This window comes from Phocoena phocoena, chromosome 15, assembly GCF_963924675.1.
Source record: "Phocoena phocoena chromosome 15, mPhoPho1.1, whole genome shotgun sequence".
Taxonomy (NCBI): Eukaryota; Metazoa; Chordata; class Mammalia; order Artiodactyla; family Phocoenidae; genus Phocoena; species Phocoena phocoena.
The window spans coordinates 35,394,572-35,526,665 of record NC_089233.1 but is presented as its reverse complement, the minus strand read 5'-3'; the positions used below and the strand labels follow the sequence as shown (position 1 = coordinate 35,526,665).

The 132,094-nt window shown below is 46.6% G+C and overlaps 5 protein-coding genes across 7 annotated transcripts; 2 read left to right on the top strand and 3 right to left on the bottom strand.

Moving 5' to 3' along the window:
* Positions 1-6,195: 6,195 nt before the first annotated feature.
* ZNF597 (zinc finger protein 597) lies at positions 6,196-13,857 on the bottom strand. The gene is made up of 3 exons (XM_065893218.1): positions 13,795-13,857; positions 9,277-9,403; positions 6,196-7,289 (listed from the first exon to the last, which is right to left on the bottom strand). Exons 1-3 carry the CDS (start codon positions 13,855-13,857, stop codon positions 6,196-6,198), a joined length of 1,284 nt encoding a protein of 427 aa, XP_065749290.1.
* A 29,176-nt stretch (positions 13,858-43,033) lies between these two features.
* NAA60 (N-alpha-acetyltransferase 60, NatF catalytic subunit) lies at positions 43,034-49,105 on the top strand. 2 transcript variants are annotated; one of them, XM_065892835.1, is made up of 5 exons: positions 43,034-43,143; positions 45,041-45,170; positions 46,191-46,287; positions 47,540-47,774; positions 48,949-49,105. In XM_065892835.1, the coding sequence occupies exons 1-5, from the start codon at positions 43,034-43,036 to the stop codon at positions 49,103-49,105; spliced, it is 729 nt and encodes a 242-aa protein (XP_065748907.1). The 2 variants fall into 2 exon arrangements, with proteins under 2 accessions (XP_065748907.1, XP_065748908.1); XM_065892836.1 differs by lacking the exons at positions 46,191-46,287; positions 47,540-47,774 and having other exon boundaries at positions 48,941-49,105.
* A 4,266-nt stretch (positions 49,106-53,371) lies between these two features.
* C15H16orf90 (chromosome 15 C16orf90 homolog) lies at positions 53,372-54,743 on the bottom strand. The gene is given in 4 exon segments (XM_065893563.1): positions 53,372-53,441; positions 53,443-53,553; positions 53,930-54,260; positions 54,698-54,743. Coding segments are annotated over 4 exon segments (558 nt in total).
* A 10,011-nt stretch (positions 54,744-64,754) lies between these two features.
* On the top strand, positions 64,755-106,427 carry CLUAP1 (clusterin associated protein 1). 2 transcript variants are annotated; one of them, XM_065892548.1, is made up of 13 exons: positions 64,755-64,776; positions 67,452-67,563; positions 68,461-68,545; positions 70,748-70,927; positions 73,544-73,639; positions 75,806-75,889; positions 79,622-79,755; positions 86,925-87,066; positions 89,130-89,202; positions 100,292-100,399; positions 102,861-102,916; positions 103,198-103,254; positions 106,284-106,427. In XM_065892548.1, the coding sequence occupies exons 1-13, from the start codon at positions 64,755-64,757 to the stop codon at positions 106,425-106,427; spliced, it is 1,293 nt and encodes a 430-aa protein (XP_065748620.1). The 2 variants fall into 2 exon arrangements, with proteins under 2 accessions (XP_065748620.1, XP_065748621.1); XM_065892549.1 differs by lacking the exon at positions 103,198-103,254.
* Positions 106,428-112,705: 6,278 nt separating this feature from the next.
* NLRC3 (NLR family CARD domain containing 3) lies at positions 112,706-130,665 on the bottom strand. The gene is made up of 17 exons (XM_065892641.1): positions 130,440-130,665; positions 128,597-130,346; positions 127,483-127,569; positions 124,125-124,208; positions 123,593-123,676; positions 122,130-122,213; positions 120,690-120,773; positions 120,019-120,102; positions 119,312-119,395; positions 118,701-118,784; positions 117,989-118,072; positions 117,415-117,498; positions 115,032-115,115; positions 114,527-114,610; positions 113,800-113,883; positions 113,327-113,410; positions 112,706-113,009 (listed from the first exon to the last, which is right to left on the bottom strand). The coding sequence occupies exons 1-17, from the start codon at positions 130,615-130,617 to the stop codon at positions 112,919-112,921; spliced, it is 3,198 nt and encodes a 1,065-aa protein (XP_065748713.1). The 5' UTR covers positions 130,618-130,665; the 3' UTR covers positions 112,706-112,918.
* Positions 130,666-132,094: the final 1,429 nt, after the last annotated feature.

Sequence of the window (132,094 nt, the reverse complement as noted above, 5' to 3'; positions counted from 1 at the left end):
TTATACATTTTTCATTCTTTTTTAGATTATTTTCTCATATAGGTTATCACAGAATACTGAATAGAGTTCCCTGTGCTATACACACAGGTCCTTGTTGGTTATCTATCTTATATATAGGAGTGTGTGTATGTTAATCCCAAGCTCCTGATTTATCCCTACCCTCTCCCCACGTTTCCCCTTTGGTAACCGTAAGTTTGTTTTTGATACCTGTGAGTCTGTTTCTGTTTTGTAAATAAGTTCAATTGTATCATTTTTTAAAATTAGAGTCCACATATGAGTGATATCATATATTTGTCTTTCTCTGTCTTACTTCACTTAATACGATAATCTCTAGATCCATCCATGTTGCTGCAAATGGCATTATTTCGTTCTTTTTTATGGCTGAGTAATACTCCATTGGGCATGTGTTTTCATGACTCAGAGACACCAAAGGAAGATCTCTTGGGGCTTCCCTGTTGGCGCAGTGGTTGAGAGTCCGCCTGCCGATGCAGGGGACACGGGTTCGTGCCCCGGTCCGGGAAGATCCCACATGCCGCGGAACAGCTGGGCCCGTGAGCCATGGCCGCTGAGCCTGCGCGTCCGGAGCCTGTGCTCCGCAACAGGAGAGACCACAACAGTGAGAGGCCCGCGTACCGCAAAAAAAAAAAAAAAGATCTCTCTTTTGCACCTGAATACAGGCATCTAGAGTGCAGGAGAGAAGAAAAATTGGGGCTAGACATAAAGTGAGGTACTTGTAGTCATGGTCATTGAAGTGGCTAAGCTCGCTTGGGAGTTGGGGCGGGAAAGGGGGAGTGGGGACTATGGATTCAGGTGATCCCAAGATACACTCTGACCAAAAGCATGTTAGAATTTGGCTGTGGAGTACACAGAAATCAGGTGAGGAGACTGGCGCTGGTTCCAGAGAGAAGTGTCGACTTTTAAAACAACACACAACTTAAAAGTTGTCAGTCAAGTTTATTCATTGTCTTACTGAGGACTACAGCTAGGGAGACAGCCTCTCAGATAGCTCTGAGAAACTGTTCTGAAGAAATTAGATGAGGGATATATGTGATTTTGACGAAGAGGTATGCAGCACGCCCCTAGGTAGAAGGTTACTGCTATTCACAAGGAAGATATCTCAGTAATGCTTTTAGTGCTTTTCCAAGTATGGGACGATGCAAGAATCTGGGTTCATAAAATTTTCTCCTTAAAATATCTCACTCTCTGAAGGCCTGCTCTGCCAGTTTTCCCTGAGCACAGAGTGCCTCATTCCTGACCTTCGCCCTGAATTCCTTTCGGGTCGTGTTGAAGGTCAGTGACTGCAATGGCTAACGACTCAAGCCTTGCAGAACTGGACAAGCAGCGCCACTCTTTAGTTGGCAGAAGACACTCTATCCAAGACAAGTGAGAAGCTCAAAGCGTCCCTTTCAAGTTAAGAGACAAACAGGGCGAGCCCACAGCTTCGCGTTGCCAAAGTAGGGTTAGGGCCCAGGAGGTAGCGCCGGGCTCCTTTTCCCGTCACCAGTGCGAGATTCGGGATGGCCCACCCACGTAACCTTCCCGCTGGTGCGGAGGGAGAGACCAGAGGAGCCGCTCCGCAGATGCTCTCACCCGCTCCGCTCGGGTTCTGCAGAGGCCGCCTCTCGTTGGGTGGCGGAGGTGGGCCGGGAGCCTGGCCGAGCAACACGGCCTCCACAGGAACGCGCAGCTCTACAGCCGGAATAGGGCGATGGAAGTAGGCGTAGGACTTTCGATTCCCAGCCTTGTGGGCCGCTCTAGCGCGTCTCGTCTCGTTGGTGTTTCCGCCGGCCTGCGCTGTTGGTGGCCGAGCGCCGCAAGGTCTCCCAGGCCTCGCAAAGCCTTCTGGGAGCCTTACTCCACGAGTCCTCAGCTCCAACCCCCGCTCCAGACGGCGGCCCACGCAGGGCTTTGGTGGCCTGCGTGGCCGGAGGTATAGCCGTCGTGGAGCAAAGACTGGAAGGGAAGATGACGTCTAATGCCGTCTCCCGGGAGCTGTGCTGGAGTTTTCTTCTGACTTCCGGCGAGCAAAAGATTTTACCTCCATTATTAAATGGCCGAAGTCACTCATTAACCCCTTCCAAGCCACAATCCGGCCACACAATGTCACATCTCATTGGTATCTCAAACTACTAAAGTGTAAAAAAAAAAAAAATTTAAAGTTCACTTCATTGTCATCATCATAAAAAAACATTTATTAGATGCCAAATTGCACATCAGACAGTAATCACTGCCCAGTGAGAGCTTGAACTCTAGAGCTAAGACTGATGAGAATACACCAAAAACTGTAAAATCCAAACATTAAACAAACAGCACAAGTGCCTCCAACAAACATATTACTTCTAAGGTATCCAAAGGAACTAGAGATTGCAGCATATTCTCAGGTTTATATAACTATATTTATATCATATCCCCACACTCCCTAGATTGTTAATACAAGGAAGGCTGTCAAAAAATAAGACAAAACACCTGTAGTCAGGCCGTGAAAAGATGGATAATGGTCATCCTGATATCAGATCAATAGCTCTAGCTACAAAACTAAAACAGATGAATATAAACACTTCTAATGAAGATTATTTAGTTACTTTTTAAACAGATGTCCAAGCAAAAACACTTTCCAACGGAAATCCTATAGGCTTAACAAGTTTAATGAACTTTCAAATAGACTCTTTATTCAGATAAACTATAACCTGCTTAGTACACATATGCAGTAAATTGGCAGATTACTTTGAGCAAAATCTGCAGTATCAGATTGTATGACATGCTTCAGTCATCAGAACAATGCCACTTAATTATATGGAATCACAGGAGTCAAAGACTCAGAACAGCATTTGCTGTGAAATGTCACTTATTTTTAGTTTTAACTCCCTGAATTACTGGGTTAGTCATTTTCTATGTTAAATGCAGAGATGTGAATAGACTATTACCTACTGCAACAACGCTGTAAACAAAACTATTTTGAGTTCAACTCCTTCAAGAATAACAATTAAATTCCACAGTTTCTTTAATTACAAAATGTAAACTGTTAACATCTGCATGCTATTGGAATAATGCTGTTTCATCAATGATGTATGTTAGAGAACCTGATAGTCCAGCAATCACATTAAGGACTTTAATACACATTTTCATCACTGCATCAACAACAAAACCAAAGAAATTTGTTCAACAATTGAATTCTTCAGTACAAACTTTTCACTCTGCCTGTGTCAACATCCATGCTGCAAAATGTTGTGAACCAACTGTTCCTAGCAATAAACTCCTCCATTTAGTTTTTCATCCCTATATTAACTTTCATCCAAGTAATCATTGAAAGTAACATGGTAGGCTAATGATGTCTCTGAATTAATGACCATCTGTGGAATCTGTCAGTTAACACTGTAAATAGAAGGTGAAAAATCCATCTGCATAAAACCAGCATGGGTCTCACTGATGAATACTGACCGCTTCCTTCAACTCCTTGGGCTCAGAGCAGCTCGAATTACAGGTGCAAGTGCACAATAAAGCAACAACTGAAAAGATGCCTCTTTCACAGTAGCTGACACTCAGGGATTTTTTTTCCTCCGCATAACAATCATTAACAATATTACACCAAAAAGGCATTTTAATTATACTCATGTATATATTAATGTCTTTGTAAAAGATATTTTTCTAATCTCTTATGGAGGTTTGGCATAATCTTCCAAAATCTAGAAAATAAAAATGTAAAAACTGAAGTTAATTGTGAAGAAAACCTCATCTGGAAAGGTAACTTCCCATGCTGAGTGCAGAACGTCATTTATGGTATGAATTTTCACCTTCCCCTGTACTTTCTTAGGAGCAAAGGAAAGGATGACAGCTTCCATGTTTCAGGTCAGCACCACTCTGTCCAAATGCCTTCTAAAATAGTCTTCTCTACTTCTTTCTGCAGCAACTCTGCTACTAGGGACCTCTTTCCCAATTTCATCCCCGACCCTACAACTCTTCAGTTAACTGAAATATGGGAGCCCCTACTATGTGCCAATGGTACACTGTGCCAGCTGCTCCCACGGAAGGCAGAAGCAGGAAAGCAGGGAGGCCGTACTTTATGATATTTAGCAAAGGTCTTTATATCCCAGAGCTGGCTGATAAGAAACCTAACTGGAGACCATCTTTCTACACAATTCTAAACACCTCAGACAGAGAGACTTGCTGAAGAAGAACCTATAGGAGACCTCGCTTTTTTATTTGAGACCCCAAAGGCCCGGCAGACTGGTGTCCTGTATCCTAAGAGTGGAGACATCGGAAACAATGAGCCAAGTGTGACCTTGACATACAGAGCACAGGGTCTCAACTGTGGATCTGCGAACAAGAAGCAAAAGAAGAAGGAGGAAAAGGGGGAAAGGAGTGGGTGAGCTGGGTTAGGGCTATTGGTTTCCCTTTTCCTCACCAACAGAATCTTCCTGCCTCTAATCACTGTTAAGAACTTACAGCAGTAGCCAGCACCTTTTTGTACATTCAGTTCTCAATCTGCTGTTCAGTAGAAAGACCCTACCTTCCAGGTACTACTTTCCTCCAATTAGTCCTAAAGAGGTCTATTATTACTCCTGAGGTTTCCCAATGATAATCCCATTTTAGTAAATGCCATACTTTTATACCATTTATATAGAATAAGACCATTCTCACATCCCAATCAAAAACCCCTTTAAATGCTGCTTTGCTGATAGGTATACAATTTTGTTTTAAAGAGAAATTCCACATGAATGTAACATTTACAAGATCCCCTGGTTCTTTAACATTAATAACCATTCCATTTAACAATATTTTGCTCCAGTATTTACATGTAACAGCAGTATCTAAAGACCTATATATTTTCAAGTATTTTGATTAAGCTCTAACAATTTTCTATATGTATCTTTCTTTGGATATGAGGAAGAAAAACTTTTTTCTTAAACCAAACTCAACTAAAACCTAAACTAAACTAAAACTATACTCTGTAGAGTTTGCAATCTGATTATAGGGATGGAGTTTGAACCTCAAGTCCTGAACAGTCTTTCAGTTGCTTTGTAACCATATACGTAAGTCAGGCTTGGGATGAAGCACTAAGGGAGTGAAGCACGTGCACAGGGTAGCCTCCATGATAACCATCCTCACCCACCGATCTCAGTCCCCCAGCTGCCTGCAGTTTTAACATGTGGTGCAAATGCCAACATATAATGCAGTGTCGCTGAACACATGGCCTCTGACAGCAGAGACCAGAGGTTAAATGCTGGCTTCAGCACGTTGCTACTTTTGTGTCTTGGGCAATGTACTGATTGTACCCTCCATGGGCTCTACTTACTCATCTACGAAACGACGATAGTCCTTTTCTGTCAGATTTATTCTGAAGATTAAATTAAATAATATATCTGAAGTATTGAGCATGCACACTAAACATGGGTTACTGTTATTCATAGCAAGGCAGGTAATGTGCTTAGGTAGAGACTTGGAGGTAAATCCTCTTAGAGAGAAGCAAGTACCTTTCCATTGCTCAAGTCCAGGCACCAGAAAGGGCTGTAGTCAGATTGCTAAAATTCCTTCCAAACACTTGAATCACAAAGGCCAGTGGCATCAGATCTGAGAATGGATACTAACTTCACGGATACTAACAGCCACCTCGACACTAACTAGTCCAACCCATTTGGGAACACTTCACATGGAGGGAAAAAAGCTTCCAAACCCCTCCAGAAATTCATATGTAAAACAATAATCTCATAGAAACATTACATTCTGATTGTTACAGCAAAAAAAAAAAGTATAAAATATAAAGGTACTTACTTTCCTAGATCCTAGATCTGCAGAACTAGCAAACAATAAATAAATTTGCCTTCTAAAACTTACTTAAAAATCATGTAAACAAAATTAAAAGAACTCTAGCAATAACCTTCATTTTAGTGAAAACTGAATTTTTTTTTAATAAGTTCTATATCTTTCTCCGGCTCATACAAATGGAATCTGCATAGTAACTGAGCTACTGAGTTAGAATTCTGGCTTTGTTCAGTAGCTGTGACACTGCCTATACTTCCTCGATTATAAAACAGAAATCACGGTGCCTAAATCAAGATTGTGGTGAAAATTAAATGGTATATTACATGGAATGTGTGTAAAATGCTTAGCACAGTACCTGGCACATAAAGGATAATTGTGCCCCAGTTTTCAGTATAAATACTGAGAAGCACAAGCATTAATGAAAACTTGCTATATTTACGTGGTGTTTTGCGCATGGGTTTGCTGATGGACAATGAGATGTGTTTTCAACCTGAAACTTTTCCCACACGTGGTACATTTAAAAGGTTCTCCTGTGTGGTTCTGGTGGCATGCAAGCTCTGAGTCCAAAATAAAACATTCTGCACAGGGTTTGCATTTATGGGGCTTTTCCCCTCTATGAATGCTTTGATGGGAGATAAGCTCAGAGATACGAAGAAAGGTCAGTGAACACTCAGGACGCTTTAAGGGTTCGAATTTTGAGAACGAAAGCAAATTTTCCCCACAGTCGCTGCAGTGTTCAGGGTTGTCCTCATGGCCCCACTCGGGGAGGGCCAAGTGCGAGGGCTGCCCAAAGCATTTCCTGCTCGGACTCCATGGCTGCTGGCTGGCTGACCCGTGCCTTTTCTCAGGCAAAGCCAGATTTGTTTTCTGACCAAAATATTTACCACAGGCTTTTTTGGCAGTGTGGGTTTTCTGATGCTGTGCCAATCCTGGGAGCCACATGAAACCTCTTTCACATATGCCACAGGTGTAGGGTTTCTCCTTTACATGGATATTCATGTGCCGAGACAGATGTGAGTGCTGGCGGAAGCTGCCGCCGCACTCGGCACACTTAAACGGTTTCTCGCCAGTGTGGATTCGCTGGTGTGTTCTCAAGTTGGCTCTGTGATTGAAAATCTTCCCCCAGTCACCACATTTATACTTTTTCTCTCCTGAATGCGTTTTCTGATGCAAAACAAGGTATGAGCTATCACTGAAGCTTTGGTCACATTCAGGACACTTGTATGAATGTTTGGCTTCTTCCCCAGGAAATTCAAGAATTTCAGAAAGTGCTCTGGTTCCTAAACACTGAGATAGTTCTATCAAAGGGGTGTGGTTTTCAATGGTAACTAAAAGGCTTATGAAACTTTTCTTGCAAGCAGGAGTTCTACCTGACATTTTCCTTTCAAGGTTTCCAACTCCATGCTCAGAGGATTTTTCTGGGTAATAGACAAGGGGCACAGCAATGGAGTATTTTTCTAGGGCAAGCTCTTCAAGTCCAATAGATTCTAGCCTTAGTTTCTGATTAATCTCAATCTTGCCTTCTCCTCCTGTTGATAAAAACAAAACAAAGCAAAACATAAACACCCTCAAGTAGTACTGGGGAAAGAACAAACTAGTTACACAGAGGACCAGGAAGCTGTGGGATGGCTGACAAAACTCAGGCCTGCCCAAAAGCATTAGTTTTTAATATTTTCCCAAATATTCTTTTTTTTTTTTTTTTGCAGTACGCAGGCCTCTCTGTTGTGGCCTCTCCCGTTGCGGAGCACAGGCTCTGGATGCGCAGGCTCAGTGGCCATGGCTCACGGGCGCAGCCGCTCCGTGGCATGTGGGATCTTCCCGAACCGGGGCACGAACCCATATCCCCTGCATCGGCAGGCGGACTCTCAACCACTGCGCCACCAGGGAAGCCCCCAAATAGTCTTAATTTATAAAGCCAATATATTAATCCAAAAGGGATCTTTCCTTCCAAAGCAACAGCCCTATGACTGCCCCAGCTCACTGCCTGGAAAGGGTTTCTGGGCTGCAGGGCAGTGTGTGGAAATCCAGTCTTCAGTGGTTTTGCTGATTCGAGGAGACCGAGTTCAGGAATGCCAAGGCTGCTAGAATTTGACAGCAAAATACCAGAGAAGAGGCAGATGCCCAGGCAGAGACCTCTGGGCATCTAGATGGGGTCCCCTTAAGACTCTGGCTGCATATTAATCTGTAAATACATCTAAGGAAACTACCCCAGGTCAGGGAAAGCACCACCAGAAAGGAATAGAAAGAGCAATCTCCAGAATTCACATAATAGTTCATGCTCCCACCAGCCAAAATGGAAAGACTCCCTACCACACAGAGCATCAGGCAGTATGCTTAGAAAGACACTGCCTTAGCAGCAGGCCACATCAGCCCTAGATTAAAGACTGCTCTGAACACACCCTAACAAAGCAAAAAGCAAGCCTTGAAAGGATAATATTGATCCCAAGTAACTTACTGATAAATTAGCACCTTACCCCAAAGTCAAAAATTGTTTTGAAAATACAGCAACAGCCAGCATACAACAACATAAAACTCACAATGTCCAACATCCAATCAAAAATTACAAGGCATGTAAAGAAGCAGAAAAATATGACCCATGACTAGGAGCAAAATCAATCAACAAAAGCAGACCCAGAAATGACACAGATGATAAAACTAGTAGAAAGAATGTTTAAAGAGCTATTATAAATATGCTTCACATGTTCAAGAAGGTAGAGGAAAACAACACGATGAAGACAGAAGTAGATAATATAAAATGTGAGTTCTGGGAAAGTTCAAACAGTTAACCCTAGTCAAGGATCCTTGACTAGGATAAAATGACTAATGTTTCTACATTATAGTTCCTCTTAGATGAGAAACGCATACCATCTGCTTAAGATTAAAGCGATTTCCAAATTTAAAAAATTTTTAATTTTTTTATTTATTTATATTTTGGGTCCTTGCTGCTGCGCACGGGCTTTCTCTAGTTGCAAGAGTGGGGGCTGCTTTTCATTGTGGTGCGCGGGCTTATTGTTGTGGCTTCTCTTCATTGCGGAGCACGGGCTCTAGGCATGCGGGCTTTAGTAGTTGTGGCTCGTGGGCTCTAGAGCACAAGCTCAGTAGTTGTGGCACACAGGCTTAGTTGCTTTGTGGCATGTGGAATATTCCCAGACCAGGGCTCGAAACCATGTCCCCTGCTTTGGCAGGTGGATTCTTAACCACTGCATCACCAGGGAAATCCCTAAATCTTTTTTGCCCTGCTGCATGGCTTGCATGGGATCTTAGTTCCCTGTCCGGGGCTCCTGGCAGTGAAAGCACCGAGCCCTAACCACTGGACCGTCAGGGACTTGCCAATTTTTGCCTTTTAAGAATCAACTCACCCTTTGAAAATTGCACTCTCATGCAAGTTCTTGTCATGTCCACATAAATCACTCAGGGATAGGTCCCACTCCCCCATACCAACATGTGGATAAGATATGCAATCCTAATCCTAGAAATGACCAAAGTTCAAAAATGCAGGAAAAACAACTATGTTACCCATCAAGGCCATATCCTCCAAACACCCCTGTGGCATGTCTCTGCCGCGGGACCTCTGGGCAGGGTGCTGACTCACACACTCCTCTTGAGAAAAATATACAGCCAGGTCCTCAAACAGCACTGGCCCCTGAAACAACACGAGAGCCCATCTCAGGACAAGAAGCTGGAAAGCTACCCCCTTACTCAGTCTGGGAAGGCTGAGAAGAGCTAGAAACATCAGAGGCAAGGGAGAAAAGGGCTTGGTGTAAAAGGTCCCTGAGTGCTGCCGAGGGGGTATGAATGGGTTCTGAGGTCTGGAGGTGGGGATTAGGAAGGAGAGAGTAAAAATGCACCACTGGAGATAGTGGTATAAGGACCAAAACGGTAAACTGGGAGAAGTTCTAGAAGAGCCTATTAGAAGAGAAAAGATGAGGGAACAACTCTCAGGGAACCATTAAGGAAACCATTACGTAGGGATGCTCTAAGGGAAAGGAGAAGACTGAGCAGCCCGGGAAGAATCATGACAGGACAGGAGGTCCAGTGTTCTCCCAACATCCTTCCCTTTGCTGGTCCCTCTCCTTCTTCTTGGTCACACTCATGGCTAAGCTCACTGCAGCATCATATTCAGGCCTATTCCTCCTTCCCTAAGTTTACCAAAGGTATAAATCAATAGAGCTCTGGTGTGATTAAGAATCACCTGGGGTTTCTGTTTGTTTCTGTTTATTCAACAGGTGTGGAATGAAGCTTAGAAATCTTTAAGTTTGAGCAGCATTCCAGAAAGACACTTTGAGGTACCCTGTAATAGCCTTCTCCAATGGGCCCTGCTCCCAATTGGTGGTTCTAAAAGGAAGGCTCTGATAAGCCATTTCTCCTATATGCCTGGTAGGAACAAAGACAGCTTGGTGAAAGGGCTCTCTGGGGATCAGGACCCCTCGCATCATGGGCATGCCTCACCCTCCTCCAAAAGAGGCCAGGCAGAGGCCAGAAAGGAGCGACCGGAACTTGGACCGAGAGAAGGGACCCGGTCTCACCTGGGCCCCGGTTGTAGAGTGTGGATGCCATCTTGAGGAGTGGTAGTGTTTTCAAGTCGCCACAGGGACTTCGGAACAGATCTTGGAAGGGAGAAAATAGTACTTGGAGGGGCCAATTCGGCTGCCAAGCTCCTCCACGCACCCCCTCGCATCCCCACACCCTTTAAGACCTGAGCCTATGACTCCTCTCCCCGGCCCAGCCTCGTAAAGGCCGACTCCCGGGCCGGCCGGGCCCCACTTACGGCTCCGAGACTAAAGATCTCAGGAAGCCTCCCGCTAACCAGGCTACAGCAACAGAAAGCGACGCCCAGCCGAGACTCGAGACCGAGAGACGCCGCCACCGTTAGCCTCCCACGCTCCCATGCTCCCCTACGCTGGACCTGCCGGGAAAGCCGCCGGATGCGGCCGGCCCCCATGCGCAGCTCTGCCTCTGATTGGCTAGCGTGACCTAGGAGGGGGCAGGTCCTTTTAAGTGTTGACCAATCGGGCGCCTTAACGGAGAACCTCCCTCCCCCGGCTCACCCGGCATTCTGGGAGATGTAGTTTTCCCTCAGTTTTTCCAAGCATTTCCGGTTCCGCTGTCTGGGTCTCCCCCGTGAGCTTCGTGCCCACAGACCTGGTGAAGTGGAGCGTTAGGGAAACCACGGAGGCACGTAATGTTTCAGGGAAGAAGGAAAGCAAGTAGACGGAGAGAATCCGGAACCTGAAGATTATCGGTACTGAAATGTGGGTTCGGCCAGCAGTACCCTGTGGGTCCAAAACTTTGGTCCGGCCGAGGTGAGATGCCTGAGTGGCCAGGAATGCGGGTCCTAGTCTTAGCCTGAGTAGTCCGCTGTGTCTTGGTTGGGCTGCGGGGCCATGGAATGTAAAGGGGTGTCTTCTGGGTGGACAAAGTTCAGGTCGGCGCAGGCCGGTTGCTCGTCTCCAACGCAGTGTATTCTAGGGGCATTGTGACCGGCGACTGCAGCCCAACCTATCCATATCAGGCTTGGAGCCACAGCGGACTTCAAGCGGTAGTAGAGCCATCGGATTGCTTCGCGGGACGTTGTAGGCCTCTTAATACCTCCCATTCGACCTGCCCCATTGCCACATATTTTCCACTTTACTGGTATTGGGTGCCGTGATGTAGGGATTTGGAATTAGAAAATTGAGCTGCTTCCGCAGCTTTGCCACTAATTGCTTGTGTCATTTTGGCCTATATACAACTTTAATTTCCTCAGCTGCAAAGAGCTCAGAAGCCTCTCCTCAGAGGGTAGTTTCAAAGAAATTGTCAGTTTACAAAGGTGTCTGAAAAAACAAGGGTGATATTTACCTTAATAGAAAATTCTGAATACGTCTCAATATATTTTCTTATTCTTGCGCCAGGCATGTTCCTGTACCTAAAAGGTCACTCAAGGAGTGGTTGCATATTAATTGAAACAATATTATCAGAGTTGACAAAATAAGTAACGGGATTTGGTGGAATATCAGATAAGATAGTTTCAGCTGCAAGTAACAGAAAACCCAACAAAATGTTCAAAGTTAGGGCAGTTATAGGTTGATTAATTCAATGGCGTAATGACACCATCATGGTCCCAATACTTCCATATTTCTCCTCTGCCATCCTTAGCATGTTGGGGAAGATGGCAATGGAATCCACGTAATACATGCAGGCAAGCATTGTGTCATGTACCAAACCTAAACCAATCATTATCAAGGGTAAAAAGACTAGCTACTGTATTGGTTTTCACCCATCATGGTTCACCTCCAGGGGACCCAGTCTCTCCTGACCATCTGCCTGCACAAAATCAGGGCTCTGTTGGAAAATAAAAAGAAGGACGAAGAATAGACAGGTTAACTAACAGTATCTGCCACAAGTGACATCTTGACAGGTAGAGCTAGGCCTTGTGGGGATGGGTCACAAAAGAGGTATCTGGGGGTCCCAGGAGGAAGGAAAAAGGTGCTGAAAGGACAGGTGGAAGAATGATAAAGACAAACTTTCCTACAGGCTAGACCAACCCAAAGTGTAAATGTTGAAGAAGAGCTAATGGCCTGGTACATGTTCACCATGTAATCACAGTGCTGTTCAAGTAGACCTCTTTCCCCTCTTCCTTTGTACTTAATTTTATGGTATTCTTACGTCAGAGATATCTCATTTGGGGCTCAGATCCTCCTGATTTTGATCTATGGCCCTTTCACCAAGAACAAGTGGCTCTAATGGCCCTTTACTTTGAATCCTGTTCTCATTATTACAAAGAGATAAACCCAGTTTCCAATGACTAGAAGTTAAGCCTGTGGTATTAACTCACTAGGTAACCGGAGAGTTATCTTTGAAACAGGAGAGGAAACAAAATCTTCCCTAGGCCTTCTGACTACCAAAACTAAACAAGTAGATCCAGAAAGAAGAAGCTTCGGGCTTCCCTGGTGGCACAGTGGTTGAGAATCTGCCTGCTAATGCAGGGGACACAGGTTCGAGCCCTGGTCTGGGAGGATCCCACATGCCGCGGAGCAACTAGGCCCGTGAGCCACAACTACTGAGCCTGCGTCTCTGGAGCCTGTGCTCTGCAACAAGAGAGGCCGCGATAGTGAGAGGCCTGCGCAACGCGATGAAGAGTGGCCCTCGCTTGCCACAACTAGAGAAAGCCCTCGCACAGAAACGAAGACCCAACACAGCAAAAATAAATAACTAAACTCCTACCCCCAACATCTAAAAAAAAAAAGAAGAAGAAGCTTGAAAGCTTGATCTTGCTTAAAGGAAAGAGATGAGATACAAAGTCTATGATAGATCAAGATTGAAAGAATAAGACTGAATTATATACCTAACTTGATTTTTTATTTATTTTTCTAACTTGATTTTTTAAAAATCAGAGGTGCTTGACCATATATCCATTAGAAGTTCAAGTGACAGATTTTAATCATCCAAACTTAAAAATTCTTCTGCCACAACCCTTTGACAAGATTCTTCATTTCAGCCCCTAACATACCAATAATAATAATAATCTGTATGTATTAAAATTCTTTCCATAGCCAAATATCTGCTTTCTCTCTGAAGATCACATCATCTTTTTTAAAATTAACTTTTTATTATTACAAAACAGTATATGTACATTTTAGAAAGTTAGAAAATACAGACAAAAAAATACAAGATAAATGCACCACATTCTTATCACCCAGACGTTATCACTATTTATTGTTAAGTATATATTTTTTCCTTGGTAATTTTAAACATGACTTCCAGAATGAATTACTCACTACGTTTGGTGTTATTTTGGCCATGCTGCGCAGCTTGCGGGATCTTGGTTCCCAGACCAGGGGTCAGACCTGGTCCCCAGCAGTGAAAGTGCTGAGTCCTAACCACTGGGCTGCCAGGGAATTCCCAGGTTTGGTGTTTTTAACATTCCCAGATGGTACTGCTTTTTAGGGTTTATTACTTAAAAATAAGTATGTCTGTTGTTCTTATAGCAGGAGTCCCCAACCCCCAGGCCGTGGACTGGTACCGGTCTGTGGCCTGTTAGGAACTGGGCCTCACAGCAGGAGGTGAGCAGGGCGTGAGCGAGCGAAGCTTCATCTGCCGCTCCACATTGCTCCCCATCGCTGGCATTATCGCCTGAACTATTCCCCAACACCGCCCCCCCAACCGCTGTTCATGGAAAAATTGTCTTCCATGAAACCGGTGTCTGAGCCCAGAAAGGTTGGGGACCACTGCTTAGAGCCTTTAGTGTATCCTTCATGAGATTTTACTACCAATGGGAAGTTGACAAGGTCTTCTTACAGTGCACCAAAGGAGTCTAGACAAGCAAGAATAATCTTTTTTCCCGACTTCAGCAAGAGGCTTTTCTCATAAGTATCCAAAATGCCTGACTGAGCAGTTAGAAAGCTGAGTTCACTAGTTTGTCTCTAATTGGGGAATGATGGCTGTAGGTCATGCCTGCAGGTTTTACTTTCACCAAGAATAAGAGGCTCTCATGATTTGAAGCTAGGATCACCTCTAGCTGGGCAGGAGTTCCTTCATCAGAAAGAAGTCAGGGCTCTAAAATGTACCCCCAGTATGTTAATCCCATTACCAGAAAGTGGCTTTGCTCCATATCAACTCTAGCAGGATTCTTTTTCAGTCACTGAGGCCAGAAACGCTTCCAAAGAAAAGTTCTAGATCTACTGATACTGATTAATTCTTGCAAATAGAAGCTGCAACCAGAGATTCCTGGAGGGTAATGAGATCTACAGAGAATGCAGGTTAAACACAGTGAGGACGGAGAAGAAACCATGGGTTGGATAGTAGGTTAGAGGACTATGTGCTCAGATAATTCATTTTCCCCGAAAAGGCCTATCAGATTGAGAATTCTGAGATCAGACTTGTCTGAGACATTTGGCCTGGGAGTTACAGAGATGGCGTGGCCAGGAGCAAAGTGATGGCCTACCTCTTTCTCCCCTGCAGCATAAGAATGGCTGTACCTGGAGGGACGGGGGACTGAGCCAGCCGGAGTGCAGAGAAGAGTTCCAGGGAGTGAGTCAAAGCCTGCTGTGTCCTACGCAAAAACTAAAAGAATACAGCAACACTAAACCTGCCCTAAAAGAAATTGAAAAGTCTTCCTTAAATAGAAAAGAGGCAAGGATCTATAGGAATGGGAAAATCACAATAGGAAAGGCAAATGTATAAAAGGACTGAAGATCACTTAAACAATCCAGTACATAGATTTAAAAAACAATCAAAAAAGTTTTGTAAAAGTGATTATAACTACGATTAACAGCAAAAGGATAAACAAGATGTAAAAGCCTACTCTGCCTTGCTGTGGATGATGCCCTCATAGTCAGAGGGAACCTACTGAAATGAAACCCATCTTGCTACTCAACATTTAAAAAATTATTAATACTGAGTGATAGAGGGGGTTTAGTGAGACAAAAGCTTTTACTTTGCTGGTTGGTGGGTAAGCAAGTATACTCTTGTAAAGTAATTTGCCCCTATTGTATGCATTGTGCGGTTGAAAACTATTCATACCATTTGACTCTGTAAATTTGATTCTAAAAACCTATGTTTTAACTGAGCATCTGATTTCATTAACTATACTAAGAAATTCAAAATAACGTTGGCTTAAACAAATAGAAATATATTTTTCTCCCACATACAAGCCAAGCTGGTCTGATAACTAGGCTCTGGAAAGTTGCTGGGGACCCAGGCTTCTTCTGCTTTGTGCTCCACTATCTTAGAGTGCTTCGTATCCTAAGCATGACTCTCACCCAGTATGGCCCAGTACCACACCTGCAGCCAACAGGAAGGAGAAAGGGAGGGCATGTCCCTTTCTTTTCAGGGTGGAACTTGGGAGGTTGCACCTCTCACTTCTGTTCACATTCCATTAGCTAGATCATAGTCATGTGGTCACATAACCACACCTAGCTCAAGGGAGGCTAGGAAGCGTAGTATCACTCTGGTAGCCCACACCCAGCTAAAAAGCACAAGTTCTGTTACAATGAGAAAGAAGGAGGAGGTAGACACTGGGGACAGCTGGCAATAATTGCCATGTTATCCTAAGGAAATATGTTGAATATGGAAAAAGATGAATGGAAATGGATGGGAAAACATGAAGTTCATTGCAGAATTATTTACAGTAGAGAAAAATTGGAGAAAAATGACCTAATTTCTAAGTATTTTTCCTCTCAGGAGGAAAGATTGCAGCCAATTAAGATTATATATATAAGGAGTTTTTGATAACATGGGGAAATGCTTCCAATATGTTCTTTTTTTCTTTATAAATTTATTTATTTATCTTTGGCTGCTTTGGTTATTTGTTGCTGAGCACGGCTTTCTCTAGTTGTGGCGAGTGGGGGCTACTCTTTGTTGCGGTGCGTGGGCTTCTCATTGTGGTGGCTTCTCTTGTTGCAGACCACGGGCTCTAGGTGCCCGGGCTTCAGTAGTTGTGGCTCGTGGGCTCTAGAGCACAGGCTCAGTAGTTGTGGCGCACAGGCTTAGTTGCTCCGTGGCATGTGGGATCTTCCCAGACCAGGGCTCGAACCCGTGTACCCTGCATTGGCAGACAGATTCTTTTTTTTTTTTGCAGTACGCGGGCCTCTCACTGCTGTGGCCTCTCCCGTTAAGGAGCACAGGCTCCGAACGCGCAGGCTCAGCAGCCATGGCTCACAGGCCCAGCTGCTCCGCAGCATGGGGGATCTCCCTGGACCGGGGCACGAACCCGTGTCTCTTGCATTGGCAGGCGGACTCTCAACCACTGCGCCACCAGGGAAGCCCGGCAGACGGATTCTTAATGACTGCACTACCAGGGAAGACCCCAATATAAGTTTTTAAATGGGATACCAAGTTGTACATAAAGTGCCATCATAATTATTGAAAATAGACTGAAAAGAGCAATAATGAAACAGTAATGTTGAGTGATTATCTTTGGATGATGAGCAAAGGGTAATTTTTTCTTTTTTATACTTTTTTATATATTTTTCTTATTTGTTACAGTGAGTATGTATTTCTTCCATAATTAGCAGATTATTTAAGTCAGGGCTCTGGAGTGAGATTGCCTGGGTTGAAATTGCTCCTAACAGTTTAACAGCTATAACATCTTGGGTTAATTATTTAACCTCTCTAAGCCTTAGTTTCCATATCTGCAAAATAGGAGTAATGATTGTAACTGCCTCAGGTGATAATTGGGAAGATTAAATGAAAATAGGTTGCATAACACTTGCCATAAAAGAACTGCTCAAAAAGTACAAGCTTTATAATTGAAAAGGTTTCTAAATAAAACTGTTGTGTATTGGCACTTTAGCAATCAGATACATCAATGTAATCCACAGATAGCTTCCTGTAATGAGGCGTTTCCCAAGAACTTGAAAGAGGGGAATAAGGCTGAATTTTGAGAATTAAACAGGGAAAATGAAGATAAAATCATGTTTCTGCAGAAATAAGAAGTAACCTTGGGACATCCCTGGTGGTCCAGTGGTTAAGACTCTGCGATCCCAATGCAGGGGGCCCCAGTTTTATCCCTGGTCGGAGAATTAAGATACCACATCCTGCAACTAAGCCTGCATGCCGCAACTACAGAAACCCGTGCGCTGCAACTAGAGAAGCCTGTATGCTGCAACGAAGAGCCTGTGCAGGCAAAATAAAATAAATAAATAAAAAATAACCTTAAGGAAAGCCTGGGAAGTTAAGGCGTGATTTATGGATCTGAAAAGTAATGTGTTTACAGAGCGGCCTAGTCTGAATGGAGCCAAGAGAAAGAAGAGTCAGCAAGAGTCTGGCAGCCCTCCTGGCACTGCTCAGACACAAGGAACATGGACTTGTGGGGCAAGCATTCCTGACCTTTGAGAAGGGCCTCAGTAAAAGATCTCCCTTAAGGCTCTCTTTTCTTTCCTCTTTGTACGCTGCTCACCAAGAACTTTCTGGTTAGCAGTCTAGTTTCCCAGGAACACTAAGAGAGGAGGAGGTGTCTGGAGCAGGGTTAAGAGCATTCCAGTGACTCTTGACTATAAACAAGTAAACCAGAATTTGGTTTAAGCCTCAGTCTTTTGTGAGTCTGACTGGTAAGCCCAGTCTCAGGGTACGCTGACAATAAAAATGGAGAATCAGACCTTCCCAATATACTGGCCTGACCCTCTGAGTCCAGGCTAAGTGGCCACCTCTGTCTTGGTTTTAATTGCAGCAATCAGTATCATTGTTGGTGATTCAGCTTATACACTTGCATCATTTTACACCCAAAGGGAATTTTTTTGGAAGCAAAATTTTTATTTTGCCTTGTAAAACTATTTTATTTTTTATTTTTATTTTTTGAAATTAGTTTGTATTGGGGTATAGTTGGTTTACAATGTTGTGTTAGATTCTGCTGTACAGCAAAATGAATCAGTTATACATATATCTGCTCTTTTTTAGATTCTGTTCCTAATATAGGTCATTACAGAGTACTGAGTAGACTTCCCTATGCTATACAGTAGGTTCTTATTAGTTATCTATTTTATATATAGTAGTGTATATATGTCAATCCCAATCTCCCAATTTATCCCTCCCCCCGGAAGCAAAATATTTGGTTCCTAGTTGTACTGGCTTTGATTCATGCAAATTTTTTCATTGTTTATTTTACAATACGAATGTGTTATAGCCTTTGCTTCTTTACACTTAAGTATATCTAGAGAGATTTTTTTTTATATTTGCCCATGTAAATCTACTTTGTGTATTTTTTTTCTTTCCCATTATGGTTTATTACAGACTATTGCATATATTTTCCTCTGGTATACAGTATAGGACCTTGTTGTTTATTTTATATATAGTAGTTTATATCTGCTAATCCCAAACTCCTAATTTATCCCTCCCCGACTCCTTTCCCCTTGGGTAATATATGCCCAGTAGTGGGATTGCTGGATCATATGGCAACTCTATTTTTAGTTTTTTAGTTTTTTGTTTTTTGTTTTTTGGTACGCGGGCCTCTCACTGCTGTGGCTTCCCCCGCTGCGGAACACAGGCTCCGGATGCGCAGGCTCAGCGGCCATGGCTCACGGGCCTAGCTGCTGCGCGGCACATGGGATCGATCCTCCCGGACCAGGGCACAAACCCGCGTCCCCTGCATCGGCAGGCGGACTCCCAACCACTGCGCCACCAGGGAAGACCTATTTTTAGTTTTTTAAGGAACCTCTGTACTGTTTTCCATAGTGGCTACACCAATTTACCTTCCCACCAGCAGTGTAGGAGCGTTCCCTTTTCTCCACACACTCTCCAGCATTTGTTATTTGTAGTTTTGAATGATGGCCATTCTGATTGGTGTGAGGTGGTACCTCATTGTAGTTTTGATCTGCATTTCTCTCTCTCTCTCTCTCTCTCCCTTTCTTTTTTTCGGCCGTGCTGCCCTTATGGGATCTTAGTTCCCTGACCAGGGATTGAACCTGGGCCTCGCCAAGTCTTAACTACTGGACTGCCAGGGAATTCCCTTGCATTTCTCTAGTAATTAGTGATGTTGAGCATCTTTTCATGTGCCTGTTGGCCATCTGTATGTCTTCATTGGAGAAATGTCTATTTAGGTTTTCTGCGCAGTTTTTGATTGGGTTTTTGTTGTTGTTGTTATTGAGTTTGTATATTTCTGTATTTTTTAAATTAAGCCCTTGTCAGTCACATCGTTTGCAGATATTTTCTCCCAGTTTGTAGATTGTCTTCTCATTTTGTTTGTGGATTCCATTTCTTCGCAAACGCTTGTAAATTTGATTAGATCCCATTTGTTTATTTTTGCTTTTATTACTACTGCCTTGGGAGACTGACCTAAGAAAACATTGCTATGATTTATGTCAGAGAATGTTTTGCCTATGTTCTTTTCTAGGAGTTTTATGGTGTCATGTCTTATATTTAAGTCTTTACACCATTTTGAGTTTATATTCGTGTATGGTGTGAGGGAGTGTTCTAACTTCATTGATTTACATGCGACTGTCCAGCTTTCCCAACACCACTTGCTTAAGAGACTGTCTTTTCTCCATTGTATATTCTTGCCTCCTTTGTTGAAGATTAATTGACTGTAGGTGTGTGGGTTTATTTCTGGGCTCTCTATTCGGTTCCATTGCTCCGTATGTCTGTTTTTGTGCCAATGCCACGCTGTTTTTGATTACTGTAGCTTTGTATTGTCTGAGGTCTGGGAAGGTTATGCCTCCAGCTTTGTTCTTTTCCCTCAGGATCCATTTGGCAATTCTGGGTCTTTTATGGTTCCATATAAATTTTAAGATTATTTTTTCTAGTTCTGTGAAAGATATCATGGGTAATTTGATAGAGATCGCATTAAATCTGTAGATTGCTTTGGGTAACGTGGCCATTTTAACAATATTAATTCTTCTAATCCAAGAGCATGGGATGTCTTTACACTTCTTTGAATAATCTTCAATTTCCTTTATCAGTGTTTTATACTTCTCAGCATATAAGTCTTTCACCTTCTTGGTCAGGTTTGTTCCTAAGTATTTTATTTTTTTATGCAGTTTCAAAAGGGGTTTTTTGTTTTTTTTTTACTTTCCCTTTTTGATATTTCATTTTTAGTGTAAAGAAATGCAACAGATTTCTTATGATCCATGTAAATATTAATGAACCCATCAGAACCATGAGTCAGAACAATCCACTGCACCTCCAGCCTGTCTCCTGGAACCTTTCTCCTCTCCTGGGAGTGCTCCCAGGGAGGTCCAGAGTCCTCTCAGGCAAAGCAGATGCTAGTCAACAAGCTGACTGTCTACAGGGCTTGCCATGAAGTGGCTTGTTGATGATCTGTTTCTAGGATCCTGGAAAAATGTTTTTGGTGTCTTCCTGGAAAGACTGATTTTGGTAAGTCACCTGTCCCCCTGGGTGTCAGGAAGGTTGTGATCCAAGAGAACACATCACATCTTTAAATGAAGAACCGATTTGTTTGTTTCTTGACTTTCATCCTTCATGGTGCCCCTGGGGAGAGAAGTTTCATTCTGCATGCTATAAAGGCCTTGGGTGGGTGTTTCATTGTAAAATGGGACAACAATACTGACTTTTCAGAGTGATTGGGAGAGTAAATGAGGACATTGAGGAAGGACTGTAGGACTGTAACACAATGTGTAGCACATAGCAGACACTTAGAAACTACATGTTCACTCAGATTACATTCAAAAAGTTCCATTATTCTGTGTAAGTGCTTCTGTTGAAACCCTCATCAAACCGTCTTGTAATCACACATCTTCTCAAAGGCAGAGAACACATCTTAGTCACTACTGGTACCCACAGCTCCCAGCATAGTGCATGGCTATCCTTAATTGAAGGAAGAAGGGAGGACAAGCATCCAGTACCCAAGCTCGGTCCTCATCTCACTCACACTTGCTTTTTATTTATGAAAATATCATATTGTCCGTGTAAATAAGATCTCTGAGAGCATGCAGAGACGCTGGTAACAGTGGAGAACTCTGTAACTCAGAGTCAGAGGGAAGGAAACTTACTTTTCATCGTATATCCTTTTGTTCTGCTTTTAAAATTTTACCATGGGCATGCATACTTCTTTTTTTTTTAAATATTTATTTATTTATTTATTTTTTGGCTGCATTGGTTCTTCATTGCTGTGTGCAGGCTTTCTCTAGTTGTGGTGAGCGGGCTTCGCATTGTGGTGGCTTCTCTTGTTGTGGAGCACAGGCTCTAGGTGCGCAGGCTTCAGTAGTTGTGGCACGCAGGCTCAGTAGTTGTGGTACACGGGTTCAGTTGCTCCGTGGCATGTGGGATCTTCCCGGCCCAGGGCTTGAACCCGTGTCCCCTGCGTTGGCAGGCGGATTCCCAACCACTGTGCCACCAGGGAAGTCCAGGGCATGCATACGTCTAAAAAAATGTTTATGTCATAAAATCCCCCCAAGTTAAACCAAAACCCAAATATGTTGGATACATCTGTAAAAATCATATAAAGATGAAATGTAAATGGTTAATAAAAATAGAAAAAAGTGATCAAACTTACTAAGAAGTACACATTAAAATAATGAGATATTTTTCCCCCTTGTAGAGTGCAGAGAGGTAAGGAGGGACGATATCCCATATTGGTGAGGATGTATGAGACAGGAGGCAATGTGGCATTTGTTTTCAAATGAAAATGAAATGTTTTCAAATTGAAATCAATTAAAAATAACCAACATTCGGGACTTCCCTCGTGGTGCAGTGGGTAAGACTCTGCCCTCCCAATGCAGGCCTGGGTTCGATCCCTGGTCAGGGAACTAGATCCCACATGCATGCCACAACTAAGAGTTCACATGCTGCAACTAAGGAGCTGGCAAGCCACAACTAAGGAGCCGTGGAGCCACAACTAAGGAGCCTTCCTATCTCAACTAAGGAGTCCATGTGCTACAACTAAGGAGCCCACGTGCTACAACTAAGGAGCTGGCAAGCCGCAACTAAGGAGCCCTGGAGCTGCAACTAAGGAGCCCCCTGCCTCAACTAAGACCCGGTGCAACCAAATAAATAAATATTTTTTAAAAAGAATATATATTATATATATATTTAAAAAATCAACTTTCTAGGAATTTTCGCTGAGGAAATAATCTGAAATATGTGCAGGTTTCTGTCCAAGGTTTTTAGTGGCAATACTGCTTACAACCTGAATGTCCGGGTGTTGGGAGGGAAACCTTATCCCCAGCCCCTGCTCTCCCCACCTCCCCAACCACAGTCCATCTATGATAGAGCAGTGAGTAGGGCCCTGGGTGGCTGGGATCACCTAGGGTTGGCAGAAGACAGCAGTACCCGACCTTATTCCTCTATGCACCAGAGAGAGAGGAAAATTAATATGCTGAATCTCGCCTTAATTTCTGGAGAGATCTTGGCCTTGGAAGTTTGTGGAACAGCAGAGAAAGTTAATTCCTATTTGTTACAGTGAGCATGTACTACTTCCATAATTAGAGTAGTTCAGCCGGGGCTCTGGAACGGCAGAGCCTGCCCATGGAGATGGTAGCTTGTGGCTCTCCCTGACCCAGCAGAGCCTGATTACCTCCCTATCACCGAAGCTGGGAAAGGGCTCTGCAGCTGAGGAGGCAGGAATTGAGGGTTTCCCTTCAAGAGCTCCACAGAGAACTACTCTTCTTGGCAGCTTGGAGCGTGGCTCGAATGCAGAAGTAGAGACTGATGACGCCTCCCACTGGTAGTGCCTGTAGATATCTCTGTGCTTGACCCATGGCCAGAGGGTAAAAACAGTCATGAATAGGCAAGAGAAAAATAACAGTACACTTGAAGAGACTTGGCAGCCAGAGGGAGAAGGAGCTGGCAGAACCCTCAAAATAGGCAGCTCTTGAGGAAATAGAACTTATGAAAGAGACAGATGGCAGCTCTACCCAAATATGATGACTGGAGGAGATTGGATTATAGCAAAACTTTCTGGAACTGAAAAGCATGTTTTGTTTTGTTTTGTTTTTAAATTTACATTCAGTAGGGACTTCCCTGGCAGTCCAGTGGTTAAGATTCCACGTTTCCACTGCAGGGGGCACAGGTTCGAACCCTGGTTGGGGAACTAAGATCCCGAATGCCACATGGTGTGGTGCGGTCTAATTAATTAATTAACATTCAGTAGGTAAATTGAAGGAGAGGATGGTCATCATAAAGCCAGTGGTCTTTTAGATCAAGTGGAAGAAATATCTCAAAACACACCAAAAATAGAGAAAAACCAGGAAGTAAAGAGTTGGAGGAGCAATCAGTATTGACCTCAGTGCTGATTAGACTTTTCCTGAACCAATTCCTGTGGTCAGGAGATGCCCCTTCCCACTTGCTGGGTTATCTGAGCCAGTTGCTGAGCCAAGGGAGAATGGGTTGAACTTAACGGGTTAGACCAAAGTAGGGACCATTTTGGGGGTGGAGTCAATACCACCCACACAATGGGATAGAGTGGAATTTTTTTAAAGAGGACAACTACCTGGGATATCCCTTGTAGTAAGGTACCTGACTGAAACCATTGTCCTGAGGATAAATGAGATCCTGTGTAAGTTGCTTACACAGTGCCCAGCACATAGTAAACCCTGGGGGAATAGTTATTTTCTCATTTTTTTAGAAAGTGCTTTTGAAGTTTGAATGGATGTAGATGCCCTTCTCAGTTTTGACAATTCATCTTATTAGTGCTCTATGTAGAACCCTGGAAACAACAGAATGGTAACTCTGCTACACTTACAGAGTGCTTCATGCAAATTCTGATTCAGTCTTGTGAGGCTTGAGGTTCTGCATTTTAAACAAGCTCCCTGGTGATGCTCATGCTGCTGGACCACAAGACCACACTTTGAGTGACAAGGACCTGGGAAGGGTTTTGCCTTTCCTGTATGATTGAAGGGGCTTACCACTGCCCCCATGTTCCATGGATGGGAACATGACGGAAGGCGAGAGAAAGGATGATGAAAACAAGCAATTTTCTTTTTGTAAAACCTCATCCTTTTAATTTAAAATTTTCAAACCTTCTGAGTATTTGAAAGAATAATGCAGTACACACCTATGTACCTTTCACCTAGCTTCACCAATTATTAATATTTAATCAATTTCCTCTTAAGGGCATGCTTAAGAACTTAAGTTGTCCACATCACTTCCACTCTTGTCCATAGGTAAAAACTTTGGCATATAGCCTCACATTGCTGCAAGGGAGGGTAAGAAGTATAAGCTCAGCTTGACAGCTATTACCTGCTATAGGGGGTGCTGTTCTATTACTACAAGAGGATATGAGAAAGCAGTTGCTTTTTAAAAAGAAGGAAGATGGGACTTCCTGGTGGTCCAGTGGTAAAGGATCTGTCTTCCAATGCAGGGAACGCAGGTTCAATCCCTGATCGGGGAACTAAGATCCCACATGCTGCAGGGCAACTAAGCCTGCGCCACAACTACTGAGCTTGCAGGCCTCAACGAGAGAGCTCATGTGCCGAAAACTACAGAGCCCACATGCTCTGAAGCCCACACGCCACAACTAGAGAGAGGGAGAGAAGAAAAAAAAACCCGCATGCCATAACTCGAGAGAAGCCTGCCTGCCACAGTGAAGAGCCTGTGTGCCCGCAATGAAAGATCCCACATGCCGCAACTGAGACGCGACACAACCAAAAATAAGAAGGGAGAGGAGGAGGAGGAAGACAGTGGATACTAGGGGACAGTTAGCCACCTCTGACACACTGACTCGCTGGATCTCCCAACCAGTTCTCTTCAAAGTGGATTCTGGAAAGACTGAAGCTAAATTTGCAGCCCATCTCTACAAAGTATGTAGGACTTCAAAGTATGCATTTTATACCCGCCTCACTGTTGATTGTTCTATCTTCGTTTATATTAAAGCTTTTTTTTCAAGTTTGATTATAATAGTGACACACTAAATATAATTGTATAGAGTGCTTGAAATGCTCTGAGTGGACCCAAACACGTTTACCACAGCATCTTTGCTTACAATAGCATGTTTGCAGGACTTAAAACTGTAACTACCGAGTTGTAAATGATATTATGTTTTCATTTGCCTGTGATTTTTCAGCCTTTAAAAAAATAGGAACTTACAGACTTAAAACTGTAACTACCGAGTTGTAAATGATATGTTTTCATTTGCCTGTGATTTTTCAGCCTTTAAAAAAATAGGAACTTACAGAAACTGTTACAGAAAGGAAATACAAGTTGCTTTACACAAATCAAGATTCCATCAGTCACTAACATCATATTATGTAGACAGCAGAATATCCTGGTTGTTTTACATCCCCTTTTTCCACTACTCTTGATCTATTTATACCAATTGCCTTTAAAACTTCTAATCTCTTTAGGTATATTTTCTTTGTCAAAATGTTAAAGAATATGCATTCAACATTTATGAGATAGTGTGATTTTATTATTTTAAATATATATATATATATTTATTATTTATTTGTTTTGACTGCGCCGGCTCTTCATTGGCGGACTTCTTAGTTGCCACATGCATGGGGGGAATCTAGTTTTCTGACCGGAGATCAAACCCAGGCCCCCTGCATTGGGAGCCCTGAGTCTTACTCACTGGACCACCAGGGAAGTCCTGATAGTGTGATTTTAGACTGTTTTAATCTGTGATAACGTTTATTCATTTGGATGTGAATTAAATCATTTTAGGGTTGATAATTTTAGCCTTCCGATTCCATCCTTTGCCCCTGTTACCACTGTAAGTTATTTGAAGGCAAAGAATAAATCTCTCCTTTAAAGTTAACATCAGAGTTTGCTCAACACGAGTCCCTTAGCAACAAAATTTGAGTTAGGTTTTGTGATGTAGTACCTCCTCTAACTTGAGGGCAACTGACCCCCGCCCATTTACACAGCGACAGCCTTAACTGCCTGTCTGCGGAAGCTGGACTCTGGCTGCCGGCCGACGTCCGGCGCTGGGCGCGGTGGCGCTGCTCTCCAGCCGCTGTCGGTCCTCCGATCACGCTTCCCTGGCTTGACAACCCTCCAGCCGCTGGAGATGGAAAAGCTCAAACCCTAAACCCAAACGAGGGGAGTTTTGGCCGGGAACTGGAGGGCTGTGAGCCTCCGGGTCTGCGCGGGGACGCTCAGCTGTGCCCGAAACACCCGAGCCGGCCGGCTACCAACCGGACCGCGCCCCCGGCGTCCGCACCCGCCAGGCTCGGGCAGTTCAAAGTTCGGCCGGGTCCGGAGGGATCTCGGACCCTCCGCTGGCTCTCAGAGCCTCGCCAGCCGCTAGCAGACGCGCCCCCTGGAGGCGCGCCCCCAGCCCCACCGCCAGCATCCCAGCCTCTACTGTGTTCGGCTTCGCGCCTGGCCTGCCAGCTCCTAAGATGGCGGCGGCGGCGTCGAGAGGTGGCGCCCCACGTGGGCTCCGGTGGCCAATGGGCTTTGGGCCTGCGCCGCCGGCCCGGAGCGGGAGGCGGAAGTGCTTCGGGCAGCAGCCTCCTTCCAGGCTGCGGCCCCTGCCGGTTACATAACTCGTTGCGGGCTGCGCGCGGCCCCACTTCCTGGCTCCCTGAGAACCGAGGATGCGCTGAGCCCCACAACGCCGTCCGCTGCCGCCGGCTCCCTCCCGAGGTGAGGTATCCCGGGCTCTGGCCTGCAGTGGGGCGCCGGACCCGGCCGGGGGCGGGGGGTCGTGAGAGGCAGGGAGCGCAGCTGGGGGGACGGCCGGGGTGCAGGGGGACTGAGGCGGCCCTGGCGGGGCGCGGAACTGCCCGTCCGTTCAAGGGAGGCCGGGGGCGCGGCCCACGCCAGTCGGAGCCCAGATCTTTCCGCGGTGTTTCGGGACGGCCTCAGAGCTCACGCTTCCCGGGGTGAGGAGGGAGCCGCGACCCCAGATTCCAGGGGTGCCGAGAGGCGTGATTCCGACCCTTTTGCCTGGGACGCCACCGTGCGAGGCCCCAGGACGAGTTGGTGGGGAAATTTGGAACCGCAGGGCAGCCTGCCCCTTACTACACCCTAGGTCTCACGGGAGGTGCAGGGCCTGTCCTCTTCACAGTTCAGCGATTCGCCGCTGCCTCGCCCGGCCCTACCTCTGCTTTAGTACTTGTTGCACGGATTGTAGTTATTTGCCGACTTGTTTGCCCTCCCGTGAACTCCTGAAAGCCTGGGACTCTTTCTTGGTCGTCTCCACATCTTACTCCTTCACCTGTACATTTTGGTTAAGATAACTGATTCCTTACGTTTTTGGTAGTTTACAGACTGGCCATGCAGACCCCTACACCACTTCTGACCTCTTCTGCCCTATCGGGCACTTCCCAAGGAATAGAGGGAATCTATAGCTTCTGTGGTTTGTGCCCCGGGAAGATTTTCAGGGAGGCTGAGCGCCTTCCCTAGACCTCTAACAGCAAAGATCTGTGTGTCCAGCGGGTGACGGAGCCCAGGGCCTGGAGATGAGGAAAGGAGTTACTCTGCAATAAACATGGACACTGCCTGCTTCATTGGTCTGTTTTCATTCTGCCAAATCCTTGAGCCATGCCATTTTCTTACTAATTTGTCCTGAAGGAAAAGGATAACAGCCCCACAGGGTAGTTCCCTGTGGTACCTGGAGTGGTTGTTAATCAGAGAGTCAGAACTGGAGAGAACATTGCTGGTTGCAGATATTTACCGGAGCATGGAAGGCAGAAAACTTTTAGTTAATGCTTAACTGACAACCGGGAAAGTCACTGTGACTCCAGGTCATCTATAGAAATACCACATTCCGTGTAGTACTTTGTGATGTGCAGATAAGTCATAGAAGTTCTTTGGCCAGTAGTACTGGATTGCGAGGTGGGGAGAAGGGGAGTCTTGAACAACATTGGATTAAAAGGGGCTGGAGCAAAACAAATACTCTCTTACAAGAATCCCTGAATTGAGTTAAGCTCAGTTAGAGAAGAAGGGATTCCAGACCAGAAGAAACTCAAGGGTGGCTGAAGTATAAACGTTAGTCATTTAACAAATGGACAAAGTCAGTCATGGCTGTGCACATAGGTCTTCATCTCCCTTGTTCCAGGATTTTGTACGTCATAATTAAAGTGCAAACTGGCCCTTTGAGAAAGCAGTGTGCGTGAGCTCCTTCTCCTTTGGGCCACAGTTTGCTGGAGTTCCATCTCACTGGGCTTGCAGACATGCTGGGTTTCTATAAAGATGGTTAAAACCTGTAAGTAACAAAATCAAGGCATGGTGTCATGTTCACAAGCCAGAATAAAAAATACAGACACTTTTTTAAAAGGTCTGTGTGTGTCTTATTTTTAGCCTCTCCCGTTGTAACTTACAGTGACTTTATCACCATGTTTATTTTAACCGCACCCACTCTCAGACTTCAGATGTGACTTGTTGAGGTTGCTTGGCAACTTGGCCTCTGCCTGGGATGGAAGAAAATTCCTGGATGTTAGGAGATTGGAGAGGTAAAAGACACCCAGTAGAACTAAGAAGGTTGGTGCTGTCACTGCTCACCAGGTGCTCCGCCCCACAGACTGTCCCAGCCTCAGTGGACCTGCTAGCAGCAGTTTGTCTTCTGGCAGCCCGAGGTGTGTTTAGACCAGGTGGACACAGCATCCTTACCTGGCAGCAGCCACAGGGAACACAGTGTAGAGAAGAATCCTCAGAGCTCTGAGTGCGGGGCAGTGCATATCTTTGCTCTGCTAAAATGGCCCAGAGGTCTGTCCTTGTTGGTGACAGCTCTCCTACCTGAGTAGAAGGCTGGCTGCTTGTCAGGCCATGTCTTCTCTTAAATGGTGGCTCCTGCATCTCTACATCTTACTGCCAACACCTCCTTCCCTGACAACTCTTTCTGGAAGGAATCCACAAAGTCCTCATGGCTTTTCCACCTCAGTTCTTCGTTTGCAGAAAGCTAGATTGGGATATAGACTCTGTGTCGAAGCTGGTCCTGCTTCTGTCCATGTGCAATGCTTTCAAGTAAAATGCTGATTTGTGAAATGATGCTGGAACTCCTGGGTCTCATTCTGGCTAAGTCCAAATGTTGAATTTCATTCAATGAATATTTCTAAGTGTCTTTGATAACTCCAGGATCAGGCCTCCTTCCCTAAATATCATTCTTTTTAGGGTGACCTCTGATAGAGGCTGGCTGACAGGCTAGGTCAGGGTTATCTGAAGCCCAGATATCTTACACTGCTGATTAAAGAGAGGCCTATGTGTTTGAAAACCCAGTGAGCACATACATAGTAGGGTTGACGTTCCACTCTGAACCTGAAGGTGTTTGCTCAGTGCTTGTGGAGTGATGGGAAGGGGATCTGAACAGGGAGCCAGGGCTTTCTGCAGGAAGTAGTTTGGGGTCTACATCAACAGTGGAACCAGTGCTCCATTGAGTGCCCCACTGCAGGGGCTGGCAGACACGTGACAGTCACCCCAAGGTGCCCACAACACTGAGCCTGGATGGTCAGGTGGAGGGGGAGTAACCACACATGAGGGCCAGTCCCTAGTCCCTTCCTGTGGGCATCTCAGACTCCCCATCTCCTCACCTGAGGCCCACTTCCTGCTCAGGCAGGGCCTACATGGCAGGGATGGGTCCAACACTGAATATTGATGGCGAGAACCACCTGTGAGTGTGACAATGTAGAGACTTTAAAATGTCTCTTGCAATTCATAGACTCTTAGTGCCAATGTTTAAGCCCCATACCCTTGGAATAGCACGGCATTTGTTCACTGGTACCAGAAGTAAACATTCTAAACGTTCTAATAAGATGCACAATTGTAAAGAAGCAAAGAGGAGCTGATTGTGGAAAGGGACACAGAACTAATGTTTGTTCCCTTTGCTTCCACAGGAAGACCAAGGAAAAGTATTTTGTCATCTTTAACAGACTACATTAAAAAAAGAAATTCTTCCCAGTTCTATTTCTTATTGTTATTAGAAAGCAAATTGTGTTCCTCTTTTTTGTTTCCTGCATTCCTGAAATAGGGCAGCAAAGTATTTGGGCAGCAAAGTAATGAAATTTGAGCCCATCTTAAAAATAACTGAGAAGAAAGCAATTTCATTTGATAAAATAGTCTTTGGGTAATTGTCCCTTAGCTACTGAAAATGATTTTTATCTGGAAAATGTTAATACAACAATATTTCCATGGTTTCTGTAGCATTCAGCAGCTGTTTGCTACTTTTTAAAAAAAATTTTTATTTTTAGAAGATGACTCCTGACTAGTTGTAAGCTATTCAGAAGGTCTTGCTGGTCAGATATTTGCTGCTCTTTCTACTCTTACTGTCAAATTACAGTATTGCTTCTCCTCTGGCCTCCCATTTTTTACTTTTTTGTTGAAATATACACACTGCTTGACCAGCAGTCATGGCATGAGCGTACCAGTGCAACCGCCACCTCAGAAGACCCCTTGGGCCTCTTACCAGGCAAGCCTTCTCCTATTTAAAAAGTTTATTTTCTTGTAGGAAACACAAGAAACTATTAACCGTCATTTTATTGGGACTGGGGTGAGGAGGGGATTTCAAGTTTTTGCTACACTTTGTGTATGGATTCCTATTTTACCATGAACATGTGTTCATAGTAAAACATAGTTTTAAACAGCATTTAACAAAAGGAGAATGTTCTGTTTAAACCTTTCTTTTTTAAATGGCTGTCCTGAAACCTATGAATAGTTTTAAAAATTGATTTTTGTATGGCCACTAAATTTCCTTTTTAATAGTTGCACAGGAACTCTTTAAAATATTTTCACAAGTCTATTCGGCATCCTTATCCACAACTACCTCCTCTTTGCTTCATTACAAATGTGGGTCTGTGTTTAGAATGTTTATTTCTGGCATCAGTGCATAAATGCCATGCTGTTCCAAGGGTATGTGGCTTAAATGTTGGCACTAAGAGGGTCTATTTGGGGGCAAAATGGGTAACCATTCTACTTATACTTTGAAGAGACATTGTAAAATTCCCAAGTTGTTACTAATTAAAACAGATTATTTTAATATAAAAGATGTGTTCATAATTTTCACATACCACCTGGAAGTCTTATTTTTTTCTGTTAATAAAAACAACCCAAGCTCATTGTTTTTTAAAAAAAAAGCTCAGATGATACAGAAGCGAGTGATGTGGACACCAACGTCTGCCTTAATTCCAGAGGCAAATGCTGACAGGAGGTTGAATTACTTTTAAAAATAATTTTTGTTATAAAAGTTAACCTCGTGATCAAGTGTTAATTTATACCGAATTTGACCCACTTTCACATTTAATATCTTTTGGCTTCTGAAGGATCTTAAATGCAAACCCAGAGAAGTAGAGATTAAAATCAAACATCAAACAAAAAAACCCAGCAGAGTGAGATGGGAAAGTGCAGAAAGGCCAGTGGTGGGGCTGGTTTGCTGAAGGGGCAGCGGTGAGGAGCAGGCAGGGTTTCTGAAGCCCGATGCCCCCTTTGCTGTGCTTTTCTCCTTCAAACTGAGCAGCCAGCGGTCCATTTCACCCACTGCCCCAGACAGTGCTGAGGGCACCTGCAGCCGCCTGAGTTTTCTGTGGAAGAACTCACTCTCAGTTGGGTTAGAGCCCTCAAGAGGGTCCAGTCTTGGGTGTCAGTCAAGGACGTGTATTTAATTTTTGGCTGCACCCTGTGGCATGTGGAACTTCTGCGACCAGGGATCGAACCCGTGCCCCCTGAAGTGGAAGTGCAGAGTTTTAACCTGTGGACCGCCAGGGAAGTCCAAGGATGTGTATTTAATACATACATTTTACTACTATTAAATGCATACACTTACCACCATCAGCCCCAACCTAATATTTACAGGTGGTTTTTTTGTTGTTTGTTTTGTTTTTAAATCCAACTGGTTGACCCACTCCCTCAATCTGAACTGGGAATCAGCATTCTTGGCAGCCCTGTCCCAGCTTGACCAAGATCCCCAGTTGAAAAGCCACAGGGCAGCGGCACCTCTTGCCCAGCCGTCCTGGTGGCCCGTCCAGCCCAGGCCCAGCTGTCTCCGCTTCGTGCTCTGACCGAGTCCATGGGTGTGAACATGCGGTGGGCAGCAGAGGTGCACCTGCACTTCGTTTCCGTTCCAGGAAGAGGAGACGTGCCCAAAGCTTTCAGGAGAGGGGATCTCAGGGTTTGCTCTTGGCTCCACATCTCTGGCCCCCAGTTCAGTGGCCCTTTTTCTCCCAGGTCACATTCTTGTCTCTGTTTTCCCTCTTTGTCCTTGTCTGTCCCCAAACCCGGGCTGTAGTTCCCCAATTCTGACCAAGTGGGGCCACAAAAGACGAACAGTCCTTTGGCCGCCCGTCGACTGCTGGGATGCTGGTCCTTAGAACAACCACAGGATTCTGCCTCTGGAAGGAGTTGGGGGGGGTGTTGCAGGTGGCATACGTGCACAGTGGTCCGAGGACATGCCCTCCGCATCTGGTCATTTTACCATGGACATGAGGTTAAAAAGCAAAATGATGAAATAAAATTTAAAACAAAATAAGATCTGTCTCATCTTGGGATATGGTGTAAAGTTAAAGGGCAGAGCTCTGAAATGCAGGATGCTCTGAGCTGCGTACTGCCCTTATCTCTGCCTTCTCATCCTCGAGAATCTGGTGATGGCCCAAGTTTCAACTGCGGGTCCCCAAGTTTGCCGGCCCCTGGCAGAGAACTTGGCACCTGGCAGTCGTGACCACCTTTTGCAGAGGGCTTACATCTCACTGCCTGGCAGGTGTTTTGCACGCTTCCTATGAGGACTTCCATCCCCGCTTTATAGCCCTCCCTGCGGCTCATAGCCCACACATGGCAGGTGGCAGGACAGTGAATTTGAACCCAGATCTGGTGGCCTCAAAGCTTTGCTTAGTCCTGGACTCTGCTGCCTTCTGCTTCACAGGCCCTCTGAGAAATGTTGTGAATCAATGATCCTCTTGTTTGTTTGTGTCCCACGCACATGGGACGTTTCGGGCCTCAATATTTTGCCTCCCAGAACTCTTTGATTCGAGGAGGCAGAACAAATAAGAAAAACATGATCTTTTTTTTTTTTTTTGGCTGTGTTAGGCCTTCATTGCTGCGTGGGCTTTCTCTAGTTGCAGCGAGCCAGGGCTACTCTTCATTGAGGTGTGCAGGCTTCTCATTGCAGTGGCTTCTCTTGTCACGGAGCATGGGCTCTAGGCATGTGGGCTTCAGTAGTTGTGGCACGTGGGCTCAGAAGTTGTGGCTCATGGTCTCTAGAGTGCAGGCTCAGTAGTTGTGGTGCACGGGCTTAGTTGCTCCACGGCATGTAGGGTCTTCCCGGACCAGGGCTCGAACCCGTGTCCCCTGCATTGGCAGGTGGATTCTTAACCACTGTGCCACCAGGGAAGCCCAAGAAAAACATCTTGACTGAGGCAAGGGGATGGATTCCCCACCTTTCCTGTGGCTGACGGAGGAGAGCATCCCTTCCCACAGTTTTGTTAACCCCTCCCAGCCCAGCCTGGTGGACAGCACTTTTCCTGTTCATTGATGTGCAGTTTGCCTCAGAATTCCTCAAGCAAAAGAAGGGGTTTCTGAGAGTATTTAGGTAATAGTGCAGAAAAACACACACCTTCCTTCTCCCTTCAGTAGCTCCCCCAATAATCAGAGATGTCCAGTGATGCTCTTTGCTGTGACCCCAGTGCCTAGAGCAGGCCCTGGGTTTTTAGTACAATTTTGGTAAACTAATGACTGAATGGATTCTCAGTGTGGAATGCGCGGGAGGTGATAGAAGGTTTGGCCCAAAAGAAAGCCAAAATGGGCTGTCCCCGGGACTGCTCCTGGACCACCTGTTGTCTTATTTTTAAATCGGGAAGTGTGCAGATGCACACAGTTGGTGACCCCAAAGGACACGTGGAACGTCACCGCCAGCCCGGTGGGTCACCTTTTGCCCCCTCTCAGTGTCGTCCGACCCCCCCAGCCACATTCTCATTTCTGTCGCCATGGATTCCTTTAGCCAGTTTTAGAATTTCACACAAATGGAATCCTCCACTGTTATCAGTTCATGTTTGAAGGGATGTGTCTTAAATTGTGTGTGAGGAATACGTGGGCTCCCCTCTGGGCACGATGAGGTGGGTTGTATGAGGGAGGCTCTTTGGAACTGGAGTGCTGGGTGTTTGTTTCTTTTCGCCTGTAAATTATTCATGTTCCTCCTACTCTGAGGCTTTGGAAGGAGCCCAGGCTGCTTTGGAGACGGCTTGCCCCACCACGGGCGGCTGCTCATTTGAACAGACAAGCTGTGCTGAGCGCTCAGTTTCCCTCACTTGACGTTCTGAGCCCTTCAGCCCATTTTACTGATGCGCAGGGCGGTGCCCTGTGTCCATCACTGGCTTATAGTTCCTTTTCTGCGTCATCCATCCTGAAGGCAAGAGCTTGGAGTCCATGGCTGTTGGATTTTTCAAGCTGATAGGCCTGGTGCCTGCAGAATTTCACACTCCCGAGGGCCCAGCGGTCTTTCATTCTTGTCATGGAGGAGTGTGTGCTAATCTTCCCTGTGCTTCGCTTGAGAAGACACCTGGAGTGCTGGGGACAGACCAGGGCGGTGCTTTGTCACAGGGTGCAGGGAGCTGAGGGCTCAGGAAGGGGATTGACGGAGATGTGAGCTGGAGTGAGTTTAGGGAGGTGACTCCTGAGGGAGGCTGCTGGGTTGCAGCGGGGGAGACTGTCAGTGCGTTGTCACCATGTGCTGGAGCAGAGGCCAGGCCTGAGGGGATCTGGGGCAGGAGTAAAGCAAGAAGTGGCAGCAAATGTGGCAGTGTGGGCAGTTCCATTGAAGGGAGAGAAGGTGGTGGGAGGCTTGTCCAGGAGAGGGTGCGCAGTGTGCACTGAAGGGTATTTGTGCAAAAGAGAAGATTGAAAATGTTGGAGAAGGTGGTGCTTGGGCCAGGGAGGAAGGAGATGTGGAGCTGGGCCAGGGACTGGGGTGTCCCTTAGTGGCCACCTCATTTATCTTCCCAGCGACGGATAGGAGAGCTGAAGCATGCAGCAGGACAGAGATGTCCCAGTGGACAGCAGAGCTGGGATTGACCCTGGGCATGGTGACTCCAGCATCCCTGCAGGGTCTGGGAGCATGTGGAGGGCACAGAGTCCAGAGCACAAGTGGAGGGTGGCCTAGCCTCAGCAAGGAGAAAGGACCATTTTGAACCAACAGGAGTAAAAGAAAAGAAGGAAGGGGGCTTCCCTGGTGGCACAGTGGTTGGGGGTCCGCCTGCCAATGCAGGGGACACGGTTTCGAGCACTGGTCTGGGAGGATCCCATATGCCGCAGAGCGACTGGGCCCGTGTGCCACAATTACTGAAGCCCGTGTGCCTGGAGCCCGTGCTCTGCAGCGGGGGAGGCCACCGCAGTGAGAAGCTTGCATGCCGCACCGAAGATCCAACGCAGCCAAAAATGAATAAATAAAATAAAATAAATTTAATTAAAAAAAAAAGAAAAGAGGGAAGGGAAGGGGCAATGTGGTCATGGCTGGCCTGACCACTGGCAGTCTGCTGAGGTCAAGGTGGAGTCCAGAGCACTTCTCAAGCCATTAAGATGATGGGAGCAGTTTTTAAAAGTTAAGTATGGCCTGTTTGGGACTGTGAAGCAGTGCCTTTGAAGGAGGGAGAGGCCCTGTGGACCTGGGACATCAGGACACAGTCTGTAGAGGGGAGTGGTCTCCAGGAAACAGGGTTGTGTATGGCTTTCTTCACTGGTTGGGAGTGGAATGCACCGTGGGGATCTTGCTGGTGCCAGGAAACCCCTCCAAAAACTGGAACAATCCCATTCCAAGCTCCTAGGTTCTGAATCCCAGCGCTTGGCAATGGGAGGGGGATGGAAGATGCTCCTGGGATGTTGGCCTTCACTCTATCCGTCTGGCTGAGCACTCGGAGGCGCTCGGGAAGTGTGGTCGGGGAGGGGATGCCTAGGTGATCAGGCACCACCTCCCCCCCAGCCACCACGTGGACTTCAGTACAGGGACCCGAGAGGTCATTTCAGCTCAGAAGGAAGTTGAGGCTTGCAGACAGCCCACAAGGACAAGGTTTGGGGAAGGAGAAAGGATGGACCAAGAGGTGAGCTGGTGGGTCCTTCATTGTCTTGGAGAATCCGGTTTCTGTCCCTCCTGGAATTGTTCCACCCACTGACCCCTAAAGGCCAAGGACAGGATGAAGACCCAGGAAACCTGGGGAGAACTCTCCCTGCAGGCCTGAACTATGCCTTCTCCCGTACAGCATGTCCCTGCTTTCATAGTATCGGTGTGTCTGTGTCTTTGTAGAGAAACGTGCCGAAAGGTGGCCTGTGCGGCTTTGGTGCCCGTCCACCAGCACCCCAGGCCTTAAGACATAGGGCTGACTCGGGGGCTGTGCTCTGGCTTCACCCACCGGCCTCTGTTCTCTAGTGAGTCTTCAGAATCCTTGTCTCTTTAGCCCTTAGGGTGGCCCATAGTGATAGGAGATTAGTTCCGGGCAGACAGGTGGGGTCCCCACAGGTGTCAGATGTCAGTCCCCAGCCTCTCCTGTAGCGGTGGACCAGCCACACCAGCCTCCCACCTGCACCACCGCCACTGCCTTGACCTCACCCTCCCTGGCACCATTCCTTTCTCTCTGGCACACGGGCGCCAGATTCTCCATTCCCCAAGCCTTCCTGCCCCCTTCTCCACTCCTGTTGATTGGGCTGGGACAGATTAACACTATGACATGCTGCATTTTCCCTTAGTTAAATGTGACGTGTTTCTATTTTTAAATCAAGGCATCTAAAGAACTGGCCTTTGAAAACACGGAAGTACTTTTAATAGGGATGCAAGAATCCACAAATAGCTGTGTGTCTTAGAGCCCAGTGTTTTTCTTGAAAGTTGAACAGGGAACAAATCCTGCCCCTTTGGTCAAGAGCATTATCCTAAGGGTACTAGGGGGAAAATGTATAAATCCCAGGACATAAGAGATGGTCATTTATTATGAGTCTCTCTCTTTGCTATCAAGCCTCAATTTTTTAAATGTTTTAAAATCAACTTTATTGAAGTTTAATAGACATATGACAAAATGTACCCAATGAGTTTAACGTGTGTATATATGTGTGTGTGTACCTATGTGTTTGTGTGTGTAACCACCACCATCAAGATACAAAACATTTCCGTCCCCTCAGGAAGTGCCCACTCAGCCTCCTTGCAATCAGCCCTGCCGCAGGTACCAGAGGTCAAGGCCTTGCTTCCTGTGGCTCCGGGTGTCCTGTGCCTGCCTGTGACCACCCAGTTCCAGGCTCTGCAGCTGGTTTTGTTGGTTGCCTGCACTTGTCCTGCCAGCTCCGGAGGAGAGACTGGTGAGAGTGAGCCGACGTATCCCGTCCTGTAGCTCCTTTCTGCGGGAGCTCAGAGCACATTTGCTGTTGGTTGAGAGAAGAGTGGGACACAGCCAGTGAGACACCTGGAGCTCTGCCAGGGGTGGTGAGGGTAGGCAGGCATGTCACCCTGTTTCTCAGGCTGGCTTCAGCCCATCAAACCCCAGACAAACCACCTGGAGCCGGTTTTCCAGGAAGAGGACGATGTGGAGTTTCCTGGTGCAGGTCAGGTATTGGAGCCGAAAGTTGATTTGAAATTCATCCGGTGATTTGTGCTTTGTGTTGACTTCCCAGACAGGGGCAAATCTGAGCCTGATCTTTCCTTTCTCAAAATCACCTAAGCAGCTTACCCCGTGAAAACCCGTAGACAACACAGATGCACTTGGTTGAGCCTTGATAACTTTCTTTGGTCACTTCTTACACACTCCAAGCCAAAGACAGATTTTTTTTCTTTGAATATGAAATATTAAAATTGGCCCACATCTGGAGTAAGCTACCAGATCAGCCCTGGTGGGCTGGCGGCTCTTCCTCATCTCTGTGAGTCTGTGCCTCCCTCCAGCCTCCTTGACCTTCAGCCTCATCTTCCTCAGAGCACCCCCATCCCCAACCCTGGCGGGCCTGTCTCAGAGGCAGGGGCTGGGGGAGGTGGGGTGTGGACCAGCCCCACTGCAGGAGCCCCTCTCTGGTACCAGCTTGAGCCCCTGCAGTTTGACTTGCAGGCTGGAAAGTTTCTGATTCTTTCTGGAATCTACTGTGACTTCCTTCAGAAAGAATAGTTTTTATCCATTTCACCAAAGAAACGTTTACTCTCAAGATTGGGGCTGGTTTTTGTTTTCTTTTTTTTTTTTTTCTTCTCCGTACGCGGGCCCGTCTCACTGTTGTGGCCTCTCCCATTTCGGAGCACACGCGCTGGACACACAGGCTCAGCAGCCATGGCTCACGGGCACGAACCCGTGTCCCCTGCATCGGCAGGCGGACTCTCAACCACTGCGCCGCCAGGGAAGCCCTTGTTTTCTTATTAACAGCTTTATTGAGGTACAGTCCACCTACCATGAATTCACCCAAAGTGTACCATTCAGTGTTTTCAGTGTATTCACAGAGCTGTGCAGCCATCACCATGTTCAGTGTCAGAACATTTTCACCACTCCCAAAAGAAACCTACACCCTTAGCCATCACCCTCCAAGCCTCTCAACCCCACTCCCCACCGTAGGCAACCACTAATCTGCCTTCTGTCCCTATGGATTTGCCTGTTCTGGACACTTCATGGAAATGGAATCGTAAGGTGCAGTATGTGGCCCGTTATGTCCAGCCTCTCTCACTCAGCATCATGTTTGCCGTGTTCATTCACATCATAGCACGTGTCAGTGCTGAATATTCACCGCATGGATGCACACATTGTATTGGTTCAGGCATCCATGGAACATTTGGGTTGCTTCCACGTTGGGGCTGTTTTTTGGTGAGCTCACAGTGGGCTCTAGCTTACACTCCTTTGCTCAATTTAGAGCAGGGGTTGTGCCCTCACTGGAGTGTTGAGCAGAACATGTATAGGGCATCCTGTTTGGCCACTCAGATTAGGCAGGTGGTGATGTATTGGGGCTTGTCCCCCAGGATTTTCCCTAAAGGCAGTTGCCACAGGGGGAGGGGGACGCCTGTCTCAGGAGCCTTCTCTGGAAAGACTGCACTGAGGGCCAGGCCTCGGCCTCAGATGGTGCGGGGTTGTCGACCGTCCCAAAGGCTCGAGGTTTTGACTGGGGTTTCCTGCATTTCCCCACTCTTGGCCACGAGGGAAGGAGAAGGGGTGCCAACTGGCCCCATGGTTAAGACTTAGCCCCTCCGGCAGCTTCTAAAGCGGCGCCCTTGTCCCCGGGTGTCTACACCCTCCTCTTTAAAACCACGGTGGAGTTTGGGCGTTGTTTAACTTGGGTCCCGGACGGTATTCCTGCCCCCGGAAATCTCCGAACCAGGCACCCAACCCTCCAGGGCTCCCGCGTGTGGCCGGTGGGCAGCCGCGGCCAGCAGGGAGTGTGCTGTGCTGTTCCCAGCGAGGGGTGTGCAGAGGTGGGGTGGCCACTGCAAGGTGGCCTCGTGCAGGATGGCAGAGGTACCTCCATCAGTCACCTGGGGAAGCTGCCTCCATGCCGGAAACTCAGCCTGTGGAGAAGTCTGGCAGGTTGGTGGTTAATTTTAATTAGGAACATTTTCACACATCCATCTGGTGTACCCGGCATCCAGTTCAATGGTTGTGAACATTTTGCCACTTTCGCTCCAGCTAAATTCAGCTCCAGAACATTCTGAATTTCACCCCTATATGTCCAGCGTGCATCTCTTCAGGAATATGGACATTTCCTACACAACCACACTGCTGTTTTCATGCCAACAAGATTAGCAGCACCTCCGTGGGTGCTTTTAGAGGTTTTTTGTGGACTCTCTCTCTTTGTGGGGGAAAGAGGGTCACGCGTGCAGTGGGTTGTTTAGAAACCTCGCAGGAAGCAGTGCTTTGTTGTGGCAGCTGTGATGTGTTGGGCCTCGTTCTGCTCCTGGAACTGTACAGTCTGGGATGACCGTGAAGCCACGTCCTGGCTGTGACTGCCAGGATGTATTCTGGACAGAGATGACTCATAAAACTCAAGAGTTGCCATTTTTGGTCGACAGTCCATTTCCCAAGAGGTGGCCGGCCTGAGGTCCCTGAGGTCACATTCACCAGAGCGTCCTGGGCACCATTGGTGGTGGGGGGTGCTGCTGAGTAGTGGACCAGCCAAGCTGTTCATGAGAGATGGAGCTGGACAGCATCTTGGTTTCTGAAAGTGTGTCCCAACTACAAGAAAAACATAGGCAATGTGGGAAGGTCAGATTTGCCAAGTCTGGGAGGATTTTTTGTTGTTTGGTTGGTGTTTTGGTTTTGTTTTGTGTTTGGAGCCGAGAACTCAGCCCAGAAGCTGTGGCTGCCCTTTCTCCAGAAGCCTCTCACGTTAATGTCTGTGATGGCCTGGTCCCTGGTCCTGTCATTTGAAAACAAGGACGTGGGCGGCTGTCTCTGCCCTGCCTGAATGGGCTCTCAGAGGTCCCCTCTGAGTGACGAGTCTTCTCAAGAAGGGTGCCTGTTGGGATCCACCAGGCCTCAGGCAGGAGCTCACCTGCTTCTTGTCCTGATGAGCTTCCCTGCACGCTGCCAGGGGGTCACAGGAGGGGCCCCACCTGGCAGACCCCACGTGGGCAGTGTGTGCAGCGCACAGGTGCTGGCTGGAAACACGGAGGAGGAAGAGAGAGCAGGTCCCCTTTCATCTCGGCTCTCAAGCCGTGCTGTGCAGAGGGACCTGTCAAGGTGGCATGGACCTTACCCTGCAGGGTCTGGCGAGAGCTGGAAAGACAGAACCCGATGTGGGCACAGAGCCATGGAGCTCCTGTAGTACCTCCTCTGCCTCCCCGCCCACCCCATGTCTGCTTCAAGGTCACCAAGGTCACCATGTTTCCAGCCCTGTGGACCTGACCTTTAAAGCCCCTGCCCCAGCTAGTCCGTGTCAAACTGGCTGGTGCCATGAAGGGGAAGGGGGATGGCGGCAGACCTGTCATTGCCCAGCCTACCCTTGGCCATCCCTCAAAGGAACCCTTCTTGCTGGACAGAGCCTACTGGAGTCATGTCCAAGTCTGAGACTGAGCAGCTGCCCCACTGGCCCTGTGGTCAAGCCTCAGGGTGGATTCGGCCCCTGGCAGGTGGCAGGTTAGGACATGGCCTTCCCGGGGACCCTCATAGAAATGCCTGTGTTTCATGGGAACCAATCAGGAGCAGGGTCAGGACAGCAGGAGGGCACTGCACTTGGGCTCCCTTTGACCTTTGGTCATTGCCTGGACTCTCACGGTGCCCATTCACAGAACTGTGGTTTCTAGATTCAGTTTAGGTAACTTCAGGCTACCCCTTGCCCCAACCCCGATGTTTATTATGAAAAATTTCAAATATGTAGAAAAGTTGAATGTGTGAACAGTAAGTTCCTATTTTATATCAACCTGCCACTTAGGTCCAACCGCTAATAGCGGTTTGTCATATTTGCATTCTAAGCAGTTGAAAAATGTTTGAACTGTTTAGTTTTAGACCTCATGATCCCTCACTCCAAAGTATTTCAGCAGTGCATCTCCTAAGACTTTCTGCATAAGCACTGTGCCCTCCACATCTAAGTCCGTTAATTACAGTTTCATGATAATTTCATCATAAATTCATCACCTACTGTCCAGCCAATATTTAAGTTTCTCCAAAATGTTGTTTGACTTTTTATATTTCCCAGGAAGAGTTTACACATCACATTTGGTTGTAGGTCTCCTTGTCTTTTTTAGTCTATTTTTTTAATGACATTGACTTTTTTTTATTAATAAATTTATTTATTTATTTTTTGGCTGCATTGGGTCTTCATTGCTGGGTGCGGGCTTTCTCTAGTTGCAGCAAGCGGGGGGCTACTATTCGTTGTGGTGCGTGGGCTTCTCATTGCAGTGGCTTCTCTTGTTGCAGAGCATGGGCTCTAGGCACATGGGTTTCAGTAGTTGTGGCTCGTGGGCTCATTAGTTGTGGTGCGTGGGCTCTAGAGCGCAGACCCTAGAGTGCAGGCTCCGTAGTTGTGGCGCACGGGTTTAGTTGCTCTGCGGCATGTGGGATCTTCCCAGACCAGGGATCGAACCTGTGTACCCTGTATTGTCAGGCAGATTTCTTAACCAGTGCACCACCAGGGAGGTCCCTAAATGACATTGACTTTTTGAAGAGACCAGGCCAGTTGTCTTGTAGAATTCTACCCGTTCCGTGTGTGTCAGATGTCATGGTGCCTGGGTGCCAAGTGTTACCTGCAGTTGTGAAGTTAGGCCCTGGAGGCTTGATTGGCTTCAGGCCCAGCATTGTAGGTAGGAACCTTGAGGGCTTTGTGTATTTCACAGGAGGCACTGGGAGGCTGGCCTCCATCCCTGGGGGACGTGGGACTGCAGGATCTCAGGGGTGTGAGGTTAGGCTTTTCCTTGGCGATCGCTGAGTCCTGGGGGTGCAGGTGCTTTGTCAGAGTCTACCCGTGGCCTTCCTGCCTGGACTGAATGTAGCTTCCTGATTTAATCGTTGCAACTCGTGGCCCCTGTCTTGAACTTTTGACATGTCTTGAAGTCCTTCTGTGCTCACATAGGGGAGGAGAAATGGCCCACCCAGCAAGTGCCACTTGCAGTCTCTGGGGCTGCTGAGCCCTGGGTCGTTTGTTGGCAGCCACTGGCCCAGGCTGGGAGGAGTTGGGGCTGGCAGGGCTGTGTGTCTCCCCAGTGGAAAAACAGCAGGTGTGAGGGAGACGTGAGAACCTCTGGGCAGAAGTAGGGCTGGTGTGGGTGCTCAGAGGGCAGCTCAGAGGGGCCAAGAGAAGAGAGAACACAGACCAGAGTTGGGCTGCCCTCTGTGGGGCTCAGAAGTATCCCATGTGAGCAGCGAGGGGACCCTGGGTCCCCATCCTCCCAGGCCTTCCCGATCCTTGGTTTCCTGCCCTGCAGGGACGGTGGGGGTGGGGGCGTGCCTGTGATGCCTAGTGCATGGAGTGTTGTGAGGGGAGGAACACTCCATCAGGGGGACGGTGCGAGCTTTCCCACCTTGCTTGCCTCACAGGTTATATGAGGAGGAGGAGGCGGCAGCGTGGGTGCGGCTGCCTCCTGACACCTCCCTCCCTGCAGGTGTGAATGACAGAGGTGGTGCCATCCAGCTCCCTCAGCGAGGTCAGCCTGCGTCTCCTCTGCCACGATGACATAGACACCGTGAAGCACCTGTGCGGCGACTGGTTCCCCATCGAGTAAGTTGAGCAGTGTCCCCAGCTGTGGCTTGGGGGATGGGGAATGGCGGGGGGGATGTGCGCAGAGCTGCGGGTGCCAAAGCTGAAAGGCTTGCTGTGAAGGCGCCGTGGTGGCCCAGAGTGACCTCGCCTGTCAGGGCCCCGGGCCCTGCTCCCTGACTACCACCAGGCTCTTTGCATCTCATTGTGTTCCTAGAGATCCCCGAAAGGGCTTGACTGAGAATCTTTAGTTACAAAGATGTTCCATGCAGTGCTACTTACAATATTCAGAAAATTGAGAAGCTACTTAAGTATCTTAACAGAAAGGAATTGGTTACATACATCGGGGTATGTGTATGCAAAAGTATAATGTTATTCTGCCGGGGGAAAAAAAACCTGTCCTAGAGGTATATATGTTGACTAGGAGAGTTTTTTTAATGAGATATTAAGTGGAAAAAGCAGACTAGAAAGCAGTATGTACCACAATCCCCCTTTTGTTTAAAAACACATACAAGATAAAAGCTTAGGAGGATATGTACCTCGTAGCAAATGTGTTCGGTAGTTCACGTGGGTGGATGATTAACATCTACAAGTTTGTCTGGTTTTGCTTGTCTGTACTTCCTACATTTTTCTGTAATATGCACATAGAGCTTGTAGTGAGAAAAATAGTGCAGACTTTTAAAAATTAAAAATAAACAAGATCCTGCCAATCATCACATTTCCGTGAGCCTTAGCCTCAGACGTGTTTAACCTGCTGCCGGCAGGAAGGGAGGGATTCCCTTACGTCCCTGATAGGAATGTGAATTGTCACCTTCTGGGGCCACAGGCTAGCGGCGGCTTCATAGGTTAGAAAATAAATGTCATCCCAGCAGTCCCACCGCTGGAAAGTAATCCAGTAAGTCCGAGGTTAGACCCCGCTGAGGGCGACCTGGGGCAGGTAGAGCCTCACCAACCAGAGCCTCTGTGCCTCTGAGGAGCCCGACCTGCTTGCCTCTCCTTGCAGCTTCCTGGGCCTGAGGCCTCAGGTTCCAAAGATGAGGGAGAGAACTTCAGTCCCATCAGACCATGTGGTGGCAGCTCCCCTCCTGGCTGCCGCGCCACCCAGCACTGCTGCGGTCAGAAGGCAGGAGTGTGATGAGGACCAGGAGAGGAGCCTGGGTGATGCTCAGGTTCTATGGAACCTTCCAGTGGGCGGGCGGTGGCCTCTACAGTGCAGACCTGAGTAGAGCACCTCTCTGTGTCGCCAGGAGGGTCTGAGACCCTCCTCCAGCTCTTGGTCTCATGAAAGGCATCCTGGGCTAACCCGCTGTGTCCGTTAGGAAACAAACCCAGACACCCTCCCGACCGAGCCTCCTTGGCTGTGGCTGAGTCTGCCTTTTCATCACTGCATCACTGTTCTTTTCCCTGCTCCCCTCGGACGGCACTTGGTGAGCAGCCCCAGTGACCCTGGATACACCTTGCCCTTGAGGCCCAGTCCCTGAAACTCAAATGCCACTCTGCAGCAAACCTGGCTTTCCCCACACCACTTCCCCCAGTCTTGAAAAAGTCTCACAGAATTCTTGGAAATCACCCAGGTGTCCACGGGCTGCGGGGGTCATCAATCTTAACTCATCCACCTGCCCCCCCCAGGCACTGCTCTCGAGGGGACAGTATCATCAGAGGTTTTCCCCTCTTGTCTCTGTGTCTTGCAAGATTGTTTTCCTATCAAATTTCCAGTCCTGTCTGGAAAGATAACCGCTTTCAGAAGATGATACTCTGAGAGTGATACACTTCGGTGGAGACTGAGCGATGGGCAGACCCCTCGTCAACCCTGAGTGGTGGACAGAGCAGCCTAGGGTCCCCTGTGGTTCAACTCTCTGAAGCACGATGGGGGTTGGACTTGACCTGGCCAGTTCATCTGAGTTTGTCTCCTCTTCAGGTACCCAGACTCATGGTATCGTGATATCACCTCCAACAAGAAGTTCTTTTCCCTCGCCGCAACCTACAGGGGCGCCATCGTGGGAATGATCGTAGCTGAAATAAAAAGTAGGACCAAGATACACAAGGAGGTGAGTGTATGCGGCAATGACTTGGCAGTCCGTGCCTCTGGACAGGACTGTGGGGCCTTGTGACACAGTCACGCTGCCTGCTCTGGTCCTTTCTCTTGGGAGCCCAGACGGCGTGTGAGATTCGTACCTGGTTGGTTTCTTTCTGTGTGTTCGTGACACAGTCGTATATGCATTAAGTAACACGACCACAGGCTTCACAATGACAGCCGTTTTGAAGTAGGGAGGCAGGTAAACGGTACACTGGCCTTTCTGCGGGCTTCGAGTCACGAGAGCAGGAAGGATGCTTACCTCCCTGAGACCGATGACAAGCCCACCTGTGTCCAGGCTAACTGTGGTGTGGAGGGTGGGGCGGGGAGTGGGGAGCTGACCCACTCCCAGCACGTGGGAGCCACTCAGTGAGCAGTGGACGGGACACAAAGGCCAAGTCGCCAAGTGTCCTTTTCAGTGGGGTAGAGAAAACCATACACATGGCAGATCCTTCTAGTTCTTTGTGAGGGAGAAGAACATAAGAACCGTGTGCTGGTCGGATTCATGACACTCCTGGTCCAAAATTGCATCTCCGGAACCAAGAGACCCACGTGGGGCGGTGTGTCACTTGGCCTGGCCTTGGCAGCGGAGGGTGGTGGAGGGCACCACTGTCCACCCTGACCCCCGCCTCCCCCTTTACTGCGAGACCACCTGGGGATGTGTAGGATCCCTAGTTAAAACATTCACACTCTCTTGGGCTGTCTTGTCTCTTGGCGGGTGGACTGTCACGTGCTGAGGGCCCGCTGAGCGGTTCCTTCTTCCCACCATGACTTCACTCATCTGGCATCCCTGACCCTCCTTGTCTGGTCTACCACTCACCCCAAGAGAAGCGATTTTTTTGTGTGCTCTTATATCTGCAGTTTCTCGCAGAAGGGCCCACACCCTCTTGTTTCCATGGGGGTGGAGGTGACCCTCTGTTGTCTTCTGTTCTGTCCCCTACAGTGGGACCGGGGCCTCCACTGCTGACGCAACTGTTTCTGACTTTCTCTTTAGGATGGAGATATTCTAGCCTCCAGCTTCTCTGTTGACACGCAGGTTGCATACATCCTAAGCCTGGGAGTAGTGAAGGAATTCAGAAAGCATGGCATAGGTAAGAGTGGCAGAGCTCATAAACCACCACCACCAACTCACCCACTCCGCCCCGTTCTGACGATTGTCTCTCATAAATACCCCTCAGTCTCTTCTTCCATCCCTGTCCCTCTGTCTGGGGCCAGACCTTCATCCTTCTCCCCTTCCAACAAGACCCATGACCCCACCCACTCCCTTGGCTTTCAGCCTGTCCTCTTTCCATACAACACCAGGTCTTTCTGCCGTGGCCTCTTTCCCAAATCTGACAAGATCAGATTAATAACCGCTCCCGAATGTCCTCATTTGGGAATAGGCACCCCTTATCGTGCCTCTCACCACACACACAGCTTATGTCTGATCCCAAGATATATATTTTTTTAATAACTTTATTGGAGTATGATTGCTTTACAATGTTGTGTTAATTTCTATCGTACAACAAAGTGAATCAGCTATAAGTATACATATATCCCCATATCCCATCCTTCTTGAGCCTCCCTCCCATCCTCCCTATCCCACCCCTCTAGGTGGTCACAAAGCATCGAGCTGATCTCCCTGTGCTATGCAGCAGCTTCCCACTAGCCATCCATTTTACACTTGGTAGTGTATATATGTCAGTGCTACTCTCTCACTTCGTCCCAGCTTCCCCTTCCCCGCTGTGTCCTCAAGTCCATTCTCTACGTCTGTGTCTTTATTCCTGCTCTGCCACTAGGTTCATCAGTACCATTTTTCTAGATTCCATATATGTGCTTTAGCATATACGGTATTCATTTTTCTCTTTCTGACTTACTTCACTCTGTGTGACAGAGACCCAAGGTATTCTTGATTAAGAGTAGAAAACATAATTGAAAAATAGTGCTAGCCACCATTTATTGGGTGCCCGCCACACCTGGGGTGCCGGGCTGCCCGCATGACTCCAAATTCCCATCCCACTCAGCCACACAGCCAGTGAGTGGCAGAGTCTTCATTTGTGTCCGTTCCACATTTTCCTGGGCTCAGGTTTACACTTCATTGTCTAAAAAGATCAGTGAGTCTCTGTTGTGGGTTCAGCCCCTGGGAGGGAACTAGCAGGCTGGCATCTGCGGTTCCGGATGCCTGAGGGCCTCAGGTGACAAGCCCCATCGAGCCATGAGATGTTAGGGACTTCTATAGTGGTTGGTTATGGGAGGTCGGTCTTCGGTCCAAAAGCAGAGAGATCTGTAGAGACCTCTGCAAAGATGACTTCCTTGTCTGCCTCACACTTCCTTCCCACTTGCCCTGCGCCTCTTCCTCCGCAGGTTCCCTATTACTTGAGAGTTTAAAAGATCACATATCAACCACCGCCCAGGACCACTGCAAAGCCATCTACCTGCACGTCCTCACTACCAACAATACGGCTATAAACTTCTACGAAAACAGAGACTTCAAGCAGCATCACTATCTCCCCTATTACTATTCCATCCGAGGGGTCCTCAAAGATGGCTTCACCTATGTCCTCTACATCAACGGTGGCCACCCTCCCTGGACCATCCTATATCCTTTCTCTTTCAGGGGTGAGGTATTGTGGCTTCTTAGCAGGGCCCGTGTGCCAGCTGGAGCTGTGGTTGCCTTCACATGGCATCCACAAGGCCAAGCTCATGGGACCAGATATTGTTGTGGGCAGGTCTGGCTGGTACATCTTGGGAAATGACAGCTTGGGTGTGGACGTTGGGAAAGCAGGCCAGCTCTGGCACTCGGCGCTCACTGGACGTTAGACTGGTGTGAGGGGAGGGTGTTCAGCCTCCTGGCCTAAGATCCATCCATCCATCAAGTATCGAATGAGAGCCTCCTGTTCCCCCAGGTGCGTGGGGGATACAACAGTGAACGAAACAGCCAGAAGCCCCGGCTCTCATGGGGCTGTGTGCTGGTGGGGGAGAAGCCAAGCAAGTGAGGTGAAACGAACTGTTTGCTGTTTTTTTTTGTTTGTTTGTTTTGTTTGTTTTGTTTTGTTTTTTGTTTCTTTTTTGTTGTTTTTTTGTTTGTTTGCTGTTTTTGAACATTTGGGTTCAAACCTTCTTTGCTGGGTGCGTGACCCAGAGGTGTGTCCCTGCCCTGCTCCCTCCTCTTTAACTCTCTCTGGCCTTGACATGTTCGGTGGAGGCCAGGAGACTTCCTGATAGTCATAGGGTGTGAATCCCAAAATACTGTGTGTATGTGAGAGAGAGAAGTTAAATTAATGAGTCCAGGATTTATCCATTTCACAGGGAAATAAACAAGAAAGACAAGGACGGCCCAAAAGCCTGCAGGCCTAGCTCCTGTGAAGATGGGTCTCTATGGGTGTCCACGGGGTCAGGACTGCTGACCCCTCCTCCTCACAGGGACAGGGCCCTGCCAGTCTGAGGACTGAGCGTAGGGGAGAACTAGGAACACTTGCTCTTCCAGATCCCTCCCCCAGCACCCAGTCCTGTCCAGCCTTAGTCTGGGTGTCCAGGTGCCTGGGGCCTCACCCAGAAGGTCCCTTGTACCCAGGCTCTGCCCCGCATTAGTTTGTGCAGCAGAGCCCCCTCCATCTGATGAGGCTTTCCAGCCCTGCAGAGGCTGAGCAGGCTCTTGGCCTCCTGCAAGAGTGGCGTGCTGTCTGCATGCGGCCCCCATGGTCACCGTGCTGACAGTGCCACCCTGGGGCAGTTGGGCAGGCGAGTCGGAATCTTCCTTAACAGAGCTGCACGGACTACATCCAGCACCTGGGCTCTGCGCTAGCAAACCTGAGCCCCTGTTCCATCCCACACAGGATCTACCGCCAGGCCCACAGCCTGCTCTGCAGCTTCCTGCCATGGTCAAGCATCTCCACCAAGGGCGGCATCGAGTACAGCCGGACCATGTGACGCCAGCCAGGCAGTCTCTGCCAGGCCCCACCCCTTGGCACCCTGTGGAAACCACCTTCCCAGCCATCTGACTTCTGCTGTCCTCTGCAGAGGAGCCAGTGGGCACCTGCTGGGCCCGTCGGCCTGCCCCACCTGCAGGCCCGGTGCTACGTGGGCTCGGGAGAAGAGAGTCAAGGGGCGTGCCCGGTCTCCCCCAGGTACACCAGAGCAGGGGGTGCAGAAAGGGGAGCAGAGCCCAGTGGGCTGATGGTTGGGGAGATGGAGGCGGTGCTTTCAGCAATGAAAACAGGAGGCCCTGGATGGGCATCTGCTGCTCAGGGTGCTGGGAAGCATGGCCAGGGGCCAAGATAGTTCCCGAACGTCTCTCAGAAACTTCAGGAGGGAAAGCAGAGCTCTTGACCTGGCCAGAGCTTGGCCTGAACTACCTGAACTACTGAACTACTTTTTAATGCATTCAAATGGTTCAAAAATTGAAAAGTTACTAAAAGATCAAGCCCCTTCTACTCCTGTCCCCAGACACTCAGCTTCCCCTTCCCAGGGGTTATCAGTGCCGCCATGTCCCTGGTGGTGCTTCACTGTAGATGGCAGCGGCCTTGCCCTGTGGTGGGCACCTAGATGAGAGCTCTGCTTAGACACAGCTGCTTCTGAGCACCGTGGGGAGCTGGTCTCCCAGACCTCAGGGAATGGCGCCATGGGGACTCCAAGGTCTACCCCTTGTGCATGGACACGGCCCAGAGCGGATTGTGATGTGGGCCAAGCCCAGGCGGCAGGGCTCCGTGGCCTCCTGGGCTGGCACCCCCGTCGGTACTGTGGTTTGTGCTGGGACCGAGGCGAGCCAGTGGTCACTGGAAGGGACTCTGGACCTGGAGGAGGGCTTACACTTCAGGAGCGCCAGGGACCCAGCTTTGGGCTCCTAGGCCGGGCCCCTGGGGAGGGGAGGGAAGCAGAGCGTTTCTGCTGAAGCCTTCACCCCTGCTCCCCTCTTGTGTATCCCACAGGCTCCTCCAGCCCTCCTTCCCAATCTGGAAGCCTTCACTTCTGCTGAGCCCTGGCCGGGCCCCCGCATGTGCTCCAGCCCCACGGGCACCTAGGGGTGGCAGCGTTCACTGTGGTCTGTTTCTTCTGCTGCCCTGGGAGCAAGGGCATGGGAAAGGGCTTCCTTCCCCACGCCCCTCACCGGCCTCTTCCCCTCCGCTGTGTGATCCTTCCAGCTCCTTCCTGCAAAGTCGGAATAAACTTCTGGGAGGGAGGAACCCAAGTGTTATGGACAGACTTGACCCTAAAGACACAGGAGCCTCTGAACAATGAGGGGTCAAAATAACGGGAAGGCCAGCCCCTGGTCCAGAACCAGCACCCAGAAGCCCGGAGGGGCGGGGAGCAGCTCCGGTCTCTCCACCCAGGGCTGACCCTTGCTGGGCACAGCTGGGGAGGCTTCTCACCCACACACTGAGCTCTGTGGCTTTGCTCCCCACATGTGCGGACGGATAACGAGACAGGTGCCCACATTCCCCACTAGGAGGCTGAGTCCTCCCACAGCCTCTTCCCATGGGCTGCTTCATTCTGTCCCGAGCGATTGGAACCACCTGTCAGATGGTGGATGTGCCATTCAGCTGAGCTGCTGCAGGGAGCCGGGCTGAGGACAGGCACCACTGAGGGCCTGGGGGTCCTCTCCCCACAACCCCCCAGCCCCATGAGCAGCAGCTCTGAGGCCTGGCCAGGTGCAGACAGGACAAAGCTGAGCACCGCAATGACCAAGTGAGACCCGGCCTTTGGGGCTGGGGACAGTACGTGCCTTGTGGTCCCTCCACCTCTGGGGCAGAGACAGTGCCTGGAAGTGTGCGCGTGGACGGCACGTGCTTCTGGCACCCCTTCTGCCAGGGCCCCTAGAGCTTCTTGCTGCCTGGCCTGCCCCTCCAGAGCAGAGGGGATGGGGCAGAGTCTCACGCCGGACAAGAGCAGGAGACGGGAAACCCCAGGTGGGGGCTCCGTGACCGTGTCCTTCCCTCCCTCAGAACTTCCTGGCCCGGGGCTCCTGCGGCCTCACCGGTGGATCCTGGGCAGGAAAGGCACTCCATCTCCCCCCACTCCCCACCTCCATGCTGACGTTGGTTTCATGCTGAGGCCCAGCTGGGTGTCCTCTCTAATCTGAATCAACGATGATCATGTGATTTTTATTTCTGCCCCTCAGGGTAAGGGAAGAGTCTTCCAGAAGGTTCTACTTTGTACATTCGTAATTGAGCTCAGAGGCTTTGCCCTGCCCCTCCCTCCCCCACCTCCTTATCACTGAAGTGTCCAGCCCAGTGTTGAACAGATTATAGTGTTTTGTCTTACTACAAACAAATAAATAGACTTTAATTGGTCACATCCTGTCTTTGCAGGCCCTGCGCCTGTGGACCCGCCCCGTGGCTGAGGGTGGCCCAGGAGCTGCTTGTCCCCTGGCAAGTCCCAAGGACGCCTTCCAGCTCAAAGGGCGATTGTTTTTTATGATCATAATTGTACCTTGCCCTGCCAAGGAATACAGCCCTGGAAGAGGTTCTAGAGCTGGTGAAAGTGCAGTGGTCAGGCAGGGGCCCTGCCCAGGGCACCCCACCACAGGAGCCTTAGGCGGGAGGGGGTGGGGGGCAGCAGGTCCCAGCCCCTGGCTGGGCCAAGAGGGGGATCAGGTCCTTCTACCAACTTCTTGGAGCCTCTGGCAACCCTGGCGGCAGGAGGTCGTGCCTGTCACCCTCTTAGACAAATGACTGGTTGAGGGGCTGGGAGTAGCTCAAGAGCCACACAGCTGTGAACGGTGGGCTTGAGACCCCAGCCCAGGTGTGGACCCCTCCAAAGCGTGGGTGCACTGCTCCCTGAGGGCTGGGCCTCCCCCTGATGGCCCTCCCTATGGGACAGGGCCTGAGGCTGGTGGCCCGGACTAGGAGCTGCCACCACCCAGGGCTGCATGCACACGTACAACAACCTGAAAAGCACCCAGGGACCAAGGTTTCCAGAATCTGCTGTACCAGGGTACAGGGGAAGGGCAGGGGCCTGTGGGAGCTTTCCCCATGTCTGGAAGGAGCCCAGCTGTCCTGGTGTCCAGAATGTCCTTGACACTATCATGTGTGGTCTGACAGAAGCCTGTGAGAGGGGTAGGTCAGCCCTTGCCTGACCCAGGCTGCCAGGACAGGAAATCAGCCAAATGGTGAGGGTCACTGAGGCAAACCCAGGTTCTCCCATCTGTCCCCACAGGCTGAGGCCCAGTGATGTAGAGCAGGGGGTCTCATCCCAAGAGATTCTGCCCCCCAGGGGACCTCAGACTCTCCAGAGATGTTTTTCGTTACCACACTGGGCGGAGGGCACTACTGGAATCTAGTGAGTGGAGGCCAGGGCGCTGCTAAACATCCTGCAACTCACAGAACAGCCCCCGAAACAAAGAATGGCATAGCCCCAAATGTCAACAGGGCTGAGGTTAAGACCTCCTGATACAGAGGAGCCCATGCCTGGTTGCCTGGAGTCTAGCCCAGCTGGGAGAAGGGCTGTGCTCATTCTGCCTGGAGGGTCAGGGCAGCCAGGGGTCCCCAGGGAGGGTGAACTCAACCAAGGCCTCAATGAGGGGCGGCATGGGGTCAGGGCCAATGTCTCTGCCCAGGTTGCTCTCCTCCCGACACCCTCCCTAAACTTGGCCTAACTTTCTCTGTCCTCTGCCCTCTCCACCCAGAACACCAAGCCCTGCTCTTAGGCCTGCTGAGACCCTGCCCACCCAGGAAGCCTGCCCAGAGTCCCGCCCAGAGGAGGACGGCTCCCTCCTCAACTAAGGGTGGGAGCACCTCGGATTCCCCCAGGATCGACATGGAACTCTGCTCTCAGAACACAGGTGCCGAGGGACCATTTCTGTGGCTGAATTGGCCTGATGACAGACAGACCCAGGGGCAGAAGGTGCAGGCCTTGGCTTTTATTGAGATTAGACCTGTAGGCTCCCTGGCCTCTTGGGAGCCCAACTCTCCACTCCGCCCAGCCTCCCAGGTACAAGTGGCTGACTTGAGTTGGAGCAGGCTGCAAGGGTACGCCCAGGCTTCTTTCTGTCCCTCCCGCAGGACCTCCTCATCCTTCCACCCTCGAGTTTTCCCAAGGCTGGCCTAGGCTCTGGTGCTGGGCAGCTGCCCAGGCATCTCGGTGTGGGGATGCTACTGGTGGGGGCTGAGCCCTTCTGCCTGGACCTGTGTCCTCCTCCTGGGCCATCCTTTCCCCTCCTGTCCTGAGCTGGGAGAACCAGCCCTGGCACTTGGATCCCTATGGCCTCTCCAGAGCCCCAGAGTGAGTTCTCTTGCTCAAGGGACATGTGGATTCCTCTGAGGCCCACCCAGGATCTCTTAGGCCTGAGCCCCAAGCCTTCAGGGGCACCGGGCTGGGAGGGGGCACCCTTGGCTGGGTACATGCTGGAACTGGAAGCTGAGGAAAGCGGGGGTAGAGGAGTCACTTGGAGGGACCTGGGGGAGGCTGCCAGCCCATCCTATGACCCCCGTGAACCTGGCATCCTTCAAAACCAGAGGGGAGGGGGCAGTTCTCCTTAAAACCTGGGAGGGGAGGAGGAAGAGGGAAACACGTTTCAAACTGAAAGGACCCTTCTCTAACACGAACCCCTCATTTTACAAATGGGGAAACAGACCTGGCCAGCGGGGGAGAGCAGGCCAAGGTCCCTCATCAAATGTAGAGCTGGGACAGGTACCCAGGAGGATTGGGAGTGGAGAGGGGCCACCTGGGTCCATCTGAGTGCCCAGCCCAACCCTGCCCGGGGTCTTCCCCTCCTGTCCTCAGCCCTGCATCACCTGGACAGGTGCTCACCTGTATTTCCCAGGCTGTCGAGCTTCCAGAAGGGCTGAGTGGTGACTGTTACCTGGTCCCAGAGCCCCCTGTGGTAAGTCCAGGGGCAAGACTGTGCCCTCGGGTTGTGGGAGGCAGCCCCCAGCCATGAGCTGGCTCAGCCAATGGCTTTCACACTGGCCGGCAGAATGCATGTGGCCTGGCAGGTAGAGAGCCAGGCCCCAGAGGTGGTGCAAGTTCTTGGGCTTGCTTCCCTGGGCACTGGGGCACTGCTGCTGCTGGGCCCCCAGCCCCCCCACATAGATATTGGGTGGCATGTTGGGGTGACTGGTGCGTCCTCGGGCCCAGCTCACTGCATCTGTGGAGGGGAGAGCAGGAGATTGGTGGCTGGTGGGCCACAGCGGCTGTGAGGGGACAGTGTAGTCACATGCTTATGTGATGGGCTCCACCCCTGGCCTGCGGAGCCTCAGCTTACCTGTCTGTCAGATGGGCTCCGCCCCCTGTCTCCCACCTCCCTCACCCAACAAAGCACTCCTTCTCCCTCCCAACCAACAGGGAGGGCTGAGAAGCCTGAGTCTTGGCACCAAGATCTCTTTCAGGACTGCAGGCTCTTTCTGCCACCCCTTTTTGCCCCCTACCCTAGAGAGAGCATTCTGGTGCCCAGGGTCACATGGCCTGGACTGGTGGCCATTCCCCTCTCCCAAGCTTGCATGTCCCTGAGGCCACCCTGGTGGCTTTGGGCCCAGGTCAGGACGGGGGGCCTCTCTCCTGCCACTCCTCCCCACAGCCTGGCACCTTCTCTTATGTGCAGCTGAGAGAACGCACAGACCAAGGCTTCCATGGAGGGCCAGCCAGGTGGGGGAGGGGCAGCCGGGTCTCCTGTGCAGCAGGGCTGTGCTCTCCCCTGCCTAGGGGATGGATCTGCAGGTCTCCCTTGGCAACCAGCTCTGTGATGTCACAGGGAAGACTTACAGGTTTCCCAGATCCCTGAGTTTGGGAGAGGATGATGCTCAAGGGCAGGGGCAGGGTAGGAGGAGGACAAGGGAAGGGGGAAGAACCTTAGGGGAGGTCCCTGGTCCCTCTGGCTTGGGACAGGCCTGCCAAACATTCAGCTCTTGCAGGCTGAGGAGTCACTCCCAGGGGTAACTGCTTGGGATATCAGTTTCCTAATCCATGGATGGAAAATGAAGGTTTAGGGATGCAGACTTGGTGAGATCTGGGTCAGTGCTTTGAGCATGCTGAGAAGGTGGTATTGGGTGACTGGATAGGTCCCTTAATTTTTCTGTCTATTTTCCCATAAGTAGATGATGTGGTACTGTGGGATCACACCAAGAGTAAGGAAGGATTTGGAGGAACTGGAACTCGTATGTTGCTGGGGGAATGTAAAATGGTACCCCAATTTGGGAAACACTTTCTTAAAAAGTTAAACCTTCAATTCTCTCTATTCACAGATGACATGATCTTATACAGAGAAAAAAATTAATTCACACGAAAAAAAACTATTTGAGCTAATAAAACTATTGGAGCTAATAAGATTCAGCAAAGTCTCAGGATACAAGATCAACACGCAAAATTAACTGTATTTCTATACAGTAGCAAAGAGCAAAAAAAATAAAACAGGAATAAAATTAACCATGGAGGTACAAGACAACACTGAAAACTAGAAAACATTGCTGGGAAAAAAAACTTAAATAAATGGAAAAAGATCCTGTTCATGGTTTGAAGACTTAATATTGTTAAGACAACAGTCCTTCCCAAAGTGATCTATAGATTCAATGCAATTCTTATCAAAATCTCAATGGCCTTGTAGGCAGAAACAGGAAAACTGATCCTAAAATTCATGTGGAATTACAAGGGAGCCCAAAAGCCAAAAACAATCTTAAAAAGTTTGAAACTCAAGATTTCTGATTTCAAAACTTATTGCATACAATGCTACAGTAACCATAACTGTGGAACTGGTATAAGGCTAGACATCCAGACTAATGGAATAGAATAGAGAGCCCAGAATAATTTCATACATCTCTGGACAATTTATTTTCAACAGATCGCCAAGACTATTCCATAGGGAAAATAATAGTCTCTTCAACAAATGGTGCTGGGACAACTAGATGTTCAAAAGATACAAATGAAGAATGAAGCTGGACCCCTACCTCACACCATATACAAAAATTAACTCAAAGAAAACTCTTTGAAGAAATCCTCATCACCATGGATTTGGTAATGGATTCTTAGATATGACAACAAAAGCACAAGCAACAAAAGAAAAAATAGGTAAATTGGACTTCATAAAAGTTGAAAACTTTTGTGTTGCAAAAGACAGTGTCAAGAAGTGAAAAGACAGCCTACAGAATGAGAGAAAACATTTGCAAATCATATATCTGATTAGAGTGTAGTATCTAGAACACATAAAGAGCTCTTACAAGTCAACAACAAAAAGACAAACAACCCAATTTAAAAATGGGTGAAGAACTTGAATAGATATTTCCCCAGAGAAGATATACAAAGAGTCAACAAGCACATGAAAACATGTTCAACATATTTAGTCATTAGAGAAATGCAAATTTAACCCACAGTGAGGGACTTCCCTGGTGGCGCAGTGGTTAAGAATCTGCCTGCCAATGCGGGGGACACAGGTTCAAGCCCTCGTCCAGGAGGATCCCACATGCCGTGGAGCAACTAGGCCTGTGCGCCACAACTACTGAGCCTGCACTCTGGAGCCCGCGAACCACAACTGCTGAGCCCAAGTGCCACAACTACTGAGACCCACCCGCCTAGAGCCTGTGCTGCATGACAAAGATAAGCCACTGTAATGAGGGGCCCATGCACTACAACAAAGAGCAGCCCCCACTCGCCACAACTAGAGAAAGCCTGTGTGTAGCAACGAAGACCCAATGCAGCCAAAAATAAATAAATATTTTTAAAAATTATAAAAAGTAAACCACAGTGAGACACTACTTCTCACACATGAGGCTGGCTATAATTTAAAAAACCAACCAACCAAACAAACAACCCCCCAGAAGATGAGTGTTAATGAGGATGTAGAGAAATTGAAACCTGCTTATACTGCTGGTGGGAATGGAAAATGGTGCAGCCACTAGGGAGAACAGCTTGGCAGTTCCTCAACAAGTTAAACATAGAACTACCATATGACCTAGCAATTTCACTCCTAGGTATATACCCAAAAGAGTTGAAAACAGGGCTTCCCTGGTGGCGCAGTGGTTGAGAGTTTGCCTGCCGATGCAGGGTACGCGGGTTCATGCCCCGGTCCAGGAAGATCCCACATGCCGTGGAGCGGCTAGGCCCGTGAGCCATGGCTGCTGAGCCTGCGTGTCTGGAGCCTGTGGTCCGCAACGGGAGAGGCCACAACAGTGAGAGGCCCGCGTACCGCAAAAAAAAAAAAAAAAAAAAAAAAAAAAGAGTTGAAAACAGGTATTTAAATAAATACTTGTACACAAATATTTATAACAGCATTATTTATAGTAACCAAAGAATAGAAACAACCCAGAAGTCCATCAGCTAATGGATGGATAAACAAATTGTAGTCTGTCCATACAGGGAAATATTATTCAGCTGTAAAAATAATGAAGTACTGATACACAGGGCAACATGGATGAACCTCAGAAACATAATGCTCAGTGGTAGAAGCCAGATGCAGAATGCCACATATTTTATGATTCTGTTTATACGAAATATGCAGAATGAATAAATCCAAAGTGACAGAAAGCAGGTTAGTGATTACCAGGGGTTATGGGGAAGGAGAAATGAGGAGAGACTGCTTAGTTGGTGTGACATTTCTTCTGGGGGTGATTAAAATATTTTGGAACTAAATAGAGATGGTGGTTGAACATTTCAAATGTATTTAATGCTACCGAATTGTACACTTATAAGGGCAAATTTTATGTTATGTATATTTTATCACAATAAAAATAAGTAAATGACCAGCACCACTTAAAACTATCAAGGTCATCAAAAACAAGGAAAGTTTGAGAAACTATCACAGTCTAGAGAAACCTAAGAAGACATGATGACTAAATGTAATGCTGTGTCCTGAATCAAATCATAGAACAGGAAAAGGACAGTAGGTTAGAAATGAGGAAATCTGAACTTTAGTTAATAATAATGTATCAGTATTGGTTCATCAGGCAAATGCACCATACTAATGTAAGATGTTTAACAATGGCGGGGGTGAGGGAGAGATGGAATATACAGGAACTCTGTACTATCTTTGAAACTCCTTTGAAAGTCTAAAACTGTTCTAAAATCAAAAGTCCATTGAAGGGCTTCCCTGGTGGCACAGTGGTTAAGAATCTGCCTGCCAATGCAGGGGACACGGGTTCGAGCCCTGACCTGGGAAGATCCCACATGCTGCGGAGCTGCTAAGCCTGTGTGCCACAACTACTGAGCCTGCGCCCTAGAGCCCGCAAGCCACAACTACTGAAGCCCACGCGCCTACGGCCTGTCCTCCGCAACAAGAGAAGCCACTGCAATGAGAAGCCCGCGCACCACAACAAAGAGTAGCCCTTACTCGCCGCAACTAGAGAAAACCCGCGTGCTGCAATGAAGACCCAACGCAGCCAAAAATAAATAAAATTAATTTATTTTTTAAAAAAATTATCGAAGGGCTTCCCTGGTGGCGCAGTGGTTGAGAGTCCGCCTGCCGATGCAGGGGACACGGGTTCGTGCCCTGGTCCAGGAGGATCCCACATGCCGCGGAGCGGCTGGGCCCGTGAGCCATGGCCGCTGAGCCTGCACGTCCGGAGCCTGTGCTCCGCAATGGGAGAGGCCACAACGGCGAGAGCCCTGCGTACAGCAAAAAAAAAAAAAAAAATTATTGAAAAAGAAAAAAAGTTAAACACTCACTTGCCTTATGACTCTATGTCATTCATAGGTATTTATTCAAGAGAAAAGAAAGCATATGTGTCTTTATAAGGATTTCTACATGAATGTTCATACCAGCTTTATTTGTACTAGCCCCAAACTGGAAATGCCCAGAACAGGTGATGTGTAAATAAACTGTGGTGTATCCATACAATGGATATACAACTCAGCAGTAAAAAGGGATGAATTACCGATACAGGCTACGACCTGGATGAGTCTCAAAATAATTATGCCAAGTAAAAGATGCCAGACAAAAAGGAGAATATGTTGTGTGATCCCATTTATATAAAACCTGAGAAATACACCCGTGTACAGTGACAGAAAGCAGAGGAATGGTTGCCTGGGGTAGAGGGAGTGGCAGGAGGTAGACATTACAAAGGGGTGGGACACAGGAAAACAGGTGGCAGATGTGTTCTCTGTCTTGATAGTTGGGATGGTTTCTTGCATGTATACACTTGTCAAAGCTTATTAAATTGCACACTTTAAATACGTGCATTTTATCTTATGTTAAAAAGCTGTTAAAAAATGTAAAAACCGAGGGAGGAGGCTCGGTGCTCCCTCCATGCCCTGCCAGCTACAGTGGTTGTCAAGTGCTGTCTGCCCATCACAGCCTCCACTGTGTGTGTCAGGCATCACAACCTCCACTGTGACATTGAAGAATCTAAGTCCCCCAGAGGTTGAGTAACTTCCCAAGGTCACAAAGCTGACTGCTTTAGAGGCTGCACTAGGTGCCCTGTGCACACCAGTTTGCCCTAACTTACACCAGATCTGGTGGACTTCAGGCAGCCTGTTGTGTCAGCTCTGAACTGGGCATCACAGCCAGCACAGAGCATGGGAGGAGGGCAGGGGACGTGGCCTTTCCTGAAAGACCTTTCACTTCCTTAGGGTGAGGCATTGTACTCCGACTCACTCATTCAGTCTCAACATGTATGTTCTGAGAGCCTGTGTAGTGCCAGATACTATTGTAGACTTGGGGAGAGAGTTGAGTAGGACAGAGAAGGTATCTGTTTCCACGGTGCATACATGTCCAGATCAGAGACACAGAAGAGAAACAAGCGAGATGTTTCCAGGTCATACTATGAAGAAAATAAAAGAAGGTGATATGACAGGGAGGGGCTGGGAAGGGTCTGCTTTGGTGCAGATGGTCCAAGAGGCCTCTTCACAAAGATCTGAAGAACTTGGGAAGAGCACTCCGGACAGAGCGAACTACTTGTGCAAAGACCAGAAAGCAGGAAGAAGGTGGACGTGTTCAACAGGAAGCCAGGGAGGGGAGATGGAGGGAAGGGAGCAGAGGAGGCACAGCAGGCGCAGCTCAGAGGGCTGAGTTTTCTTTGAACAGTGATGGGAAGCCATTGGATAGTTTTTTTTTTAAAGCTTTTTTGTTTTTAGTCATGCTTAGTGATATAATATTTTATTTTATTCTATTCTATTCGCCATGCCACGTGTCTTGTGGGATCTTAGTTCCCCGACTAGGGATAGAACCTGGGCCCCAGGTTTGACAGGGCAGTGAAAGCGCCCAGTCCTAACCACTGGACCCCCAAGGAATTCCCAAGAGATACAATTTTAGATGTGGTAAAATTAACCCTTTTTAGTGCACAGATCTATGAGTTTTGACAAACAGCTATTGTCATGTAATTACCACCACAATCAAGATATAGAACAGTTTCATCACCCCCCAAATTATTTTGCACCCAACTCTTCCTGGCAATCACTGATTTATGTCTCTATATTTTCATCTCATTCAGGTTGTCACATAAATGGAATCGTACAGTATGAAGCCTTTTTGTAAAATAAATTTATTTTATTTATCATTTTTGGCTGCGTTGGGTCTTCGTTGCTGCGTGCAGGCTTTCTCTAGTTGCGGCGAGTGGGGGCTACTATTCGTTGTGGTATGCGGGCTTCTCATTGCGGTGGCTTCTCATTGTGGTGGCTTCTCTTCTCGCGGAGCATGGGCTCTGGGCGCGCGGGCTTCAGTAGTTGTGGCTTGCGGGCTCTAGAGCGCAGGCTCAGTAGCTGTGGCGCACGGGCTTAAGTGCTCCGCGGCATGTGGAATCTTCCGGACCAGGGCTAGAACCATGTACCCTGCATTGGCAGGCGGATTCTTAACCAGTGCACCACCAGGGAAGCCCTTTTTAAATATCTTTATTGGAGTGTAATTGCTTTACAACGTTGTGTTGGTTTCTGCTGTACAACAAAGTGAATGTATACATATATCGCCATATCCCCTCCCTCTTGAGCCTCCCTCCCACCCTCCCTATCCCACTCCTCTAGGTCGTCACAAAGCATCGAGCTGATCTCGCTGTGGCATGCAGCAGCTTCCCACTAGCCATCCGTTTTACATTTGGTAGTGTGTATATGTCAGTGCTACTCTCTCACTTTGTTCTAGCTTCCCCTCCTCCCACTGTGTCCTCAAGTCCTTGTACAAAGCCTTTTGAGTCTGGCTTCTTCCAGTTAGCATAAGACATTGGAGATTCATCATTGTCCTTGCGTATTTTAGCTCTTTGCTTTTTTAAAATTGCTGAGTGGTAATCCATTGTGTGAATGTACCACAATGTGTTTATCCATTGATAAGTTGAGGGGCATTTGAGTGGTTTCCAGTTTGGGGCAATTATAAAGCTGCTCTCAACATTTATGTATAAGTTTTGTGTGAACATAAGTTTTTATTTCTCTTGGGCAGATACCTGGGAGAGAGACTGCTGAGCTGTACGTTGTGTATGTTTAACTTTATTAAGATACTACCAACTGTTTTTTCAAAGTGGATGTACCGTTTCATATTCTCACCAATAGTGTATGAAAGCCCAATTTGCTCCACATCCTTTCAAGTCCTTGGCACTGTCAGGGTTTTTGTGGTTTTTTGTTGTTTTAGCTATTCTAATAATTGTGTAGTGATATCTTGTGGTTTAATATGCATTTCTCTAATGACTAATAATCTTGAGCATCTTTTCCTTTGCTTACCATTTGTAATGAAATAAAATTCATATTTTAAGGCAAGACAAGAAGATTTAAACATAATTTTTTTCCTGCCCATTTGGGCCTCCTCTCTCCCCTGTAGTGTGCATTGTGTATCTGCATTATGCATAACCAGACCTCCCCAGCAGCAGAAATACCTGCTCAACCATAAAGCTAAGTTTTTCTTCTTCTGATGCCAGTTATATAACTCCTTAGAAAACATTCCTTTCTCAATCTTGTCAGGGGTCATGATGCAGATATCTTTGGTGAACTTTGTGTGCAATGCCAATATAACATTTCCCTTAAAGATAGCGATTGGTGCAGAACACACTGGGTCAGATGATCTGGGGAGATACTGGGCCACACCTAATGGAAGTTCTTAGCTTAAACACCTACTTAGGACCTTATCAATGTTACTTGTATTTTGTCTATTTTGCAAGATTATACTTTCTTGTATTACTGAATATGTGACTGAGCCTCTGATGAAAATGACTAGGCTACTTGAAACAATTGATCAAATATACAGTTCTATAACATTGAAGATTTTTTTCTTTTTTTGGCCACACCGCGTGGCTTGCAGGATCTGAGTTCCCTGACCAGGGACTGAATCCAGGCCCTTGGCAGTGAAAGCTCAGAGTCCCAACCACCGGACCACTAGGGAAGTTCCAAGATTGATGATATTAATAGTGTAACTCTAGATACGGGAAGAAGCAGTAAGAGAGAAGCATTTCCTGGACCATAAAAGACTAGAAAGACAGGCAAGGTGGTCCAGAGGCTTTTGGCTACTGTTAACAGTCCAGTGATAGCACATTGCGTGGCCTATCAATGAAATCCTTGCTTGACCTGGGTATGAGCATTCCTAGAGCCATGGGACAAACTGGTCATGAAATGCTTCCTAAACCTTGGTAGAAATTAAGATGGAAAAGGAGGAAATTGTAAAACAAAGAATGTTGCTCACCATCCAATTCTACAAGAATTGAGTCATTAGTCACTACAGTCACTGATTTACAACACACCCTGAAAGAAATTCAGGGCCAATATCAGGATGAGGCATTTTGTGCTCTGGGAAAACTGGCAGAACTAGCTCTCAGATATTTTCGGGAGAAAATTTTATGAACTCAGTTTCTTGCATCTTCCCATACTTGGAAAAGCACTACAACCATTAACTAAGATATCTGCTCCTCGTGAATAGCAGTAACCTTCTACCAAGATGTGTGCTTGACTGCACCTACCCCTTAGTCAAAATCACTACATACTAGCCTCCCCCTTTCCTCTTTGGAACATCCTCAGAGCTTTCTGAAAGACTGTCTCCCTGATTATAATCCTCAGGCTGGCCCGAATAAACTATGCATTACTTAGATTGACTATTGATTAAATTTTTTTGTTGACATTTGCCATATCTTCCCTTGTGAAGTATCTGTTTTAAGTTTTTTGTCTACTTTCTTGTCTTTAATTTTTTTGAAACAATTTTTGACTGGGCCGTGTGGCATGCAGGATCTTAGTTCCTGAACCAGGGATGGAACCCATACTGCCTGCAGTGGAAGCTTGGAGTCTTAACCACTGGACCACCAGGGAAGTTCCTTTTTCTACTTTCTAATTGGATGGGTTTTTTAACTTAGTTTTGAGAGTTTGTTATGTATTTTGGATAGAAGGCTTTTTATCAGATGTGTTTTGTGAATTTATTTTTCTAGACTCTGGATTATCTTTTCATGTTCTTAGTGTATTGAAGAGCAGTTTTAAATTTTGATGAGGTGCAATTTATCAAAAAACATTTTTTAAGAGGATGATACTTTTGGTATATCTAAGAACTCTTGTTTAACCCAGTCAGAAAGTTTTCCCCATAAGTTTTCTTCTGGAAAAGTTATATTCGGTTGGCCAAAAAGTTCATTCCGGTTTTTATGTGCGATATTAACGAACTTTTTGGCCAACCCAATAGTTTTTAGGTTTTACTCTTAGGCAAGGGTGGAGGTTCATTTACTTGCATTTCCAACTGTTCCAAAACCATTTGCTGAAAGATTATTCTTTCTCCACTAAAGGGCTTTACCATCTTTGTTCTAATGACCATGTATATGTGGGTCTATTTCAGGACTCTCTTTGAGGTCCCGTGCCTTTATGTGTCTGTTACTTCGCCAAAACCAATGCAGGGGCGGAGGGCGTCCCGCGGGTGTAGTCCCTCGTCTTCGCCTACCCTTCTGGGCTCAGCTCACTTCGCCTCCCCAGCCCTTGCTGTCACCTATCCCCAACCGTGGCAGCCCAGTAGAGAAGACTCCCAAGTTAGATCACAGCTCATCTGGCCACATGTTGGGCGCGGTCCTCACCCCGGAGCCGCCCCCTCCCTCCACCAGGAGCAACGACAGCTCCAGCTGCCAGAGTTCACGGTTGCCAGGACAACCGCCGGCGCGCGAAGACCCGGGCCAGTTTCCGGCCTGTTGTGAAGAGCAAGACGGCTGCGCACGCGCACATGGCTGTCGGGCCTGCTCTCGCCGCCCCGCGGTCAGCCCCTGCCTGCGACTCGCAATCTGTGGCCTCAACTGCTTCACGCTGCAGGCGCTTCTTGCGGGTTTCGGACGCGGGCGCGGCAGCCATTTTACACATGCCAGAGAGAAGTGTGCCGGGCACAGGACCCAGGCTGGAGACCCGGCTTCGTGATATTATGTACATTCTTTCTAGAGGAGTTTAGGAGGAAATGAGAAGTAGTACGTAGGGTGCCTCGCACAGCGTCAGGCACTTAGTAGGTCCTTAGGACGTGTCACCCAGTGCCAAACGTCTGCAAACTGTGTAAAGTGTGCCCGGCCACCAGGCGGGGCGGGACCCCACGCCCCCTCCCTCAGCGTCGCGGGACGTCCCCTGCCGGCTGCCCTTTCTCTGGTGCGCATGGAGCATGCGCACCCAGCCCGGCCGTTTCGCCTCCAGTCCTGTTTGGCCCCGGCTGCGCGCCGTAGAGGACTCCGTGCATTGCCATAGAAACCCATGAGCGCTGAGGGGCAAGCGGCGGAGACTCCGGGATCCTGAGGACCAGGGCGCCATGTCTTTCCGGGACCTCCGCAGTAAGGCAACCCTGACCCCTGTGACCTGCGGTCCTCCCGAGACTCGGGGCTCCGGCCCAACGGGTTCCCTGTCTGAGCCCCGCTGAGGTTCTCGCGCTGGAGCTCCCTCCCGGGCCGCTGGGGCTCGGGGGCGCCCCTGGCCCGCCGCCCCGCAGGCTGAGCGCCCCAGCCCTGTCTCAGCCCTTTCTGCGATGATGGGAGGTTGTGTATGTGTATGCGGCTAGTGCGGCTGAGGAACCGAAGCTTTAATTTTATTTAATTTTAATTGACTTATGGGTCTGTTCGCTACTGTATTGGAAAACGCAGAGACCGTTTTTGAGTTGGGTTAGCTTAGAGCTCCGGGAAACGAACAACAACCGAGGAGGGGGCTGGTGAATAATAATTGAGGCTTCCGTTTTTTCGAGTTTTTATGATCTGCCAGGTAGTTACTGTCTTATGTGTGTTCATCGTTTCATTCACTCCTCTGAACAACTGTGCACCTGTGTTTAGAGATGAGGAACTGGGCAGAGAGAGGTCAGGTCAGGGGACACAGGTGGTAAGAGCTGGCGCTGAAGTGTGAAATCAGGTTGTCTAACCTCCAAAGCTTGCATCTTTTCTAAAGGGGCTGGTGAGGAGAAGGGAATCCAAGTGCCTTTGCTAGGAGGGTGGGGTAGTGGAAGAATGGGGAAAAGAATTAGTTACTACTACTTTGGGGGACACCTGTTACACACCAGACATTTTTTTTTTTTTTTTTTTTTTAAATTTATTTATTCATTTATTTATTTTTGGCTGTGTTGGGTCTTCGTTTCTGTGCGAGGGCTTTCTCTAGTTGTGGCAAGCGGGGGCCACTCTTCATCGCGGTGCGCGGGCCTCTCACTGTCGCGGCCTCTCTTGCTGCGGAGCACAGGCTCCAGACGCGCAGAGCTCAGTATTTGTAGCTCACGGGCCCAGCTGCTCCGTGGCATGTGGGATCTTCCCAGACCAGGGCTTGAACCCGTGTCCCCTGCATTGGCAGGCAGACTCCCAACCACTGCGCCACCAGGGAAGCCCCACACCAGACATTTTACATGCGATATCTTATTTTAGTCCTCACTGTAACAGTAAGGTGGTTCGTATAAGTTTCTGGATGAAATACTTTGAGGCAGAGAGGTAAAGTAGTTTGCTTTAGGTCACCCAGCTAGAACTGGGTGGAAACGAGGATCAAAAGGTAGGACTGTGAAGGAATCTCTTGCCTTTTATACGCTTTCATTTTCTGAATCTGAAGCAGTTCAGTCAACTGGCTCCACCTGCATAGGTGTAGCAGGTGATTGCCGATTTGGTGTGATCTGAGGGGCCTCTTTAAGGCCAATTTTCTAACAATTGCTGGTGCCTGAAATTTCCCCATTAAAGATTACTCCTTTCAGTTGTGAATTGCTCTTTTTTCTATAATGGAAATATATAGGAAGAGGCATCACATTTTATTGATGCCTATTAGCACTATTGTGTGAATCTGTGCCCTCTGGGAGTTGGAGGTTCTTGGTGACCTTATGTTGTAGAGACAAGTTTCTCCTTCCTCATAGTTGAGGGAGGCCAGCCTTCTGCTAGGGGACGTTGAATGGAGTTGTGTTGGTTAAAGTGTACAAGAAGGGGATTTCTGAGCATTTTGACCTTAAATGAATGCTGTACATTATGCAATTCATGGTAAGATTCTTATTCAGATTGTCTCCATTTTAACAGTAATACTGTAGAATTAACAGAACTGCACTGCTACTTAGCGGCAAGAAGTGTTTAGGGCTTACTGTGTGATGGGAAGCCTGCTGCTTTATTTTCCATTGCTCTATTTAAATATCCCCCAAAACAGCAAGAGGCCCTCTGCTTCTCTTTCCTCTGCTTATACCTTCTCTTCTGTTGTCTTGTGAAATCCAGACTAATCTCCAAGGCCCAAGTAGCTTATTTGTGAATGTCATTGGGACATCTTGAATATCCACCTTCAAGAAGAGTGAAGACAGACATTATTTAGCCAGAAGCACACTGAATACAGGTCTTAGCACATCGTGGGAACTAAAAAGATGTTTTATTTCCAAGTCTTGCTGAAAGCTTAGTGACTGCAGCATCTGGTATCAACACGTATTAGTATTACTGTTTCTTAGTCTGTCTCATAATACATCTAAATATTGCTCAATAGTTCAATCATTTTCTTGAAGATTTCTCTAAATACAACACAACTAATGTTTAAATTTTGTGTTATTAAGGTCCTATATGCTCAGTGGGAAAAAAAAGTCAACTCAGAAATAACACAAAAAACACAGAAATAACACACAAAACTTCACCCTACCACCATCACACCCCCCCCAAAAAAAAACCCACGGTTAACATTTAAACCATGACCAGGTAATTCTCATTTTGAGTGGTAAAGAGAAAGATATCCAAGAGATAAATGAGGTATCCAAGAGAGAAATTAAATTCACAGCCAATCCCTAAACCCCATTTCAATGTACAGTTTCCTCTTCTCCCATTGAATTTAAATACATGTTTTTCAGGAAGCAGATTAGGTATTTTAACTTTTATCTCTTTTTTTCTTTCCCTCTTAGAGAGTTGATAAATAGTCCATAAAAGTGTCAGTAGGTTGGGAGTAAGAAGAGAAAGCAAAGTGTCTGCATTCATAAGTCGTTGCTGTTTGACGAGGAGCTGACTACATTGTGTTTTACCTTGGACAGACTTTACAGAGATGATGAGAGCCTTGGGATACCCTCGACATATTTCTATGGAAAATTTCCGCACACCAAATTTTGGACTTGTATCTGAAGTGCTTCTCTGGCTTGTGAAAAGGTTAGAACTGCACTTTACTGAGGTCTTAAGAATGTATATGAGATGTTATTCATTAGCTACCTAGAAACAGGATGCTTTTGTGTAGCAAAAGGAAAAGTTCAATAAAATTTGACAGACTTGGTTGTAACCTGTTAAAAATCAGTTGAGTTTAAAGAATGCTGTGGGAGAAGGGAGTGTACCAGGCAGTGGTAAAAGGAGAATGTTTCTCAGTAGGAAGCCGACACAGGGGTGCTGGTCCGCATTCTTCTTCATCCCCTCACCTTCATCAGGGAGTGACAGGACCTCACACATTCTGCAGAGTACCTGGCTTGGAAATAATTTAGATTTCATTTTGTGTGAAAAATCTAATATGATTCAGGGTTGGCAAACTTTTTTACTAAGGAGATAGTCAATATTTCAGGCATTGCAAGCTACATAAGATCTCTGTCATGTATTCTTCCTTATTTTTTTTATAACCTTTGAAAAATGTAAAAACCCTTTTTAGTTTGCGGGCTGTTCAGGAAGAGGCCAAGGGCTGCCATCTGTTGACCCCAGTGTGTCATCAGTTACTCGAAGAAAGGAACTCCACTGGGTCAAGGGCAGGCAGCCAGAGTAATAGTTCTGATTATTTTAATGGAACTTTACAGTCTGAGATAGATTTAATTTTGTAAGCTGAGACCCGAATTTGATTTTTGAAATTTGTTAAACCGATTTTTAGGTGAAGATTTGTTCTCTTGAATGTTTGGTATTTTGTGTTGCTTCTGAAGCCTTTCTTACTCTTACTGCCTTAGCTGGGGACTCAGAGAGCTTCCTGTTACAGATCCACTGTCCTCTCAGTTGCTTTACCTTCTCTTTTGTGAACTTTATACTTAATTACCTTGTGTCTTCTCTCTCTCTCTCTCTCTCTCTCTGCAATAGGTATGAACCTCAGACTGACATCCCTTCTGATGTTGAGACTGAACAAGACCGAGTTTTCTTCATTAAGGCAATTGCCCAGTTCATGGTTGGTTCACAGTTTTTTGATGGAGTTGTAAAATTAAATACATTAGAAGGAGATGAAGCCTAGTTAGAGCTGCTTTCAGATTTCTTTTTTAAAAGTATTTTTTCCTTCTCTTTTTTAAAAAATTAATTAATTACTTTTATTTTTGGCTGCGTTGGGTCTTTGTTGCTGCGCAGGCTTTCTCTAGTTGTGGCGAGCGGGGGCTACTGTTTGTTGCAGTGCGCAGGCTTCTTATCGCTGTAGCTTCTCTTGTTGCGGAACACAGGCTCTAGGCGCGCAGGCTTCAGTAGTTGTGGCACACGGGCTCAGTAGTTGTGGCTTGTGGGCTCTAGGGTGCAGGCTCAGTAGTTGTGGTACACGGGCTTAGTTGCTCTGTGGCATGTGGGATCTTCCCGGACCAGGGATCAAACCCATGTCCCCTGCATTGGCGGGCGGATTCTTAACCACTGGGTCACCAGGGAAGTTCCAGATTTCTAAACACACTCCATTACCAGATTTCTGTGGAGCCATTTTACCAACAAAGTTTTCTGGGTTTTTTGTTTTTAATTTATTATTTGTTAAGAAATTTAGAGTCCCATGCCCCAGCGGCCATTGGTCCCTACAGTCAGGCTGTGTTAGCTGGCAGGACCATTTACGTTTCAGGACAGCTAGGCATGGACCCTGCAAATGGACAGCTTGTGCCAGGAGGGGTGGCAGATGGCAGAAGAGTCTAAACAGGTTCTTACAAACATGGGTGAAATTCTGAAAGCAGTAGGCTGTGAGTTCACGAATGTGATAAAAACAACTGTTTTGCTGGCTGACATACTGTCAATGACATCTACAGGCAATATTTCCAGAGTAGTTTTCCTGTGAGAGCTGCTTACCAGGTTGCTGCTTTGCCCAAAGGAGGCTGTGTTGAAATTGAAGCAGTAGCTGTTCCAGGACATCTTGTGACAGCATCACTTTAAGTGGGCCCAGGGTTATTTAGTCTGGAATTTAAAAAATGTTTTAAAATTAACATCTTAATTTTTACAATCTTTGTTGCAAAGTATAAGGTTGACTGAAATATCTGAAATTATTATGGAAATACCATATAATAAGGGGAATTGAACATAAATTGAAGATTAATGATGAATCTAGTTATTGACATTACAGATTACGCTTACATAACACTCGTATTACTGGACGTGGGAAAAGAGACATGCATTACATAGTTACTCAGATAAATAAAAGTAAAGGGAAGTAACATACAGGAAAGATGAGTTACTATTCCTGAGAAATAATAAAGAGCACACCTAATTAAACCCGATTAGTTTAATGATGTGAAATATTTATTTTTCATGTCAGATATATGATCCTGCTTTTACTTGAGTAAAATTAAAGTATTTAAGTATTCAAACCTAGTAGAGCTAAAGGAGAAGAAACTGGACCAAAAATTTATATAGATAATATTTTTCTAATGGAAATTAAATGGCATGCAGATTTTAAAAAAGAATTTTATTTACTTATTTTTGAATAGGTAATACATTTTATGGTTCAAAAATTTTTTTAAATCATGAAACAATATAGAGTAAAATGACTTTCTATTCTGTTTGCCATCAGCCCAGTTCCATTCCCAGTGATCACTATTCTTAATATCTTTCAGAGTTTCTTTAGGCATAATTAAGCAAATAGACTGTATATTCCTTTTCCTTCCTCTTACACAAATGGTGGCATACTGCACACCACCGTTAGAATCTTGTCTTCACATAACAGTACATTTTGGAGAACTTTTCAAATACACATAGAGTTTCTTTATCCTCTCTTACACCTGAGTAGTATTGCTTGCAAGTTTATACCGTAACTTATGTAATTTATACAGGTAGGCATTTAGGTTGTTGGTAACTTTTGTTCTTAGAAGCAATGCTGTAACAAATAACCTATACACATCATTTTGTTTGTGAATACGTATATCCCTAGCATAAGTTCTTAGGATTGGAATTGCTGGGCCAAAGGACATATGCATTTGTAATTAATTTTGTTGTCATTTACCAAATTGTTCTCCATCAAGATTGTATCAGTCAACATACCCACTTGCAATATATGAGTAACTTGAAAGTTTGATTCTTAAAATGATTTGGTTATATCCCTATTGTTGGCAGTGACATTTTCAAATGACCTACATGGAATTTGGTTTAGATTTTACGTGGAATGGGTCTTAAACTTTTTTTTTTAATCTGAAAATAGGCCACTAAGGCACATATAAAACTCAATACTAAGAAGCTTTATCAAGCAGACGGGTATGCAGTGAAAGAACTATTGAAGATCACCTCTGTCCTTTATAATGCTATGAAGACCAAAGGTATGGAGGACTCTAAAATAGGAGAGGAAGATATCAGCAAATTCAAGTTTGACCTTAGCTCAAAGGTAAGGACAATGCAAGGCTTGTAGTGAGGGATGAAATGTTTATTTCTCAAACACTGAAATGGGCTATATCAGTACAGCATCACTTCTTTCCTTACTCCTTGACTGAGGGCCATTTGTTAGTTTTGTGCTCATCAGCATTTGGATCAAAGCAGAAGGGACAATAAATTCAACTTTTTATTGAAAGCCTGCTGCTATCTGCCAGGCACTCTTCAAGCACTGGGGATACAGGCGTGAACAACAAGGACAGGAATCCTCTGTTCCCGCGGCTTAGTTGGGGGAGCCAGACTGTAAACCACAAAGCAGAAGGAGTAACAGGTCAGATGGGCTGCATGTGTGGAGGATAGTAAAGCAGGGAAGGGGCTGGCGTGCGGGGGGAGGTGTCTTAAATAGAGGGCTAGGACAGCCTCAGGGATTGGGTGACGGTTTCAGCAGAGATCTGAAGGAGGGAAGGAGCAAACCATTCAGTGGAAAGGTGTGCTGTGTGTGTTTGAGGAAACACAAGGGGACCATGTGATGAGAGCTGGGAGGGGAGGCAGCCTCAGGCCTGTGGTCCCTGGAAAGCCACTGTCAAGACTTTGACTCTGAGGTGGAAAATCGTTGAGTTTTGAACAAAGAAGTACATAATTTGAAACTTCATATTAAAAGGATCACTCTGGCTGCTGGATTGAGTCGGACTGAAGGGGGAAAAAAGGTGGAAGCCCAGAGACCTGTTAGAAAGCAGGAGGTGACAGCGCCTTTGAGCAGAGTGGCCGTCAGGTGCTCAGCTGAGCTTGGGGAGAGAGTGAGCTGCCAGGCGTCGGAGGACTCGCTTAAAGCAACAAGCCAAACATGAAAGCTGTGTCTTTAATCACTAACTGCAGTGGTATAAGCAAGGGACTAAAGCCAGAGGAAGTGTCAACTCCCTGTTTCATAAGACTGCTTTGGCAGTTTTAATGCCCCCTGAGGTGTGGGAGAAGGTGTTTGCCCCACCTTCCCCAATAAGGAAGCCTCAGCAGAGGCACTGAAGAGGACCTGGACCCAAGGCCTCAGATAAAGAGACCTAGGAATGCAGGTCTTTATGAGAACATGACTGGCCAGAGGGCCTGGTTCCTTGACTGCAACTCTCTTCAGAGACTGCAGGGCACTGGTGTTCGAGCACAGCTTTCCCCAGGAGGCCTGCCAGGTAAAGCCTCCAGGATTGCCTGTGGTCAGGCCTGAAAAACCACACACAGGAGCCAGATCCTCACTGGGAGGAAGTGGTCAGAGGTTAGAGCATATTTTGAAGGTGGGTCTTATGGATTGGGTGTAGGTTGGAAGAAAGCAGACAGCACAAGGAAGGTCCTAAAGCAGCTCTGTCTGGTAGCGCTTCCGTGCTGGTGGATGTGTTCTGTGTCTCTGCCATGCGATACGGTAGTCGCTAGCCACGTGTTGCCAGCATAACCAAGGAACTGAGTTTTAAGTTTTATTAAATTTTGAATGGTTTAACATTGAAAATGGCCACATGTGACTAGTGGGCACGATATTAGATATCATGGCTCTAAAGTTTTGGGTGTGAGTTCCTGCAAGTACAAAGTTGCCGTCTACTGAAGTGGAGAAGAGTTTGGAAGGAGCAGGTCTGGCAGGAAAGATGAGGAGTTTGGTTTGGGACATGTTGTGTTTGCGACGTCCACGAGGTGTCCAAGTGGAGATGTCAAACCTCAGCTCATGGCTTTAATCTTGGTATCAGAGCTGAGAGCTTGCGGGGAGTGTGCGTGGAAGGGAGGTCCGGGGTTGGGGGTGGTGTGCGGCTGGACTCTGCTGAACTTCAGTGCTGAGAAGTGGGGCGGATGAGAGGACTCCCAGAGAGGAAGCTGGGAACTCGCTGCTGGTGAGGAAGCAACTATTCGAGAGGAGTCCTGAGGACTGAGGAAATGGGAAGGAAGTCGCCAGCTGTGAACGAAGAGTGAGAGTTGTCAGTGGTTTGAAAATGAAAGAGGGTGGGAATTCGTTGTTTTGGGGAGAGGGAGAGGGAGCTGAGCTGGGAAATGTTTGGGCTCTTTGGAAGTTTAGTGTATTCATGGAAGAGGGTGTGACGTGTAGATCCTAAGAAAGAAGCTGTGCCCAGGGCCAGATCATCATCATCTTCACAGCAGTGCCTTGTGGGAGCTTGTAAGGCCTTCATGCCGGTGAGCTCATTTGAGCTCACAGCAGCCCGGTGAAGTGCAGCCTGAAGGCAGAGAATGAGGGGACAGGGAGGGTTAAACATAGGGCATCAGGGTTCTGCGGTAGGCATGTGTCCCTCAGGTTGCCCCTCCTTTGCTCACCCCACCACTGACAGGGTCCCTTGTTATAGGAAGCGTGTCAGTGTTCACAACCCCCACACCTCCTTGTTGCAGAGTACATTTGACCTGACATTTGGGTTTTTCAGGTGGCCTGGTATTGGTCTAATTTGTACTTAGATCAGTGTTTCCTAAACTGATGTTTTGGGAACTCTCTTCTCCAGGATGTAAATATGTGTCTTGTGGAAAATGTGTTCTATAGTCAAGTAAGTCAAGTATCCTGACTGGAGGTGGGAACCTATATGAACAGATTGATTCTTTCTGAATGCCTAATAAAAACCTGTCACTGAAGTTTCTGTTTTTGATATTTTTCTTCCAGATTGCAGATTTGAAAGCAGCCAGGCAGCTTGCTTCTGAAATCACTTCCAAGGGAGCATCTCTGTATGACTTGCTGGGCAAGGAGGTGGAGTTGAGGGTAAGCAGTGTTCAGATAACTCAGTTACCTCCTTAGCTAAGCAGAGTTCCAAGGTTTCTTTTCCAATTCTGTTTTTCCCTGTTCTTTTGATTTCATTAAACGGTACCTGATTAAATGAGCTACTGTGTGGGAAAGTAATATACGTATGGTGTTTGCTGCTGTTTGTGCTTCTGGTGGGCTCTGGTCTGTTTCTAATACCTTTGACATCTAGTTCAGGAATGGCAAATATGTGCCTGTTGCTGAAACTTTCCTCCTTGTGCCCGTGGCAGACTTTATTGATCATGATGCTTTCCCCCTGTACACTCAGCCTTGGCATTCTTCCCAACAAAATGCTCTTCTGAGCCTGTGGTTCCCAAATCTTGTTGCCCAGTGGAATCACCTGGGGATCTTTACAAACTACTGATGTCTGGCTTCCATGCTGATGTCATTGGTATGAAATGTGACTTGGGCACTGGGAGTTTTAAGTCTCCTGGGTGGTTCTAACGTACAGCAGAGTTTGGGAACCAGTCATTAATCTAGGTAGTCACTACCAATCATTTGAAGTTGATGTTACAGTTGAAACTTATTTGCAGTCCTTATTCTAGCCCATGCCAGTCAAGGAGGATGCTCTGTCCACTGTGTTTAAGGAGCTGTTGAAGAGTGGGTTCATAAAACACCCTTGGAGCTCCTATAGAGCTTTTTAAATCACCCAGCATCCAGGTCATCCCCCATACCAGTGGATCAAAATGTTTGGGGGTGAGAGCCAGATTTTTAAAGATCTCCAGGTGATTCCAATGAGCAGCAGAGTTTTGGACCTACTGGTTGGAGAAGAAATGGAGTGCTGTTTAATTCTTACCTGAGAGGATTTATGGCATTTGAAGCATACATGCTCATATCTAATGTTTTTGAATTAAATGCACTTAGTTCATTCCATTCCCATCAGGTGTATCATCCGTGACTGCTCTCTCACTGCCTTGCCTGTGTTCTGGCATTGCTGCTACAGTGTAATGGCATTTTTCATTTCTGCCCTAGGAACAGACTGGAAGCGGGGGACTTGGTGCTAGCTCACCATCCCTGCTCTTGATATATTGCCACCTGGTGAAGTGTAGTTGGCAGAACAAACCTGACATAATGTCTGACAGCTAATTTAGATAAGCAGTGAGGCAGCTCCCGGCTTTCCATGTTTTCTGTTCATAGTGCACATGTCTACACGTGTTCCTCAGTCCCAGAGACAGGAGCTGGTCACTTGCTATTTGCCAGCAGAGCCCTGGCTTCATTGTGAGGCTCACCAGGATTCTCCTGGGGGCTCTTTTAGTACTGTCCTGTAATGAATTGATGGAGCAATCAGAGGCCGAACTGTTGCCATGGAAGCCAAGAGACCCTGAATGTAGGACTTCTCAAATTCTGTGTACAGTCATGATCTGAGGAAGATCCCCTATCCAATATATGTTTTTCATACACTCAACAAAATATTCATTGAGGACCAACACCAACCACAGGCAAGGAAGGCACTGTGCTCAGTGTCTTTGAGTAAGTCACGGTCCCTGCCCTCAGTAGTTTTCCACTGTGGGGGAGGTAATGTACACTGTGGAATAAAGGAAGCACAAGACAGGATTTGATAAAGTGCTCCAAGAACCCCATAACTGCATCTGCAATGAAGTCCCATGTTACGGAAATTTCCAATACTGATATGATAGGCACAGATGCCTCCCTTGTTGGTTAGTGGTTAGTGCTAAGGGCAGGGCTGAGCTGATTCTTCTCATTAGTTACAGTTGTCAGTAATGGGCAACTTAGAGGGATGTGATCACAAAGAAGATTGTACAGGCTGGCAGTGGGTTCAGACGGCAAGTTGAGCTGCACTTGGTTTGGGGTCACCTGAATGGAATGCAAGTAAAAGAAGCAAATTTTGGAGAAAAGATTCTGGATGGTGAGTTCAGGTTCCTATGGTGTTAGGGTACAGGGGGCCTGTGGCTGGAGAAGGGGACCTTGAGCACTGGAGAGAGGCCAGGCTGGCCGGAGGATTACAGAAGACACTTGGAGGAGGTGATGGCGGGAGTGCTTTTGCATCAGAGACCCACACAGTAATGAAGCTTTTGAGAACCAGTCCATAAGCCATATCTAGACAGGGGAATTGGTCTTGAGAATTCGTCTTCTGAAAAAATAATTTCGCTTCATTGTTTCCAATAGGAACTGAGAACAGAAGCAATTGCCAGACCTCTGGAAATAAATGAGACTGAAAAGGTGATGAGAATTGCAATAAAAGATATTTTGGTAAGATACTTCACTTTTATTTAATGTTTTTATGCCTGGGACTGGAAAATAGTTCCTAACTCTACAGGACAGAACAAGCCAGGCCTCATAACAAAGAAGGGACAGGTTAGTGGGGAGGTGAAAAATTTAGAGCACATTCTAGAATAGTTGGTGACTTACTGTTATTTTTCCCCTCATTACAAATATGAACAATTTCTCCTGTTGTTAAAGTTTTGCCAGTTTTATTAATTTAGTAATTCTCTTAAATTCTGCAGTAATTTTAGTAAATACTTTATGGACTCTTCATACTTGATTTAACCAGTTCCTCACTGCTGGGCGTTTAAATGATTTCCAGATTTTCTTAACTTTAAACAGCACTGTATAAATAGAATGATCATCATCCTTTACTACTTACCCATGATCAGTTGTTATTTGCTTATCTCACCTATATCATTCATTTGGAAAGCAGAAAGTGAGGGAGACTCAGACTACTTGGGTTTGAATCCCTCTGTGTGATTTTAGGCAAGTTACTTAACTTCTTTGTGCCTCACTTTCCGCATCTATAAAATGGGAGGAATGGCAAATGCCCACCACATAGGGTCCTTGTGAGCATTCATTTTGACAGTGCGTGGCACATAGTAGATATTCAGTCGTTATTAGAGATTCATTTTATTCAGTAGACACAGACAGGGGGGCCTTATGTAAATTAAGAATAGTTATAAAACAAGAATTTGCTGTGAGTTGTACAAAACTCTTAAGATTGGTTTTTATAGTACTCTTATCATAAAACAGTAATACTCCCTGCGCAGCCCAGCACAGAGAGTCAGAGCCTCAGCAGGGTGAGACGTGCAGGGTAGCCGAGATGGGAGATGGTTACATACAGGCAGGTTGATCAAATAAGTAAATATATTAAAGATAATGGAAGCCAAGGTTCTCACTGTTGGAGAATGGAGTTACAGATATGAAAAGGGAGAAAATTAGATTGAACCCTGAAATAGGAGGTGTTGGTTAAATGCATGCATTTCAATAGGTAGATAGATAAAGGAATAAATTTTGTTGTGTGTATGTACGTGTAGCATATGTATGTAGTATATTTATGTACATACACATGTACACCCACATACACATTCATACACTCCTTAGCTCTGAGCATACCTAGCACCCAGATCTTGGCTTCTAAATGCCATTCTCCACTAAAATGAAGCAGGGCTCTTCAGGAGAGATGGCTGATTCCAAAGCTAGGATAAGAAAGTACAAGATCTTATGCCAGAAAGCAAGGAAGTGCTCAAAGAGTGTCAGAAGGACACAGAAGCCAGCTTCCCCTGGCCACACCAGGGACAGGATAAGCATCAAAATGAATGAATTATAGTAATGGATTATAGACCATTGAATGAAATGGGAGATCTTGAGTTCTCACTGATAAATGAATACATTGAAAACTGATGAAGAGCAGGTTTTTCACATAGTTTCAAAGTAGCTCCCTACAAAATACTTATTAATTACAGAGAGGAAAAGAGTAATGTCATAGGAGAAGCCTGACAGACACCCTCTTAATTCAGTGATCAAAGGAATATCACCAGTGATGGAGCAAACCAGAATTATGCCCACCTGATGGGATGCAGGGTTCAGTGATATCTGTGCTATTCCTGCTAGGGGTGTGTATAATCAGACAAAGGCAAATTGAGGGGCATTCTGTAAATTCCCTGGCCCCTACTCTTCAACAGTGAAAAGTTCATGTTCCTGTCATGAACATCCAGGAGAGGTTGAGGAGCCATTCCAGACTGAAGGAGGCTAAGGAGACCTGATGACTGAATGACAGCGGTCACTCCCATCTGCTGTTAAGAACTTCATGGGGACAGTGGGTCTGAGGGTTGGGTGGGGGTGGTGCGTCAAGAGTTCATTTCCTGTCTTGATGATTGTGTTGTGGTTATTTAGGAGAAAGGCCTTATTTGCAGGAAATACACATTAAAATATTTAGAAGTGATGGAGCATCAGGTCAGCAGCTCATTCTCACCTAGGTTAGGAAAAAATGTTTTGTATTATACTTCAGCTGTTTGTAAGTTCCTGATTGTTTCTAAATTAAAAAAAAAAAACTAATGATAATACTTGTGTGCTTGTCAGTGTTCTGGCTGAATCAGGTTAGCATGGCATGAATGTGCCTTTAGCACTAAGTCAGTATTAAAAATGGAACAACCAAATGAGGGCACAGTTCATTTCTTGGTGAACACCTCTTAAGATATCTTTTCGTTGCTGGAAAATATACATGATATTTGATAATTCTAAAAACAAAAGCGAAACAACAACATGGATACTTAAAAGGGGTTATGAAATATAGGACATTTATTTCAGAAAGCTAGAGAAAATGTTTTGTGTTTATTACATTTGTCTTTTTTGAGGAACAGAACCTTTTTAAAAATCTTTATTTTTGAGGTCAGATAGATTCACTAGGTTTTAATCTGACTTTGATTCAGAGAAATAGTTGCCATCAACCTGAGTTGTCTGTTCAGAAAGGAGACCCACCTTGTCTTCTTCTGAGAGTGAACTCACATCTCTGCTGTGGTTAGTGATCAAATCAGTGGTTAGTGATATGATTAATCTTCATGAAAGCATCTTGGAAATGGTTAGTGTACTTAGACAAAAAAAATTAAGCCATAAAGTGTTGATAAAAGTGACTGCTTCCAAATATGCACTGTCTCTGAGAGTCGTGGAGCGTGTCTGGGCTCCTTAGCTGATTTCTTTGTGGACCGCATAGTGTTTCAGAGGCCTGCAGGTAAACAGTCAGTAAACCTTCATGGGGCTACACATGTGTAAAGTCCTGGAGGGGAGGACCCCACCTTGGCCATCTGGAACTTAACAGCAGAGTTGGATAGTCCCAGCCTGGGGGCGCGGGGAGCAGTTCTACACTTGGCTGGTTGAGTTGCAGATGTCATTCCTAGGGCAGCAGATTGCAGCTCTGAGCCACAGGCTTTGACCTGGCCCTCTTCCCAGACAACACGAGTGTGAAGACAGTGCATTTACTCAGACTAGCCCTGCCTCAGATGAACTTGCTCTTATGGGAGGATGGGGAGGCCTGTGGTTTTTGCCAGAGATCTCTCTTTCCCTTCACGCTGCCTTCTTGCTCAGGGGCCTGTGCCACACTGCTGCCCAGGCTCCCTCCCCAAGGCTGGGTCACACCGGAACCACCCAGGGAGCCACTTTCTCCTAATGGAGTGGTTTCTCTGTTTAGTTCAGTCTGCGGTTCAGCTGCCTGGGAAGGGGAGAGGAACCTTCTCTCAGTCCCAGCAGGCAGCGCATTAGAGCTGGGACCAGGCGGCATTTCTTTTTGTTCCCTTCTAAGTAAAGCTAAGATAAAGCTTGTGTGTGCATGTATTCTATAAGTCAGTTATTTGTAGCTGGGGGGTAGCCTGAACTATGTAAATGAAGGCAAACCAACCCTTCAGAATGAGGTGTAACCATCTAAACAAGTGAGGTGGCAGGAGGTTTTGGGTCCCTCTTTGGAAACACCTTCTCATGGAAAAAAAAAGTAGATGATTCTTTCTAGGCCTATGTGATGTTCCTCCTGGAAATAGTTGGTTAAACGAGTGATGGCTTGGGGGAGGGTTTGCTCTGTTTGCTTCCCCTTATTCAAGGGGGAAAGTGAGGTGTTTAATGAGGTGTTGCTGGGCTTGAGAGGTTGAGAAGTCCTGCTCTTCCAAGAGTCAGGTCGTGGTCCTTATTGGCACATTTGTCTCCTTCATTTCCTGTTAAATGTAGGTGCAGGTTCAGAAGACGAAAGACCTGCTCAATAATGTAGCCTCTGATGAAGCTAACCTAGAAGCCAAAATTGACAAGAGGAAATTAGAGCTGGAAAGAAATCGGAAGCGACTCCAGACTCTGCAGAGTGTCAGGTAGATATGAACACCTGAAGAGTGAGTAGAACGCTGTCTCTGCAAGTTAAAGCAGACTGAGGGAATATATCGTCAGTGGTATTAACCTTTCAAGCAGTGGGAAAAGCCCGGCATAAAGATGTCTCTGCTGCAGAATGTATGTGTGTTTTTAACAGGCACACTGCTAAACTCATTCTCTTTACTGCTTTCAATATGTCTGGAAAACTGCTTAGTTGTTGAACCTCCCTTCTAGCTTTTATAGCTTCTTGGAACGCAAGGCAAAGTAAGTAAATCCAGATGGCGAAAGTTATACAAGGCCTGGCTCCTCAGATCTGTGACTTGCCATAAATTAGGTGGAAACAGAAACATACTCCCATTTCTTGGTTTGAGTAGATTTTACAGTTTATAATTCCTCAGTGGTAATTCATCCTTCCTCTGACTTTCCCTTTCAAGTGTGTGCCTCACATTTTCTTGGAGCCCACACTTGCCCCCACCGCACCTCTTTCTTGTGCCCTCCCTTTTTCTCTCACTTTGTACCCTCCTTCCTTTGCTTTGTTTCTGTGTTGCCCTTCCTCCCTTTTCATTCTCCCGTTATTTTTCTCTCTTTACTCCTTCCTTTCTCCAGCTGCTGTATTCGCTCTGAATGTGTCTGCTTTTTGGGGACACGTGCCTGGCCCACACTCTGGCTCCTGTCCTGAGATCTGCAGGAAGGCAGCACCTGGGGGCAGCAGACAGTAACCGAGGGAGCATCAAGGCTTCCTCTTTGCCAAGGGCAAGCCCACACCCCTTCTGCCTCTGGATCAGGGCCACCAGATAGATTTATCTCATTAAAAACTTCTGCCTTTCAAGCATAAATTCATTTTTGTTAAGCCTCAGATCTTTTGTTTTTTTAATTTATTTTTATTTTTTTTATACAGCAGGTTTGATTAGTCATCAGTTTTATACACATCAGTGTATACATGTCAATCCCAATCGCCCAATTCATCACACCACCATCCCCACCCCGCCGCGGCTTTAACCCCTTGGTGTCCATACGTTTGTCCTCTACATCTGTGTCTCAACTTCTGCCCTGCAAACCGGTTCATCTGTACCATTTTTCTAGATTCCACGTACATGCGTTAATATATTTGTTTTTCTCTTTCTGACTTACTTCACTCTGTATGACAGTCTCTAGATCCATCCACATCTCAAAAAATGACTGAATTTTGTTCCTTTTTATGGCTGAATTCCATTGTATATATGTACCACAACTTCTTTATCCATTCATCTCTTGATGGGCATTTAGGTTGCTTCCATGACCTGGCTATTGTAAATAGTGCTGCAATGAACATTGGGGTGCATGTGTCTTTTTGAATTATGGTTTCTCTGGGAATATGCCCAGCAGTGGGAGTGCTGGATCATATGGTAATTCTATTTTTAGTTTTTTAAGGAACCTCCATACTGTTCTACGTAGTGGCTGTATCAATTTACATTCCCACCAACAGTGCAAGAGGGTTCCCTTTTCTCCACACCCTCTCCAGCATTTCTTTGTAGATTTTCTGTTGATGCCCATTCTAACTGGTGTGAGGTGATACCTCATTGTAGTTTTGATTTGCATTTCTCTAATAATTAGTGATGTTGAGCAGCTTTTCACATGCTCCTTGGCCATCTGTATGTCTTCTTTGGAGAAATGTCTATTTAGGTCTTCTGCCCATTTTTGGATTGTGTTATTTGTTTCTTTAATATTGAGCTGCATGAGCTGTTTATATATTTTGGAGATTAATCCTTTGTTGATTCATTTGCAAATATTTTCTTCCATATTGAGGGTTGTCTTTTCGTCTTGTTTATGGTTTACTTTGCTGTGGAAAAGCTTTTAAGTTTTATTAGGTCCCATTTGTTTATTTTTGTTTTTATTTCCATTACTCTAGGAGGTGGATCAAAAAAGATCTTGCCGTGATTTATGTCAAAGAGTGTTCTTCCTATGTTTTCCTCTAAGAGTTTTATAGTCTCTGGTCTTACATTTAGGTCTCTAATCCTTTTTGAGTTTATTTTTGTGTATGGTGTTAGGGAGTGTTCTAATTTCATTCTTTTACATGTAGCTGTCCAGTTTTCCCAGCACTGCTTATTGAAGAGACTGTCTTTTCTCCATTGTATATCCTTGCCTCCTTTGTCATAGATTAGTTGACCATAGGTGTGTGGGTTTATCTCTGGGCTTTCTGTCCAGTTCCATTGATCTATATTTCTGTTTTTGTGCCAGTACCATATTGTCTTGATTACTGTAGCTTTGTAGTATAGTCTAAAGTCAGGGCGTCTGATGCCTCCAGCTCCGTTTTTTTCCCTCAAGACTGCCTTGGCTATTCGGGGTCTTTTGTGTCTCCATTACAAATTTTAAGGTATTTTGTTCTAGTTCTGTAAAAAATGCCATTGGAAAAAAAAAAATGCCATTGGTAATTTGATAGGGATTGCATTGAATCTGTAGATTGCTTTGGGTAGTATAGTCATTTTCACAATATTGATTCTTCCAATCCAAGAACATGATATATCTCTCCATCTGTTGGTATCATCTTTAATTTCTTTCATCAGTGTCTTACAGTTTTCTGCATACAGGTGTTTCGTCTCCCTAGGTAGGTTTATTCCTAGGTATTTTATTCTTTTTGTTGCAGTGGTAAATGGGAGTGTTTCCTTAATTTCTCTTTCAGATTTTTCATCATTAGTGTATAGGAATGCAAAAGATTTCTGTGCATTAATTTTGTATCCTGCAACTTTACCAAATTCATTGATTAGCTCCAGTAGTTTTCTGGTAGCATCTTTAGGATTCTCTATGTATAGTATCATGTCATCTGGAAACAGTGACAGTTTTGCTTCCTCTTTTCCAATTTGTATTCCTTTTATTTCTTTTTCTTCTCTGATTGCCATGGCTAGGACTTCCAAAACTATGTTGAATAATAGTGGTGAGAGTGGACATCCTTGTCTTCTTGTTCCTGATCTTAGAGGAAATGCTTTCGGTTTTCACTATTGAAATGATGTTTGCTGTGGGTTTGTTGTATATGACCTTTTTTATGTTGAGGTAGGTTCCCTCTATGCCCACTTTCTGGAGAGTTTTTTATCATAAATGGGTGTTGAATTTTTTCAAAAGCTTTTTCTGCATCTATTGAGATGATCATATGGTTTTTCTTCTTTAGTTTGTTAATGTGTATCGCATTGATTGATTTGCGTATATTGAAGAATCCTTGCATCCCTGAGATAAATCCCACTTGATCACGGGGTATGATCCTTTTAATGTGTTGTTGGATTCTCTTTGCTAGTATTTTGTTGAGGATTTTTGTATCTATATTCATGAGTGATATTGGGCTGTAATTTTCTCTTTTTGTAGTATCTTTGTCTGGTTTTGGTATCAGGTTGATGGTTGCCTCAGAGAATGAGTTTGGAAGTGTTCCTTACTCTGCAATTTTTTGGAAGAGTTTGAGAAAGATGGGTGTTAGCTCTTCTCTAAATGTTTGATAGAATTCACCTGTGAAGCCATCTGGTCCTGGACTTTTGTTTGTTGGAAGATTTTTAATCACAGGTTCAATTTCGTTACTTGTGATTGGTCTGTTCATATATTCTATTTCTTCCTGGTTCAGTCTTGGAAGGTTATACCTTTCTAAGAATTTGTCCATTTCTTCCAGGTTGTCCATTTTATTGGCGTGGAGTTGCTTGTAGTAGTCTCTTAGGATGCTTTGTATTTCTGTGGTGTCTGTTGTAACTTCTCCTTTTTCATATCTAATTTTATTGATTTGAGTCCTCTCCCTGTTTTTCTTGATGAGTCTGGCTAATCATTTATCAATTTTGTTTATCTTCTCAAAGGACCAGCTTTTAGTTTTATTGATCTTTGCTATTGTTTTCTTTGTTTCTATTTCATTTATTTCTGCTCTGATCTTTATGATTTCTTTCCTTCTGCTAACTTTAGGTTTTGTTTGTTCTTCTTTCTCTAGTTCCTTTAGGTGTAAGGTTAGATTGTTTATTTGAGATGTTTGCTGTTTCTTGAGGTAGGATTGTATAGCTATAAACTTCCCTCTTAGAGCTGCTTATGCTGCATCCCATAGGTTTTGAATTGTCGTGTTTTCATTGTCCTTTGTCTCTAGGTATTTTTGGATTTCCTCTTTGATTTCTTCCGTGATCTCTTGGTTATCTAGTAACGTATTGTTTAGCCTCCATGTGTTTGCGTTTTTTACGTTTTCTTCCCTGTAGTTCATTTCTTTTTTCTTTTTTTTTTTACAGCTGTTCTAAGGTTTTTTTTTTTAATTTATTAATTTATTTTTGGCTATGTTGGGTCTTCGTTTCTGTGCGAGGACTTTCTCTAGTTGCGGCAAGTGGGGGCCACTCTTCATCGTGGTATGTGAGCCTGTCACTGTTGCGGCCTCTCTTGTTGTGGAGCACACGCTCCAGATGTACAGTCTCAGTAGTTGTGGCTCATGGGCCCAGTTGCTCCACGGCATGTGGGATCTTCCCAGACCAGGGCTCGAACCCGTGTCCCCTGCATTGGCAGGCAGACTCAACCACTGCGCCAACAGGGAAGCCCCCTGTAATTCATTTCTAATCTCAGAGCGTTGTGGTCAGAAAAGATGCTTGATATTATTTCAATTTTCTTAAATTTACTGAGGCTTGATCTGTGACCCAAGATGTGATCTATCCTGGAGAATGTTCCGTGCATACTTGAGAAGAAAGTGTAATCTGCTGCTTTTGGATGGAATGTCCTATAAATATCAATTAAATCTGTTTGGTCTATTGTGTCATTTAAAGCTTCTGTTTCCTTACATATTTTCATTTTGGATGATCTGTCCATTGGTGTGAAGTGTTAAAGTCCCCCACTATAATTGTGGTACTGTCAATTTCGTGTTTTATAGCTGTTAGCAGTTGCCTTATGTATTGAGGTGCTCCTATGTTGGGTGCATATATATTTATAATTGTTATATCTCCTTCTTGGATTGATCCCTTGATCATTATGTAGTGTCCTTCCTAGTCTCTTGTAACATTCTTTATTTTAAACTATTTTATCTGATATGAGTATTGCTACTCCAGCTTTCTTTTGATTTCCATTTGCATAGAATATCTTTTTCATCCCCTCACTTTCAATGTGTATGTGTCCCTAGGTCTGAAGTGGGTCTCTTGTAGACAGCTTATATGTGGGTCTTGTTTTTGTATCCATTCAGCAAGCCTGTGTCTTTTGGTTGGAGCATTTAATCCATTCACGTTTAAGGTAATTATTGATATGTATGTTCCTATGGCCATTTTCTTAATTGTTTTGCGTTTGTTTTTGTAGGTCCTTTTCTTCTCTTGTGTTTCCCACTTAGAGAAGTTTCTTTAGTGTTTGTTGTAGAGCTGGTTTGGTGGTGCTGAATTCTCTTAGCTTTTGGTTGTCTGTAAAGCTTTTAATTTCTCCATCGAATCTGAATGAGATCCTTGCTGGGTAGAGTAATCTTGGTTGTAGGTTCTTCCCTTTCATCACTTTAAATATGTCATGCCACTCCTTTCTGGCTTGTAGAGTTTCTGCTGAGAAATCAGCTGTTAACCTTATGGGAGTTTTCTTGTATGTTATTTGTCTTTTTTCCCTTGCTGCTTTCAATAATTTTTCTTTGTCTTTAATTTTTGCCAATTTGATTACTGTGTGTCTCAGCGTGTTTCTCCTTAGGTTTGTCCTGTTTGGGACTCGCTGTGCTTCCTGGACTTGTATGGCTATTTCCTTTCCCATGTTAGGGAAGTTTTCGACTATAATCTCTTTAAATATTTCCTCTGGTCCTTTCTCTCTCTCTTCTCCTTCTGGGACCCCTGTAATGCAAATGTTGTTGTGTTTAATGTTGTCCCAGAGGTCTCTTAGGATGTCTTCATTTCTTTTCATTCTTTTTTCTTTATTCTGTTCCATGGCAGTGAATTCCACCATTCTGTGTTCCAGGTCACTTATCCGTTCTTCTGCCTCAGTTGTTCTGCTATTGATTCCTTCTAGTCTAGTTTTCATTTCAGTTATTGTATTGTTCATCTCTATTTGTTTGTTCTTTAATTCTTCTAGGTCTTTGATAAACATTTCTTGCATCTTCCGATCTTTGCCTCCATTCTTTTTCCGAGGTCCTGGATCATCTTCACTATCATTCTGAAATCTTTTTCTGGAAGGTTGCCTATCTCCACTTCATTTAGTTGTTTTTCTGGGTTTTTCTTGTTCCTTCCTCTGGTACATAGCCCTCTGCCTTTTCATCTTGCCTGTCTTTCTGTGAATGTGATTTTTGTTCCACAAGCCTCAGATCTTTTTAATAGAAAAATTTCTCTGTTTTCCTCTAGTCCAAAAGGTTATAAATTATTTTCTAGTTTGTTTATGTTTTTATTTTTAAAATTTTTGGGGCTGTGCCGTGTGGCATGCGGGATCTTAGTTCCCCGACCCGGGATCAAACCCGTGCCCCCTGCATTGGGAGCTCTTAGTCTTAACCACTGGGCTCAAGGAAGTCCCTATCTGTTTATATTTTTAAAAGAACAAAGTTTTCACTTTAAGATCTATAATAAGAGAAAAAAATTCAACAAACCAATTGAAACAGGTTTTTATGCTGTGGTTTTATTTTTAAGTTTTATATTGTTTGAAAACTTAGCTTTAATTTGTAGCAACCTATATTTCTCTTTTTAGGGGACTGATTAAATTTTGGAACATTCAGACAGAATATTATGCCCAGCTAAGATAATGCATGTATTTAATTTATTGATTTTTAGAGATGTGTATGATGTATGATTATTCTTTAACTCTGTATTGAAATATATGCCATATTGAGTGAGGAAAAAAGACCTCAGAGCTTCATTTGAGATAATATACTTAATGTTTGTTAAAAAGAAATACATTTCTGTATGTATCTATGCATAGAAAAGTCTGGAAGGATGTATGTCAAATTGTAAGTGCTAATACCTAGTGATGGGATTATGAGTAATTTTAATTTTATTCTTAATACTTTCAGGATTATTTCTAGTTTTTACAAAGAGCATGTCTTAATTTTTGATTAAAAGTATCTTCATTTTGTGGGGAGGGAAGAGAAAAGGGGAAATTAGCTTTAGTTACAAGAATGAAGAACCTTCTCTAATTAAAGGCTTTCCAAAGAAAACCAGGATGGAATCTGGAGCTCTGAATACCAATTTCAAACTACTGTATTTTTGTATATTGATTAATCTTTCAGTTTTTATTTCATTTTTTTTTCTAGGCCAGCCTTTATGGATGAATATGAGAAGACTGAGGACGAACTGCAAAAGCAGTATGACATTTATCTAGAGAAATTTCGAAATCTGGCTTATCTGGAACAGCAACTCGAGGATCATCACAGGATGGAGCAAGAGAGGTTTGAGGTGAGTGCTTAGTCCTTCTGTATGACCATTTGTTCTGGTATGTTACTTTGTACTTGTTGACATGCCAGTTTGTAAATATCACTGTGAAAAAAAAATCAGGTGAATGTTTTTTCTTCCTGACCAGACTAAGGATTGCTCATGGGATTCTTCTGTTTTTCTGGTTGTGTAGCCTGGGCTCCGAGGTTGTCAAATCTTTGGTAGTAGGTTATCACCAGAGTTTGGTCAGTTAGGACTACAGACAGGGCGGGGACATGACCTGTGCAGTTGGCTACAGCTGCAAGCTTAGGACCTGGGCTTGCTTTAATTCTCTGCTGTCACCGTTTCGAAATTCTTAGTAATTTTTAACTGCATTTTATTTTGCACTGAGTCCCACAAATTATGTAACATGTCTTGTGTACAGATCTTGCTTGGTCAGTTCACTTAAAGATTTTCAAGCTCTGGTTTATTGAGTCACCCAGAGTAGCTTTTTAGAAACTACTTTATAAAGAAGAATTGTAGCTTATTGATTATTGTGGGAAATATGTATGACCTATAAACTGACCAGCTGTCTTTCAGGTTCCTTTCATCCCAATATGTAAGGCCATTTAGGAAAGAGTATTTCAGATCCCAGCATCAGTTGATAAGTATGGAATCAGAGCAAAGGAAGTTGGACAAAGTTGCTGTCATTTTGAATTGCCCTTATCCCCTAGGGATATTTCTGCTTAACCCTAAAATAGGCATTTGGAATCTATTTTCACAGTGAAACTGGTCTCCAGTCTCCCTTTCTCATGCTGTCCTTGACAGCTTTTGGTATAAAGGTTATCCTAGCCTTATTACAAACCTGGACATTTGAATTAGGTGATGCTACTTTGTTGCCAAGAGGGCTGGCTGTAACTGACACCTTCATCTGGACATGTTTATCTGGATGAGGAACCTGTTGTCACTCTTGCTGTAAGGCAGAGGCAGGTCATGGAGGAATGGAGGGTCCAGGACAGGCACGTTTTGAGGGCAATGAAAAGACCCTGGAGTTCTGGACATTTTAAACATTGGGTGTCTGGGAAAGAGCAGTAAAGAGACAGTGAAAATAAGCTGATCATTTTGTACTATTGTCTGGGCCACCCCTGGGCTCAGAGAACGTACCAAAGACCGTGCCTCAGGATGCGAGTGGGTGGCCCAGGTTACTTCTGAGGGGCGCCTTCCTGCCCACCCTCCCTTCAGCAAGTACCTACCCTCTTTTTCTTCTGTGCTCGCAGCTACTCCCCATGCTTCTAATACCTGGTCCCTCAAAATATCTCATGCATGAAACAGTGCTTCCTTTTTAACATTTAGAACAACAGCACATTTTTAAAAGCCAATTTCGTCTCCCATTCTCTCTTTTTCTAACTTTTTTTTTTCGGCCGCACCGCATGGCATGCGGGATCTTAGTTCCCCAATCAGGGATGGGACCCGCGCCCTCTGCAGTGGAAGTGCGGAGTCTTAACCACTGAACCACCACAAGGAAGTCCCTCCCATTCTCTTTTTTGACAATAATTATCAGGGCCACATTTTGTAACCTAACTCAAGTATTAGCTTTTTTTTATACCCTAGGAATTAAAATTAGTATTTCTTTCTTTCTTTTCCTATTGGATCACTCCTACCATTTAGCCCCTTTCAGGGTTAGAATTGTGCAGGGCAGGAAAATGATAAAATTTGTGCTTTATTTTAAGAGCAAGAGGCCCCGTAGTTGATGCATCTGTTCCTGTGTCCACATCCCACACAGGCACACGTGACGGGCATCTTGTTGTGTTGTCAGTTTTCTTCAGAGGCAGTGAGGTGTAGTGGGAGGAGCCTGGCTTTGGGGATCAGTCAGGCCCATTTTGGGCCAGTGGTGTCACTTCTGGGAGCCCCCCTTTTCATCGGGCTGCCAGAGTGATGACGGAGAGGGGGTGTTGAGTTTCTCATGCAGCGTTAGTTCTCTTCCCTTTCCTGTAGTTTAGTCTTTTTTGCTTCTATATCACAAATTTAGCAGTACTTACATGGTAAAGAATAATAAAACAGTCCAGAAAGTGTCATTTCTTCTGGATCTTGTTTTTCCTGCTCCATAGGAAGCTGAAAACACTCTCCGTCTGATGCAGAACAAGCTAAAGGAGGAAGAAAAGCGACTGCTCAAGAGCAGAAGTAAGCCCACACTTTTTAAATGGACGTGCTTACTCTGGACTAGAGTTTTTAGCCTCGGAAAACTTAAACGCATATTTTATTTATTTTCAAAAGGCAATTTTCTCACAACTTTTATATCAGGTACCATTTTAATTCACTTAGGAGCTCAAGAGAATGTTTTAAATTACATAGCATTTAAAGTACATTTGGTTTTCGTGCCAACTGAAATACTGTTTTCCCCTGTTTAAATGATACAATTAGTTTGAGTTGCATATAATTATACAAGAAAATTTGCTCTTAGAGGTCTTGTAGGGTTCCTTATTTTAGGGCAAACTGAGGGAAAGCAAGTATTATGATGCAGTACAAGTGTACTTACTTGAAGGTAGTCCCCCCACTTCACACACACCTGTCATATGTCCCCCAGTAATCCAAAGTCGTTCATCTAGGCTCTCACCTGTAGAGAAATGGGAGTTACCTACTTGTGAGACCTAGATTCTGGGAAGAAATGTTCCCCATGACTGGGTAGCACACTTCATCCATGAACTTCACCAAGGTGTCAAGTCAGCCTTGGGAGCAGTAGCAGCACATGATCTCCATGCGGAATTGATGGCTTTGTCTCACAGAGTTACTTCTCTTGCTTGTTTCTCTTTTCTTGTGATGGTTTTTTCTCTCATGCTTGCGGGAAGTGAGCCTGTCCCAGCAGGTGTGCTCTCTCTCTGTGTTTTCCCTTTGTGTCTCTTGCCTGTCATACTTGTTCTATGCCTCTCTCTCCTGAATGTCAGGAAACTCTGGAAGAAGAGTAGGGACTGCTGTGAAATTCTCTAGGGGCAAGTTTAGAAAATTCCAAGGGCCTCTCTAGCAAAAGCAGCCCCTCACCTTTATGGTTCCAGGTCGGCCAGGAGTGCCTGAAGCAGCCCTAAATGATAAGCCTGCATGGAGTTTATCCTCTTCCGAGAGGCCCAGCACAGGTAAGAGCCCGGTTGGTTGGCTGCATCCTGCTCTGCCCTGGACCAGCACATTAAGATCTTTCTCAGTGATCTTGCTTTATTCTTCTGAACTCATACTTTAATTCTGTGATCCATAGGTTTGGGATCTCATGAAGGACAGAGATTCTCATGAGTATGTGTGATTTAGTTTTTTTGGAAAAATAAGTTCCAGTTTAAACCAACTTAATGAAGGAAAGCTCTTAATTTAGTAATTTTTGAGCAAAGAAGTTAGGAAAATATTTACAAAGGACCATTCTCAGTTCTATTTATCCTAAGCTTCTTAAGATGCCCTGTGCTTCTTTGCTTTTCTGCACACGTGGGAACATTGCCCAGAGTATTGGGATATAAAGGAGGAGAGATATAAAGGAAGACCTTCTGAACTTTTCTCCCATCTGTGAAAGACTCCTCTGAACAGAAAAATCTAATAGTACATAGATGTGAATCAGGGCAAGAATTAGCAAAATCCAAAAGCTGGAAGAGAGCATCTTGTTCAGGCCACTCTGCAGGTAGCTGATTCAACCCAGCAAAGCATTATTGAGTATCTGTTCTGGGTGCTAAGGACATACCAGTGGACAGCAGACAGGGATCCTTGCCTTAAACGATTTGATGTGCTAACGACATGCTGGGGAACAAACAATAAGCAAGCTGTTTGTGGAAGGTGAAAAATGCCATGGGGGAAAACGAGGAGCAGGTAAGGGGCAAAGGGAAGGTGTAATAGAATTGCAGTTTTAAAGAGGAGTCAGGGTAGACCTCACCAGGAGATGCTGTTTAAACAAAGGCTAAATCAGTAGAGCTGGGGAGAAGGGAGCTATCAGATGGGTAAAGTCCCAGCCTTTCTGTGAGAAACTCAGGGAGTTTTGCTGAGTGAGGAAAAGTATGAACACATGGGGCTGGAGCTGAGGCAGATGAGATGAGATGGAAGGTGGGCCGTGTGCTTGAGGGGTTCACATTTGATGGAGACTGTCTTCTCTGTTAAGCAGGAGGTAAAGTCATCTCAGATTTCGCTTTGGGATTTGGAGTAAGAGGTTTGAGGAAGAGAAAGTTTGAGTAATTAGAGATGGGAGAGTGCCATAGGCCCCAGAGATTAAAAAGGCAAAGTGCTCTGTTGGGATGCCCTGTAATAAAAATCAAGAGCGACTCTTCATCTTCCCACCATCCTTTTAAACCTCGTTGCTGGGGGTAAATTTATAACTGTATCCTCGGTAGGATTCAAGCACTGTAGCATTAGGAACTTAAAGAATCCTCTGAATTTATAAAATGACTCAGGAATTTCTAGAAAGCAACTGAGTAACCTTGCTGTGGTTCCATTTTTGTGGTATGGTGGAGAGAAGATGTTCATGCATGTCATGCACATTTACCATGTGCCTACTGTGTGACGGGTGTTGTGCCAGTGCACAGTGATGGCAAAGGCGCTCAGGGATCTCCATGTCTAGAACTGCACCATCGGTACCTGGCCATGAGTTGGTGTTCTTGGAGCACTTGAAACGTGGCTAGTCCGAATCAAGATAATGCTGTTTGTGGAGAATATACACCAGATTTTGAAGACTTACTATAAAAGTAGAGTAAAATTACTCATTAATATTTTTCTAAATTGGTTACTTTTTTTGAATTTTATTTTATTTTTATACAGCAGGTTCTTATTAGTTATCCATTTTATACATATTAGTATACATATGTCAATCCCAATATCCCAGTTCATCACAGCACCACCCCTCCCACCCGCCACGTTCCCCCCTTGGTGTCCATACGTTTGTTCTCTACATCTGTGTCTCAATTTCTGCCCTGCAAACTGGTTCATCTGCACCACTTTTCTAGGTTCCATATATATTCACTCTGTATGACAGTCTCTAGATCCATCCACGTCTCTACAAATGACTCAGTTTCGTTCCTTTTCATGGCTGAGTAATATTCCATTGTATATATGTACCACATCTTCTTTAACCATTCGTCTGTCTATGGGCATTTAGGTTGCTTCCATGTCCTGGCTATTGTAAATAGTGCTGCAGTGAACATTGGGGTGCATGTGTCCTTTTGAATTATGGTTTTCTCTGGGTATATGCCCAGTAGTGGGAATGCTGGGTCATATGCTAATTCCATTTTTAGTTTTTTAAGGAACCCCTCCATACTGTTCTCCATAGTGGCTGTATCAATTTACATTCCCACCAACAGTGCAAGAGGGTTCCCTTTTCTCCACACCCCCTCCAGCGTTTGTTGTTTGTAGATTTTCTGATGATGCCCATTCTAACTGGTGTGAGGTGATACCTCATTGTAGTTTTGATTTGCATTTCTCTAATAATTAGTGATGTTGAGCAGCTTTTCACATGCTTCTTGGCCATCTGTATGTCTTCTTTGGAGAAATGTCTGTTTAGGTCTTATGCCCATTTTTGGATTGGGTTGTTTCTTTTTTTAATACTGAGCTGCATGAACTGTTTATATATTTTGGAGATTAATCCTTTGTCCATTGATTCATTTGCAAATATTTTGTCCCATTCTGAGGGTTGTCTTTTCATCTTGCTTGTAGTTTCCTTTCCTGTGCAAAAGCTTTTAAGTTTCATTAGGTCCCACTTGTTTATTTTTGTTTTTATTTCCATTACTCTAGGAGGTGGATCAAAAAAGATCTTGCCGTGATTTATGTCAAAGAGTGTTCTTCCTATGTTTTCCTCTAAGAGTTTTATAGTCTCCGGTCTTACATTTAGGTCTCTAATCCTTTTTGAGTTTATTTTTGTGTATGATGTTAGGGAGTGTTCTAATTTCATTCTTTTACATGTAGCTGTCCAGTTCTCCCAGCACCACTTATTGAAGAGACTGTCTTTTCTCCATTGTATTTCCTTGCCTCCTTTGTCATAGATTAGTTGACCATAGGTGTGTGGGTTTATCTCTGGGCTTTCTGTCCAGTTCCATTGATCTATATTTCTGTTTTTGTGCCAGTACCATATTGTCTTGATTATTGTAGCTTTGTAGTATAGTCTGAAGTCAGGGAGTCTGATTCCTCCAGCTCCGTTTTTTTCCCTCAAGACTGCCTTGGCTATTCGGGATCTATTGTGTCTCCATTACAAATTTTAAGGTATTTTGTTCTAGTTCTGTAAAAAATGCCATTGGTAATTTGATAGGGATGGCATTGAATCTGTAGATTGCTTTGGGTAGTATAGTCATTTTCACAATATTGATTCTTCCAATCCAAGAACATGGTATATCTCTCCATCTGTTGGTACCATCTTTAATTTCTTTCATCAGTGTCTTACAGTTTTCTGCATACAGGTGTTTCGTCTCCCTAGGTAGGTTTATTCCTAGGTATTTTATTCTTTTTGTTGCAGTGGTAAATGGGAGTGTTTCCTTAATTTCTCTTTCAGTTTTTACATCATTAATGTATAGGAATGCAGAAGATTTCTGTGTATTAATTTTGTATCCTGCAACTTTACCAAATTCATTGATTAGCTCCAGTAGTTTTCTGGTAGCATCTTTAGGATTCTCTATGTATAGTATCATGTCATCTGGAAACAGTGACAGTTTTGCTTCCTCTTTTCCAATTTGTATTCCTTTTATTTCTTTTTCTTCTCTGATTGCCATGGCTAGGACTTCCAAAACTATGTTGAATAATAGTGGTGAGAGTGGACATCCTTGTCTTCTTGTTCCTGATCTTAGAGGAAATGCTTTCAGTTTTCACTATTGAAATGATGTTTGCTGTGGGTTTGTTGTATATGGCCTTTATTATGTTGAGGTAGGTTCCCTCTATGCCCACTTTCTGGAGAGTTTTTTTTTTTTTTTTTTGGAGAGTTTTTATCATAAATAGGTGTTGAATTTTGTCAAAAGCTTTTTCTGCATCTATTGAGATGATCATACGGTTTTTCTTCTTCAGTTTGTTAATGTGGTGTATCACATTGATTGATTTGCGTATATTGAAGAATCCTTGCATCCCTGAGATAAATCCCACTTGACCACAGTGTATGATCCTTTCAGTGTGTTCTTGGATTCTGCTTGCTAGTATTTTGTTGAGGATTTTTGCATCTATATTCATCAGTGATATTGGTCTGTAATTTTCTTTTTTTTGTAGTATCTTTGTCTGGTTTTGGTATCAGGGTGATGGTGGCCTCATAGAATGAGTTTGGGAGTGTTTCTTCCTCTGCAGTTTTTTGGAAGAGATTGAGAAAGATGGGTGTTAGCTCTTCTCTAAATGTTTGATAGAATTCACCTGTGAAGCCATCTGGTCCAGGGCTTTTGTTTGTTGGAAGACTTTTAATCACAGTTTCAATTTCGTTACTTGTGATTGGTCTGTTCATATTTTCTATTTCTTCCTGGTTCAGTCTTGGAAGGTTATACCTTTCTAAGAATTTGTCCATTTCTTCCAGGTTGTCCATTTTATTGGCGTGGAGTTGCTTGTAGTAGTCTCTTAGGATGCTTTGTATTTCTGCCGTGTCGTAACTTCTCCTTTTTCATATCTAATTTTATTGATTTGAGTCCTCTCCCTCTTTTTCTTGATGAGTCTGGCTAATGGTTTATCAAGTTTGTTTATCTTCTCAAAGGACCAGCTTTTAGTTTTATTGATCTTTGCTATTGTTTTCTTTGTTTCTATTTCATTTATTTCTGCTCTGATCTTTATGATTTCTTTCCTTCTACTAACTTTGGGTTTTGTTTGTTCTTCTTTCTCTAGTTCCTTTAGGTGTAAGGTTAGATTGTTTATTTGAGATGTTTACTGTTTCTTGAGGTAGGATTGTACTGCTCTCAGAACTGCTTTTGCTGTATACCATAGATTTTGGATTGTCGTGTTTTCCTTGTCATTTGTCTCTAGGTATTTTTCAATTTCCTCTTTGATTTTTTCTGTGATCTCTTGGTTATTTAGTAACGTATTGTTTAACCTCCATGTGTTGTGTTTTTTCCTTTTTTTCCCTGTGATTCATTTCTAATCTCATAGCGTTGTGGTGAGAAAAGATGCTTGATATTATTTCAATTTTCTTAAATTTTCTGAGGCTTGGTTTGTGACCCAAGATGTGATCTATCCTGGAGAATGTTCTGTGCACCCTTGAGAAGAAAGTGTAATCTGCTGCTTTTGGATGGAATGTCCTATAAATGTCAATTAAATCTGTCTGGTCTATTGTGTCATTTAAGGCTTGTGTTTCCTTATTAATTTTCTGTCTGGATGATCTGTCCATTGGTGTAAGTGAGATGTTAAAGTCCCCCACTATTATTGTGTTACTCTTAATTTCGTCTTTTATAGCTGTTAGCAGTTGCCTTATGTATTGAGGTGCTCCTATGTTATGTGCATATATATTTATAATTGTTATATCTTCTTCTTGGATTGATCCCTTGATCATTACGTAGTGTCCTTCCTGGTCTCTTGTAACATTCTTTATTTTAAAGTTTATTTTACCTGATAATGAGTATTGCTACTCCAGCTTTCTTTTGATATCCATTCGCATGGAATATCTTTTTCCATCCCCTCACTTTCAATCTGTATGTGTCCCTAGGTCTGAAGGGGTCTCTTGTAGACAGCATATATTTGGGTCTTGTTTTTGTATCCATTCAGCAAGTCTGTGTCTTTTGGTTGGAGCATTTAATCCATTCACTTTTAAGGTAATTATTGATATGTATGTTCCTATGACCATTTTCTTAATTGCTTTGGGTTTGTTTTTGTAGGTCCTTTTCTTCTCTTGTGTTTCCCACTTAGAGAAGTTTCTTTAGCATTTGTTGTAAAGCTGGTTTGGTGATGCTGAATTCTCTTAGCTTTTGGTTGTCTGTAAAGCTTTTGATTTCTCCATCGAATCTGAATGAGATCCTTGCCGGGTAGAGTAATCTTGGTTGTAGGTTCTTCCCTTTCATCACTTTAAATATGTCATGCCACTCCTTTCTGGCTTGTAGAGTTTCTGCTGAGAAATCAGCTGTTAACCTTATGGGAGTTCCCCTGTATGTTATTTGTCGTTTTTTCCTTGCTGCTTTCAGTAATTTTTCTGTGTCTTTAATTTTTGCCAATTTGATTACTATGTGTCTCAGCGTGTTTCTCCTTGGGTTTATCCTGTATGGGAATCTCTTTGCTTCCTAGACTTGGGTGGTTATTTCCTTTCCCATGTTAGGGAAGTTTTCGACTATAATCCCTTCAAATATTTTCTCTGGTCCTTTCTCTCTCTCTTCTCCTTCTGGGACCCCTAAAATGTGAATATTGTTGCATTTAATATTGTCACAGAGGTCTCTTAGGCTGTCTTCATTTCTTTTCATTCTTTTTTCTTTATTCTGTTCCGCAGCAGTGAATTCCACCATTCTGTCTTCAGGTCACTTATCCATTCTTCTGCCTCAGTTATTCTGCTATTGATTCCTTCTAGTGTAGTTTTCATTTCAATTATTGTATTTTTCATCTCTGTTTGTTTGTTCTTTATTTCTTCTAGGTCTTTGTTAAACATTTCTTGCATTTTCTCAGTCTTTGCCTCCCTTCTGTTTCCACGGTCCTGGATCATACTGTCATTATTCTGAATTCTTTTTCTGAAAGGTTGCCTATCTCTACTTCATTTAGTTGTTTTTCTGGGGTTTTGTCTTGTTCCTTCATCTGGTACATAGCCCTGTGCCTTTTCATCTTGTCTATCTTTCTGTGAATGTGGTTTTTGTTCCACAGGCCGCAGGGCTGTAGTTCTTGCTTCTGCTGTCTGCCCTCTGGTGGATGAGGCTATCTCAGAGGCTTGTGCAAGTTTCCTGATGGGAGAGACTGGTGGTGGGTAGAGCTGGCTGTTGCTCTGGTAGGCAGAGCTCAGTAAAACTTTAATCCACTTGTGTGCTGATGGGTGGGGCTGGGTTCCCTCCCTGTTGGTTGTTTGGCCTGAGGCGCCCCGACCCTGGAGCCTACCTGGGCTCTTTGGTGGGGCTAATGTAGGACTCTGGGAGGGCTCACACCAAGGAGTACTTCCCAGAACTTCTGCTGCCAGTGTCCTTGTCCTCACGGAGAGACACAGCCACCCCCCGCCTCTGCAGGAGACCCTCCAACACTAGCAGGTAGGTCTGGTTCAGTCTCCTGTGCGGTCACTGCTCCTTCCCCTGGGTCCCGATGTGCACACTACTTTGTGTGTGCCCTCCAAGAGTGGAGTCTCTGTTTCCCCCAGTCCTGTCGAAGTCCTGCAATGAAATCTCGCTTGCCTTCAAAGTCTGATTCTCTGGGAATTCCTCCTCCCGTTGCTGTACTCACAGGTTGGGAAGCCTGACGTGGGGCTCAGAACCTTCACTCCAGTGGGTGGACTTCTGTGGTATCCGTGTTCTCCAGTTTGTGAGTCAGCCACCCAGCAATTATGGGATTTTATTTTATTTTGTATATTTATCTTTATTTTTGGCTCCATTGGGTGTTCGTTGCTGCGCACGGGGTCTCTCTAGTTGCGGTGAGCGGGGAGCTACTCTTCATTGTGGTGCGTGGGTTTCTCATTGCAGTGGCCTCTCTTGTCGCGGAGCACAGGCTCTAGGTGCACGGGCTCAGCATTTGTGGCTCACGGGCTCTACAGCACAGGCTCAGTAGTTGTGGCGCACGGGCTTAGTTGCTCCGCAGCATGTGGATCTTCCCGCACCAGGGCTTGAACCCGTGTCCCCTGCCTTGGTAGGTGGGTTCCTAACCACTGTGCCGCCAGGGAAGCCCCTGATTTTATTTTGATTGCATCCCTCCTACCATCTCACTGTGGCTTCTCCTTTGTCTTTGGATGTGGGGTATCTTTTTTGGTGAGTTCCTGTGTCTTCCTGTCGATGACTGTTCAGCAGTTAGTTGTGATTCCAGTGCTCTTGCAGGAGGGAGTGAGAGCACATCCTTCTACTCTGCCAACTTGAACCAGTCTCCTATTGGTTACTTATTAAAATGACATTTTAGATATATTGGGTTAAATAAAACATTATTAAAATTAATTCACCTGTTTTTGCTTTAATGTAGTTAGTAGAAAATTTTAAATTGCATCTGGGGCTGGCATATTTCTATTGGACAGTGTTGATCTAAAAGGAGAAACTTACAAAGTTTAAGCTTAAGTGTGTATGAAGTATATTTCATTGTGTTTTTTTTTTTTTTTTTTTTTTGCGGTTCGCTTGCCTCTCCCGTTGCGGAGCACAGGCTCCGGACGCGCAGGCCCAGTGGCCATGGCCCATGGGCCCAGCCGTTCCGCGGCACGTGGGATCCTCCCGGACTGGGGCACAAACCCGTGTCCCCTGCATTGACAGGCGGACTCTCAACCACTGCACCACCAGGGAAGCCCTTCATTGTGGTTTTATTTGAATTTCTCTGATAGCCAATGAAATGGAGCATCTTTTCATCTGCTTATTGGCTGTCTGTATATCTTCTTTGGAGAGATCTATTCAAGCCCTTTGCAGATTTTTAAATTGGGTTTTCCTTTTATTGTTGACTTATATATTCTAGATACTAGACCCTTATATATGATTTCTGATTTGCAAATATTTTCTGTCGTTCTCTGGACTGTCTTTTCACTTTCTTGATGCTGTCCTTTGCTGTACAAAGTTTTAATGAAGTACAGTTTATCAATTTTTTTCTTTGTTGCTTGTGCTTTTAGTGTCATATTTAAGAAACTGCTGAATTCAAGGTCACCAAGGTTTACCCCTCTGTTTTCCTTCTAGGAGTTTTATAGTTTTAACTCTTATATTTAGGTCTCTGACCCATTTTGAGTTAATTCTTGTATATTAACTCATTCTTTTGTGTGTGGCTGTCCATTTGTCCCAGCACTACTTTTTGGAAAGTCTATTATTTTCCTGTTGAATCATCCCAGCACCCTAGTTGGCCATCCTCATTTTAACGTGTCACTGACAACTCGGTGATTTCAGTGTCAGCGTGTATTAACTTTAGTTTACATGCTTGGTCCTCAGTCTATTGCTGTGACTTGTCAGAAGAAATCGTACTGAGCCCAAGGTACCTGTATTAATGTTGGTTTAAAATTCATGATATCATTTGCTTTATATTGCATGGGGTGAGGATTTAATGTCATAATTTTCCTGGAGGAAGTAAAAAGTGAACTAATCTGAAGAGTGATTTCACTTTGTGGTCATTAATTTGTGTTAATATCTAGTTAATATCTAATCACATTCTCTGTAACAGCTTTTATAAGGTGGTAGTTGTCAGCTCGATTGTACTGAAGTCCTTACAGGATGCCCTTATTGACACTTTCTCCAGCTCCCAGCTTTGCCCCTTCGTGCTGTAGAGTACAGCTCTTCTCTCCAGGGCTAAAGGAAGCAGGAAACTTTCCCTCAGTGCCCAGCTAGATGCAGCTGCCATTTCATTACTCTCTTACAGCAGGAGTTACGCAAAGCATTTTTGTAGATGAACAATTACTCTACTTCCAAACTGTCTTAAGAGTCAGTGATGAGAACAGCAACTGCATTCTTCCAGTTCCATCCTTCTAAAACCTCTGTCACTCTCTGGGCACAGAGCAGTTGGGCTGGGCAGTGAACGTTTTTTCTCCCCACTGTGGAAACTCTCCTTTTGTAGGTTTACATTAGGAAATGTTCAACCTGCACAAGACTCCAGAGGAGTATTTAAGAAATTAATGTAAAAGCCCGTTGCACTGAGAATGACCTTTCTTTACCTTTATAATGAGTTTTCTCCAGTAAGGAATATCACGAGCACCAATCTTCGTTGCCAGTCACCAGGTAGCTATCTTTCCCAGGCAGCCCAAACAGGCCCTTCCTGGCCCATCTCCCTCTTGCCTCCAGGCTTGTTCTGGTGCAGTTGCTGACCATTTCAGTGGGCTCCACTTCCCTCGTGTTATCTTCAAGGAGCTTGAGTTCTGGTAACATGGCCTAAGACTGAACAGAGAATGTTTTTTTTCCCCCAACTAGCGAAGAACTCCCAGCTACCTTGACAGCTGGCTAGTCAAATTTTTAGTTTTACATACTAAATACTGGAATAATGTTTCTAACTGATATAACTGACCCACTTTTTTCTTGCTTTGGAAAATTGTTTATAAAAAAACTAGCCTATGGTTGTTTGCATTAACTCTTCACTAAGTATCTACAGGCAACTCCCAAGAAATTCAAATCAAAACTCAAATGCATCAAAAGAAAGGCTCAGAAGCACAGATGGCTTTTGACAAGAGCCTTACTGGACAGAAGCTGTTTTAGAGGCAATGACGGAGCTGCCCTTTTGTTTTGCCTACTTGTGTCGCTGCCAGGTAACGATGACTCCGACATTGACATCCAGGAGAACGATGAATCCGACAGTGAACTAGAAGAGAGACGGCTGTCCAAGCCACGGACAGCCATGGAGGCGCTCTTGCAAGGTACCACAGTGGCTCTTGCTTGCCCTCCGCCCCATGCCCTGTCACAGGAAATGGCGGCCGGGATTGGGTCAGGGCTGCTTGGTTTCGAGGCCCGTAAGCACACTGCCCTGTTGTTTATCAGGATTTGGCTCTTAAACTGGTCAGTGGTCATCTTTGCTGCTAATACTCTTACCTTTGGCCCCAAGAATAACCAGTCTTATTTATGGTTTGGTACTTCTCACAGAGGCCACATAACACACTGCCTCTGCTGATCAGCTGAATTCTGCCCATTTTGGGTCCAAACTGCTCTCAGTGCAGTTACATCCCTTATGGTCAGAGAATTAATGCACAAATAAGGGACTTACATGAGCATCTGTGCTGTTAAAAAAAAGTTCTTCTGGGAATTCCCTGGCGGTCCAGTAGTTAGGACTGTGCTCCCACTGCAGGGGGCACAGGTTTGATCCCTGGCCAAGGAACTAAGATCCCTCATGCTGTGAGGTGTGGCCAAAAAAAAAAAAAAAAAAGGTTCTTCTAGTTTCTACCTTCTTACTGCAAAAGATTCAAGCAATAACATATGTGGAGCAAATGTGGGTGTTCCCCTGGGGTCTTCCTCATGTCCCACACCCTCACCTACAGGGGTCATGGCCAGTGGCTTGGGGTGTGTCCTTCCAAATTACCTTTCCACACATTTACAAGTGTGCGCTCGTGAGTGCGCACACACACACACACTCAGATGTGGACACAAAGATCACCTGAAACATTTTTTAACCTAAATGGGACCAGATTGTGTGTGGTTCTGTACTTGCTTTTTAAAATTATTATTAAATATACTGGAACCTTTTCCAGGTCAGTAAAATATAAATCTGCTTCATTCTTTCTGACAGCTGCATAGTATTCCATCCTGTGGCTGTACCCATAATTTATTTGGGCATTCCATATTGATATATATTTAAGTATTTCCACTCTTTCCTTTGTATGTACATCTTTCCGCATATGTGCAAGTGTTTTTTTAGGTTGCATTATTAAAAATGGAATTCTTAGGTCAAAGGTTATATAAATTGTTATTTTGATAGATACTAAATTGCCCTATATTTGCCTATAAAGCATTTCTACTACCTGTTAATTTTTGGAACAAAATTGCATTTTTATGTATATAATACTTCTAAGTCGTAAATCATCTTTATTGTTTTATATTAACTGCTTTCTCTTATAGGCTCAGCTATTTTTATTTATTACATTTCATTTTTTTATAGGATAATTAGATGCTCTGATTCCTTTCTCTTCCTTTTATTTTTTAAGAGCTTCATGATATAAATAGAGGTTAGAGGTTATGCCTCCCATTCTGCAGATGGGGGCCAAGGCTCTAAAAAGGTATGGAATTGGCTAATAGAACATAGTAAGGGCACTGGTTTCCTAAATTCTCCTGCTGACCACTCAGCCTGCAGAAGTAAAATCACAGGGTTCATTTCCAAAAACTACAAATAAGTTCTTCAAACAACACAAGAGTTGCATTTTATCTGACCAAGGGAGCGTGTCCATAAACAGCTCTTGATGACCATCTCCAGGCCTGCCCTGAATGAGCTCCTCTGAGCTGCCTTCGCTGCCTTTCTTCTGAGGCCTGGCCCTGGCGTCACCGGTGGCCGTTTTTCAGCCTTCGGGTATGTGCAGCTCTCTGCCTTCACCCAGCAAGGATGGCTCTTGAGTTTTTGCAGAAGTCTCGTCTAGAAAACATTGACTTCCAGAGGAGGAGGGGAGAATCACTTAGATAATGATGGTGTTTTGAAGGATAAATTAATGTGATACTTAAATTTTTTTTACTGTTTGGAGCTCAGACATAGATCCAAGTACAAGTGACACTGGCCCATAAAAGGAGAATATATTTCTTTTTTCAACAGAGAGCACATCTATTCTATTGCATGTATACTAATAATGGGATTCAGTGACTTTTACCTAAAATATTTACAGGATGCATATTTATTTTTCTGATTTATGATTTGTGCTTATATTTTAATGCCCTTTTCCTCTTTTTCAAAGTGGAAATGCAGAAAATCTATTACTGTCACAGTTCTGATTAGCTGGATGCTACTTAAGTCAGTTTTCTGTTTTTATTTTTTTTTAAGTATTTATTTACTTATTTTATGTATTTGGCTGTGCCGGGTCTTAGTTGCAGCACGTGGGATCATCGTTGCCTCGTATGGGGTCTTTATTTGTGGCATATGGGATCTTTAGTTTTGGCATGCATGTGGGATCTAGTTCCCTGACCAGGGATTGAACCCAGGCCCCCTGCACTGGGAGCACGGAACCTTAACCACTGGACCACCAGGAAAGTACCTACTTAAGTCCGTTTTTTTTTCTTAAGTCAGTTTTTTAATGTGATTCTTCTTTTTCCCAGTTTTCTAAAGGAAAGCAAATCTTGAAGGCCGTTTCCTGTCCTGTATCCTACAAGGTTTTCATACTCTCTTCATGCTTTTGTTCTCCTCAGGACGACCCAGCAAACGCGTTGTGGGCACAATGCAAGGTGGAGACTCGGATGACGATGTGAGTCCCGACCAGCTCCCTGAGCTGTCCTGGTCTTGGCCGTCTTGGGCCAGCCTCGTAGGCTAGTTTGGCCGAGAAGCTAAGTGTATCTGACCAGTTTAGCACGAGGTGCTGCTTCTCAGCCCGGCCCTTTGCTGGGTTTGTGGCAGAGTTCGACCTCCCAAGGAGCTAGACTCTCTTCTTTGCTGGTTGTTGGCTCATTTCTTTTCTTTTCAAATGAACGTGCTTGCCCTACTTTTTTTTTTTCTTCTCATTGTTCTTTCCATTCTCGCTTTCCAAAGATGGAAGCAGCACCAGCTCTCTTAGGTAAATGCAAGACTTCCAGCTCCAAGAAACAGGTTGGTTTTCTTTTTCACCTCCATTTGTGTGTGTGTGAGCCACTTACGGTCAGCAGAGAGCCTTCCCCAAGAGTGATGCCTTGTGTCTGGGGCAAGAAGCCACTCACATGGGTTCCATGGTGAGTGGTGAAGTTACCTAGAGGTCCCTGTGCTAATGAGGAGGCGGGGTGAACACTGAGCCAAGAGACAAGGAAGGTTATCAGGCCCCTGAACTGTAACCTAGAAGAGAAGGGATTCTGCTGAGGGCTGGGATCAAGACCAGGCTTTTCTTCAGCTCCATTCTGGGGAGGGAACCTGAAAGGCAGGCTCTCTCGAGACCAGGGCCCGGAGTGTGACATCAGGTTGCTGATGCCTTGAGCACTGTTGAGTGGATAACTGACTGGGAAACCAATGGAATGGGGAACCAAGGCATCCTTGCTGGGGTCCAGTTATTGGGGCCGCACTGTCCATCGATCTGGGCGTGCCTTCTTTTTTGAGTCCCTGGCAGGGCTGTGAGGCCCAAGAGGCAAAGGTGACTGGACTGATGGAGATCACAGACTTCCCATCAGGCTGAATGCCATGTGTGTTTGGAGCACGGCACTAGTGCATGCACATAGCGTGGGCTGATATTCTTGTACAAACAGTTCCATTTATTAGGTACCAATGGTGAATACTTTTAGAGAAATTTACAGGAGGGGAGAGGTCACTCAGATTTGCTGGGCAAGATGCACAGAGAAGATAGGGCCTTGAATTCATAGAAGACAGTCTGTAGAGAAGCAGAAAGACTACCTCCAAAATTTTTTTTTTTTTTTTTTTTTAACATCTTTATTGGGGTATAATTGCTTTACCAAAATTTTTTTAACAAAGTAGGGGATGGATGGCTAAATAGCTTCTATCTATCCATCTTACCCATCTGAGACAGAATTAGGGAAAGTCTGGTGTGGAAACTCATGACACTGGCCTCTTTTCTTATGATTTGCTTGATCATTTGTATAGCTTTCTACTTTTCTGAGTAAATGCCTTATTTGTAGCTTAAAATCTCCTCTGTGCCTGTTGCCCCTTATTTATCTCAAGGAGGCTGTTTCCACACATCCCCCTGGGCATAGGGGCTTGTCCTTCACCTGTTCACTCATTCACTTGCCAGGTCCTTGTTGAGTGCCTGTTACGTACCAGGCACTGTTAGGGGTTAGGGGAATACAGCAGTGAACAGAACAAAGCCCCTGCCTTCTTGAGGCTTACATTCCAACGGTCATCAAGCAGATACATCAGGGGTCATGGTGATAAGAAAAATAAAGCAGGTTCAGGGGACAGAGTGACAGGGATGAGGGAGGAGGTCGATGTCTTCTGATTGGTCAGGGAAGGTCTCTGATTAGGTGACATTGGGCAGGGGGCTGAGTGGCAGGAGGAAGGTGATGCTGCGGTAGGGCAGTGAGGCCTAGGAAACATGGTTCCTGAATTCGAGGGCCGGAGGCGGCAGCGTGACTGGGAGTGAATGAACTGGGGCAGGAGCAGCAGGAGAGGCAGCAGGGGCCACGCACAGCTTTGCAGGATGTGGCGAGGGCTTGTGCTCTCTGAGTGCAGGGGGGAGGTGCTGGAGACCCAGGAGAGCTGACCTGAGTTTCAGAGGAACCAGGTGGGGGGCATTTGCAGGGGTCTAGTTCAGAGTGAGGGTGACGGTAGCAGCAGACTGGTGAGAAGTGGTCAGGTTCTGGATGTTTCTAAGGTGAGAACCATTAGGTTTTGTTAATTGGACATGAGGTGTTAGAGAAAGAGAGAAATGCCCTGGTTGTGGCTTAATTGGCTGAAAGCATAGTTTTCATTTCCTGAGGGGGGCAGACCTGAGGAAGGGACTTGAGAGCAGATCAAGAGTCTGGTTTTGGACATTCTCAGTGTGAGCTGCTTGCTAGATGTCCACATGCTGGTGTTGAGGACTTCAAGGGTCAGGTCTGAGCTGGAGATTGAATTTGGGGGAGCCACCCAAAGACCACCACGAGGATAGATGTGATTGCTTGGGGAGAGAGAGTAGAAAGGGAAGAGAGGAGGCCCAAGGCCGACCCTGTATTGCAGAGGTCAGGGCGAGAAAGCAGGTCAGGCAAGCTCTACGGAGAAGACAAGGAAGTGAGGTGGGGCAAGCACCTGAGAGGAGGGGGCCTGGAGCACCGGAAGGGGGTTCCGGGGGAGGAGGAGCAGTCCTGTGTCAGATGCAGCCATGGGTCAAACAGGAGGACGGAGAATTACCCATAGGATCTGAGTCCATTGAACGTTTCAGTCTTGGGGGACTTGAGGGGGGGGGTGAGAGCCTGGCTAGTGGGTGCTTAGAGGGCAGCGAGAGGGGAGCCAGCAGGGATAGCGTGAGTGCAAGCTCGTTCTGGGGGTTTGCTGTGAGGCCACAGGAGAACAGGGCAGAGTAGCTGCAGAGGAAGGTGGGGTTACATTTTAGGGTTTTTTATTTTGTGTTTTTAAGAAGAAGGAGATTGCAGCATGTATGTGTGCAGGTGGGAAGGGTCTATATAGAGTGACTGACCATCCTGGTTTACTGGGGATACAGGACTTGCAGTATGAAAAAGCTGGTTGAGTTGGTCACCCTGATCTAGATGATAAAAGAGAGAATGTCTTTTATTTTGCTCCTTACACCCATTTCCTGAGTGGCTTTCCATCCAAAAGCCGAAATAAGCAACCCCCACCAAGCCCCTGCCCTTCTTGCTGTCCACAGGTGGGTCTCTGGGCCTCCAGTGAGCTTCCGTGCACATCCAGTGGTGCTCCTGAGACGGCGGCGGGAAAGCCACCTTGCAGCTCCAGCCTTGGGTTGCCCGTTGGTGTTTGAGGGTTACTGGTTGGAAGACACATTTATATATGTATTTCAACCGGCAATATATAGACACTGGCCCCGTTCTTATGCTCCCACAGCCTGACTGCTACTCTGGCAAGCTCTTCCTTCATGTGGGTGTTGCTGGTTATTGAGCAAGTAGTAAAAAAGCAAGGTAGGGTCTCTGCTGACATGATGTCAGCAGGACGGGACTCTCAGCTGTATTTGCTGTCTTTTCCTGTAGGAAGACTCAGAGGACAGTGAGATTGACATGGAGGATGATGAAGACGACGATTTGGAGGACGAGAGCATTGGTCTCTCACCAGCTAAGCCCAGTCAAAGAGTCCGGAAACCTGAGCCCCTGGATGAGAGTGACAATGACTTCTGACCTTCTTGCCAAGGGACCCAGGCAGACTAAAACCCTCAGATTTGTAGGTAAAGGGGAAATTAAAGGGTCAGAAGGAAATAGGCATTTTGTTGGATAAGCCAGCAGGACTCATTGTTAATGAAGCAAAACCTGTTTCCGCTTTAGCCTCCTGTGTGTTACTCTACACACTCCAAAGCTTAAACAAGAACCGGAGCAAACCCCAAAGATGATTTTTTTTCCCTTATCTATCTCCTAAAACTTGGGAAATGCATGTGTTCTTAGTGATTCACATCCACAGGACAAAACCTTGAGAAATAACAGCCAACTCTGTGTAAGTCTTGCCGTTATTTTTGTCATACTTTTCCTCTAAAAGTCAGCCGGACCTTCGAGTCCAGACCTGGGGCTAGAACTGGGCACAGGACTCATTTCAGGAGTTGTGGGGGAGTGTCTGACTATTCATCGCATACAGTTCAGAATGTTTATTTTAGATCAGCTTTTGATTCTAGCCTTTATTTTCTTTCTTCTGCATGCTCACGATACCAAACTTTAAATGTATTTTACTAAAATTGTCTGAAGGAAAGTCAGCTGACTCAGACGAAAACTAGCTTTCCTTGAAAATCAGGCAACAGATCGATGCTCCAGATCATACATACTCCATTTTCTCTCAGAAGGCTGACATTCCTCCTTAGGAAGGAGCAAATTAAGGAAAAAGTTTTGGTACAGATTCATGTTTCTGACCTAAAAAAATAAACCAGAATTGAATTTGATAGAATAGCACTAGAATTTCCCTTCTGTGAAAGGAGAAGTGACAGATAGGTGGAGTTTGGTTTTGTCTTGTTAATATGGAAAGCACAGAGGAGTTTTCATTGATTTCACTTATAAAGTCAGACGACTTGGGAAGTTCTCTCTTAATAAATTTATTTAATACCATATTTTTATATTATTGTTTTATTTGAAAGTATAATTATTTATTTGTACCATAACATATAAATACTTATTTAAGAAGAGTTCATGGGTTATTATATTACATGTGAATTTCAGGAGACTATGTGACAGTGATTTCTATGTTTGCTTTTTTCTCTGTCTTTCCCTCAGTTTTACATAAGCGATTACCCCCTTTTCATAAAAAAGCATTCAGTTAATTCACCAGTAATTTGAGATGTGCCATCTTTGAAACGATAAGCTAACGGGGAAGAGGTGTATCGGGAGCCACATTACCTCCTCAGATGCTGTGACTTTTAAGGCACAAGAGAGTCATTGCATCTCCTTGGATGACATAGCTTTGGTTTACCTGAGTCTGACCTGACTTTTATTTTAAAAAACAAAAATTGTATCTCTGTTTCCCTTATGTGATGCTTTCTTCTAATGGGCATTAACATGGGAGCCCAACCCAAACCACAGATAACACGTCCACAGGTGGAGGCAAGAGCTGCAGCGGCTAGTCATTGTCTCACCTGCTTCTTGTCATCCCTCATCCCTTGATTAACTGACTTTGTGCAGAGTCCTGCGTGGTCTGATGTTTCCTTACTTGAGCAGCATCTTTCAACAAAGGAGCTTCAAGTATGGATCGTAATTATTAATGTACTTCTGTTGCTCTGACAGATCCGGGAGTCAGATGTGTGCAGGGGCCTTACGATTTGGTGTCATTTGGTTTGGTCAAGCAGCAGAACAGACTCAGGCCCCAGAGAAGATTGTGTGATTAGGTCAATGAAAAACTAGCTTTTAGATCATTGCTGACAGCTTTTTTTGTTTTTTTGCTGTGTAATCAAAGGACCTCTTAAAATGCTTTAAAATACATGTATTGGCAGAAAATGTAAAGGAACTTTTTAAGTCCTCAGTTTTTATTGGTGGGGATAACTATCGAGGATGTCCATTGGGAATTCTGAAGAACTGTTTCCCTTTTATCTGGGGCAGGAAGAAGAAATACAAGATCTCTTTCACTAGTATTTTAAACTGTAACATCATTTATGCATACTGCATAAATATCACAGCTGTTAGATTGGCCCAGGGGACTCATGTGTGCTAGAACACAGGACTGGCTGAATTGGAAGTGAACTAAAAGCTTCTGCCTCCTACCCAGAACAGAAGTCCTTTCTATAAGGGTGCGACTGGAGCAGGAAGACAAAGGGCTCAAGAAGTAATGTCATTAGGGGAAAATGGAACTGATAGGATAACCAATATGTCTGTAGGAAACAGTATTCAGATTTTACTTTTCTGTTAGATCGTTTGGAAAAATTAAGCAGTAGTGACATAGAAAGTTTAAAATGATGCAACTTTTAATTCTAGAAAGAACAATAAATTATATAGGAAGAAAATGGCTCAGCAGTGATCATCAATACTAATAAAATCATAAAATAAACACTAAATAATGATTTACCCAAGAATCATGCTGTAACTGTATTGGAAGGATGGAGAAACAAAGTGGGGACATACGGTGATATACGTACAAGTGCCATTTCCCATAATAGAAAGCTAATAGATAATCTCTAAAATGATAAAACAAGAACTAGTGTATGTATGACATTTAGCTTTGGGGTGGAGAGGTATTCAGGAAGGGGAGGAATAGGACAGGAGATTGTTCTTTCCCATTATAAGCCTAGTACTCTGACTTTTTAAACTGTGTATTACTACACATTTTGTCCTGATGAAAATGAATTTTTTAAAAAGATAAATGTACAGGCAGGAAAGGGGTGAGGGCTGGAGATTCAGGTTTGAGAATCATTTGTGTATAAGATTCCTCAGGGGAGAACACGTGGGATGAGAAGAGAGCTAAGGGTGGAAGCCTGTGTCTAAGGGGAGAGTCCACGAGGAGCCAGGAGAGACTGGGAAAGTATTTTCTAGATTTTCTAAAGTGAATGTATTTTTCCTTTAATAATCAGGAGAAATATGTTTAGTTTTTCAAAGAGTGATAATGAGAAGGTGGAAGGATTGGAAGATGGTAATGTTATGGAATCCAGGGCAGGGGAGAATTTCCCAGGAAGGGAGAGGTGAACAATGTGAGGTCCTTGCTGTAAGTGAGCTTGAGTCAGAGAAGTCACTGAAATGGACAGTTAGGAAATCTCTGGTGACCTCAACAAGGAAAAGCAAGATAGCAGGTGAGGGTTGAAGAGAGGTTGGGATTTGAAGTGAGTATTGGTGACTATTTGGAAGGTGGGTGGTCATAAGTGAAAATGGAAGGCAGAGCCAGGGAAGAGTGGGATCAAAGAACATTTTGGAGGGGCAGAGGGCCTTTTTTTTTTTTTTTTAAGAGGAACATGAACATGGCTTTTTAACTGAAGGGAACTAGCCTGTGGAATGAGAGGGGTTGAGTCTGTGGGAGAGAGAGAGGGAGGAAGTGATATGTGTAATGATGAAGCAAAGTTTGCATTAGGAGCCATTCTGCTTAAATATGTGTTGTATATTGAAAACATACACACCAGATAACCATTTGGGTTGGTGCTGCTATTTGGGGTAAGAAGGCTAAGGTTGATTTCATGATCTTTTACACCTGGATTTCTATAGTGTCTATTGTAGATACGGCCCAAAACAGTTCTCTTGACTTGGGCATCAGGTAGAGTACCCAGAATACTGAGACATTGCCTTAGAAGCTGAGTCAAAGTAGCCCTAGACTAAAGGATGGCTGATCCTGACTAGCAAATCTTCAAAGCAAGTTTTGAAAGGATCCAACTGTTTCTAGGTAATTGTGTCCCAGAATAAAGCTCAAGAATATTTTAAGGAATATGAAAATAGTCAATACCCAACAAGATAAAATTTTCAATGTCTGGGATCAAATCAAAAATTACCAGGTATAATAAGAAAAGTCAAGAAATGATGCAAAAATGACAGTTGATAGAATTAGTAGAAAGGGACATTCAGACAGTTATAACTGTATTCCATATATTCAGACGGTAGAGGAACGCATGAGCAGGTTGTGAGATATGGAAGATGGAAAGAAAGTCTCACACAGTACTGCTAGAGATTTAAAAAAATGAGAGGACTGTGCAAGCTGAGATTAAGATCAGATTAGACACTGCAGAAGAAAACATTACTGATCCTGAAGACACAGGGGCATGTTTGTCCAAAATGGAATACAAAAAAGACCCCCAAAATCCCATTGTGCTGATTATCAATTTATTGCCTCAGCTCCAAATTCACCTTTTGGCCTGCTCTGTGATAGTGGAGCTATTCGTTGTAAATATCTCTCCTTTGCTAGTCAGCAAGATGTTAAGCCTCGTCAGTAGGGTGCTGGAGAGAAGAGGGGCCTTTACTTCCAATTCCCAGTGCGGCTGCTTTCGAAGTTCCTGGAGAGCACACTTTTTTCTCCACTGCTTTGGCCCCTGAGTTTTCTCCAGTGCTCGGTTCCTGCAAAGGCACAGCTTTCTCTAGCATTTGGCTACTGCAACTACTGTCTGTCACATTCTCAGCTTAGCCAGAAACAGTGCAAACCAGAAGACAGTATCGCAACATCTTGAAAGTGCTGAAAGAAAAAACTGTCACCCTGGAATTCTATACCCAGCAAAAATATCTTTCAAAACCAGTGATCCAGTAAAGACTATAACTAGACCTATGTTCAAATGTCCCCAACTTCCAAATAATGTTCTTTATAGCTGATTTTTTCCCTCTAGTCTAGGATCCAATCAAAGATCTTAAGTTGTTATGACTCTTCAATAATATCCTTTCGTTTAAAATAGTCCCCAGCCTTTTGTATTTTTCATGATGTTGACGTTTTTTAAGAGGTCAGGCTAGTTTTTCCTTTTTTTTCCCCAGAATGCCCCTCCATTTGGATTTTGTCTGACTGTTCATTCATGATTAGATTCAAGTAGACATTTTCGGCAAGAATAAAATACATCAGTGACGTGTCCTTTTTTATAAATTAATTTATTTTTGGCTGTGTTGGGTCTTCATTGCTGCGTACAGGCTTTCTCTAGTTATGGCGAGCAGGGGCTACTCTTTGTTGCGGTGCACGGGCTTCTCATTGCAGTGGCTTCTCTTGTTGTGGAGCACAGGCTCTAGGCATGTGGGCTTCAGTAGTTGTGGCACGTGGGCTCAGTAGTTGTGGCTCGCAGGCTCTAGAGCTCAGGCTCGGTAGTTGTGGCACACGGGCTTAGTTGCTCCGCGGCATGTGGGATCTTCCCTGGGCAGGGAAAGGGACACAGGGGAACCTGTGTCCCTTGCATTGGCAGGCAGATTCTTAACCACTGTGCCACCAGGGAAGTCCCAAAATGTCTCCATTTTTAAGGAACCTTTGTAAATACCCCTCTGTGGGGTGATACTTTGAGACTGTGATTTTCTTCCCTAATAGGCTTTTATCCATGGTTTTATCATCCAATGATGATTCTTGCCCAAATACTCTTTTTTTTGTTGTTGTTTTTTGCAGTACACGGGCCTCTCACCGTTGTGGCCTCTCCCGTTGCGGAGCACAGGCTCTGGACGCGCAGGCTCAGCAGCCATGGCTCACGGGCCTAGCCACTCCACGGCATGTGGGATCTTCCCGGACTGGGGCACGAACCCCTGTCCCCTGCATCGGCAGGTGGACTCTCAACCACTGCACCACCAGGGAAGCCCCCAAATACTCATTTTTAAAGGAACATTTGGAACATAGTTCCTATTCAAATTTAAAAGTGATAATTACTTTATAATTTTCATAAGCATTTTCCTTGGTTATTTAGTTGATGAGAGCTGTGATGTCCGTTTGGAATATTTTTCCTTTCAACACGGACAGATGTCTGAGGGAATTTATGCCACATGGAAGCTCGCCTTTCTTGCCCTTACAGGGAAGCTGTAGCCACAGTAGTGCTTTGGGAAGCCTAATATATATTATGGCATTGACATTTAATGTGCCATTGATAACCACTATGCCAAATTCCAAATGACATATAGCAGACAAAATCAGAGATTTTGTAATGGATAAAAGATGGCAAAAACCTTGGAGAACTTTTTTGGTCTGTCTCCAGAATCCTATAACTGAAGCCTTCATTTCTCTTTAAAATTTTTTCATAATTTTTCCATATGACTCTAAGGATCATACTCCTAAATCCTGTTTTTCGTCTTGAGAAAAGAAAGAGAGGTCCCCTCTGTCACGGATGCCAAATTGATACTCTTCATGGGCTTGAAGATGGCAACTCATTTCAGAGTGAGGGGGATGATTTTAGCCAGGTCAGTGGAAAAGGGCAGTAATGATAAGAAAAAGTAGGGGCACATGAAGACCTCAGGATATAAATGGCTCCAACTGGCTTCTTACTTGCTGAGTTCTGAGGCCTGTCCCTGATCCCCTTGGAGGAAGACCCTCCTTTCCTTGTGCTGTAGCACAGTGTTCATCGCTCCCCTGCCTGGACTGACCCTGGACCAGGAGAGGTGCTTGTGTCCTCCTTTGGCAGCACCACTCCTGCCTCCTTGTAGAAGACCAGCTCTCCTGCAGGTCAGCATCATTCCCAGAACACAGGAAGGCACCTTGGAAAGTGGTCTTTTTGTTGGAAAGCTTCCAGCTGTGTCTCTGCTGTTCTTCTGCCTGGTCCACCAAGAACTTCTTTTGCTCACATTTCAACAGTGCACGAGGAGGCATTTGTCTTGATAGCCTCTGAGATCATCCTGGCACCAGATTCTCCAATGTGATTTCCCTGGAGACTAGAAGAGAAGGATTAGGACAGGGCTTGAGAAATTGACTGAAGGGCTGGAGGCCTGAAGATTCTCATTAGTAAAGCACAGATGGTCACTACATAAAATGCAGAACCCAGTGTGAAACCTTTGTGCTTCCAGGATTCCTCCTGTGGACAAGGCTCAGCATGGCTCCCTCTTATACTGAGTTCCCTTGCAGAGCTGCTAAGGGGCCTGGGAGTCAGCTGGCTCCGAGACTCAGGCGGAAGGCAGCGTCTACCCTGGGAGCAGTTCTAAGGGTGAGCAAGGATGGCAGGAATGGGCAGATGCTGCTGAGCCCCACTCACTTGATGTGCCGTAGCCCATGGTTTCCAGACAGTGCGGTGGCAACACATATCGCCCCGTCCATTCCCAAGGAATTCTCTTGGAGACTAGGCAGAGAAAAGATGGAGACACCACAGTGAGCCATTCAGGACAGAAGAACACTCCCCAGGAAGCAGCACTGCACATCTTGGGACAAGTCTGAGACTGATTTATCCACAGGCGCCATAGCAACAGCAAAGTGGCATTTAACCCTGAGACCTGTGTCTGCAGGCCGCCAGGTTGTCTCGTCCAGGTGCCGTGGCGGACATAAGACCAAAAATGCAGAAGTGAACAAACCCATCCACAATATGGACTATAGTAATCAGAATAGTGTCAGCTACTTGTACTCGGAAGGAAGCAGCTACAGAGGAAATCAAGCGCGTCTTATGCCACGGGGGAGGTTCCAGAAGAGAAGTCTGCTGTTTTAAGGCGCAGGTAGGTCTATACAACCACTCACTTGAGTCTTCGGAGACTTGAGTTGACCCTCAGAGCATTCGCCAGGGCTTTGGCTCCGGCCACCCCAATGGCATTTCCTCTTAAGCTGTTGGGAAAGATGGGAACCCTAAGGCACAGTGACAGCTGAGAGGTGAACACGGTACCTCTTCAGGTGAGCATGAGTTACTTAGTAACCACGGGCGGGTGGCGGTACAGTAAGGTTGCTCCTTCCTCACTCCTGGGCACAGAACAGAAATTGGCTCTGGGGAGCAGGATGCAGGGAGGGGTGAGGCCAACCCAACCTGGTGGTTTGTTGGAACTCTTATCCTCCGTTTTCATTCCAAAGAAAGAGCTGGGCCCAGACCGGAGCAGCAACCCTCCATCCAGAGGTGCCCGTGTGCTCGGAGCCACAGAACTGCAGGAGCAGGGATGACCCAGACATCCTGAGAGCCCCACAGAGGTTGGGGCCCCAGGTTTGATCTTCTCACAGACCGGGTCAGTGGCCACTGGCCACCCCAGGCCTGGGGACATGTTCAGCCTGGGCAAGGCCAAGGAGAGGACCAACAAGTGACTCCCAGGAAAAGGGGTGACATGGGGTTGGGGAAGCTGGGGCCTGCCCAATATATGTGAAGATATTTAAATGATTTGGGAGTTTCCGTGTACATTTCCCCCTTCCATATCTGTTCATTTTGAGTCAACATCTTGGTTTCTTTGGGCAAGAGGCTGTAGCCAGAGACTGGAATACTTACTCAAGAATCTCCAAGGTTCTGTTCACAGCCAGGGCCTCCCCGAGTGCCTGGGCCCCAGGGGCAGCAATGGAGGCCACCTGGAGACTGTAAAAGGAGATGCAGTCAACACAGACAGGCAGCCTTTCTGGCCCTCACACCCACCCGGGTCCAACTGCATCCATACTCGCCCTTCATTTCCACTACCTCTTGACTTAGGGCTGAAAGTGGTGAAATAGCACTGAAAGTTGTTGGCCCTGGTCTGTCCAAAGAACGCTGCATCTCCTGTCTGCACTGATGCTAGACAGAGATCTGGATGCTATGGATATAGGAAGTAGAGGTGGTCTCCCGGAGAGTTTGGGGGGTAATACTCCCTGCACCCCTAGTTCTTTCTAGATGTCCGGTGACCCAGTTGCTAATATTAGGAAAATCAAACCCACCTTCCTTGACTAGGAAACAAAAATGACGGTTAATGTGAAAGGATGGTTAAGGGCCAGCTTCCTGGGCTGCTGTGCATATCAGGACTTACTAGAGAGCAGTGAGGGCTGTGTTCGCCTTTAGCGCACTGGCCACTGCAGAAGCGCCTTCGTCCCCGATGGCATTTTCCTGTAAACTGAACATAGAGCCTGAACTCTGGGTGCACGGAACAGGGGCCAACGCTGTGGCAGGACATGCTGAGCATGGACCTTCTAGATTTAAATCAGACCACACACACCATAGCAGACCATCTTCCCAGGGTCACCCTGGGGATCACTGTATTTCCTGTGTGGCCACTGCAGCCCCGTGGCCACCTAATGCATGTGCTCAGGGGTCTGGGGTCTGCATGAGTCTGGACCGTCAGAGCCAAACCAGAAAAGGGACACGTGGACATACTGTCAATAAGAGCTTGGTGTGCTTTGCAAAGCCATCCAGAAAATCAAAGCGCTCACTCAATCCTCGGGCCATTCTTGCTGGTCAGTGTTTTACATCTTTTTTCCCCCCTTTCCTTCCACATTGGAGGAAAGTGGCAGGCCCTGGAGCAATAAATGATTAAGAGTTTAGTTCAAGTGGACGTTGGTATGTTTGAGGGAGCAATTTGCAGTGATAATTTTAACAGACATTTGAGTATATTGGGTGCCAGCAAGCCCAGTTCCAGCTTCTTGGAGCTCAGGTGGGGAGACAGATGAGAGTTACCAACTGCAGGGTGCTGGGAGGGCCCTGTGGAGTCTCCTTCCCCAGTGTGGTCACAGAGGCTGCCCAGCAGAAATAGGTCTAAACCAAACCTGCAGGTGAGAGAGGGGGGAGGGCCTGGCACATCTAAGGAAACCAAAGAAATCGAGTTGAGTTGTTGGAGTGTGTAATGAGGCTGAGGGGGTGCAAAGGAAGCAAATCTTTAGGGGCCTTGGAAGCCACGCTAAGGGTTGGACTTCACTCTGCAGGCACCAGGCAGCCATTTAAACACCTTATCTAGGATGGGAACAGATTTACGTTTGGGAAAGATCTTTGGCCAGCAGTATGAGGATGGACTGATGTGGAGGCTGTGGCAGTGATGCAGGTGAGTGCTGCTGGCGGCCTGGACAGCGGCCGTGAGGGTAGAGGGTGGGTGGTGGAACATTGGGGGAAGAATTGACAGGATTTGGAGATGGGGTACAGGTGGGAAATGAGAAGGCGATGTTTCTAGCTTGCACAGTTGGTTGCTGGATCCCCTCACAAGGTGAGGAGCCAAGAAGCAGACTTGTGGGGGAGATAAGTCAGTGGGAAGTGGAGTGGGCAGTGGACACGTGGGTCTGGAGCTCAGGAGAGAGGTCTGAGCTGTAGATGTGGGGGCCACCAGGACTTTGAAGGGAATTGGAGCCCTGAGTTAGGAGGAGCTTCTAGAAAGAGACATCATTCAAGGGAAGATGACCCAGGACAGAACCTTGAGGAGTACCGTATTTAGAGTCAAACGGAAGGACCAGCCAGACAAGGAATATCTTGGAAGTTGAGGGAGAAGTATTCGGCATGAAAAGCAGATGAGGCTCAAAGGTTAAACACGGAGTGACCATCTGACCCAGCAGTTCTGCTCCCAGGTGTACACACAAGAGAATTAAAAGCATGTGTCCACACGGAAACTTCTGTATGAATGCTCACGGCAGCATTATTCATAATAGCCAAAAAGTGGAAACAACCCAAGTGTCCATCAGTGGGTGAGTGGATAAACATGTCTATCCATGCAGTGGAATATTATTTACTCATAAAAAGGAATGAAGTACTGATACATGCTGCAATGCAGATGAACCTTGAAAACATACTAAATGAAAGACGTGAGTCACGAAAGACGTCATTTACATGAAATGTCCAAAACAGGTAAATCCATAGAGACAGCAGATTAGGGAACTGGGGGACTTGGTTGGAGGCAGGGGAATGGGGAGTGACTGCTAATGAGTATGAAGTTTCTTTTGGGGTGATTGAAAGGTTCTAAAATTGATTGCAGTGATATTGCATGACTGTGAATATACTAGAAACCAGCGACGTGTACACCTTAAATGGGTGTATTATATCTCAACAAAGCTGTTGTTTTGTTTTTTGGGTTTTTTTGCAGTATGCGGGCCTCTTACTGTTGCGGCCCCTCCCGCTGTGGAGCACAGGCTCCAGACACGCAGGCTCAGCGGCCATGGCTCACGGGCCCAGCCGCTCCGCGGCATGTGGGATCCTCCCAGACCGGGGGCACAAACCCATGTCCCCTGCATCGGCAGGCAGACTCTCAACCACTGCACCACCAGGGAAGCCCTCAACAAAGCTGCTTTTTTTTAAATAGCAGATGAGATGGAAACCTGCCCGCTAGCCTTAGAGCAGAGGAGGCTGTGTGCTGAGGGTGTGAGCCCTGCACCTGGTGGGCACCGAGGTTGTAGATTTTCCTGCCCCCTCTCCCCCCCTGCGGAGGCCCCACTTACTCAAGGCTGGTCAGGCTCGTGTTGAGCTGTAGTGCTTGTCCCAGGGCCTTGGCGGCGCCGGCCTGGATAAAGTTCCACTGCAGGCTGGGCAGACACACACACATGATTGCGTGGCCCAGGGCAGAGCCCAGGAGGTCCTAGGGGCTCCAGAAAGAAGGGGCTTCTCCTGGGAGAGTGACCACAGGGAATGGGGTCCCTGAAGGACGAGGTCCTGACCAAGGTGGGCAGAATGCCTGCAGCCCCCCTCAGGCTAGTCCCAAGGGGCCTACGTGCACTCTGGTTAGTGGAGGGCACAGGGACAGGCTCAAATAGAATCCAGGTGGCCCTGCATGAAGCATGTGACAGAAGCACAGCGTGGGCACACACCTCCCACCATTGGCCTCTCTGTGGAACGGCCCCAGGGAGCAGAGCAGGGGGCAGGGCACAGCCTAAAGGCCCTGAGGCCATGTTGCTGGTGGGAGTGGGGCCAGGGCCCTAAGCCGGACTTGGCCTTCTGCCTCCCCTGGTTTGAGTGGTCCTGCAGCTCTGTGAGCGGACAAATGGACAGGGCAGGGAGGGTGCGTCGAAGACTCACTGAAGGGATGTGAGGGCACAGTTTTCTCTCACTGCCACTGCGATGGCCTGGGCGCCCTGGTCGTGGAGCAGGTTGGCTGTCAGGCTGGGAGGAGGGGAACAGGGGCAAGTGAGTGGGAGCTGGCAGTGCAGCCCCCGTTCTTGCTCACTGGGGGATCCAGACCTCTGCCGTGTTGTCCCCGACCCCTCCACCCCAGGACTTCATCGTGTCTCCTGGGATTGCCTGGCTCACGCTCTTGGGGTACTTCAGTGTACCAGGTGCTGTGCCCAGCATGTGTCCTGGACCATTGAACTGCATCCTGGCAAGCCCATGGGGGGTGGGGGGCAGGGGGCAGGCTCTGCTCAGTGAGCTTCCACGACAGGTCACCTGCCAGGAGGTGGCAGAGCCGCCTGGGGACTCACTCATTCCTGATCCCTGTTCTGGGAGCCCCTCCTACTTGCTCATATATTGTTGCCAGGGAGTGGGGGTCGGGGGGTCAGGGCAGGGAGAGTGTTGCCACTCAATTCATCCTCCTGTAATTTACGACATAGAGCAGGGGACTTGTGTCAGGGTTGCCACCGGGCAGCAGGTCTCCCAGTCCCCCCACCAACCAGGTCCTTCTCGCACAATGGCGGGGGCGCCAAGGGTCTGCCATCGACTCCCAGCTCTGGGTGAGTGAGGCCCTAGGTGGCATAAAGAGCCTTAGGAAGCACAGCCTGCCCCCCTCACGTACTCCAGGCTCTTCAGGGTGCTGTTGGTGCGGAGAGCGCGAGCCAGATCCTGGGCTCCCTCCGGGCTGATGGAGTTTTCTCGCAGGCTGAGGAAAGAGAGGACCGTGAACTGCTGACTGACAGGGGAGGCCTGCCAGGTGCTCAGGCTGTGAAAAGCTGAGAGCCCCAGGTGGAACCTGGGCCAAGGTGGGAAAAGCCTGCTCTAGGAAGTCCCCCTCTGACGGCTCACCATTCAGATGTACCCACACCCCCCCAGGACTGTCAGCAGTAGGAGACAGTCCAGGAGGAAGAGGATAAGATGACAGGACCTCAGAGGTGTGAAGGGAGGGGAAGGCCAGCATGCTTGGGGGCCTACAGGCTTGCCCGTAGGAAGGGAGCTGCAGATACAGCCAGCTGAGGGCCAGAGCTGCCTCTGCCTCCCCAGTGAGCAGGGGGAGCACAGGCTGCCAGGCTCTAGAACCAAGCTGCCCAACCATAGATCCTCCCCATCACAGGCCCCTGGGGGTGGGGGTGTGGGCTTCCCAGCACCAGCCTTTCCTTCCACGCCCCAAAGTCCCTTCAGACACCCTGGCCAAAGGGACGCCCTCAGATGGAGAGGGAGGCGGGGACTTACTTGAGGCTGAGGAGCATCTGGTTGGTACAGAGGGCTTCCATCAGCGCTGCCACTCCCAGGTCACTGATGGAATTGCTTTGCAGGCTGCAGACAGAGGACAGGACGCACTTTGACGTGGCTGTCTCAGGATGCGGAGGGAGTCCAGCCTGGGGCTGCAGGCACTGAGTTCAGCAGGGAGTTGGGGGAGCCCTGTGCTGCCCCCATGGCCCTTCTCATCCCATTTCCCGCATTCCGGCTCCTGCTAGGTCAGGGCAGGTGGGTCTAGCACAACCAGTGCCGAAGTTTACACGCTGCCTTGATTTGAGTGGCTCCACAAGGCTTCTGGGGGGGGGGGGGGGGGACATGTGTCTGCAGCCCCCAGAGAAAGTGGTGCAGCTGAGTGTCCCCATTACGGGGATAGCACTGAACTCCCCACTCCCCACCAAGGCCCTTGGAGCCAGCCCCCTTTGCAGCCACCTGTGCCAGCTTCTAAAGTACACTCAGTGCTTGTCACTGAAAATTCCAGAACCAGCGCCGACCCTGACTGTCCACTGGGGTGGGCTGGAGGGAGACACTAAGATCACAGTATGCCCAGGGTTGGTGGTTGATTGGGTTCTGACAGGGAACTGGTCCTGACTGACAGCCCTCCTCTAGGACCCACCCACCTGCTGGATGGGGAACCCAGGTGGGGAGTCACCCTCTGCCCACAGCCACCCCTGGAGACTCACTCCAGGCTCTTCAGGCCCTGGTTCACCTTCAGGGTCTCCGCCAGGGCCTTGGCACCTCCATCGCCAATGCTGTTACTGGAGAACCTGCAAGAGATGGGACATGGGTGGAGCAGCCTGGTAGGGTGAAGCTGGGGGATCAGAGTCCAGGAAGCCCTCCAGGGAAGGGCTGTCTCTGTTGTCTCAAGGGTGCCCAGGGCACAGCTTCTTCTGCCTGAGGCTGGTTGGTGGGTAGCAAAGAGATCAAGGTAGCAAAGTCTTTCTTGACTCCTTGACAGGGTTGGCAGGGCCAACTCTTTAGTGAGGGGTATTTGTGATAACTTTATGTGAAGGTGGCTGGGATGGTGTTTTCTTCTACCAGCTGGGAAGGCAGTAAATGTGAGTCTGAGACAGTTGGGGCTCACTCATTCCTGGGAATCTGGATCTCCATTCTCCTGGTCCAGGGCTTTGGAGTCCAAAGCCAGCTATCTTGTGCCCACACATTCATTCATCCATCCACTCACCCACTCACTCACTCATCCATTCATCCGTCCATGCACTCACCCGCCCACTCATCTGGCCACTTATCCATCCATCCACCCATCCATCCAACCCCTTGTTCACAAATACTTGTGATGGGCTGGGCATTGTGCCAGGCATGGAGGATACCAGTTTGGCCCTTCTGCATTTCTCACATGAGCTCCTTCAGACTCCTGTTCTGCTTCAGGGCATCTGCCATCTGCTGGGTTCCCACTGGCCCGATGCTGTTCTTCTGCAGGCTGTAGGAGAGGGGTCCTTCAACAAAGCTGGTCACAGCCATTCCCAGGCTAAGGACAGTCTGGTTCAAGGTGAGAGGTCAGAGACTACTCAAGTGCTGTCTCTGTTTACCGCAGCATGGGGGGAGGGGTCTCCAGGAAAGGTCTGTGGATTGTTGCCAAAGTGTTGCTAATAGACTGATGTGAAGAGTTGAGGCAAGAACCGTTGGGTCTTCCCTTCAGGGACCAGAAAGCAGTGACCAGCGGACACTGTTAATATCCAGCAACCTCCAAACTGGAGATTTCCATGTAGAAGTCCCACTGGCCCCTCACCTGACCAGCCTTCTCAATACTCAGCAGTCTGCCTCCATCCAGACCAGCCAGCAGCCTGCCCTGCAACCCTACAGTCCTCACAAGGGCAGACCCTCCCTTAGGCGCCTCATCTTCAAAAGTTTCTTCCTTTTATACTAAATGTGGAGGAGGGAGATGTTACAGGAGAACCCCTGTGCTCATCCTAGAAGGACAGGCAGGGCAGGACCTCTTCTGTGTGAGGCTAAATACACTCTAAACAAAATGGAATTTTCCCTGGTTACAAAGGGAAAAAACCCCTCCCCTCCCCTCCCCTCCCCTCCCTTAGAGTATTTCCTTGAGAAAACTTGGGATTGTAAATCCTTTCCCTGTCCCTTTAAGAGTGTGTAAATCTTTTTAAGAGCTAGAAGTAAACCTCTTGGCAAGTTTATAGCCTCGGAATATCTTTTGTAAGGGCCTTGGAGCCATCTCTTTGAACTGTGCACATCAAGTAAGAGAGCACCTGCTCCAAGCTGTAAGTACCTGGTGGTCATAAAGATGTGAGTTTTCTTTTCCTTGTGATAAATGCAGTTAGCAAACACAGATGGCTACCCCCAAATAACAAGCAAATTTAGTATAATGTAAGTGTGATAAATGGTTCTGTCCAGTCCTCTTATTTGAGGGCAAGTTGTAGTTTTTCTTGAAGACACTTATGTACTGGGTTGTATCTGCTCGACTGTAGGAAAGGGTGAGATTCTTTTCTGTCTTTGCCATCCCATTGGTGGACTGCCTTTGATGCTCATTGCAGGCTAGCTGAATGCTTATTCCAGTAATTAAGCTGTTTCATACTTTTCTACATTTGTGGAGAGGATTTTCTGGGTTGGCAGGAGGCTTTATTTTTAATTATTTCCCCCACACCTGTTCTCTGGAAAAGCAGTGGACATCAGGTTTTCCAGGGGCCATCCAGATGGATCAGAAAGCCTCAGGGCTTTGTCCCATCCATCCCTCCATGCAGAAAACAGACAGGCCCTTGGAGGAGAAGGGAGAAGAGAGAAGAGAAAACGTTCTCTATCAGCCAGCATGCCCACTCACTGCAGCACGGAGAGGGTCCGGTTGGCAGCCAAGGCCTCAGCCATGGACCTGGCACCGTCATCCCTGATCCTGTTGCTCTGGAGGCTGTGGAAGCAAAGAGGTGCATCACTGATGGAGCATAGGAGGGTGCCTGGCATGCCCTCACCCCCACTACCCAGGAAGTGGGAAAACAACTGGCCCTTCCCACTGCTGCTTTGGCCTTAGGTTTTCCTCTGGGTCTCTAAGTACTTGCTTGCTGACTGGGGACAAGGTGCCCATGGTATGTGGATCACAATGACAAGGTCATTGATAGTCCCAATTACAGCTAAAAGCCCCCACACCCAGGTGTTGGTGAGGATGTGGAGAAATTGGAACCCTCATCTGCTGCTGGTGGGGATGTCAAATGGTATGGCCCTTGAGGAAAGCAGTCTGACAGTTACTCAAAAGGTTAAATATGGGGTTACCGTGTGACCCAGCAAATTCCACTCCTACGTATATCTACCCAAAAGGATTGAAAAAACATCCTCAAATACCTGTACAGAGATGTGTACAGCACAATAGCCACAAGGTGGAAACAACCCAAGTGTCCATCAGCTGATCAATGGATAAACAAATTGTGGTCTGTTCATGTAATGGAATATTATTCAGCCATGAAATGGAATGAAATACTGGTGCATGCTACAACATGGATGAACCTTGAAAACATTATACTAAGTGAAAGAAGAAAGACACAAAAAGTCTTATTTTTTGATTCCATTTATATGAAATATCCAGAATAGGTAAACATACAGAAGGCAGATTGGTGGTTGCCAGGGGCTGAGGGGAGGGGAGAATGGGAAGTGATTGCTAATGGGTATAGTGTCTCCCTTTAGGGTGATGCAAATATTTTGGAACTAGATAGAGGTGTTGGTTGCACAACTGTGAATATACTATATGCCATTGAATTGTACACTTTAAAATGATGAATTTTATGTGAATTTCGCTTCAATAAAAATAAATATATAAATGAACAAGACAAAACAAAATGACAGGACACACTCCGCTAAGGATGGATACAACCACTGGCCCCTAAAAGGAGCCCAGCAAACCACACCACACCATAGGAACCATCTGGAAGATGGGATTTCAGTGTCTTGGAAAACACCGCAGGGAATCATTCTGATGCCATGGCCTTGGGGATTTCCTACTCAATGTAAGACAAGAGCTTTCCCTCATAGATTATTTTGTCCTTCAAACCTCCATATACCTCCACCCCTCTTCTCCTCCATCCCCTGTTCAGGCCATAAACACAGGCATAATGACTAGGGAAGAGCTGAACTTAGAAACTTGCTTAGGATACAAGATCCCTTGGCATCCACTGGGTGGGAGCCAGTATCTCATGGTCGCCATTTTGAATTACCTCCCACTCCATGGGTGGCACCTGATGAGAGGGTTCTCTGGGCCACCTCCTGGGGGCAGAGAGACAGGGAGCGGGTGACACGTACCACAGAGAGGCCAGAGTGCGGTTGATCTTCAGAGCATCTGCCAGTGCCTTGGCCCCTTGAGGTCCAATGGAGTTACTGCGGAGGCTGGCAGAGGAAGAGAGAGGAAGAACCATTCTCTTTTAGCCAATTCCCAGGGAGGGAAGGAGGAACAGAAGTTACATGGACCTTTAAATCCATGCTCCTCGAAAGGAATGCATCAGGGTTTAGGATTTCACATTCTGTAGAACTGGGGCAGAGATCCTTATTTAGGCAATCGAAGGAGTTCCCCAAGGTGGCCCCATGTGATGGGGAGAAGAAAGCAGGATCTGATGGACTAGTGGGCTTGGGCCAAGTGTGAAGAGGAGATGGTAACACCAGGTTCAAGGCCAAAATTCTGGCGCTTCACTGGGCGAGTCCCAGCAGCTGAGCAGGAGTCAAGACTTTGCTTGCTCAGCTGTCCTTCCAACCCATCCTGGGAAGAGTGTGGTCTAGGGGACTTCACAAGATGGCTCAACACTCTCTCCCTGTCCCAGGGGTGAAGGGTCCTACTTACTCCAGAGTGGTCAAACTTCTGTTGACAAGGAGGGATCTGGCCAGAGCTTTCGCCCCTTTGTTACTGATCTGGTTCTCAGCCAAGCTGCCCAAAGAGAGGGAGAGGAGTGGTTAATGAAGGTCTGTAAATCTTGCCGCCTATCCTGCAACGTGAGGCCTGGGATCCAAACCCGTCAGCCACCGTAACATCATCAGGGCCTGGACTCAGGTGGAGATCAGGTAAGCCAGGCCCAGGAAAGCCTCTGAGATGGGCAAGGTAGGGCCAGAGTGGGTGGACAGACCCTCACACCAGCAGAGGGTCCCAGTGGGAAGTATGACCAGAATCCAGCACAACAGCTTCTACCCCAACAGCGCAGCAGAGGGTACGGGCAATTACTGAAGACTACCGTGGGATTCCCAGCCAGGGGTGTGCTGGAAAACCAGCTGTCAGGAAGAAACAAAATACAAAAATCATGATTTGTCGGGTTGGCTAATTTCCATGGTGTAAATACTCCCATCATGGCCAATTTCAAGCACTCTCAGCTTGTAAAAATTCCAAAAATGTAACAATCAGCTCTCATGAACTTGTGGCTGAAGTCGGTTCCAGCACACCCCTGACCCCAGCCCTTTCTGTAATCCAAGAAAGGAAAATGGTAGAGTTATTATAAAATTAACTTTGAAGTAACAAAATGTACGTCTGTATCTGCCTTGAAAGGGCATTCCAAGGAATTCCCCAGTGGTCCAGTGGTTAAGACTGTGCTTTCATTGACAAAGGCATGGGGTTGATCCCTGGTCAAGGAACTAAGATCCCGCAAGACACGTGGTGTGGCCAAAAAAAGGCATTCCAGGAACACGATGGGGATCCACTTAATGTTCCCTCATACACCCAGTTTCAGAAATGATATCTGTTGAGGTTCTTTACAGTTTCTCAGGCATTTTAAAATGTGAGACAGCCCCATGGGATGCAATTGGAATCCCCAGTGCTTTTCAAGCTATGTTTCAACGGACCCTAAGTTTCTTCAGAAAAGCTTCAGGAGGCTGAGGGGAAACCAAATGCCTAGGCTCTGCCTCCCACTTCTTTGAATCCCAGCAGCCCCCCTTTTGTTTGCCTGTCTAATTGGGATTCTGCCTCATATGCCACTTATTTATTTATTTATATTTGACGGTGTTGGGTCTTCGTTGCTGCGCATGGGCTTTCTCTAGCTGAAGCGAGTGGGGGCTACTCTTCGTTGCAGTGCATGGGTTTCTCATTGCAGTGGCTTCTCATTGTGGAGCACGGGCTCTAGGCACGCAGGCTTCAGTAGTTGTGGCACGTGGGCTCAGTAGTTGTGGCTTGTGGGCTCTAGAGGGCAGGCCCAGTAGTTGTGGTGCCCGGACTTAGCTTCTCCGTGGCACGTGAGATCTTCCTAGACCAGGGCTTGAACCCGTGTCCCCTGCATTGGCAGGAGGATTCTTAACCACTGTGCCACCAGCGAAGTCCCTCATATGCCACTTTTAAAAAGCGTTCTATCACTTAAAAAAAGTTTGAAGACTGTTCATCCAGACCACCACCTTCTATATAACTGTTCTCAGCTTCTAGAGAGCCTCTGTCCCCATCCCCTACCCCCAGAACTTTTGGAACATTTTATAAACAATATTTCATGAAGGATACCTTGGATGTTTCAAACAGGGTTGTGGCACTGAGGACCAACTATAGAGAGGTGAAGGAGAGAGTGTGGCCAGAGAAGGAGTTTTTGGCTTTGTTCAGAAAAATCTCTGAGTACTGTCTAGATTCCTTTAAGCAAAACACTGAAAGTTGGCTATTTTGCTGAAGGTTCTCATGAAGGAAACTATATTCATAATGGGAAATTGTCATTATTTTGTTTCTTTCAAAGAGATTGCATTTAAGTTTCTGGCTAAAAAGAGGATCCTGCTAGTTAACAGCTGGCTCTTACATGGTGCTTCCTCTGTGCCTGTCCTGTCCTGAGCACTTTCCGTGAATTAACTCATGTAGCCTCGTGGCAACCCTAAGAGGCAGTGTGCAGTAAAGGATTAACCTTGGCCCCTGCTCCTGAGAGGTGACCTCTAAGCCCTTGGAATGTCCTGCCTGGTAGGAATGTCTCTGTTTACCTGGGGGCCTTGGGCCTTGTTGGATAGTCTATCTCACAGTGGGATTTATGGTCATGCAGTGTCAGCTCGACCTCTGGAGGGGCTGGAGACTAAGGTCAGCATGCGGTGGGCAGGTGTGTCTTCACGGCCAACCCCCAGTAATAACCCTGGACACCAAGGCTTGGGTGAGCTTCCCTGGTTGGAATGCTCTGTGTGTGTTGTCACACATGGTCTTTGGGAGTAGGAAGCGCTCTCTGTTCAGCTCCACTGAGAGAGAGCGGCTGGAAGCTTGGCCTGGTCTCTGCGACCCTGCCCCAAGGGCTGTTCCCTTTGCAGATTTTAATGTGTATCCTTTCAGTGTAATGAACCGTAATTGTGGGTATAGTTGGTTTTCTGAGTTCTGTGAGTTCACTGAACCTGAGAGTGGTCATGGGGACCCCTGAACCCATACCGCTTACCCTTCTTAGGCACAGAGGTGTCTGTTCAAGGTCACATGGAGCTCACCACTACTCTAACCACTATCCTCAAAGACTTACTTTTGCTCTGGACTCATTCTATATTCTTGTCTCCTCAGAAAAAGATTATTTCAAAAGCTGGAGGCTTGTGTGAGGATGAAAAATTACTCTCTGGGTCCTGTTCTCTAAACTCACCTCCCTAGTTCTCCTAAAGCCACCCTCAGGTCATCACATCGATTCAACTACAAATCAGGGTGTTAACTCACACTTGGATGTTATTGGGTTGGCCAAAAAGTTTGTTCGGGTTCTCATAAGATGATGTAGAAAAACACAAACGAATTTTTTGGCCAACCCAATGTAGGAGTGATTTCATTAGCACATAGATCAGTTCTGCAATCAGCATATAAACTCTCATCTAATTATGTCATTAAAGATACAATGTTTAAATTTAAAATTGTTTTAATTGATATTAATTTAAAAATTTGTGTGTTATTTAAAGATGCAATCCTGTGCTCAAAATACCATTTGAGGGCAAACTTTGTGAGGCATTTAGAGTAAATCCGACTTGGCGGTATGTCTGCACAGACAGCATCTGGAGAAATGGTTCTGTATCCACGATAGTATCTGACCCATACCGTATCCTTTCCCTCTTCTTACAGATGAGGTACCTGAGCCTCTGGAACTTTCTGGAATGAGCAGAAACAAGCAGCCTGCATCCTGAGCCACACGCCTCAATGACACTTCACTTTGAAAGCACCCCTGGCCATTTGAGCAGAGAGGAGGATGTGAAAAGAGCCCCGGACACCTAGACAGGTGGGCAGCCTGGGTCGGCGTTACCTGATCCTCTGAATGCGACAGTCCTTCCCACTCAGCACACTGCCCAGCAGTTCCATCATGGGGTCCTGGAACTGGTTGGTGTCCAGCCTGGTCAGGAGGAACAGCAATAATGAACAGTCCCACCGCCCATGGGCAGGTGGGATGAGGCCCCTGGCAGAGGGCTGGCATCAGGCAGCGGAGGGGGCGCTACACAGACACCCAGGCTGAGATCCTTTCCCTCCCCCTCCTCTCCATCCCAGTGCAGCCCCCACTGTGAGGTTCAGAGATCCGTGCCAGCACACCCACATGCTCAGAGTTTTCCTACAAGAGTGACTTGGGAGGCTCAGTGGTGTAAACCCTGGGCTTCCTACCCACAAGGATGTCTTCCCAGCAGCCCCGCAGTCTGTATGCATGTGCAGGACACCAGTTGCTAGCTCTCCTCCTTCTGAGGATGTAGAAGCTACTCTGAGGTTCTGAATGACCCTTGTCCTAAGCCTTCCCTTCCCCCCACCAGGGTCCAGAGAATGGACAGAGGGTGCTGGGCTGAGAGTGGAGTGAATGGGTATGGCCTGTCAGCATTGGGATGGTTTACAGGGTGTTGTAGGTTGAATTGTATACCCCTATAAGATATGTTGGTGTCATAACCCCCCCAGTGCCTCAAGAATGTGACCTTATTTGGAAATAGGGTCATTGCAGGGTAATGAGTTAAGATGAGGTGGGGTGGGGTGGCCTGTAACCCAGTGTGACTGGTGTCCTCTCAAGAGAGGAGAGCTCTACATGAAGACAGACACGGAGAAGCTGGCCGTGTGACCTCGGAGGGCAGAGACTGTGGTGATGCGCCTACAAGCCAAGTATTGCCAGCAAACACTGAAGGCTGGAGAGAACAAGAATGACCCAAGGATCCTCCCCTACAGGTTTCAGAGGGAACACAGCCCTGCTGACACCTTGATCTTAGACTCTAGCCTCCAGAACTGGGAGAAAATAACATGTCATTTTAAGCCACCCAGGCTGTGGTCCTTTGTTACAGCAGCCCTAGGACATGGACACAGAGGGGTGTGGTGGAGGGGAGGAGCCCTCCAGGTCCCCGCTCTCTCCTCTGACCACACGCCTCACACAGCCCCACCCTGGCGCCCACCTCAGACTCCGGCAGTAGAGCAGCTGGGGCAGCAGGCTCTGGAGGTCCCCCTGACTGAGGTACAGGGGCAGGTTGGCCTCCTGGGTGCAGACATCGGACACCTGCAGGAGGTAGGCCAGGGCAGCACGGTGTTGGGGGCTGGTCAGCCCAGCCAGGCCCCCGCTTGCCATGGCCTCTTCCACGCTGTGGGCCAGCTCCATGTGCTGCAGCTCGCGCAGGCAGTGCAGGACGTTGATGGCTCGGGCGCAGACCACCGTGTTGGGGCGCAGGCAGCCCTTCAGGAGCTCGGCCACCTGGGTCCGGTAGCCCTGGTGCTCGCCCTGGGTCAGCAGGGAGCCGGCCAGCAGTGCGTTGACCCTCGGAGACAAGAGGCCTGAGAGGAAGCGCAGGAAGACGTCGAGCCGCCCATCCTCGGCCTGCATGGCCCTCTGGGCCGCACTCCTGAAGTGTGTGAGGAAGCCAAGCTGGGGCCAGGACATGCCACCCTCGGTGAAGAGGTCGAAGATGGCCCTCTTGGACGCGCTGTAGTAGTAGGCAGCTGCCACAAACTCCTGCAGGGACAGGTGGGTGAAGTAGTAGGCTGCTGAGGAGGCCAGGGTCTCCTCCCGCTGCAGGAAGCAGCTGCACGGGGCGGTCTGCAGCAGAGCAAGGTCCACGCCGAACACCTTGAGGTCTGGCTCGTAGAACACGTACTTCTTCCTGACCAGCCCGTGGAAGGCCAGCCGACCCAGTGTCCCCACCATCTTGCGGCAGCCATGGGCCAGCTGCTCAATGCGGGGGCTCACCTTGCCCTTCTCCTGCTCCTCCCTGCTGAGGGCCATTCTGAAGTACCATGAGTAGAGTTCACACAGGGTCCTTGGAGGCCACAGCTCTGCATCCTGGAGCCCTGGCCTGTTGCGGTGCAGGTGGCCCAGCACCGACCCCACCAGCTGGCAGAAGGCTGGGACGGCGCACATCAGATACAGGGGCCTGTCAGCCTGCATCTGGCTCAGGACCCAACCCGAGAGGACCTGGTCCTCAGGGAACATCTGCCCCAGACACATCTTGATCTCCTCCTCGTTGAAGCCCCGGATCTCGGTCATCCGGTCCACCAGGCCCCCCGGGATCTGGCCAGCCGCGCTGGGGCGGGAGGTGACCCAGACAGAAACACCTGGGAAGAGGTTGCCCCGGATGATGTTGGTGATCAGATGGTCCACTTGGATCTCCTTCTTGGGGTCTCTGCAGGCCATGGTGTTGGAGAAGTCCAGGGGCATCTTACACTCATCCAGGCCGTCCAGGACGAGGAGGACTTTGGTTAAGGTTGCTGACGCCAGGCCAGTCTCCCCCGCGTGTGGGAAGACAGAGCGGACAAGTCTGTCTGCAGACAGCTTCTCATGGGTGTTGAGATCCCGGAAGGTCAAAGGCAGCACCAGCGAGAAGTCCTTGCCCATCTGCCCCCGGGCCCAGAGGTAGACAAAGTTCCTCACCAGGGTGGTCTTGCCCACGCCAGCCACCCCAATGGTGATGGAGATGCGGGGCGGGATGGACACCCGCGACAGAGGCAGGAAAAGCCTGTCCAGGGCGATGGTCCTGTCGGAGCACCAGCCCCCACGTGTGGCCTCCACCTGCGTGAAGTCGTGTTCCCTCAGCTGCAGGTCCATCAGGTCCTCCACCAGCAGGAGGCTGGTCAACCTGGAGGAGGGGCTTCCCAGCTCAGGGCTGCCTCCCATCCTGTTCAGAAGGGCCTCTCGGTGCCTCTGTATCCTCAAATCTGCTGGACAGAAGCCAGAGGGGAGGGATGGGGAGGGTGGGGGAGGGGTGGGGGAGGGGAAGAGGGCCCAGGGATCCCTATCTGTCTGCTTACCATTGCCATGGGGCCTCAGCAGGGACTCTGGTGTCCTGTCAGGGGGCTGCAGGGTCTGGGAGCCCTGACTGCCCTTCCCAGCCAGCAGGTCCACTAGGGCTTTCACCTGCTCGGCTGGGGAGCCAGCACCATGGCCCTGGCCAGCCTCCCTGCCCGTGTGCACCTCTTGCTTCCTCATGGAGTCTGGGATTGCTGCCAGGAGCTGTGGAGAGAGGGCCTGAATCTGCTTTCTTCTGTCTCCCCATCAGTGGCCTGGGGACAGGTTAAGGAAGCCTCAAGGGATGGGCGGATGGGGACCCACCCTTTTTCCTGCCCTGAACTACGGGTGGCTCTTGATCTGGCCTCCGGGACAGGGTTGGAAGGACTGTTTGTTGCTGGATGGTGACAGTAGTCCCTGCTGCCAGGAGCATTGCTCAGGTGCAGGGGCCCTGGGCTCGAATCTGAGCTCTGTCACTTACTGGCTCTGCAACACTGGACAGGCCACCTGAGTGCTCTGTGCTGTGGTATCCTCATTTGTAACCTGGAAATGGGGATGAGATTGTGAACAGTTCCACTCATGAGAGGGGAAGGATGAAAGAGACCAATCTGGAAAAGCTGCGTGTGGTATGATTCCAATCCTATGGCTTCCTGGAAAAGGCAAAGCTACGGAGGCAGTAAAAGGATCAGTGTTCGGCTGGGGTTTGGGGCGAGGAGGGAGGATGAACTGGCAGAGCACAGAGGATTTTTAGGGCACTGAAACTGCTCTGTATGATACTGCAGTGGTAGATTCATGTCATTGTACATTTGTCCAAACCCATAGAATGTATGGCACCACGAGTGACTCTAATGTCAGCTCTGGACTCTGGGTGATAGTGACGTGTCAGTGTAAGTCAACCAATTGTAACCAATGTGCCCCTCTGGTTGGGGAAGGGTGCGTGTAGGTGTGCTGGGGGTAGAGGGAAATCTCTATATTTCCCACTTGATTTTTCTGTGAACCTAAAACTGCTCTAAAAACTAACGTCTATTAACTTAAGAAGAAGAAAAAAAAGAAAGAAAGGAGGAGCCAAAAGGGAAGAGAGAGCTGGTTCAGCTACTCAGCTACTTTTCTTTTGTGTTCCTGGGGCCTCTGGGAAGCACAGAGGCTCCTGACCCTCAGGCAGCACTGTTTTCTGCTGGGAACAGTGATGCCAAGGCGCTGAGAGGCAGAGCCCCACCTGCTCACGTTCCTTTCCCTCCCTGGGGACTGGAGTGGATCCTGTTGCCAAGGCTGGCCACCCCCATGTGTCCCTCCGTCAGCTAAGGTGGACACTTGAGGACCCTGAGCCCGCCCCCAGCCGCTCCTCACCTGCAGCAGGCAGGATGTCCAGCCCTAGGCAGCCCCTCCAGCAGGGCCCCAGGAACTCAGGGGGCGGGGGTCAGCCATCCTTTGTCCACGGGTCTAGGAGAAAACAGGATGTGGGGCTGGACAGAGGTCATGCCTGCTGCTTCAGATGGCAGCAGCTCATTGAACAGATCGACCCGCACCCTCCAGCCCTAAAGCTCTCTGGGTCCCAATGTGATTCATTTACGAGGGGGCCACTGAATACAGCCCCCAGGATCCAACACACTCGCTGACCTTGGATTTGAATTGGGCTTCCCAGGCATTTTAACTTGAGATGAACCTTTCTACGTGGAAA

Coding starts and splice junctions, on each gene's coding strand:
- ZNF597 (XM_065893218.1), bottom strand. CDS start 13,857: ATGGGGAGCAATGTGGAGCGGCAGATGAAGCTTCGCTCGCTCACGCCC. Junction 9,404..13,794: donor CGCCCTGCTCACCTCCTGCT/GTGAGGCCCAGT, acceptor GTGTTGTTTCAG/GGGCCAGTGCTGTTTGAGGA. Junction 7,290..9,276: donor GGAGGATATGGCCTTGATGG/GTAACATAGTTG, acceptor TTTTATCAACAG/GAGGAGAAGGCAAGATTGAG.
- NAA60 (XM_065892835.1), top strand. CDS start 43,034: ATGACAGAGGTGGTGCCATCCAGCTCCCTCAGCGAGGTCAGCCTGCGT. Junction 45,171..46,190: donor GGACCAAGATACACAAGGAG/GTGAGTGTATGC, acceptor CTTTCTCTTTAG/GATGGAGATATTCTAGCCTC. Junction 47,775..48,948: donor CACCCTCCCTGGACCATCCT/ATATCCTTTCTC, acceptor ACAGAGCTGCAC/GGACTACATCCAGCACCTGG.
- CLUAP1 (XM_065892548.1), top strand. CDS start 64,755: ATGTCTTTCCGGGACCTCCGCA. Junction 73,640..75,805: donor GCAAGGAGGTGGAGTTGAGG/GTAAGCAGTGTT, acceptor TGTTTCCAATAG/GAACTGAGAACAGAAGCAAT. Junction 102,917..103,197: donor GTGGAGACTCGGATGACGAT/GTGAGTCCCGAC, acceptor CGCTTTCCAAAG/ATGGAAGCAGCACCAGCTCT.
- NLRC3 (XM_065892641.1), bottom strand. CDS start 130,617: ATGAGGAAGCAAGAGGTGCACACGGGCAGGGAGGCTGGCCAGGGCCAT. Junction 127,570..128,596: donor CTCTACTGCCGGAGTCTGAG/GTGGGCGCCAGG, acceptor CCTCCTGACCAG/GCTGGACACCAACCAGTTCC. Junction 124,209..127,482: donor TGTCGCATTCAGAGGATCAG/GTAACGCCGACC, acceptor CTCTTTGGGCAG/CTTGGCTGAGAACCAGATCA.